Below are 144,179 nucleotides of genomic sequence, written 5' to 3' on the forward strand. Positions count from 1 at the left end.
TTGTTTTCAGTTTCATTGATCTCTGATTTGATTTTGGAGATTTCTTTTCTTCTACTGAGTTTAAGCTTAGATTGTTCTTCTTTTTCCAATTCCAAAAGATGGCTTGTGAGATTGTTGATGCACTCTCTTTCTGTTTTTCGAATGTAGGCATCTAAAGCGATGAATTTTCCTCTCAAAACTGCTTTTGCAGTATCCCACAGGTTTTGGTAGCTTGTGTCTTCATTGTTGTTATGCTCAAGGAAGTTAATGATTTCCTGTTTTATTTCTTCCTTCACCCATCTGTTATTCAACAGAAGATTGTTTAGTTTCCATGCCTTTGGGTTAGTGTTGTGTTCCACCTTTAGCACCTTATGGTCTGAGAAGATACAAGGTAAAATTTCAATTCTTTTGATTCTGTTGATATTTGTTTTGTGTCCCAGGATATGATCAATTTTGGAGAATGTTCCATGGGGTGATGAGAAGAATGTATATTCTTTATCTTTGGGATGGAGTGTTCTATATGCGTCTATCAAGCACAGTTGTTCTAGGGTCTCATTTAAATCTCTTATATCTTTGTTTAATTTCTGTTTAGAGGATCTGTCCAGCTCTGTAAGAGGAGTGTTAAAGTCCCCTGCTATTATGGTATTATCAGATATCATATTGCTCAGACTGAGTAAGGTCTGTTTCAAGAATCTGGGAGCATTTAAATTGGGTGCATAAATATTTAGAATTGAAACGTCTTCTTGTTGTATTTTTCCCTTGACCAATATAAAGTGACCATCTTTGTCTTTTTTGACTTTAGTTGCTTTAAATCCACATGTATCTGAAAATAAGATTGCAACTCCTCTTTTCTTCTGAATTCCATTTGCCTGAAAAATTGTCTTCCAACCCTTGACTTGGAGCTTTAATTTGTCTTTTGAAGCCAGGTGTGTTTCTTGCGGACAGCAAATGGATGGCTTGTGCTTTTTAATCCAATCAGCCAATCTATGTCTCTTCAGTGGGGAATTCAAGCCATTAACATTTATTGAGATAATTGGTAAGTGTGGTAGTATTGTATTCGTCTTATTTTGTGAGAGTCCATTGCTTAGTTTTATCTTTTGCATCAGTGTGGAGGTTAGGTTCTGTCCTTTAATTTCTGAGTTCTTACTTTGCTGCTGATCCATTGTGGTGGTCAGTGTGCAGAACAGGTTGAATTATTTCCTGTAGAGCTGGTCTTGTTGTGGCGAATTTCCTCAATGTTTGTATATCCGTAAATGATTTGATTTCTCCATCAATTTTGAAGCTTAGCTTAGCAGGGCACAGAATTCTGGGCTGGAAATTGTTCTGTTTAAGTAGATTAAAGGTAGATGACCATTGTCTTCTTGCTTGGAAAGTTTCATTAGAGATGTCTGCGGTCACTCTGATGGATTTGCCCCTGTAGGTCAACTGGCGCTTACTCCTGGCAGCTTGCAGAATCTTTTCTTTTGTCTTGACTTTGGACAGGTTCATCATAATGTGTCTTGGAGAAGCTCGGTTAGAGTTGAGGCGACCTGAGGTCTGATATCCCTCTGAAAGCAGTGTGTCAGAATCTTTGGTGATATTTGGGAAATTTTCTTTTATAATATTCTCTAGTATGGCTTCCATTCCTCTGGGGCATTCTTCTTCCCCTTCTGGAATTCCTATAACTCGTATGTTGGAACGCTTCATAAAGTCCCATAATTCTGACAGTGAACGTTCTGCTTTCTCTCTCTTCTTTTCTGCCTCTTTTACTATCTGAGTTATCTCAAGAACTTTGTCTTCTACCTCTGAAATTCTTTCTTCTGCATGGTCTAATCTGTTGCTGATACTTTCCATTGCATCTTTAAGTTCCCTAATTGACTGTTTCAGTTCCTTCAGCTCTGCTATATCCTTTTTATATTCTTCATATCGTTCATCTCTTATTTGATTCTGTTTTTGGATTTCCTTTTGGTTATTTTCCATTTTATTAGCAGTTTCCTTCATTGTTTCCATCATTTCTTTCATTGTTTTCAACATGTGTATTCTAAATTCCCTTTCTGTCATTCCTAACATTTCTGTATAGGTGGAATCCTCTGCAGTAGCTACCTCATGGTCCCTTGGTGGGGTTGTTCTGGACTGGCTCTTCATGTTGCCTGGAGTTTTCTGCTGATTCTTCCTCATGAGTGATTTCTTTTATCTGTTTCCTTGCCCTAATTTTCCTTTCACTTCCTCTTGCTCTTTAAGTTCTCGTGCCTGTGGACTAAGGGTTACAGGACCAGAAGGATGAGAAGGTTGAAGAGCAAAGAAGGGATGAAAGAAAGGAGGACTGAGTTATAAGAAAAAAAAGAAAAATAGGGAAAGGAGAGAGGCTGGGTAAAAGGAATATTGACAAAAAGAAGAGAGGCACAGAAAGAGGGAGACAGAGCAATATAGGTGTATAGTAGGGTACTTTGACACAACCTTAAAAAAAACCCACCTTCTGGGGGTGCCCAGTTGGGTGGGTCCCTTGGGGTCAGCAGCTCTTTGCTAACCTGATCAGACACAGTACTCCACCTCCACCAAGGAGAGAGGAAAGACAAAAATGCTATAAATCAAACCAAAACAAGGAAACAGAGAACTTTACGGGATAAAATTGGGTGAAAAACCAAATAATAGCGTTAGAAACACTAGCAAAAATTTAGTTCTAGTTATTGAAAACGGCAGTAATGGGAAATTATAATTAAACTAGAAAAATTGAGAAAGAAAAGGGATCTGTATGGAAAAGGTTGAAATTAAAAAACAAAACAATATCAACAACATCAAAATAAACAACAAAAAAAAAAACAACCAAACCAAAAAAAAAAACAAAACAAAAAAAACACAACCAAAAACAAAGCAGTATGTATATGTTATTGAATATTGTCTGGGCAACACGTGGTCTTCTGGGGTATGAGATATTAATCACAGTTCTGATACTACTGGAAGCTGCTGATTTCTCAAACCCCAGCAGGCAGACACCCTAAATCTCTCTTCAGCCCACTTAAAAGGCACTTTGAACTTGTAAACTTGCTGAACAGAAGCTTTCCCAGGAAAGTGCTTGTTGCTGGAATCACTGCTGAAGTGGCTATCCACTTACCCAGTGTGCCAAAACTGGTCTCACTCTGCCCCTTAGGGTTAGGGCTGCAAGGCAGCTCAGACCCCACCCTTAGGCTACTTGGTCGCTGGGTTACCAGCTCCCACCGTATTCTAGCTCTGTGACCCTGAGAGCGGAGCTTGCCAGGGCAGATCGCTCACAATGCCTCCCTGTGACCCACAGCCAAACACTATTAGCTCCGTCTGGCTCAGCGGCTCTGACTGGGGCCCTAGACAACGGCCAAAGTTCTCCGCACTTCCGCTCAGGCTCTCCCCAAGGCAGTTCAACTGAGTGCCAAGTCCAAAGACACCAAAACAGTTCACAGGTAAGGCCTTTCTGGTTTGTAGTCTCGTTGCTACTGAACTTACAGTTGCGGGCGGGTTTAGACGGATTGAACACACGCGACCACTTGCCATTTTTCCACTGTTTTAGTCCTCCTCTTGGGGTCCAGAAGTCTCTCGCTGGCTCCCTGTATCCTCAGAGGGGTGATGATAGGCAGATCCCACCAGCCAGAGATGCCTGGAGTCCTATCTCCCCAGACTCACGGTACCCAGATGCAAGGAAGCTGTTACTTGGCCGCCATCTTCTTTACTTTTTTTTTTGAGACAGAGCCTCAAGCTGTCGCCCTGGGTAGTGTGCCATGGCATCACTGCTCACAGCAACCTGCAACTCCTGGGCTCAAGTGATTCTCTTGCCTCCGCCTCCCAAGTAGCTGGGGCTACAGGCGCCCGTCACAATGCCCAGCTATTTTTTTGGTTGCAGCCGTCATTGTTGTTTGGCGGGCCCGGGCTGGATTCGAATCCGCCAGCTCAGGTGTATGTGGTTGGCGCTTTAGCCGCTTGAGCCACAGGTGCAAGCCAAGCTGGGGGCAAGACATGATTGCAAGAGGGACTTTACCAGACAAATGCAAATCAGTGTAACCTGGCTTATTGTACCCTCAATGAATCCCCAACAATAAAAAAAAAAAAAAAGATTTCTGTAAGACAATAACTTCAACCTTAATGGATAGCGCAGTGGTGGTTTGCTTTCAGAATACAAACATATGCCCCGAAGCTATTCTTTTTATGGTTATTGTTCTCAGCTTCTACATCATCATCTCCTCCCCTTATAATCTTAAAAGATGACAGTGTTGGCATAATCCTCCACATGTGAAAGAGTGACTAAAGAGTCTCATCAGTGGTGCAGCCCTCTCTACGGTGATGTGTATAAGGAAATCTAGCAACCATTTCTCTGGCTTTTCACAATTTACAGCTCTAAAGTTCTAATCTAAGTTGCAATCTGTGTCTCCCAAATGTCCTTCTCACTTTTTCCCAACAAGAATCTTCTCTTGTCAAAGGCCAGTTTCTGGACCCTTCCTGGCAGGCCTTGTTCGCTGTTAGTCTCTACCCTTGCTCATCTTGTCTCTCCTTCCAATGAAGTGCTGGCATACTCTCCACCATCCAGCTCAAATCCATACGTCTTTATGAAGCCCTCTACTATTCTGACCTTTCTGGATTGTTTTGAGACTTCTAGTCCGCCCATGGCATTTAGCCTGTTTGTTTTGCTGTACAGCTTCCTCTTCTTTACATATTCAGGGCTTATCTCCTGCATGTATCTATGTCTCTTTCATATGCCCCACAGCACTCAGTTCAGTGGAAGGTACATTACAGCTTCTACTTGTCAATGACTTGCTTGATTATTGTCTGACATATTGGAGTATTTACAGCTCTGGATGTCTGAAATTCTATAGTTATGAGAAAATCCTCGAAGCTTTTCTTTTCTTTGACTTTATGGCATTTTCTTGGGAAAGGGGGATAGTTCTTTATAGTTACCCAACTAGTACTTATTATGTGGAAACGGTTGGAATGTGCGTCAAAGTTAGTATAATACCACTTACCTTCATTCCAAGACTTCTTTTTTTGGTGATTCCAGTTTGTCATTTCATTTTAAGGATTTCTTAAAGGCAGTGGTGATGTTTCTTATTTAAAGAAACCCGAGACCCAACTCTGATGACCTTTAGATTGATGTTGCTTTAACACTATTTCTGCTTACTTAAATATCCCGAGGCATTGATTTTATAACTTTAGCTGTCTGCTTTGTAAAGATAGCAGGATTTTGCAATCATGTTGAGTTGCCTACCTCCTTGGATATCTTAGGATGTTAAAGTTCCATGATATTGGAGGTCTGATAATTAAGTTCTCGCACTTGCCACTGTGTGCTTACATTGGCAGCAGTGTACAAACTACTCACAGCTGTGTTCATGTTGACATGTGGTGGCATTCCTTATTGTTGTTGTATGTTTTTGTGTGCTGTCATGAGAATGTTGGGGCTTGAGTTAGAACAATGAACAAGCATTCATAAAATTTTTATTAAATTTGACAAGAGTGGAAGTGAAGTCAGGGATGTGTTAGTCCAAGTTTATGGGGATAATACCATGAATAAAACTGCAGTGTACAAATGCACTAAATGTTTTTTGAGGGGGGAGAAAGTGTCACTGATGAAAAGAGGCCAGGGTGGCCAGTAACGAGCAGAACTGATGAAAATATCGCAAACAAAACAAAAACAAAAAACCAACTTGTGGAATTGTGTGTCAAAATCATTGGCTGACTGTGAGAAGCATAGAAGACCAAGTAAATATCAATAGAGAAAAATTTAGGAAAATCCTAACTGAAAATCTTGGTCAGCAACTCCTGGCTCTTGCATCAGGGCAATGCAGCAGCATACACCACACTGTCTGTGAAGGAGTTTTTAATCAGTAAACAAATAATGATGTGGGAACACTCTCCCTCCTCACATGATCTGGCCCCCAATGATATTTTTCTTTAAGGTAGTGGAAATACTGAAAGGAAGACATTTCAATGACATTCAGGGTATCAAGGGTAATATGAGAGCTTTGATGGACATTCTAGAAAAAGTTTCAAAATTGTTTTGAAGGATGCACTAGGTGCTGGCATCAGTGTGTAGTTTTCCAAAGGGGAATATTTCAGAGATGACCATAGTGATGTTTAGCAATGAGGTATACATAACACTTTTTCTAGAATGAGTTCATGAACTTAATTGTTAGTCCTCATAGACATATAGACTGATTCATGAGCTCAGTAGTATTCACATTATTTTCTTGATTTTTTGCACGTTATCTTATGAATATTTTCCGTAACACACATTTAGTCTACAAGAGTATTTGGATCTTGTATGCATTGCATCTTGATTAGGAAGCAGATTGGAAGTTTAGTCTAAAGACCAATTTTTCTCACTCTCTTTCTTTCTATTCCTCTCTCCCTCCCTTCCTTCTTTCTTTTGGTGTGTTCTTGCACTTTTGCTAAGGCTGGAATACAGTGGCATGATCATACCTCACTACAGCCCTGAACTTCTGGGCTCAAAGGATCCTCCTGCATCAGCCTCTCAAGTACCTGGAATTACCATGATACCCAGCTGAATTTTGAAGTTTCTTGTTGGGTAATTATCCCTTGCTGCTGAAGATAAAAGTGAATTTACTACACAACCATCTTTCTTCTCTTTGGCAATGGAAGGGAATGGTCAAGATATCAGCCTCTACATCATAGCTGATCATATTATTATGGAATAGTAAGTGGATCTTATATGAATCTTTAAATTCTCAGGCAATATGACATGTGGCTAGAAGCCAAGGAATTTGTGTTTGTAAAACTTTTCTCAGTTGATAATGTAGTCTGGAAGTCTTGGCGTTCACTGAATTTTTTTTCTGTATTTGCCACATGCAAAGAGCATGAATGCTTATTTTTCTATATTGTCTAAAAAGCTTAAGGAAAACGAGATAAGGGGAAAGATGATTGTAGTTATCCAACTTTTGTAACAGTCTCAATTTTCAGCAAAGTAGTAGTCTGAAAAGGAACATTGTTCATTGAAAGAAGTAAATGGCTCCCTGTGGGAAGTGTTTGTAAAAGTATATTTAGAGACTACCAAGGGGGATAAACTAAAAATAAGCTAGACAACTCCTCTGAAAAAGAAGTGTCCTTATTGATTTAGGAGGCTATCTGAGGAAGACTAACTCTAGGGAAATTACAGAGAATGAGAGCTATAGCTAGTTACATGATGTTAGACGAGATAGCTTGAAAAACTGTCCATGGAAACTGTAATAGTGTTTCTTTAGAGGGAGAGAAATAATGGCTTAGGCATGGAGCAATATTCTTCTAAGGTGAAAGCAGGTTTAAGAAGTCTCAGTTCTGGGTGGTGCCTGTGGCTCAAAGGAGTAGGGCTCTGGCCCCATATGCTGGAAGTGGCAGGTTCAAACCCAGCCCCAGCCAGAAACTGCAAAAAAAAAAAAAAAAAAAAAAAAAAGTCTCAGTTCTTACTAGAATTGAATCCTAAAAAATAAGAATTACATAACCCAAACATCCCAGATTGTCCCTGAAGTTTCCTGTCCTTGAGGTACTAGGGGTACAGGGCAGGATCCTCTCTGGAATGAGTGTCTTATGAGCCATAATCGGAAAGGTGGGAGTGGGGGGTAGAATTATGCTTTGGGGCAGGTGAATGGAGGGCAGAAGAAAGTCAGAGATTCTGTTTTCTGAGGCCTTTTCCTGAGGCTTAACACACCCAACATTATAACAAAGGACTGTAACAAGGGCTATGGGAGTTATAAACCAGGAATCATGGATGAAAGCACATATATATATAAATACCCCAGCTGGGAAGGGTGCTTTTGGCATCTAGTGGGCAGAAACCAGGGATGCTGTTTAATATCCTAGAATGCACTGGACATTCCCCATAGCAAAGAATTATCTGACCCAAAATGTCAATGGTGCTGAGGTTGAGAAAGCCTGCTCTGGAGCCTCTAATGTTCTACTCTGTAATGTTCCACCCTGCATATGGAAATCAAACTCTATATTTAGAATTGAAGTCAGTGAAAAGAAGTTGTGTTTTCAAAACACTTTGTTAGAATATATAAAATAAATAATCCTTTTGGTGTTCTATAGACATACTGTAGAAGGTTGAGTCTCTCTAAGGCTCCATATAAACAACTTGAGCTGGAAAACTGGGGCAGCTACCCAGCCTATCCAAATCCACTCATGACCCTGCTATTGAAGAAAAATTTTGGTGCAGCGTGTACAGATCGGCAGTCTGCATCGGAAGAATTTACTGATTATTTACTTAACATCAATGCGTATGTTCTCCAAGCAGGGGAATCTTTGAAATGAGTCTGAAGGTGGGAAAGTGAAATTTAAAAGAAAATGCCATTTCTTTCAAAGTCTATCTCCTCTATGTGGCATCTTTTCACTTTCTTGCCTTGTACGAAAATAGTGGTTAACTTAACCAAGGTCAATGTTGCCCCCAGAAGACATTTGACAACATTTGATGGTGGCATTTGATAATCCTTCTGCGTGGACCACTCTTCCATGACCTGGGCCTGGCTGAATCTCTTTTATCATTTACATCTCAGCTCAGCTGCCACCTTCTCAGCAAAGCATTTCCAAATCACTGTAAAGTACACCTCTATGCAAAACATGCTTTTGACCTCATAGGCACTTTTTATGTTGTCCGTAATACTTACCACTTTCTGAAGTCGTCTCATTTTGTTTGCCTTCTACATCATCATCCAAGCTCCCTAAGAGCAGTGACTGTGTTTCTTTAGTTCAACACCCTATCTATATGCCCCACTCCCAGTCTAGCACAGAGTGAGAGTTAAATAACATTTATGGAATGACTAAATACATGGATGGGTGCATGAGTTTGGAGTAAAAGTTTTAAATTTCTGGAAATTCTGAATTTGTAGAACAGCTTTTGCTTTGTTAGTCTCTTGAAAAATGGGAATTTGGGAGTAAAATTTCAAAATATGGAATATAAGCAATCCCCCAGGTTACAAGATAGCTTCTGTGGGTTTAAGTTGAATTTGTATGTAAATTGGAACAGGTCATTTCAAGTCTTATGTCACTCAGATGGTTGTAACTGGGAAACTTAGTGTAATAGCCTCTGTAAGTGTGAGCTGTATGTAAATCAGAAGTTTGTAAATCAGGGACTGCCTGTAGTTTTAAAGAATCATTTATGATTTTAATGTTGCATCCGTTACAAACACACTGAATATTATGCAAATATCATTAGATCATAAAATGATTATTTGTGTTATATTGAATGTAAATGAGTAATTTATTCAAGTAATTATGGATTCAGTGATTTTTTTTTAAATAGTAAAAATTTTATTCCTAATTTTTGCCTATTGAAGAGAAACAGAAGAACCCTTGAGGACAGATAAAAACATTGATGTTATAGTAAAACAAATGAACATGTTAGGTTTTAGAACTTGGGGTGCCAAGCATATATAGAAGATGCTGATTCTTAGAAAATAAGATAAATGAGCAAGAAAATATCTCATAACTCATCAAACACAAAGTTAACCCTAAGAGCATTGGGTCTGCTTAGTTTTCTTTTCTTTTCTTCCTTTTTTTTTTTTAGAGACAGAGTCTTACTTTGTCGCCCTCGGTGGATATATTTTCAGTGGAGTGCTGTAGCATCACAGCTCACAGCAACCTTCAATTCTTGGGCTTAGGCGATTCTCTTGCCTCAACCTCCCGAGTAGCTGGGACTACAGGCGCCCACACAATTCCTGGCTTTTTTTTTGTTGCAGTTTGGCTGGGGCCGGGTTTGAACTCGCCACCCTCAGTATATGGGGCTAGCACCCTACTCACTGAGCCACAGGTGCCGCCTCAGTTTTATTTTCTGATATTAATATTATTATTAGCAGTGTCTTTTCTGATTTCTTTTTTTTTTTTTTTTTTGAGACAGAGTCTCACTACCTCACCCTTGGTAGAGTGCTGTGGTGTCATAGCTCACAGCAACCTCAAACTCTTGGGCTCAAGTGATCCTTTGGCCTCAGCCTCCAAAGTAGGTGGGACTGCAGGCACCCACCACAATGCCCGGCTATTTATTGTTGCAGTTGTCATTGTTGTTTAGCAGGCCTGAGCTGGGTTCAAACCCGCCAGCCTTGGTGTATGTGACTGGCGCCATAACCCCTGTGCTATGGGTACCAAGCCTTTTCTGATGTTTATTACATAAATTTTTGGAAAAATTGAAAGTTACATTCTTCTGCCTCATTCATTCAATGTACATTATTTGTTGAGGAGAAATTCAAAGAAATTAAATTACTCATTTGTAAGTAAACAATTTAGTGGTATTTCGTGTATTCACAAAGTTGCACCAACCTTACCTCTATTTGGTTTCAAAACATTTCCATCTCTCCAGCAGAAAACTTCTTACTCATTAAGCAATGTCTTCCCTATCCTTAGCTTCTGGCAACTACCATTCTGCATTCTGTCCCTGTGAATTTTTTCTGGAGATTTCATATAAATGGAATAATACAATAAGTGGCTTCTTTCACTTGGCGTAGTATTTTCTTTTTTCTTTTTTTCTTTTGTAGAGACAGAGTCTCACTTTATGGCCCTCGGTAGAGTGCCGTGGCCTCACACAGCTCACAGCAATCTCCAACTCCTGGGCTTAAGCGATTCTCTTGCCTCAGCCTCTCGAGTAGCTGGAACTACAGGCGCCCGCCACAACGCCTGGCTATTTTTTTTTTTTGGTTGCAGTTTGGCCGGGGCTGGGTTTGAACCCGCCACCCTCGGTATATGGGGCCGGCGCCTTACCGACTGAGCCACAGGCGCCACCCTTGGCGTAGTATTTTCAAGGTTCATCCATATTTTAGCATGTACACATGTATCAATACTTCATTCCTTTTTACAGATAAAAAAATATTCCATTGTAAGGATTACTAAATTTGTTTGTCCAGTTCTCTGCTAATAGACTTTGGACTGTAGTTCTACCTTTGGCTCTTGTGAATAGTGTATACATGTATTTATCCGAGTACCTGTTTTAAGTATATACTTAGAAGTGGAATTGTTGGGTTATATGGTAACACTATGTTTAACTTTTTGAGGAACAGCTGAACTGTTTTCCACAACAGCTATACCATTTTGCATTTTTTGCCAGCAATATAGGAGGATTCCAATTTCTCCAAATCCTTGCCAACACTTGTTATTTTTCTGGTAGATTATTGTTATTGTTAATATAGCCATCCTAACGGGTGTGATGTGGTGACTCATTGCAGAGGGTTTTTTTTTTATTGTTGTACTTTTTGAGACAGAGTATTGCTCTCTCACCCAAGCTAGAGTGTAGTGGTGTCCTCATAGCTCACAGCAACCTCAAACTCCTGAGCTCCAGTGATCTTCTTGCCTTAGCCTCCTGAGTAGTTGTGACTACAGGTGCCCACCACCACATCCCACTAATTTTTTTTTTTCTATTTTTGTAGAAACGGGTTCTCACTCTAGCTCAGGTTGGTCTCAAACTCCTGAGTTCAAGTGATCCTCCTGCTTGGCCTTCCACAGTGGTAGGATTACGGGCATGAGCCACCAGGCCTGGCCCTCATTCTGGTTTTGATTTGCATTTTCCTGATGATTGGTGATGCTGAGCATCTTTTCACATGTTCATTGGTCATTTTCTATGTAGATTATTTCTTACCTTAGAGTACTTCTGAACTTTCACAGTTTATTTTATATAGTGCAAAAGATGGAAAGATCAGAAGCAAACAAGAATGAGAATGCTAGTGTTAGGAAATTATATTTGGCAGATGCCCCAAATGTCTGCTTGGCCCCAACCCCTGAGAGTGTCACATTTTCCATAAAACTAGGAAGTTACTTTCTGATATCAAATCTACAGGCCTAGGATATTTGCTGATGTACTTAAAAGAAATAGCAAGAATGTCATAAAAGTGGCAGACAAGAAGTAAAAACAGCAGTGGTAGATGGGGCAAGTTGGGTACAGAGGAGCTCATACTGGGAGTGGACCTTTACAGAGGGGTAGACTGATCAAATATGGATAATGGACAAATGTATTGGAAAAGTGTGCATTTTTTTCTTAAATTATGTAGAAAAGAATAAACCATCTTTCCCTTTAAAATATCTACAAGTTAATTGAAAAAATGGGTAGAGTGGGGCGGCGCCTATGGCTCAGTGAGTAGGGCTCTGGCCCCATATGCCGAGGGTGGCGGGTTCAAACCCAGCCCTGGCCAAACTAACAAAAAAATAGCTAGGCGTTGTGGCGGGCACCTGTAGTCCCAGCTGCTCGGGAGGCTGAGGCAAGAGAATCGCGTAAGCCCAAGAGTTAGAGGTTGCTGTGAGCCGGGTGACGCTACGGCGCTCTACCCGAGGGCGGTACAGTGAGACTCTGTCTCTACAAAAAAAAAAAAAAAATTCCACTCACCTCCTCAGACATGTTCTACAAAAATTGAACAGACCATATTTTCCTGTTTTCCTTAGATGTTCTTGATGGTTTTGTACCCAAGCAAATCAAGGCACTTTAATAAAGGTGGTTATTATAATTTTGTTTATGGTTAGAACATAAAAGCTCTAGGAAATTGAGGTAGATAACATAGCAAAGTGGCATGAACACTGAATCAAGTGTCAGGAGATCTGTTCCAGTGACCAGTTCGGAAATAACTAGTTTTGTAACCTTGGATAAATTACCTGACCTCTTATAACCCCAGTTTCCTCATTTGTAAATAAATGACTGGACTCTAGATGATCTTTAACGTCCTTTAGAGCTCTAAAATTCTATTCAAGAAGTTCATGTGTTAGGTACTTTACATTTCATAGGCAACTGCATATTCTTTCTTTGTTTACATGTATAGAAAATAAAACTTTTATCTCCCATCAAACTTGAATCTACTAAGAAAAAGGCCCAGGCACAAAGACTTCGAAGTGCTGAAGCCATACTCTTTTTTGTGTACTGGACAAGTGCCTGAGTATACTTGTACATGTGGTGATCTGCTCTGTGCCCTGAGGTTTCTTAATTTCCATGTTGCAATGTGTGTCATAGATATTTGTTTATCAAACATGATGCAACTGGCTCAGGCAGGACATAGCACTACTTCCTAGTTAGTGGCTCAAACATTTCTCATCTTCAGAACTTTTCCAGTCTCTCATTCTGGAGGTGGTCTCAAAGGAGGACGTGTATTGGAAAAAAGTGCATTTTAAAGTGACTTTCACTTAATCTAATGCTGCATTTACTTTCTACAGGAAGGTACTAGGTTTTGAAACCTCCCCCCCTTTTTTGTACTTGTAGGAAAACTCATAATGAATGGTGAGGTGGTTCTACCTTGCCATGGTTGGGGTCTTCTTCCAAGTCTTCTAACACGGGCCCCAATCAGCTCTGGCTCATCTGATTGACAGGAGAGTACGCCTGGCAACTTAGTCTCTGATGATGAGTCAGGAGCATAGTGTCTACTTGGGAAGCGTTATGTTACATTTAGGCACAGCACAGCATGGGCTTGGGATTTAAATGAAAAACCAATGTAAAGGGAAAGGCTGGTCATCTCAGATAAGTGTAGCTGATATGGTCTTAACATTACTATTTCTATTCAATTTTAGAGATTTTCCCACCTTGAACAGTGTAGCAGATAAAAGCTCTATCCAAGTTTACTATCAAGTAATTTTATTATGGAGCTGATCTGATCTGTATCATCTGAAGACCCAATTTTCAGATTTTTTATTGCTTCTCAGCTATTTCTTTTCTATTAATTTACAAAGCATACTTTCCATCAGTGCTTTTCTTGTGTATCTGTACTTACTCTTTGTTTTTTAAACAGAGTCTCACTCTGTTGCCCTAGGCTAGAGTGCCCTAATGTCAGCCTGGCTTATAGTAACCTCAAATTCCTGGGTTCAAGTACTCTTCCTGCCTCAGTCTCCCAAGTAGCTGGGACCACAGGTGCCTGGCTATTTTTTTTGTTATAGTTATCATTGTTGTTTTAACTGGCCCGGGCTGGGTGCGAATCTGCCAGCCTGGGTGTATGTGGCCAGCACCCTACCCACTGAGCTATGGGCACTGCCCAAAGGTTGTTTTTTTTGAGACAGAATCTCACTCTTTCACCCTGGGTAGAGTGCTGTGTCATCACAGCTCACAGCAACCTCAAATTCTTGGGCTTAAGCGATTCTCTTGCCTCAGCCTCCCAAGTAGCTGGGACCACAGGCACCTGCCACAACACCTGGCTATTTTTTTGTTGTTGTTGCAGTTGTCATTGTTGTTTAGCTGGCCCAGGCTGTATTCGAACCCACCAGCCTCGGTGTATGTGGCTGACACCCTAAGTACTGAACTATGGGTGCCAAGTCGGTTTGGCCCCTTTAAAAGACAATATGGCAGTATCTTTCAAAATTTAAAATGCACATACTCTTTAACATCATTTCCATTTACTGGGCTGTACTATACAGAGAAACTTGAACAAATACACAAAGATATATGCACAGGGATATTAACTGGAATATTATCAATATTTCCCGTAGTGAAAAATTAGGCAGAAATCCAGAATATTCATTAATAGAAATATAGTTAATACATTATGGTACATCCATACTGTGGAATACTGTGTGCCAGAAAGAAAAAGAATGAAGTATGGGCGGTGCCTGTGGCTCAACGGAGTAGGGCGCTGGACCCATATGCCAGAGGTGGCAGGTTCAAACCCAGCCCCGGCCAAAAACTACAAAAAAGGAAAAAAAAAAAAAAAAAGAAAAGAAAAAGAAAAAGAATGAAGTATAATGATTTAGATATGTACTATAAACACAATGACGTGAAATGATGCTTGTGACATATTAAGTGGAGCAAAGGAATTTGCAGTGCAATATGCATAATGTACTTGCATTTTAAAAAAGATAGTACACGTGACCATATGTATATGCAGTATATATTGGAAAGATCTATATAAGATAATTAACAGTTCGAGACCAGCCTGAGCAAGAGTGAGAGTCCATCTCTATTAAAAATAGAAAAATTAGGGCCAGGCACGGTGGCTCATGCCTGTAATCCTAGAACTCTGGGAGGCTGAGGTGGGTGGATTGCTTGAGCTTACAATTTCAAGACCAGCCTGAGCAAGAGCAGACCCTGTCTCTAAAAAATAGCTGGGTGTTGTGGCGGATGCCTGTAGTCCTAGATACTTGTGAGGCTGAGGCAAGAGGTTTACTTGAGCCCAAGAATTTGAGGCTGCTATGAGCTCTGATGCCACGGCACTCTACCCAGGGTGAGAAAGTGAGACCTCATAAAAAAGAAAATGGAAAAATTAGCTTGGCATCTTGGTGGGTACCTCTAGTCCCAGTTACTTGGGAAGGTGAAGCAGGAGGATCACTTGAGCCCAGGAGTTTTGAGGTTGCTGTGATCTATGATGCCATGGCACTCTCAACTGAGTGAGACTCCTTATCAAAAAGGAAAAAGAATAATTAATATTGGCCTGCACTCAGGACTCAATACGGGGTCCAAATGAAACACACAGTTTTATTACAGAATTGTGGATTGAAGAAAGATTGCTTTGACTAAATATCCAAAGGTCTAAGCAGAGTGAATATTTAGGTATAATTATGGGGTTTGTCCATTTCAGAGAAAGCATTAACAAAAGGAATATTTGGAGGGTTGAAGGGAATGGGAATTGGAGGTCAGACAGTGATTTAGTGAATGAAGTGACTGTAGGCACCTCTCCAGGGCTTTTAGCCCTTAGTTTTATTTATTTATTTATTAAAAAGGAAGTCAGTAAGTAGGAGAATCTGGAGAAAGACTGTTCTGGTTCTAGCTTCCTTTCTTCTCATTTGTAAAATGGGGAGGTTGAACTTGATAATTAATAGCCATCATTTTCTCCACACTTGCCATAAATCAGGCATTTTACGAGCATGATTTCATTTAATCCTCCCTCAGAAGAGCCTTATGAGTGAGGTACCATTATTATCCTCAATTTACAGATGAAGAAGCTGGGGCTCAGAAAGAGGCTATGTGAGTTGTCCCAGGGTGATTGGCCTAAGTCCAAAGGTCAGATGGTTTCCATCCTGCTACTCTGTCTTTAAGTGACCTCCCTAGTCTAATAGTTGATTCCGAGTAAGGGACATTTTAAAATCATATTATTTTACTGGCCTTTTAAGAATAGGAAATATTGGGCGGTGCCTGTGGCTCAATGGAGTAGGACGCTGGCCCCATATGCCGGAAGTGGCGGGTTCAAACCCAGCCCTGGCCAAAAACTGCAAAAAAAAAAAAAAAAAAAAGAATAGGAAATATCAGAATCTCTTTGTCTCTTTGTATGTAAAAGGGAAAGGATAATAAGGAGAGATTTAAGGTGAGTTATGATATTGATGATCTACCCTTTTAACTAACATTACTGGCTAGAATCACTACAGAGAGTGGGCAAAAATATTACCAAAAGGTAACTTGCAGATTTGATGACCATCATAGCATATTTCTTTCTTTCTTTTTTTTTTTTTAGAGACAGAGTCTCACTTTATTGCCCTTGGTAGAGTGCCATGGTGTCACAGCTCATAGCAACCTCCAACACCTGGGCTTAGGTGATTCTCTTGCCTGAGCCTTCCAAGTAGCTGGGACTACAGGAGCCCGCCACAACGCCTGGCTATTTTTTGTTGCAGTTTGGCTGGGGCCGGGTTTGAACCTGCCACCCTCGGAATATGGGGCCGGTGCCCTACCCACTGAACCATAGGCGCCACCCCTATCATAGCATATTTCACTTGTTCCTGGCTGTATGGATAATAGGAATATTTTATTTTTGTTTTTCTCCTTTTGGGGAAAGTTGCTAAAGCAATTTTCAAGGGTAACTGAAGAGTTTCCTGGGAGAAACTGATATTCAGTTCCATTAAAATCCTGCTGGGATGGGCGGCGCCTGTGGCTCAGTTGGTAGGGCGCCGGCCCCATATACCGAGGGTGGCGGGTTCAAACCCAGCCCCGGCCAAACTGCAACCAAAAAATAGCCGGGCGTTGTGGCAGGCGCCTGTGGTCCCAGCTACTCGGGAGGCTGAGGCAAGAGAATCGCTTAAGCCCAGGAGTTGGAGGTTGCTGTGAGCTGTGTGAGGCCACGGCACTCTACCGAGGGCCATAAAGTGAGACTCTGTCTCTACAAAAAAAAAAAAAAAAAAAAAAAAAAAATCCTGCTGGGATTTTGATTTGGACCGCACTGACTTGATAGATTAATTTGGAAAGACCTGACTCTTTACAAGGCTGTGTCTTCCTATCTGGGTGCTGTAGACATCTTTCCATTTGTTTGGGGTTTTCAATTAATTAAAAATCTTGTATAATGTACCAGAATGAAAAGAAGTAGCTATTTGAAAAAGAGGATGTTTGAAACCTTATAAAAATAAATGAAAGTGATTTTCTTTATCACTCCATGTTTGAACATGTATTGATTTTCTATTGTAGCTGTAACAAATCAGCACAAACTCAAACAATACAATTTTATTATCTGAAAAAAATATAAAAAGAGGAATCATTTCTCAGAAACAATACAGTAGATTTAGCTACCATGCCTTCGACCATTTTTGAAAGGAATGGCTTAGGTTAGTATTTATGTTCACAGTGAGATCATTTTCTAAGGTTTCTGGTTTCACCAGTTGTTTCACACGAGCCACTAAAGATAATATTTGCCCTGGTTATTGGGTCTGCAAAAAATAAGGTTCGTTCGTGATGAAAACTAACATAACTTGTCTATGCCAAATTATTATGAAGTCGTACTGCTTGTATTGTAGTTGGGCTGCAGAAGGAAATGATTATTCTACAAACCTGTGAAGTTTAACACGCAAAAGCTTGTGACGCAGTCATTGAAGAACAGTTGTTTTCTGCTCTTCCATAAATAACTAATGCCAAGAGCAGCCTGGCTATCCGTTTCAGCTTCTTATTACAGAATAGTAAAAAGGGTAAGATCAACAGTGCCTGCTAACATAGATGTCCTGTTAAATTCTATTTAGCTTTGAACAGTTTAATTTTCACTCTTTCAGTGTGTTTTACGTTGTATTTTGAATGTGTCAGTTGCACTGTACATTTTCCTATCTCTTCCATTTCCATATGTTTATTCCATTTCTAATTGGATTTGGTAGTTCTGGGTAGGATTCATTCCTCAGGGAGCCTGCTGAAGTGGCAAGCACCCGGGTCTAGGAGTTGTGAGAAGTGTAGTAAGAAATCCAGGCTTTGTTACTAGTTGTGTAACTGGACAAGTCATTTGATCTGCATTTGTTTCTTTATCTGTAAAAGAGGGATAATAATACCCCGTCTTCCTAGCTAGTAAACAACGGTGCAAATGTTCTCTCTAAAATGTCCAACAGCTGCTTGGAAAATGTTTTGCTCCTGGGCAGTAGTTCCTGGAAGGCTTCTGATGACAAGAAATTAAAGAAGGTTTGTTTAGACCCTGAAAAAGTGAAAAAGGAAAAATGGGAAATAGTGGTTTTCTTTCAGGAGATGGAGCTCTTCTTTCCTCTTCATCCTGGGTGTGGTTAAATATGGAGGAAAAGGTGAGATGTGGCAGGTAATAAAGATACCCAGAACTGTTCCTATTAAGAAATAGCTTAAGGGATAAAGATCTTGAATATTCAAGTGGTTTCTTGGTCTGATAAATATATCTATATCATGCACACATGCATATACATACGTATGTGTGTGTGCAGATGCATATATACAAACAAAAACTGCTAGTTTCATGCTCTAGTGATTTCTTTCCTTTTTATACCATAGTAAGCCAAGGACACAGTGTTCAGAGGAAATTATGTAATTGAAAATGTCAGGGCTAAGAGACTGATAAATAGGGGAAACTGGAAATACTCTTTAATTACAAGTTCTTTTTCATCTTGGGCCAACAAATTGATTTATGTGCTACACTGGCAGTATTGTGTCTGTATTTTAATCCCACAACTAAACATCAAGTAAGATGAGGGCAGGGATGATCATTTCTTTAATTTCTTTTTTGTTAACCCTACTTTAGACGACAGTGCTCTGTGCACCATAGGTCCCCTGTGAATTATATAGTTGACAAATGATTGCTGATTTCATATCATGATGAATCATGAATTCATCAATGATTACAATACGATTTCATAAAATGAAGATGACAATTAAATTGGTTGGTTGAAGTCCTGAGCTTTCTAGGTCAATCTTGAAATAGGAAGCTATAGGACTGCCTTAGCAATATTTATAGGCACAGTATGTATATGTGAGTGGGTTGGTATGTTGGAAACTGAATGGTAATAATAGCTTTAGAGAAGTAACACACAAAAGCTGTAGCTCTGTGTTCTCAGCCAACCACTTACAGTGTCATCTGGGATGCTTATTGAAAATTCAAATTTCCCAGCCTCACCCAGATCTGAATCAAAATATCTGGAGGTTGTAGCTGCAGGTACTCGTATTTAAACAAAACACCCCAGATAAGCCTGAAGCACATCGAAGTTTTAAAAACTATTCTAGCCTGTGATCTGAAGGGGTGAGGTACATATGTGGACACACACACAACTAGTAATTCTATGGGAAAATGGAAAATAGCAAGCGAAATGAAGTGTACACTACTAGCAGGAAGAGGAAGCTAGTCCACATTATGCATCAGGGAACTGGAAAAATACTTGAGATTTCTTTCTTTTGGTGATATATTCTTGGCAGTTTGTCGTGGCTCATTTACAACTATGGCCTGTCCCTTTTGAAGTCCTGAGACAGTTCGCTAGAATTTTATTTTTAACCGCGATTTCTTGAATCTCTTGGGAACAGCATTTGTAGGACTGGCTTATAAGCACCGGTGAGGGACAGTAAGATGTCACAGTGCTGGGGTGACTCCTCTTTATCAGCTGGGGACTCTTTTGCCATTACACTGCCGTGGGAATGGAAGTCATAATGTGAGCACCGTGCCTTCTTGTGGTATTTCATGAATGGGAGGGAGCGGGTATCTTGCAGGGAGAAGCAAGATAAATGGATGAGAGGTTTGTAAGCTCGGGTTTACCGGAGGCAGATGCCTTTAGTTCAAGGGTGTTAAAATATCTCTCTCTAAAGGAAGAGAGGTTTAGTGCAAAGATGGCTATCTTTAAAGGGCCGCTGGAAGATGACCCCAGGGGAATTTTCATCCTAGGGTGGAGTCCTGGGGCGCGAGCGCAGGTGCGGGCGTGGCCCGTTTCAACACCTCTGTGCAATTAGGCGCGAGGACCTTCCGAAGCACTTTCGCCCGCACCGCCAGCAAGCCGGGCAGCAGCGGATCACAACAACCTGCCGCGCGCCGTTAGCCGGCTCCGCGCGCCCGCTGCGCCCCGGCTACTGGAAGCCCGCGCGGCCCCGCCTTCTCGGCTGACGTCTCAGGCCAGCGGGGGCGGGCGTGTGGGTGGGCCGAGCCGTCTACCGCCAGCGATTCGGCTCGCTCAGCCACACCACCGCGCGCCCGCGCTCCGCCCGCCCCTCCGGGCGCGTCTTTTCCGGGCTCGCGCCGCGCCCCGCCTCTGCCGGCCGTCAGGGTGCGCGCGCGCCGCTGCGGCTTTTTCTCGAGCCTCCGCGGCGCGCCCCTCCTCGCCTCAGCGCTAGCGGGCACGCGGCTCCTTTCTGCGAGCTTCCCGAGTGTCAGGCGCCGGCCAGTTGCGAAGACGCGAGGGGCATCGCCTCTGGTGAGTAACCCCGGCCGGGGAATAACCCCAGCCCGCACCCCTTCTCTGTCAGTATCAGGGCCCCCTCTGCGGTGGGGTTACCGTGCCTCACCTGAGCAGGGAGGAGGTCGGGTGGGCATTTCTATTCCCGGAATTGCCTCGCTTTCTTCTTGAACCGGGGCGATCTATCCGCCTGCCTTGCCCGGGACCCAGATTTCCGAGGTCTCTGTGTCTGTTCCTTTGCTCGAGTCTGGGGTCCTCCGGACCCTGGCCTGCCTCTTCCTGCCGCTCGTCTTACACTGGTGCCAGAAGTCGTCTTCCTGGTCCGTATACTAGGTTTTGCCAGGACCCTTCCAAGAGGAGCCCATCAACTGCTTGCTAGACCTCCAAACGACCTTAAGGGCACCCCTAGACCGCAACTCCATTTTGTCCCCTCCCAGTTACTCTGTAACTGAGGGTTGGGGAGTCTCTGGCCCTAGAAGCATCTGCCCTCTCGAATTTGAGGGATGCTTTTGCTTCCAGTATCTTCCTAGCTTCCATACCTTTGGATATGTTAGAAAACAGCTGGATTCTGGGGAAGCATGCCCTCCTCACCCCCCTCCCGTTCTTTCTATCTACATCCCTGCCTTAAGTGGGTGCTATATATTTAGTGTTACCTTTATTCACTTCCTCTTCCTCTGATTTGAGTGCCCCCAAAGCTGTGGCTGATGTCCATAGACGTAGAAAAATCTAGGAGAATATGATTCATTACCTAACCCCATCAAGGGGTTACATATTTTAAGTCAGACGTCATTTCTCTTCACTCCAGCATCTCCTTCAGAGGCAGTTTTTTTTCACCCGCTTGAAATTAATTTGCTCTTTTCTCTCTCTTCACCTTAAAAAAGGTCAGTTCTCAGCTCTGAGAAATGACAGTGAGATGCAAAAATAAGGATAAAATAGTACTGAAACGAATCCCAGTGAACAAGTAAGCTGTTTGCTTTATTGGTTAATGGTTTAATCAACATCTCAGTTTTTTTTTCTGCCAAAATAAGGATGTTGGACTGGACCATAACTAAGTTTCCTTTTGGTGTTTTGATTCTAGGACTTTAAATTCATGCTTTAGTACTATGTTGGCTGCATAATGCAGATTTAACCTGTTTAAAGCCTTATTTCCTATAGTTGTTGTCACTTTATTTTGTCTCTAACAAGAAAGAGTTTAAATGTTCTTGATAGATAAAGCAGCAAATTAAGATTCATTTACATCCTGCCAATGAACATTATCAGTCAACTGTAAGGACTTCTTCCTTAAATTGTAAAATAGCTCATCTTTTTGATTGAAGCTGCTAAAGTATAGGACTTGTAAGATTCCTGTTAGAATTGACACTCTGCTGTCATTTAGTTGTGGGATAAAACATTGAACTATCAGCATACTTGTTGTACCTTAGAATAAAGTACCTTACTGTCCTGTTATAAGAAGTAATTTGACATCTAAAAGTACATGGAAAGTGTAATGAAACAATTAAAAGCTTGAGTAAATTCACTTTCAGTGGGTTTTAAAAAAAATACATGTGATTCAGATTAAGATTTTTGTTTTGAGTATTTTACGTAGTAGTAAGATGGATAGAGAAGAATCTTACCCAATTCAGTGAGAAGAGAAATGAATTGGGATTCTTGAGAGGCTCAGGTTCCATTCCTGGCTTGTTGGATGTATAATAATCTTGAATGAGTCACTTTACCTCTCTTAGTTTTTGCATCTATAATGTGTCTTCATGGTTGACAAAATGATACATAAGTCTCACAGTTTGAATTCTGTATTTTTATACTGAATAATGTAATGAAAAAAATATATGTAATTTGCATTGGGGCTGTGTCATTAAGTCCTTTTGTACCAGTTGTTTAGAACTTTTTTCTCAAACTGAGAGCTAGGTATATTTAGATTGGTACTAGATATACCTAGTTCTCAGTTCATCCTGATTAATAAATGAGTTTCTATAGGTAAAAGTCTATAAATTAGGAAGTATTTTACAAAAGTAAGGTATTGTTATTAAATTCTGCTTACAAGTGAAATGTGTGTTACACACACTTTTTAAAACATTTATGACTTTTAAAAATCTGTAAGTGAATGTCTATACTGCCTTATAACTGTAATCAGCTAGAAACTTTAAAAGAATAGGCAGCCATCTCATTCACTTATTCATTCATTCAACTATCTTGTTTCTTCATCTGTCAGTTACTTTGTGCCAGGCCCTCAGGATATGATGGTTAAAAAGACAACCCAGAGTGTACAAGTTTATAGTCTGGGATGGTGGTGATGATAGTGGGGGTTGTGGAGAGATAGATGCATATGCAATTTATTAAAAACAATAGTCAAATCAGTGACATAAACAAAATCTTGGGGAAGTTAAAGCTCCAAAGGGGAGGAGTAGATGATTGTGTTAATTATAGCCTAAAGCCTCTTTTCGACATTGCTTTTTTCTCCCCTTCCTTGATTTTCAATTACTGAGCTTTCAGCAAAAATGAAAGCTTCATTTTCTACTCCTGCCATTGGCTGGTATTATACTGCTTTTTCTTTTCTTTTTTTAAATTTTGAGATGGTTGTAGATTCTCATACAGTTTTAAGAAGTGATACTCTTTATCTAATTTCCATCAATGGTAACATTGCACATAACTATAGTGTAACATCTTAACCAGGAAATTGAAGTTAATACAGTCTCTCTATTCACATTTCGCTAGTTTCACATACACTCATTTGCATATGTACATTTAGTTTTATGTAATGTTATCACAGGTAGATTCATGTGATCACCACTATAGTCAAGCTACAGAATGACTGCATCATCTCAATAGTCATCGATGTTATCCTTTTATAGCTACAGCCAGCTTTCTTCCTTCCTGACCTCTGGCAACCACTGATCTGTTTCCCATGTCTATACTTTGGTCATTTCAAAGATGCTTATATAAATGGAATCACATAGTGTGTAACCTTCTGAGATTGGCTTTATGTCACTCAGCATAACTCCCGGGCCATTCATGCTGGGAATGTATTTTTTATCAACAATTTGTTCTTTTTCATTGCTGAGTGGTATACCCTGGTATGGATGTACTGTAGTTTTTTTTTTTTTCTTCTTCTTTTTTGCGTGTGTGCTGCAGTTTGTTTAAACACATACCTGTTGCAAGGCATCTTGTGTTTCTAGGGATTTGTGTTTATTTTATTTTGCTTTTTGGCCTATTATGAATAAAGCTCCCGTGAACAATTGTGTATAGGTTTTTGTGTGAACATAAGTTTTCCTTTATCTGGGATAAATGCCCAAGAGTGTACATGCTGGCTTATGTAGTAGATGCATGTTTACTTTTCTGAAGAACTGCCAGACTTTTCCAGAGTGGCTGTAGCATTTTACATTCCCACCAGCCATGTATGAGTGCTCCTCATTCTTGCTAGCATTTGGTATTGTCACTATTTTATTTTAGCCATTCTGTTAGATGTGTAGTCTTATTTCCTTATAGTTTTAATTTGAAATTTTTTTCTGATAGCTAATGAGGCTGAACATCTTTCCATGTGCTTATTTGCCATCCTTGTATTTCCTTCAATGAAATGTCTATCATGTCTTCTGTCCATTTTATAGTTGGACTTTTTAAACGGTTGAGTTTTGAGAGTTCTTTATATATTCTAATACTAATCCTTTGTCAGATAGTGCTTTCAAAATGTATCCTTCCAGTCTATAGCTTGTCTTTTCAATTCAGCCTCATCAGAGGGAGTTTTGCAGAGCAAAAGGCTTTAATTTAGATGAGGTCCAGGTTGTTAATGTTTTCTTTTTTGGACTGTATTTTAGTGTCAAAGATCTAATATACTTTTTGTTATTTTATTCCTTTCTATTCTGTATAGCATCTATTATTTCTGCAAGCAATGTGAGCACTTTTTCTTTCAACATTCCTGACTCTTAGTATATTCTGTGAACAAGTGGCCTTGATGACTTAGAGTATGAATATATACTCACACATGCTCTCATCATATTAAAATGGCTATACATACTGTTGTACCTTAAAAATATAATGTCTGCTTCACCAGGCTGTCAAATGCAATGTTAAAATTTGTATTTTAAAATAAAATAGCCATGTGATGTGCCAAGGAGATTTTTGGTTTCACTTTCTAAATTAAAAATATTTTGGCAAAACTGTATAGATTTTTTTTTAATCAAGGATTTTGGTAAGTAATCTAAAGAACGAATTTGTGTTCTTTAAATGTACTTTGAAAATCTACTTCTGCATTTTAAGTAGTGAAGTTAATGATTGGTGACTATGTATTTCCTAGCCTTTTTCCTACTCATTGTCAATTATAGGAATAATAAATAAAAGATTGTTAAATTTGACTGTCTAGACTGCATGTTTTCCTTTGATAGTAGCTGTCTAATATTCATTTTAACTGTCTTTTAAAATAAATATTAGCTTTAAGGTGATGCTTACAATTTTATATTTTAAAAAATGTATGTCCTCATGAGAGATGAACTTATAAGAAAAGGTTATTAATTCTGAGAATATCCATTTCTCTAAGATGGTACTGAAATTATTACTTGTCCCTCCAGTATTACCATATTTGCTCAAATAAGTCCACAGTTAATTTGAAAAAGATCAAACATTGGTAAAAGGCAGGATCTGGTAAAATACTCCTGTGTCCAAATCCTGCCCACCACCTGTTTTTGGAAATAAACTTGTATTGGAAAATAGCCACATCTATTCATTTATATATTGCCTGTCTGCATTCATAATACAGTGTCAGAGTTGAAACAGAGAACTTATGGCCCACAAAGCCTCCTTACTTTCTGGACCTTTATAGAAAATGTTTGCTAAACCCCAGAAATAAGGCAGCCTTATAAAATAATGACTTTCTATGTTATAAGGGAAATTTAACAAACTTTTCCTTGACTTTTGTGCCTTTTGATTACATTTCCATGAGATATTGTGGTTCAAAAGATTGTATTCATTTTCTTCACTAAATCTCCAAGGCACTATAGTTTGGGAGCTGCCTTAAGGAATGCAGAGAGTTGGGAAGGTTGATTTTTGTTGTTTTTAAATGTGGGATTTAACCTCTTTGTGAGATTTGCAAAGAGGTCTATACATTCTGCTATGTCCTTTGGAGAACCTTTTGTGAGCCAGTGGTAATGAGAGAGCCAGACGTGGCAGAGTTTTTGCTCTTAAACTGCTATGTGATCTTTTAAGTACAAAGTAGTATGAACCTAGTCAAACTTAGACTATTGATTTATTATTTTGTTTGCACAGCTTCCCTGTTTGGTAAGTTAGAAGTTGACACATTACATTTTTATTTATTTATTTTGAGATGGAGTCTACCTCAGTTGCCCTGGCTAGAATGCCATGGCCTCAGTCTAGCTCATAGCAACCTCAAACTCCTGGATTCAAGCTATCCTCTTGCCTCAGCCTCCCAAGTAGCTGGGACAACAGGCGCCTGCCACAATGCCTGGCTAGATTTTCTATTTTTTTTTTTTTTTAAGTAGAGATGGGGTCTCATTCTTGCTCAGGCTGGTCTGGAATGCCTGAGATCAAGTGATCCTCCTGCCTGGGCTTTCCAGAGTGCTAGGATTACAGGTGTCAGCCATGGGGATGGTCAACACCTTAGTTCTTTTAAATACCCTAAGTATAATGTTGAAAACCTAAATTAATGAGTTGGCTATATATGGAAAAAAAATGGATACCTACCTCCCATCACACACAAAAATAATTAAGGATATATTTTAAAAATCTAAGTATATATTTAAAACTTCTGGAAAGCATACTATAATGAAGTTCAAAAGGCAAGTGACTGGGGGAAATAGCTTCTACATGTGCAGTAGAAACTTTAATTCATCTCTACTGACTTATCCCATTAAATTATCTTTATTTCCTTTGTAAAATTCACTGTGCACTGAACACATGCTGTTAATTGATTGATCTCCAGTATTCCAGTGTACCAGTAGAGCAGATGTTTTTGTAACTAAACTTTTATGTGTTTGGTTGTACTCTTTTAAATATGTAATTTGCTTAACATTTTTAGAGACAGACAAAAATTTATAACCAAATAAAGTGAGGGGGTCAGTGAGGGGAGTTGGAGTTCCTCTTAGGGATAATTTACAGATGAAATAATATGATGTCTAGGATTTGCTTCACATTGTGTGGGGGTCATGGGGGAAGGTGATGGGGTTACAGGAAGTGTCAAAGAAACAATTTGGCACATATGGATAATTGTTGAAGCTAGGTGATGGTTACATTAGATTCTTCTTCTTCTTTTTTTTTTTTTTGAGACAGGGTCTCACTTATTAACCCTCGATACAGGCCCGAGGTGTCACAGCTCACAGCAACCTCCAACTCCTTGGGCTTAGGCGATTCTCTTGCCTCAGCCTCCCAAGTAGCTGGGACTACAGGCGCCTGCCACAATGCCTGGCTATTTTTTGTTGCAGTTTGGCTCGGGCTGGGTTTGAACCCACCACCCTCGGTATATGGGGCCGGCACCCTACTCACTGAGCCATAGGTGCCGCCCTACATTAGATTCTTTATAATGAAACAAGTTGAATGTTTTGAGAAGAGTTGATGAAGGCAAGTTGTTAAATTGGCCTATAATTGGACAGTATATTTTCATCTGTAAATTTTCCCTAAGAGGAATTCCAACTCCTCTCACTCACCCCCTCACTTTATTTGGTTATAAATTTTTGTCTGTCTCTAAAAATGTTAAGCAAATTACATATTTAAAAAAGAGTACAACCAAACACATAAAAGTTTAGTTACAAAAACAGCTGGTCTATTGGTACATTGGAATACTGGAGATCAATCAATTAATAGCATGTGCTCAGTACACAGTGAATTTTACGAAGGAAATAAAGATAATTTAATGTGATAAGTCAGTAAAGTAGAGATGAATTAAAGCTTCTACTGCATAATTGGTAAGAAAACTATAGATTTGTGTAACATTTCTGTGCTCAGCCTTGCAAGTGTCTTTAATGTTCTTTGAAGTTTTACCCAAAGAAGTCATTTTAAATTTCATTCTGAGGGCATGGATTTATAGAAAAGGTCTTGGACTCTTTACCCTGTTTAAAAAGTTTGATGAATGAGTGGACATTTACCACTGATAAAATGAATTGCACATATTTTTTATGATTGTTCACCCAGATTGACCTTTTCAATTAATTAACCAACTGTTTCAAATCACATAAGAGTTTCTACTATATAATATCCCTACTTCTATAGATCAATAAAAAAAGACACCCATTAGAAAAAGAAATAATAATGATGAATAAAAAAGATGTTCAAATCCATTTTTGTAATTACGGAAACACAAACCATTTTAAACCAAATACATTGGCAAAAGCTGACTATTATATCAACTTCTAGTAAATCAGTACTTTCTTACACTGTTAATGTATCTTTTTGATAAAGAATACTAATAATCCTCCTCCTGGCTGAAAGGGCTCAACTACAACTTGGACTTTACCTAACAAATACAAAAAATGTAACCTAATTGTACCCTCATATTAATCGGAAATAAAAAAAAGAATACTAAAATCCTCACCTTTTTAATTATAATTTTTCTGTTTATTTTTTATTTCAGAATATTATGGGGGTACAGATGTTGGTTATATGAATTGCTTTTGTATTTGATTTTACTTTGAGTCAAAGTAAAATCTTCACACTTAAATGTGCATATATTTTAACCCAACAGTTCTATTAGAAAATAATTCTAGGGAAATACCACATGTATAAGATGATATGGTTTCACTATGGTAAAATTATTCATAACATCAAAAATTTGTAGCAACCTAAATATCCATCAACAGGGCAATGATATACTTATTTAAGTTTTTAAAAAATGTCTATGTGGAGATGGGAATCTTGCTGTGTTTCTCAGGCTGATCTCAAATTCCTGGCCTCAAGTGATCCTTCTCTCTCAGCCTCCCAAAGTGCTGGGATTATAGGCATGAGGCCAGGAATGATTTATATAATAATAGGCTGTACTTGTAGAATACGATGGACCTATTAAATTAAAAAAAAAAATTCCTCAGACAGACCCATCTAAACGGACATAGGAGTTCAAAGTATGTTGTTAAGTAGGGGATAAGAAGGGGAGGGAGTCACAGAACAACTGTATACTGTGATTACACTTATCTTAAACCCTTATTTGTGTGTGGATAATGGTAACAGCTCTGATTGATACATATCAAGAGCAGTTATCCCTAGAGGAAAGGGGAGTGGTGTTAGAGGAAGGCTGTAGAGGGATCCTATGCAGTTCTATACTGTATGTTACAATTTATAATTACTATCTTGATAGTCATTGTGTGGATTAATAATGAAAGACATTTGCATAATTGAGGGGACTTATACTAGGATTCTTTCATTATATAACATTGTGCTAGAAATGTAACGCCTTGTTACTGATTGAGCCCTCAGGTTGTTTTTTTTTTTTTTTTGAGTCCCACTTTTGCCCATGCTAGAGTGCCATGGCATCAGCTTAGCTCATAGCAACCTCAAACTCTTGGGTTCAAGTGATCCTCCTGCCTTAGCCTCCTGAGTAGCTGGGACTACAAGCACTTGGTACCATACCCAGCAAAATTTTCTGTTTTTAGTAGAGACAGGGTCTTGCTCTTGCTCAGTCTGGTCTCAAACTCCTGAGCTCAAGCAGTCCTCCTGCCTCAGCCTCCAAGAGTGCTAGGATTATAGACTTGGGGCACCATGCCAGGCACTTAGGTTTTTTTTAAAATTTCTTTTTATATTTGATTTTATATTATTAAAAAAAAAATCCTTTTTTAAAAAAACCGGACTGAACCTGGAGGAAGGGGCAGGGTGGGCCCACTCAGGTTTTTAAATAACTTTTTTTTTTTTCAATTTCTGGCCAGGGCTGGGTTTGAACCTGCCACCTCTGGCATATGGGGCCCGTGCCCTACCCCTTTGAGTCACAGGCACCACCTTAGGTTTTTAAATAACTTTTTCTTCCATTGTTTAAGTTATATTTGTATTTTCTAAATTTTCTATACCAAAAAATATGAGTATAGAGAAGGATAAATGCCTTATAATTCTGTACCCAGAAAGATCCATTGTTAACATTTTGGTATATGTGATCGTGCATACGTGTTGCATGTGAAGTATGGACACATGCAGGCACCCATGCACATTTGCACGCACATGTGCACACATATATATCATCTTTCTACAAAAATAGGTTTTTCCTTTACATACTGATTTGTAACTTCTTTAACTTGGTATTAAATTGCGAGCCTATTTCAGGATTAGTATCTTTGAATAAGTGAAAAATACATATGGTAGGAAAAGGCCAACATTGTGCCATTGTAAATACAGCGTTTTAGTTAAAATAACTGTTTTCTAGGACAACCGTGATCTTAAAAAAAGTCATGGTCACCATGATCTTAAAAAAAGTCACGGTCACCAAAAGTAAATAGCCAAGGAATATTGAAGTTCTCAATGTTGAACCAGTTCAGTTCTGTTTTGACTTTCACTGTGAACGTACATGTTCTTGACATTGTAGTTACTAGTGATGATGTATATGCAATATATGTATTAAAATGTCATTAGGAAGTGTTTTGGGGTAGAGTTTGGTTTTAATGAAGATTTAAAAACTGAACCTGAATGGTTATTTTTCTTCAAAGAAAAAACAACTGCTGTGATTAGTTTTTCATAAGGTGTGCCTGTATGTAGTATTCTATTACAAACTTACAAAAGTAAAGAAAACTAGGTATCTGTAGCAACATGAATCTTTGTCTATAATATCTTAGTCTATAGTTCATAAAATTGAATATTAGGAGAACTGAATATTAGGAGACCAAGTTTGATTTATGTAAGTAAATATGTATGCTGCTTTCTCAAGGCATCTGGTAGCATTTGTTAAACAAATCCACTGAAGACCCTTTATAACTTCCTCTGTATTTATGCTGTGGGACATAGTGGTAAAAAGACCTTATTTTGCTATGAAGACTTTTGCTACTTTAATCATTTTCATGAATTCAATAGAGCATTTTACAAAAGAAGATTCTACCTGGTAAATAAAGGTATTAATGTGAAGCTACTCATGGTTTTGTTGTGGCAATTGAAACAGTTTCTCTGTTTTCCATGGCTGTATGCATTTAGGCCTTTTTGGACCTGATTTTACAATGTGGGGGATTTTTCTCTCATAGGTACTATCAATTTACAGATTATACGGGGATTTAGCGTAGAGGTTTCTTGTTTCTCACTTGCTTAATGAGAGGGGCAGGTGAAATTTGACTATTAAGGAGGTGTTGAAAATATTAATGTTGGTTTCTAGTGGTTTTTATGAGGTTAGTACAGTGGGGAGGCATGATGAAATAACTTGTGTGCTTAACATATTTTAATACTACAAAAAGGTAATGATAAGGGTTTGAAGGACCAAGTCCCCTGGGGTTAACTGAGTGATACTTTATCAAAGAAAATCTGGAGGATAGGCTGACCTGAGATGGCGAACATTCGCTGTGCTCAGAATATATTAGTCATTTCTACTTCTCAAATGAACTGAAAGCTGAAAACTTCCCTCAGACAGGAAACAGGAACTTGGTGAATGAGCTTAAAATGCACTCATGGCGTTGAGAAGAGAGAACTAGCACTAAGATTGTATGGGATGAAGCAAGTAAAAGGTTCCATGTTTTTCATGACCATGAAAGATACTAAGTTGAGAAGTAGCTTAAGAGAACAATTGAAAAAAAAAATCATAACTTTGGTGATGGGTAGAGCTGGGCAGAAATAGCTGTAACAGTTGCGGGATGAATATGTTTTAGACAAATGGAGCAGAAAAGAGACCAGGCATAATAGTATTCCTTCACCTAGAATCACAGAAACTTGCCAAACTTTGTCAAAGGTCAATTGAAAGGTTAATCCAAGATTTTAAATTCTTTGGGGGAATATATGAGGTTTATTTTGTATTTTTTATTTGTTTGAGACAGAGTCTTATTATGTCGCCCTCGCTAAAGTGCTATAGCATCACAGCTCACAGCAACCTCAAACTCCTGGGCTTAAGCAATTCTCTTGCCTCAGCCTCCCAAGTAGCTGGGACTACAGGCACCCGCCACAATGCCTGGCTATTTTGTTGTTGTTGTAATTATCATTGTTTGGCAGGCCCAGGCTGGGTTTGAACGGGTGCCAGCTCCAGTGTATGTGGCTGGTGCCCTGGCTGCTGAGCTACAGGCACTGAGCCAATATATGAGGTTTAGAAAGTGCAGAACCGAAAGGGTTTTGAAAGGCAATGGGGTCCTCTCTATGCTCAGACAATTCCTTACAGGAGTAGGTTAGAATTTCTGGGAAGCAAATTTGCTCCCATAACCCAGAAACTAGAAAATGCTGGGCTCAGGTGCACTGTTGGTGAATTGGTGACTTGCTGATGGGAAGCTATGTAGTGTTTATTTCCCCCATAGAATATGTCAGTATTAGCATATTCATTCAAATGCAGTTCCACATTGCATGTTTTTAGGCAAAATTACTGACCACCTAAGGATGTTTTGTAATGCAAAATCCTCTCCCCCAATTTTTAGATTTTGTTTTCAGTGTCATGTTTAAAGACCAGCACTTTCACCAGGCCTTTTAGTAGGAGCAGGTTTTTTCTAATTTATGTAAATACTGACATTAATTTTAACATTTCTCTTGATCACCAAGAGATTAAATATTAAAATGTTTGTAGGAGAGTACCTTTTTTTAATTAGGAAATATCCCCCAAAGAATTCACTTCATTATACGTGATATCCTTTAAAGTACAGATGATTTTAGAAGACACAGTTGCAAAATGAGAAACTTTCTGGTGAATCCCCCACCTTCTTTTTTATTCCTGTTTTGAAATGGAGTTCCCCAACATAACTTTTACAGCTCAGCGGTATCTTTGCATTTCTTTCGGGACTAGGTTGGTTAGAAGTGAATAATTGATGATTCTTAGCTTCAAGGGTACAAAAAGACACTTGCATCAGCCCTGCCAGCTGTCTTGAATCCTCACTAGGTAGGGGTCATTTTCCAGCGGGTCTAGGCACAAGTGCTCTGCAGAGGTGGCATCTCTAGCACTTGGAAGAACATCAGTGGTGGGATAGCTCTCTAACCCCTCTTAACTCTATTGTACCCTGCATGTATGCCATTGTTTTTTGGTTACATAAAATGTTTCTGTGGAGTAATTGGCCTATGACTGCAGAGATAACCTTTAGTAAAATGGGAGAATAGAAGTTTCAGATAGTGGATCTTTTTCTTTAAAACAAAACAAAACAAAAGAAAAATGCCCTAAAGATCACAGGATTCTTTTTTCCTCACAGAAATAAAGTGCTTGCTTCTAATCTTGTTTCTAATTGTCCTCAACTGAGGAAGTCTATTGACTGCCTTCCTGTCCCCTGTTTGATTGAAGGATCACCTTGATTAGGGCACTGTCAGCAGGAAAGAGGAGGTGGATGCTATACTAGGACATTACCAAGATGAGGAGTAGGAAGTGGCAGTGAATTCATGGGCTTTAGCCAGAGTTTTGAAAACTAGGAATCTCAAATCCAGTCTATATTTACAAGACATAGTTACAAAACAAGTTGTAGACTATGGGATTTCTTAAGCTAAATAGTACATTGAGAAACCCTTCATTTTATGATCACAGTCCCCAGTGAAACTCTGCAAAATGGAGGCACAACTTCATTTGTCTTTCTTTTTCAATTTGGGATTATTGTTATATAACATGTATATGTAACTTTAGTGATATGTAGGCAACTCATTTTGAAGCAGCTGATTTTAGTTGAAGGAATTATTTTTCATCCTAGAATTGATTTCTCTAGTTCTGCATCACTCCTAGCTAATGTAATACTTAAGGTCATATATTGTTTGTCCAGTCTTTCTAGATGTTGTAATGTTTTGTCACGAAATCATGGAGAAATGTGTCTTTTGCATGGATAGCAGGGACTAGGACTTTGTTCAGGACAGAAAAGCAGTTGTTAGACTCCTGGGCTGTGCTCATGACCTCTACCTCTTGAGTTAAAGAAGATCAATGATATTTTAAAGTTGTATAGTTACCTGTTTGGGTTGCATAAAACTGTTCTGTGGAATGATCCTCTGAAGTTTGGGATTTGTATTGAATATGATCCTCTGCCAGGTCTGGGGTTATGTCCTACTGTTGCTAGGCCACTTTTTCCTTTCCTTAACCAGCATTGCTCCATTGCTGCTGGAAGATCAGGGCTTGGCACCAGCCTCTGAACCTCAATGTTATTGTCTTCTACTTTTAGGCACTGCAGCCCTGGACACCATAAAATGGGGGTATTGAAACCATTTTGTTAACATCTTTCCATATTCTTAACAAAAATCTGGCCCAGAAAACATAATATAACCACAAGATGTATGGCATCAGAGCTCAAGATGTATTTAAAGAAAACAAAACTATCCTGTGTTGACCTTAGTTTTGCTTTTAAAGAAGAATAAGCAGTTGATTGCTCCCATAGACATGAAAAAACAAACTACCTTCTTATCTTTTACTGCTGTTCACATCGGTTACAGATGCTTCTAGGAAGATGATATATTTTAGATTAAATTATTACAGAAATAACTGCAAAAGGATGTCTTAAATGCACATTACATTGCAAAGGCAGCAGAAGCTAAACTCATTAGGGACACATGGGCAATATCTACTAGTAGGAAATATCAACACTGTTGGAATTACGGCAGGTTTCTTGGCTGACCTTTGTATGGGGATACATAACTTTCCTTCCTTAAATAGTATTTCATTGAGATGGGAAAAAGGCTACAGCTCTGCTCGGGCTTTTTTAGTACCCTGGCACTTCTCTTTAAGTTTGTTCTTAGAGTTCTTGTTTTGGTACTATGCAAAAGTGCCTTAATATTGAGGCATTTTAAGTCTGTAGAGACTTAAAATTTTTTTAATACCCTGGCACTTCTCTTTAAGTCTGTTCTTAGAGTTCTTGTTTTGGTGCTATGCAAAAGTGCCTTAATATTGAGGCATTTTAAGTCTGTAGAGACTGCAACTTCACTGGGCATGTTCTACAGTGGAACTAGCATATTCTAAATTTCATGCTTGCTAGAGAGAGTACTATTATAACGAGACAGCAGTGTTGTTTCTAACAGCCAGCCAGTCTGTAGATGAAATTGATCAAGATGTTTTAGTTTTCAGTTTGTACTTTTTTTTTTTTTGAGACAGAGTCTCACTTTGTCGCCCTTGGTAGAGTGCTGTAGCATCACAGTTCACAGCAACCTCAAACTCTTGGACTTAAGCGATTCTCTTGCCTCAGCCTTCCAAGTAGCTGAGACTAGAGATGCCCGCCACAATGCCTGGCTATTTTTTGGTTATAGTTGTTGTCTGGCAGGCCTGGGCTGGATTCGAACCCGCCAGCTCCGGTGTATGTGGCTGGTGCCCTAGCTGCTGAGCTACAGGCACCGAGCTTTGGTTTGTACTTTTCGACTACATTTTTCTTTCCTTCTCTTCTTCCTTCCTTCTCCTTCAGAACCTCATTTTTATCCTTTGGCTCTGAATTATTTTCCTTGTCCCAATATTTGAAGGAAGTTTTTAATAAAATCCATTTCTAGGCAAGCCAGCTGATGTGTAAGCAGTAACAGGTGTAACTGGATAATCCCAGAGGGTAGCTATTATTGTCAGCTTTTCAAAAGTGTAATCATTGGGTTGGGATATTATTATAGGGTTGAGCATTGCCTCATGAGTGACCCTTCTTTCCTTTTCTACCTATATATCTAGCTGTGTTAAAATATTATCACTGCTGTCCACTTAAAATATCATTTGAATAGTAGACTCCACAAGGGCAGGGCATAGTATATACTCACTGAGTATTTCTTGAACAAATGTATACACAGGTACCAGTAACTAGCCAGGATTTAGGAAACTAGATTTTTTAAAAAAATATTTTGAAGGACTGGGCATGGTGGCTCACAACTGTAATCTTAGCTCTCTAGGAGGTAGAGGATGGTAGATCGCTTGAGCTCAGTAGTTTGAGACCAGCCTGAGCAAGAGCAAGACCCTGTCTTTACTAAAAATAGAAAAAAATCAACCGACTATTGGGGTGGGTGCCTGTAGTCTCAACTACTCAGGAGACTGAGGGAGGAAGACTGCTTGAGCCCAGGAGTTTGAGGTTGCTGTGAGCTAAGCTGAGGTGACAGCACTCTAGCCTGAGCGACAGGGGGAGACTCTGCCTCAAAAAAAAAAAATTCTTTTTTGAAGGAAAAGGGTTGTTACTGGCTATACTTAACTTCTGATTCTGTCCCTCCTCAAATCAACATGTTATTATGGTACGTTAGTGGCAATGATGTTTACAAAACCAAATAAAGAGGGGTCTTAACCATCTGTTTCCTGCTGCAGTGAGTCTATGCCCAGTAGGGTGATATCACTCTCACATTTTGAAAAAGCTAGATGATGTAATTGTCTTCATAACTTTCTGTGGTAATGCTAGAAGGCATAGTGACTGACTGCCAAAGAAGCTTTATTCCACCTTATTCTTGTTTATATGTAGGGACCTCTTAACCAAACGGATTTGTTCTTCTTGATTTTAAAAACATTTTTAGTTTTAATGTCTTCTAGATTTTTAAAATGTCATCTTAATACATGGCTTATTGTTCTTTTTGGTTTTTTGAGACAGAGTCGCCCTGGGTAGAGTGCTGTAGCATCACAGCTCACAGCAACCTCAAACACTTGGGCTTAAGTGATTCTCTTGCCTCAGCCTCCAAAGTAGCTGGGACTACAGGCACCCACCTCGATGCCTGGGTATTTTTTTAAATTTTTATTTGCATATGCGACACAAGGCGGAGCTTTCCTGTTAGGTCATGTGGCTATGACTGCACAAGGGGGAGCTGTCCAGTGAGGCCACATGGCTATGACCAATTGAAGTACTCTTCTGAGCAACAGGGTAGCCAGAGGTCCTGTGGTGCAATCGGTTAGTGCATAGTACTGATATGCCAGTGCAGGCGGAGCAATACCGAGGGTGTCAGTTGGAGTCTCACCTGGAGCATCACTTTTTTTTTTTTTTTATCTTTAGTTCTTTTTTTTTTAATTGTTGGGGATTCATTGAGGGTACAATAAGCCAGTTACACTGATTACAATTGTTAGGTAAAGTCCCTCTTGCAATCATGTCTTGCCCCCATAAAGTGTGACACACACTAAGGCCCTTGGAGACAGAGTTGCCCTTGGTAGAGTCCTATGGCGTCACAGCTCACAGCAACCTTAAAATACTTGGGCTTTAAGTGATTCTCTTGCCTTAGCCTCCCAAGTAGCTGGGACTATAGGCACCTGCCACAACGCCTGGCTATTTTTTGGTTGCAGTTGTCATTGTTGTTTAGCTGGCCTGGGCTGGGTTCAAACCCGCCAGCCTTGGTGTATGTGGCTGACACCATAACCACTGAGCTACGGGCGCTGCCATGTTTTGCAATTTAAAAAAATTTTTTTGAAACTGCGTCTCCTGTTGCCTAGCCCAGAGCACAGTGGCATGCTCATAGCTTACTGTAACCTTGAACTCGTGGGCTCAAAGGATTCTTCTGCCTCATCCTCCTAAGATGGCCTCATCCTCCTAAGCTGGGCCAAGAGGTGTACACCACCATGCTCAGCTAAATTTAAAAAAAAAAAAAACTTTTTTGTAGAGATAGGGGTTTCATTATATTGCCCATGCTAGTCCCAAACCTCTTGGCTTCAAGCAATTCTCCTGCCTTAGCCTCTCAAAGTGCCGGGATTATAGGCATGAACCATTGTGCCTGGCTTAATTTTTTTTTTTATTTGTTTGTTTGTTTTTCAAATGTATTTTTCTTACTGCCTCCACTTAGGTTTCAAGCAGTATTTTTTATACTTAGTATAGCATTTATGTATTTTGTGTGAAACTCTTCCCATGTCTGCTGTTCTTAATATATAATTGCTTAACAAGTACAGGTTCTGAGAAAATGCGTCATTAGGTGATTTCATCATACTTACACTGCTACACTCCTAGGCTATATGGTACAAGCCTACTTCTCCTAGACCAGTGATTTTCACCTGGTGTGCCGTGGCACACTGGTGCACCGTGAGAAAGAAGATTTTAGGTGTGCTATGACACATTAGCCTTGGTTTATGCACAGTCAGGATCATCAGTATCACTGTCTTCTATCTCTACATCTCGTCCCACTGAAAGGTCTTCAGGGATAGTAACACAAATGGAGCTGTCATCTCCTGTGATAATAATACCTTCTTCTGAAATATCTCCTGAAGGACTCACCTGAAGCTCTTCCTAAGGACATGTCTCTTTTTAGAAATGTGTCCATGGTTTGTATGATTTCTTTCTTTTTTTCATCATAAATTTGTTTGATACTTTACATTAGGACCTTACTGCAACTATGACATTACCAGGCAACAGGAATTTTTCAGCTCTGTTATCTTATGGGACCACTGTATATGTGGTACATCATTGAAACATTATTATTCAGTGCATGATGTAGTTTAATCTATTCCTTATCCAGAGGCATTTTTGTTGTTTCCATTTTTCTTTTATTTATGTAGAGTCTCACTCTGTCACCCTGGGTAGGGTGCTGTGGCATCATAGCTCACAGCAACCTCAAAGTCTTGGGCTCTGATGATCCTCTCTTGCCTCAGCCTCTTGAGTAGCTGGGACTACAGGCACCTGCTACAGTGCCCAGCTATTTTTTAGAGATGGGGTCTCGCTCTTGCTCAGGCTGGTCTTGAACTCCTGAGCTCTAGCAATCCACCTGCCTGGGCCTCCCAGTATGCTAGGATTACAGGCATGAGCCACTGTGCCTAGCCTATTGTTTCAATTTCTTTTTTTGCAGTTTTTGGCCGGGGCCAGGTTTGAACCCACCACCTCCGGTATATGGGGCCGGTGCCCTACTCCTTTGAGGCACCGCCTATTTCCATTTCTTTGCTTAGTTAATTCTTCATGTCTTTAAGAAAAAGACCAACTGTTCGTGTTCTCAGTCCCCCAACGCCCCAAACTAGAGAAATATGACATGGTGTCAATATCAATGGCTCAATAAGTCAGTGATTCTATCTTTTTTTTTTTTTTTTTTGAGATAGAGTCTCACTTGTCCCTCTCAGTAGAATGCTATGAAATCACAGCTCACAGCAACCTCAAACTCTTGGGCTCAAGCAATTCTCTTGTCTCAGCCTCCCGAGTAGCTGGGACTATAGGCGCCTGTCTCAACGCCTGGCTGTTTTTAGAGATGGTCTCTTGCTCTTGCTCTTGCTCAGTCTGGTCTTGAACATGTGAGCTCGGGCAATCCACTCACCTAGGCCTCCCAGAGTGCTAGGATTACAGGCATAAGCCATCACACCCGGCCCAATAAGTAAGTGATTCTAAATACCAGGGGTGCCAAAAAGTATATACACTTTTTAAGAGCTGTTATCTATGGGTTACTTTTTGAAGTTGAATTGAATTATGGTAGGAATGGGTAGCATGACATTTGCTCAAAAGATGGTATTAATCAAATGAATGCTAGCATCACCATGTGACAAGCAGGATAGTCAAAGAAAATGGCAAAAGCTCAAAAGCACGGTTGTCATCAGAGGAGTGTAATACCATTTTGAAGTGGTATTTGAAATTCCACTTCCATTCTTACGGAAGTATGACAGCCATGTAGCTTTGAATATGCAACAGAACCTCCAACACGCCTAATAATTGGATGCATTCCCCTGTGAGACTCATGTTAGTATGAAACGGTATCCAAAGGATAGTTTGGTCAATGTTGCCCAAGTGGAAGTTGCCTATAATTAGAAGTTGTCTGGATGCTGATGGTAACTACTTTGAGCATCTCTTATAATTCCAGAAGTGAAAGATGAGTTTTATTCATCTTTTGTTATCAGTATATATTGAGTAGCACAATTTTAATAGGTTTTTCCTTTATTGAAATGTGCATACATTTTATTTGCAGCCTGTGTATGTGTATATCACATTGAACCATTTGAGATTCCTGGTTTTTTTTTTTTTTTTAAGCATGTAACCAATTTTTGACTATTGACAGTTGTATATGGTTCAACCTAATGTGATCCCTTCCTCCTTCTCACTTGTTTGAGAATCTCTGGATTTAGAATGGTGAGCTGACTTGGAAACCATTTGGCTAGGCAACAATGTTGACAAACTCACCTTCCTGGAATCTCTGAAACATATCCTCAAGTCCTCTCCCTGTGTTGGTGACATAGACGGAGAACTTGAACTTCAGTGTAATGGAGATAGTCTTCTGAGCTTTCACATAAACTCCGTAAGACACCCTGATAGTTCGCCTGGTTCCCTATCTGTAAACGAGTAGCCGAGTAGCCAGGGGCACTGGTAGGCAAGCTGCTGATGTTACTCTAGCACTCTCCACTGTATCAAATACTTTGACTTCTCTTTTTTCTTCTTATGTGCTTTCCCATGTTCATGGTCTCACCTTCCTTCTCTTCTCACCAGCTGTGTTACTGATACTTATGAGTTTAATTTAGACCAGCTGATAATATTCAAGGAGCTGCACTAGTCATATATTTTTTGTGGTACTCTTATTTTAATAAAGGCTTTGGAATATGGGATATGAAATAATATGTGTAAACACACTGAACAGCCTGTTATTTGCTCAGCTTATGAAGTCATTAGTTTTTATCCAAAATGGGCATCAAGTTTGTACTTGGTTAAAATATGGCACTTCTTATGTTTAGTGGCAAGTCTCTTAATATATGAGATGAAACACTCCTATGTATCTAACATGTGGAGAGGCATAGATTTCTACTTAGAGTGTAAGATTTAACTTGGAAATCCTTTGGTTTCCTTTCTACCTAGTATGATTTGTTATTTCATTTTATGTCATTCAAGAAATATTTATTGAGTATGTACTGTGAACCTATATGGTCTGAAGATTACAGAAATGATCGAGACAGACATGACGTCTACCTTTAAAGAGCTTACAGCCTAGCAGGGAAACAGAAACTTAGAGAAGTTTAAGTGCTGTCCTATAGGTGCTTTGAGGGCAAATAGCAGAGGCCCCCAAGATAACATAGGAGATCAAGGAAGCCTTTCTACAAGTTTCATTTAAACCAGCACCTAAAGGAAGCCAGGAAAAGGGAGAAGAAAATGCTTTTAATAGAAGGAAAAGCATGTGCTAGAAGCAGTGGTAAAAGATTATGCTTGGTGCTTTTGAGAAACTAAAAGAAGTTCATCATGGCTAGATCAACTCTTTCAAGACTCTAACAGTCCCTGTAGGTGAGAGTATTATCCCCTCTGTTTTATAGGTGTGGCAAGTGATGCAATGAGGTTAAATATTTTGCCCTAGGCCACCCATCTCTAGTAAGTGGCAGAGCCAGGAATTGGACCCAGGCTGCCTGGCTGTAGCACATTGGCTCCTAACTACCATACTAGACTACCCTTCAGCTGGGGAATAGTGTTATATTGGAGCTTTAAAGTTCCCCTCTTTAGCCTTCAGTGAAGTGTAGCACCTTATCCTGTTAATCTGTGTTGTTTTTCCCTAATGGACCATTTTCGACAAAATCTTTCTTAGTAAACAGAATAGTCTGTCTAGTATATCCTGACATTCAAGGAACTAGAAGTTACAGGATCTGGATTAAGCTCTCAGAAATTTTCAAGTTTTCTTTAGTCTTTTATCATTGGGAATCAAATGCTTCATTAGATATGCAAAACTAAGGTTGCTAACCCATATTTTCCAGAAAATCATAAATGAGAAATCATTACTGGTTATATTTTTTGACAAAAAATTTTAGTGTAGGGCGGTGCCTGTGGCTCAATGGAGTAGGGCGCCAGCCCCATATGTGGAGGTGGCAGGTTCAAACCCAGCCCCAGCCAAAAACTGCAAAAGAAAAAAAAAAATAGTGTAAAATATGTATTTCCTGTAAAGCTAGAATTTTTGTTTGATTGCTAAAGTTAACTTGGCAATATCCTTTTTCTGATTTTTAAAGTTAAGCAGCAAACACAATTTCTTAAATAGAACTATAGACTTTAAAAGTCATATGAAAAACCTATAAATGGAGATGTTTTGTTACAGTGTATCTGATTTATTCTATATGTACTAAAATACAAGCATTTTTTTTTGTAAGATGAGAGATTGACTTCAGTTTGAAGTCATTAAAGTGTTAATCTAGGTTTTAGAAGTTGGATTATAAATGTTCATTTATACATAAACTATTTAAGATTATAGTAATTTGATGTTGTTAAAACACTTGGAATAAAGAGTTGTGTGTCTGTGATTAATGACACATGGCTGGTGCTTTCATTTACTTGTCCATGCTAGATGACTGTAGACTCAAATAGCAGTTTGTACTTGGAAATACATATTTTTCCAATAGTGAAGGTTTGCTTCTGCTAATATAGCTATACATTCTTGGCTTGTTCCCTGTGGGACCAGAGTTAGGGGAGAACTAGGATAACCACTAGGATATTTTTGCAAAAGAAAAGGGAGCTCTGATAATGATTATGCCGGGACAATAGGTGTAAACTGTGGGACAGTCCTCAGCAAGCTGGGAAATGTGATCACCCTCCTTTTAACTAGTTCATCCAGGGATCAGGTTTGTGAGTTTAGCTTCAAAAGTGCTGGCTCAGCCTAGTTGAGTTAACCATCAGCCACAGAGAGATTTCCTTTTATTTTAGAGTAAAAACACTGATTTTGGTGTAAATACAGTATATTATAGTCAAATTGTATGTGTAGCAGCAATATTCTTTCTATAATTTTTAGTGTTATGAACTCCATGCTGCTAGGTACTTTTGAGGTTATTGCAGGACACATTTATAGATGTGTGGGCCTTACGGGAAGTGAAATTACTTAATGATGCTTTACCGTTGCCTGAAACATTTTGAAAGGAAAACTTTGAGGGAAAGAAATGATTCAGCCTTTTCTGCCTCCTACTTCTTTTAGAAGTCAGCTAGCACACATTTGTAATGTGATACACAGTTGGTCGGAATGTCTGAAGCCAGACAGTCTCAGGTAAGATGATACCCTCTGAAGTTTGAGTATTTGGTCCCAGAAACCAGGTCGTAAATAAGAGGGTACAGATGGAAAGTTCACTTCTGAAATCCCCTGCCTTCACAGGCCCTCTGATCACCTGTGTGGAAAGCAGGACTCTGGGTCTACTAATCCCAGATGTTAAAGGAATGATACCCGCTTGGCACCTTGTGCTTGTAATATGTTCTTCTGGGGCAGGTCTCATTTCCCATAGGGTACCGGTTCTTGTCAGCTGAAAAACATTTTCATTATGGGGAAGAAGAGTGCAAGTATGATGTGATACCTATTAATCTTATATAGATATCTATCATTTGAGTTCTTGTTTGTTTTACTAGGATAAACAAACAGAAATCACCCAAGCTAATTTTTTTTTTCTTTTTTGAGACAGTCTCACTATGTTGCCCTGGGTAGAGTGCTGTGGCGTTACAGCTCACAGCATCCTCAAACTCTTAGGCTTAAGTGATTCTCTTGCCTCAGTCTCTCAAGTAGCTGGGACTACAGGCTCTCACCAAAACATCTGGCTATTTTTTATTGCAGTTGTTGTTGTTCAGCTGGCCCAGGCCGGGTTTGAACCCACCACCCTCAGTGTATGTGGCTGGTGCTATAACCACTGTGCTACAGACTCTGAGCTGACCCAAGCTGATTTCTAACTCCTGGCCTAGAGTGATACTCCTGGCTTGAACTCCCAAAGTGTTTGAATTTGATTTGTGGAACTCTTGGTTTTAAAGAAATTATTTCTACCTTCAACTATCCAGAACCCCTCATCATTATATGACTTTTTGATACCTGCTAGTACAACTTGAGTATCCCTTATCCAAAATGTTTGGGACTAGAACTGGTTTGGATTTCAGATGTTTTCAGAGTTTGGAATATTTGCATTATATACTTACTGGTTGAGCCCTAATCCAAAATTCTGAAATTCTCTAATGAGAATTTCCTTTGTGTATAATGTTGGTGCTCAAAAAGTTCCAGATTTTAGAGCAGTTTAGATTTTGGACTTTTGGATTAGGAATACTCAGTCTGTAGTAGTCAAGCTTTATTAGTCACATTTTGACTTAGGAGACTGCAAGGATGCTTAGCTTTAGGAAACAGTTAACATTGCAGTTATAGCAAGAAAACAACTTTGCTTTATTTAGTTTCATAGATTATATTATATGAGCAGAAGTAGAGTTTGTTTTACTTTGAGTCTAGTTTAAAAGCAGAAGTGTCCCCAGGAATGGATTAACAAGCTGTGGTATATGTATACCATGGAATACTATTCAGCCATTAAAAAAATGGAGACTTTACATCCTTCGTATTAACCTGGATGGAAGTGGAAGACATTATTCTTAGTAAAGCATCACAAGAATGGAGAAGCATGAATCCTATGTACTCAATTTTGATATGAGGACAATTAATGACAATTAAGGTTATGGGGGGGAAAGCAGAAAGAGGGACGGGGGGGGCCTTGGTGTGTGTCACACTTTATGGGGGCAAGACATGATTGCAAGAGGGACTTTACCTAACAATTGCAATCAGTGTAACCTGGGTTATTGTACCCTCAATGAATCCCCAACAAAAAAAAAAAAAAAAGCAGAAGTGTCTAATCTCCTTTCTTTGGTGCATACAGTTAAAGCCAACTTTTGGCCCCTATTAGAATGTTATTTGAGTAGTGCCAAACATCTTTTTGTACCATATTCGTTGTCACTGAAAGCATACGTGGTAATACGCTAGAATTAATTGAAGGGCTGGTGCTATATTTTTGACTTTATTATTAAATTACATATATATTCACTGTAGATGTTTTAGAAATATAGCAAAATATAAGGATAAAACTATCACCTGTAATACTGCAACCTCGAGATTAACATGTTGGTTTGTAGCCTACATAAATTTGAGGAAGTTGATGTTGTGTTTTAAGTTTAATCCTACATCAGTTTCACTTCATGCATCTTGAATATTTTCTCATATCCTTAAATATTCTTTGGAAATGTTGCATTTGGTAGCTACATAGTATTCGATCGTATGGATACATCATTGTTTTACTAATCTCCTATTAGGCATTTGAAGTTGCCCTTAATTTTTCTGTCGTCAATACCACAGTGATGACTCTCTGATTGTTTCCTTTAGTTTATTTCTAGAAGTAGAGAGTGAAATTACTAGCATATAAGGTATGACTTAAGGCCTCTTGACACATATTGCCAGGTTGTTTTCTATTAAGCATGTATTAATTTCCACTTCTGTCAGCAGTATATAAAGTGCCTTTTTTTTTTTGTTTTTAGACAGGGTAGCCTAGGCTGGAGTGCAGTGGTGCAATCACAGTGCGCTATAACCTCCAACTCCTAGGTTCAGGCTATCCTCTTTTCTCAGCCTTCTGAGTAGCTAGAATTATAGGCATGCCAGCACACCCTGCTGACTTTAAAAAATTTTTGCTTTTTAGAGATGGGTCTCATTGTGTTGCCCAAGCTGATTGCTAACTGCTGGCCTAAAGTGATCCTCCTAACTTGAACTCCCAAGTGTTTGAATTTCAGATATGAGCCACTGTGTCTGAACCAAGGTGCCTTTTGTCATACCTTTGCCAGCACTAATTTCTTTATTCTTTGTTAATTGGCATTAATTTTGATGGAACCTCAGTGCATTGATGGGGTAAATGTAAATAAAAGTTATTCATTGCAGAAATGGAAGTAGGGGGCCAGGCGTGGTGCCTTATGCCTATAATCCTAGCACTCTGGGAGGCTGAGGCAGGAGAATCACTTGAGCTCAGGAGTTTGAAACCAGCTTGAGCAAGAGAGAGACCCTGTCTCTACTAAAAAAAATACAAGAACTAAAAAAAAAAAAGTATATATATATATATATATATATGTATATACATATATATATAAAGTATATATATATATATATATATATATGTGTGTGTGTATATATATAAATTAGCCAGGCATTGTGGTGGGCACCTGTAGTCCCAGATACTTGGGAGGCTGAGGCAGGAGGATCTCTGGAGCCCAAGAGTTTGAGGTTGCTGTGAGCTAGACTGATACCACATCTCTCTAACCTGAAAGAGTGAGACTTTGTCTCAAAACAAAAATTTGAAAGTAGGGTTGTAGTATTATTAATAGTGGTTCTGTAATGAACTGTTAACCCCAGACAATACTTTGAGAATCATCAAATGGGCCATATTTTATCTCTAAGAGTCTATTTCTTTTTTTTTTTTTAATTTGGCCGAGGCTGGGTTTGAACCCGCCACCTCCGGCATATGGGACCGGCGCCCTACCCGCTGAGCCACAGGCGCCACCCCCTCTAAGAGTCTATTTCTAAAAATATATTTTTCCTTTCTGAAATAGTCTATCAATTTCAAATTTAATATAGGGGAAACTGCTAGTTTTTTTTTCTAAAATTATTACTCCATATGTACTTACGGCTTTTTATGTTAGTCATTTCTGTCTGTGTAAAGACTCATGTTTTGTGGTTTTTAAAACCAAAACTTCTGGTAAAAATTGCACAAGTTTTATGCAAAGTCTTGCTGTGTAGGAGTACTTTCTGGTTAAGGTAAACAACACTTCCTTCAAGTATTGTTCAGGTCTCTAGTATTTTATTTTACTTATGTATTTTTCACACTCCAGCAAATGCAGAAAAGATCTCTAGTATTTTAATGAAAACCTTATAAATTCAGATTCATCCATGTACCAACCCATTTCTTGAATAAACTTGGAAGGAAGGGAGAGATTTGGTAAGTTCAGTGTTTGTTATTATGTAATCTGTTTATCCAAAATACTTAAAAATCAGTATTTTTAGATTCCTGATCCTGAGTCAAGAATTACCAGTGTGCTAGCAGTTTTCGCAGTAGTAAAGCTGTATGTTAGGTGGACCTCAAAAGTATGGCCTGTTGGTGTTTATGACTTTAAAAAGTTCTTACTTAAATGCAGTTGATATATTGAGAGCTTATAGAGAAAGTATTGGCTAGCTGTTGTGGCTCATGCCTGTAATCCTAGCACTCTGAGAGGCCAAGGCAGGAGGATTGTTTGAGCTCAGGAGTTCAAGACCAGCCTGAGCAAGAGTGAGACCAGCCTCTACTAAAAATAGAAAAAAAATTAGCCAGGCGTAGTGGTGGGTGACTATAGTCCCAGGTACTTGGGAGGCTGGGGCAGGAGGATTGCTTCAACTTAGGAGTTTGAAGTTGCTGTGAAGTAGGCTGATGCCACAGCACTGTGGCCTGGGCAACAGAGTAAGATACTGTCTCAGAAAAAAAAAAAGAGAAGGTGTTTTCCCTGTTGGTACCATTAATTTAATCCTAAGTAATGGAGAAGATAGGAATAGTGTACTTTTTGAGACGGAGTCTCACTTGTCCTCCTTGGTAGAGTGCCCTGGCATCATAGTTCACAGCAACTTTAACTCTTGGGCTGAAGTGATTCTCTTTACTTCCGTCTCCCAAGTAACTGGGACTACAGGTGCCTGCCACAATGCTCGGCTGTTTTTAGAGATGAGGTCTCGCTTTTGCTCAGGCTGGTCTCCAACCTCAGGCAATCTGCCCACCTCAGCCTCCCAGGGTGCTAGGATTATAGGTGTGAGCCACCGCACCAGGTAGGAATAGTATACTTTTTTTTGTTGTTTTCTTATATTGTCACATTCATTTGTTATCTAGTCCCTTAAAACTATAATCAAAACTGATTATAAAGAAATTCTTTCAGCTCACAGGATTGAGACCAGCCTGAGTAAGAGTAAGACCTCGTCTCTAAAAAATAGCCGAGCATTGTGGTGGCTGCCTGTAGTCCCAAGTATTTGGGAGGCTAAGGCAAGAGAATCACTTAAGCCCAAGGGTATCAGGTTGCTGTGAGCTGTGATGCAACAGCACTCTATCAAGGGCGATGAAGTGAGACTCTGTCTTAAAAGAAAAAAAAAAAGAAAGAAATGTATACTGCAGAGAATTCCCAGAGAGAAATGGATGGATTCATTTAATGGCTGCTTTGCTGTATACCCTAATTTATCATATATTCATTTTTCCCTGGAGAACAATTACAGTTATATAATTAAAAAGCTGACTTTGGAAGCCATTAGCACTAAACATAGATAATAATTAATATCTTGTGCTTTTTATAAAAAAACACATTATTGAGGCACAATTAGCATAACAAAAAGCTGTACAGGTTTGATGTTTACAACTTGAAGAGTTTGGAGGTAAGTATGCTTCCATGATGCCATCACCACAATCTATGCCATAACCCATCTATCACCTCCGTAAGTTTCCTCCTACCCTTTTATTTGTATCATTTGTGTGTGTGATGAGAGTACAACATAAGATTTATCCTCTTAGCAAATTTTTAAGTATATACTACAGTATTATTAATGTAGGGGCCATGCTGTAATCTCTAAGACTTATTTATCTTGCATAACTGAAACTTTGTGCCCTTTGACTAACTGTCCTGTTTCTCCTCCTCTCCAGCCCCTGGTAACCACTATTCTACTCTGTGCTCCTATGAATTTGACTATTTTAGATTCCTCCTATAAATGGTACTATGCAGGATTTGCCCTTTTTTGGTCTGGCTTATTTCACTTAGTGTACTGTCCTCCAGGTTCAACCAGGAGAAGAGTTTCTTTTTCAGAGACTAGTTCACTATCCTCATTGTAAAACTTATTTTGGCTCTGAGAGTATACAACTTTATAAGTGAGGTGTGGAGTTTCTTTCTGTCTCAGGTGAAATCTGCTATTCACATTGTAGGTTAGGTACTTGATAGATCTATATCTGTATGTATATCTCCATACTAATTATAGGGGAGAGGTTAAGTTATAAAATGGGTGATAACAGAATTATTAGCTAGGGTTTCAATATTATTGTTGGCATTCAAACTAGACTCTGATCTTAGATGAAGACAATTGGTCTAAGTAAGCATTGCTTCAAATCTGCAGATTTGACCATGAAAAGAAATATTAACTATTATTATAGATATGTAATTTATATGTCTTTCTGGGACTGAAAAGAATAATTTGTGGATTATGAGTAGAACCCAAGAGTTTGTTTGGCTATAATAACATCATTCTAAAATATAATGGTTTCGCAAATACCCCTGTAATATGCACCACAGGTGTGACGGCACAGTAACTGAGATAACGCCGGAAAGGCTATGTTAACCACTGGGATAAAAATGTGTCAAATGGTTTATGAAGTGAGTGTATGATGCCCCATAATCATATCATTGTATACACTTATGATTTAATAAAAAAATTAAAAAAATAAAAATAAAAAAAAAAAAAATAAATAAAATATAATGGTAGGCTTTTATTGTCATAAGCACTTTCCTAAAATATCTCTTGAAGGTTATAACTTAAAAAAATCTTAGCTTAACCATAGTTATAAGCAAATGAAAACAAGGCTGATTTTGTGTGGGGAAAAAATGGCTTATACCAACTGTATTTGTTGATAATTAGTTTCTCTTATCATTGGAATGAATGTTATTTACAAGCCAAAGTGGGATAGAGAGATAAAACACAGCCTTTGCCCTGAATGATTTTACAGTTTAGATAATTAAGAGAAATTCACAAATAATACAAGACAATATAATACAAGGTAAGAGCTATTAGAAAAGAGCTATAGAAGTTCAAAGAAGGCCAGAAGGCCAGAAACTTTAGCTTGAGATATTAGTTAAGGTATTTCAGAAAAGATGGCTTTTGGGCAAAATTCTGGAGTGAAAGGAGGGCATGAATAAAGTCTCTGAAGCAGAGAAAATGTCAGAAAATGCAAACATGACACAGTTTTTAAATATGGTTCCTTTTGAGTAGAGTAGAGGTAAGGTAGATATTTTTGTCTATTAAATTAACAAAAGTATTTTATTAAAACTTTCAGTAAGACATTCAGTGCTGCTGATGGAAGTAAAAATAGGTGTAGCCTTTCCTGAAAGTAATTTCGTGGTATAACAAGAGCTTCCCCTCCTGTCTTCACTTTCCAACACACACCCAAGAAAGATCTATCTTTGACTTGGTAATCACACTTCTAGGAAATATGGGGAGATAGTTTTATAATTTCAAAGTGGGAAAATGATACAGAAGCCATAGAGGATATACATTTTACTACTTAAAATTTAACTAGTATTTGTCCAAAAGAAACAACCAAAATGAAGAGAAAAACTATACTCAAAAAGATATTAGCAATATATCAGACAAAGGGCTTATTTCCTTAATTTATAAAGGGCTCTTACACAAGAAAAAAGTGAATAAGGAAAAATGGGTGAAGGACTTGAGCAAGTCATTTATATAAGAAGTTCAGATACAGGCTGGGTGCAGTGGCTCACATCTGTGGTCATAGCACTTTGGGAGGCCAAGGTGAGACGATCACATGACATGAGGAGTTGGAGACCCTGTCTCTAAAAAAAAAAGAAAAGAAAATTAGCTGGGCATGCTGATGCACACCTACAGGCTGAGGAAGGAGGATTGCTTGAGACTAGGAGTTTGGGGCTGCAGTGAGTCATGACGATGCCACTGCATTCTAGTCCTGGCAACAGAATGAGGCCCTTCCTCAAAAAAAAATCTGATACAGTGAAATAGTTTCATCTGTTCATTAGCTACTAATGAAAAGCTACTAATACTATGTTTCCAGCATCTACCAAATAGTTTAATCCATTGCTGGAAGGGATGTGGGAAAATGGGCATATTAATACATTGTTGATGAGAATGTGAAATGATGTATTCTTTTTTAGAGGGCATTTTTACTTTTTTTCTGAAATAAATTTTAGACTTTTACAAAAGAGTTGCCAAAATAGTATACCATTTTCATGGGCCTTTTGCACAACTTCCTCTAATGTTAACATCTTGCATAATCATATTCCAATTATCAAAACTAAGAGATTAATGTGGGCACAATACTACATGTTAACTAAACCACAGACTTTGTTCAAGTTTCATGAGTGTTTCCACTAAACTTATTTTTCTTTTCCAGTATCTGGTCTAGGATCTCTCACTGCATTGAGTTCCGTCTTCTGAGTCTCCTCTAATCCATGACAGTTCCTCAGTATTTTTTTCCTGGTCTTGTCAATTTTGAAGAGTGCTGGTCAGTTACTTTGTAGAATGTCCCTAATTTAGGTTTATCTGATGTTTCTTCATCATTCAATTTAGATTATGCAATTTGGTCAAGAAGACCACGAGAAGTGTTGTATTCTTCCCAGTGCATCATGCTAGAGCTTGCCTGATGCCCATGTACCTATTACTGGAAATGGTAACTTTGATGACCTGGTTAAGGTGGTGTTAACTGTGTTTTTCCACAGTAATGTTACTGTTTTTCTCTTTGCCATGAAGAAATATTAACACAGTTTGTTATATTTTATTAATATACTTTGAGACTATGGAATATCCAGATCGAACTTTTGCTCGTCAGTGTTAGTATTCACTGATGGATTTTGCCTGTATCAATTTTTCCTGTGGTATTCTAATTGAGGTTTTCTATTTCTTTTGTTCCTTCTATGTTTATTAATAAAAATTTTTCTAAAAGGAAGATTTGGGCCAGGCATAGTGGCTCATGCCTATAATTCTAGCATTCTGGCAGGCCCAGATGGGTAGATTGTTTGAGCTCATGAGTTTGAGACCAGTTTGAGCAAGAGCAAGACCCCATCTCTACTAAAAATAGAAAAACTAGCCAGGCATTGTGGCCTGTGCCTAGTTCCAGCTACTTAGGAGACTGAGGCAAGAAGATCGCTTGAGCCTAGGAGTTTGAGGTTGCTGTGAGCTATGATGAGGTGATACTACAGCAGTCTACCCAGGGTGACAGACAGACTGTGTTTCAAAAAATAAAAAAAAAAGAAAAGAAAAGAAAAATTTGTCTCTTTGTCTCTTTTCATTTATTTATTTATTCAGTCAATCATTTATTTGTATTAATATGAATTCAGGGATATTATTTTATTCTTTGGTATATAAACAAGTACTATCATTATTTGTTGCCCAGAGCATACTAGCTTTGACCATTGGGAGCTCTTTTGGGTTGACTCCTATGTCCTTTGGACATGTCCCTATTTTTTTTTTTTTTTTTTTTGCAGTTTCTGGCCTGGGCTGGGTTTGAACCCGCCACCTCTAGCATATGGGGCCGGCGCCCTACTCCTTTGAGCCACAGGCATCACCTCCTATTTTTTTTTTTTTTTTATTAAGCACTTCTTTATTTTCTGGCATCAGAAGATAATTAACCTAATCTTGCATTTTTCTTCCTCCGGCCCTGGAATCAACTACTCCAAAGAGTTCTGGCTCCTTTTATTGGAGAATGGTATTTAGAAACCCTATATCTAGATGCTAGAAATGATCACAGCTGTTGGGGTATCACTGCTGCTAGACAATTTTTATTAGACTTCTGAAATTTTTATTAGACTAACAATATAAAATGATCATACCCTTTTTTATCTTGGCAGTTCTGTTAGATATGTATCCTCTAGAAGCACCAGCATAAGTACATTGATAAGGATGTTCATTGCTATATTTCTAATGATGAGAAATTAGAAAAATCCCAAAATGTCTACCAGCAGAGAATATTGGTTATACTTAATTGTGATAAGGTCATACAATGAAATGCCATAGAACTATTAAAAAGTAGATGTCCTCATCGATCCACGGATGGATTAATAAATTGTGGTATATGTTCACCATGGAATATTATGCAGCCTTAAAGAAAGATGGAGACTTTACTTCTTTAATGTTTACATGGATGGAGCTGGAACATATTCTTCTTAGTAAAGTATCTCAAGAATGGAAGAAAAAGTATCCAATGTACTCAGCCCTACTATGAAACTAATTAATGGCTTTCACATGAAAGCTATAACCCAGTTATAACCTAAGAATATGGGGAAGGGAGAAAGGGAGGGGAGGGAGGGGGGAGGTGGGCAGAAGGAGGGTAATTGGTGGGATTACACCTGCGGTGCATCTTACAAGGGTACGTGTGAAACTTAGTAAATGTAGAATGTAAATGTCTTAACACAATAACTAAGAAAATGCCAGGAAGGCTATGTTAACCAGTATGGTGAAAATGTGTCAAACGGTCTATAAAACCGGTGTATGGTGCCCCATGATTGCATTAATGTACACAGCTATGGTTTAATAATAAAAAAAAGTAGATGTCCTATAACCAAAAAACCACTTCTACCCCTAAATCTATTGAAACATTATTTAAAAAAAATAAACTAGATCCATGTGTTCTGGAGCGGAAAGAATGGAAGAAAGTTAGGTTTTGGGTTTTTTTTTTTTTTTTTGAGACAGGGTCTCACCCACTTACCCCAGCTAGAGTGTAGTGGGATGATCATAGCTCATTGTACTCTCAAATTCCTGGGTTCAAATGATCCTACTGCCTCAGTCTCCCAAGTAGCTGAGACTATAGGTGTGTGCCATCATGCCTGGCCAATTTTTTCTATTTTTGGTAGAAATGGGGTCTTGCTCTTGTTCTTGCTCAGGCTGGTCAGACCTCAAGCAATCCTTCCACCTTGGTCTCCCAGAATGCTAGGATTATAGGCATGAGCCACCATATCCAGCCAAGTCAGTTTTTTTTAAAGCGGGTTACATACCTGGGTAGATAGTATGATTCAATTTTTGTTTAAAAATTCTGTGTATATGTATGTATCGAGTATGCTTAGAAAAAGACTTCAAAGTTACCCATCAAACTTCAAAGCTGTTATTTCTAAGTGATTAGATACAAAAGGACACTTTCACTTTATTTAATACATTTTATAATGTTTGCATATTTTAAAAACACTTTTTAAAAATGTTATCTAACTTTTCCATGAAGCAACCTTTTAATCTATGACAGTCTGGAATTATTTCCATGTTCTTTAATACTACAGAATAGATTTGGAGTACTGTATAAGAGTTAGTTATATCAGTTCTTTAATATATTTTAATACAGTAGAACCTTCATAGTTGACCACTGCCCTACACTGACCACCTCCTTAAGTTAACCTAATTTTCGTAGTCTGGACATGCATCACATGTACATATTAGTACAGTAGGACTAAATCCTTATTTTGGCCAGTTGATTACACTCCCTTCTATCTTATTTACAAATCAAGCAACCCACAATCTTATGACCATTTAAGCCTCCTGGACCATTCACTTTCACGTACATATGTACTTTAGGATAAAAGAAAAGATTCTGCCACAGCTTATCGTCTGAGTAGTACCTTTTAGTATTTGATTGGCTTATGACAATTTTATAGTCCTTTTTTCAATGAATCATTTTCTCATTCCTTTATGATATTTTATTTTGTTTTACTTACTTTATTATTATTATTTTTTTTATGAGACAGAGTCTCACTTTGTTGCCCTTGGTAGAGTGCTATGGCATCACAGCTCACAGCAACCTCAAACTCTTGGGCTTAAGCAATTGTCTTGCCTCAGCTTCCCAAGTAGCTGGGACTACAGGCACCCGCCACAATGCCTGGCTATTTTTTTGTTGTTGTTGTTGCAGTTGTCATTGTTGTTTAGCTGGCCCGGGCTAGGTCTGAACCTGCCAGCCTGGGTGTTTCTGGCCAGTGTCGTAACCATTGTGCTACAGGCACCAAGCCCCTTTATGATGTTTTAAATATACATTTTTTATTTATGAAACTTTGGAAGATACTAAATTAGCACAAACAAAAGAAAAATATATGTAAAATTTGCATGCATTCCTACCACTCAGCATTAGCTAGAATTAATATTTGGTGCACATCTTGCTAATTTTTGTTATGACTATGCAATATTCAAATATATGTACATATTATAATGAAGCATACATACTCTTTTGGACCTCTATTACTATTATTTTATTGTTTTGCAATTTTTTAGCCAGGGCTGGGTTTGAACCCACCACCTCTGGCATATAGGGCTAGTGCCCTTCTCCTTTGAGCCACAGGTGCTGCCCCGACCTCTATTATTTCTTGATATCAACTTTTCTAAACTTTGAACTATATTCTGTTGTGGCAGTTTTCATCTATTACTACTTGCCAATATATGATTCATGTATACTGATCTAAAATAAGACCTATAAAGGATCATCACTTAGGGAATTATTTTTGAAAAGGTCATACCAGAGTTTGTTTTTAGATTTGAACAATAAGTACTGAATATTTTTCCCACTATTTTCTGAAACATTCTATTTTAAACTTATTAAGACTGACTTTTGAAACATTAAGTACAGGAGGACAATTCATCGTGCTTGAAACATTTCCAACAGATGTTATCACAAGTTTACTATTGACTTTACTTGTGGAAGAATGTTTTTAAAAATGTTGGTTAATAGACTAACTTATTTGCAGAGAGGGCCAAAGCCAAACACTTTAATGGTTTGTTGTTAGGTCTTGTCTCAAAATATTTGGATTGTCTGTAGTTGAACATTGCCTTGTATTTGTGCCACTTTTTACTTTTTGGCATCTCTTTACTCTCCTGTGGCCTGCCTGCACATTGGCTTGCTTCTGGGCATTTGGTGAGTTGGGCTTTCTCAGTACTGCTGCCTTCTCTATTTGTAAGATGATAAGTCTTTGATGCTGTATTAGCTCTTTTTTTTCATGCTGCCAGGTTACTGTTCAGTAGAAACAAATCATATTATATGCTTCCATCTGTTAAAATTTACTAAGCTAGGTCTTTGCAAATGTCTTATATTTCAAAAACTTTTGTATCTGTGTAAGTAAATAGTTTGACTAAAGTTTGCATTGTAAATTTAACTAGGTCATCCCTGCCCTGATCATTTATAAATAGAACTTACAAGGTGGTAATCTTCCTAGTTTATATTAAATTATTTCCTCACTTTATTTTAATAGAATGACTTTAAAAGGAGGGTGCTGTTTTGTAGTGGGGATGCTAAGAGAGAGGAGGGTGCAGGGTCACTTTTCTTTGTTGTCATGTTGTAAAACTTGATTAGGTTAAGTTCGAAAATATGTGATTTTCTTTTCTCTGCTGGGTAGCATTACTTTCTTTCATTTTTTTTGTGATGAAAGAAATGGCCTTTAAGGTTATAAGTACTAAGATAAATTTTATTAATTCCTTTTATATTAAAGAACCTCTGAGAGTTGCTTCCCTTGCCCAACCAATTTGGGGCTTTGAGGTTGGAAATGAATGGAAGGTTGAAGCTGGGGCTCTCGTCCAGCTGGGAGAATTCTCTGACACTCAATTATCCTCTCTAGTCCAAGGGTCAAGTATTGACTACCCTTTGCAAATATTTATATATGGAGTTATTTTCCAAATTAAGATAGTTTCGTAATTTTCCCTGTCTCTCTCCCTTGTATCTTCCCACTAACTATGGATCTTTAGATGATCTTATATAATAGAAGGGTAGTTTTTGTGATTTTTTAGTTATTGGAATTATTTGTGGGGGAAATATATACATTTTTATATAGAATTATGTTGTTTTTCTTTCTCAATATTCTCATCGTAAGCTCTTTGGATCTTATTTTAATATGTATATTCAGGGTTCCCCCCTTATGTTAATAGCAAATGTCAGCTTTCTGAAAGAAAAATAAGGAAATATTAAATAGCATGACTTCTGTTTAGAAGTAGTATTAACCATTTTTATTCAGATATATAGATACTGTATATAGTACCCCTACCTCAAAAATAGATTGTGGATATTAACTTAAAGTTGAAAGTAGTTCTGTGAATCAAAACAAAATGCTATTAGTAACTAACTTCAGTTAGTAATAGATCTGTGTATTCATTTTTTCCTTCATCCTTGTAATGATACCAATGGAGAAAATTAACTTGAGTTAACACCAGCTACTTAGTGTGGTGATGACAGTTATGTGGATATTTTTCCCATTGGGATGTCTTGATTTTTAAAAAGTCCTAAAGGATTTTTCTTATAACATGACTATATACTAGTAGTTGTGAATACTGATGGATGGAATAAAACCTCAGTTCTTCAGGAACACATGGCCCAGCTGAGTTGAAATGTAAGTAAGCAATATCAAATTACTGAAGGGTCTTGTTTTACTTGTCTGAGTATTCAGGTATAAATAGTAACTAGTTTTCTCCTGCATTGTCAAAAATATTTCAACCATCAGCTGACCCTTAAACCTTTTTTGGTGTACTTAACTTGTAAAACATCACAAAAATGATGTGTTTATAAATAGAGGGAAGATGAAAATATCTTTAGTTTACTACTTAGACCAGTGCTGTATTTATATTTGGAAAGAACCTTGCATTGTTTAAAGGAAATTATTCATTTTTGGTTTTGATGGGAAAATAAATGCCTACCGGCATTTGGGTGTGGGGATGTGCCTTTTTGGATTGGCTAGTTTGCTGTGATCAGACATTGTCTCTGTCCCTGAACTTGGCTCTGGTGGGGAAGTCAAAGATTTAAATAAAATCATTCAGAATTTGCTAATGGTTCTCACAGAGTTTCAACTACTGTCTCTTAGAGTGTAGCTCAGTTATTCTTCTGAGATCCTGACATCACTACTTATAGTCAGACACTCATCTGTAGCCATTTCTTATTTTTCCTTTGGTACCGGGTTTATCACAGATAATGTGAACTAGCTTTCCTCTCCTCTACATCACTTCTCCACTCTCCTCCCTTTCCCTCCCCTCTTTTAAAATAGGGTCTTGCTATGTTGCCCAGACTAGTCTTTTTTGTTGCAGTTTGGCTGGGGTCAGGTTCGAACCCGCCATCCTTGGTATATGGGGCTGGTGCCCTACTCAATGAGCCACAGGCGCCAGCCTCCCAGACTAGTCTTAAACTCCTGGCCTTAGGTGATTCTCCTGCTTCAGCCCCCTTAGTCGCTGGGATTAAGACTTTTCTCTTAAAGTAGTACTTTTTTCATGTCATGATTCCCGTATATGTTGTCTCTTACTGCAGATTGAAGTCACAGAAGATACACATATTCTTCTTCAGAGAAAAAGAGGAAATTTGTAAGTATTTGTCTTTTAGAAATTCTAAAAGTATAATTTTATCAACTTTTTAAAGAAAATCAAGGGACCATGCTAACAATAATCATGATTCTTTTTTTTAATTGCATAAACTTAGTTGATAATCATGACTTTATAGTGGAAAAACTCTGCCAGTATTTATGATTGTGTTACAAAAGAATATATTTGGAAAAGTTAAGTAGGGAACCATTTTACCCTATGCAACTTTTTCTTCCTTTCTTTTTTTTTTTAGAGACAGTCTCACTTTGTCACCCTGGGTAGAGTGCTGTGGCATCATAGCTCACAGCAACCTCCAGCTCTTGTGCTTAGGCGATTCTTTTGCCTCCTGAGTAGCTGGGACTACAGGTGCCTGACAGAACGCCCGGCTATTTTTTTGTTGCAATTTGGCCAGGGCTGAGTTTGAACCCACCACCCTCGGTATATGGGGCTGGTGCCCTACTCACCGAGTCACAGGTGCCGCCCTACCCTGTGCAGATTTTAAAAGGTGAAAGATTTATAACATCTGAAGAGAAACCAGAGTATTACCTGTTGTAACTTTTAAAATTTAAACTAGTTTGGCGGTGCCTGTGGCTCAAAGGAGTAAGGTGCCGGCCCCCTATACTGGAGGTGATGGGTTCAAACCCGGTCCCGGCCACAGAAAACTGCAAAAAAAAAAGAAAAGAAAAGAAAAAAAATTTAAACTAGTCACCATTCATTTATAAAAGAGCAGATGATCATTAAAATCTAAATATTTTTCTTTGAGTCTACCCCAAAATGGAGGCACAGATTAGAGTTCCATTTCTGACTACTGAGGCTTACAGGTCATGTGTCTTTGGTAAGCTTAGCCTCTCACAGCCTCAGTTTCCTCATCTGTAAAATGGGTTTAATAGTAAGTATACAATCAAAGGTTCATTAATGTTGATTAAGTTAAATCTGTAGTAATTTATACTTGCCTCAATAAATTAAAGCTTATTTTAATGTAGTGGATATTTCTCAAACTGATTTAAGAAGTATATTTCTTATCTTCAGAAATTTAAGTGTTAGCACTGTCCTTCATTGTGGTATCTACCCTAGACTATAGTATGAAGTAAAAGAAATACAACAGAGCACCTAAAATTAAAATCATGGTATTTGAGCGTTGGATGTTGACATAGACTTAGTCTATAGTTTCCCAAATGTTGATTTTTTAGACCCCTGATGGTTAGTGAAGTAAATTTTACTGATACATGGTGAAGTCAGAAAATAAGGATAGTAGGTCCTGAATTTCTTAAATTTAAACATTTTTAATTTAAAGGATTGCTTCTTCTGTGGGATATGTTTGTGTAATTTGGGAGAGTTAAACATGTTATTTTATGAAATGGTGGTGGTGACGAATTGTAGGGCTTTTTTTTTTTTTTTTTTTTTTGGAGACTGAGTCTCAAGCTGTTGCCCTGGGTAGAGTGCTGTGGTGTCACAGCTCACAGCAACCTCAAACTCTTGGGCTTATTAAGCTATTCTCTTGCCTCAGCCTCCCAAGGTAGCTGGGACTACAGGCACCCACCACAATGCCTGGCTATCTTATTGATGTAGTTGTCATTGTTGTTTGGTAGGCCTGGGCTGGATTTGAACCCGCCAGCTCTGGTGTATGTGGCTGGCACCTAAGCTGTTGAGCTACATGTACCGAGCCAGGTTTTTTTTTTTTAATGTCCGTACCTAGCAAAAAATTGGCAACTCTATGTAATTTCCTCCCATCATCATTCTTTCTTTTAATTTTTTACTGGTTTGTGATACTAGTAATATCTTAAAATCTGAACTTTCTCATTTTACAGATGAGAAAACAGACATTGAGAGGTTACTCAATTTGTTCCAAGTTTTACATCTCAGCAGCTTCTGAAACAAGGACAAAAACCCTGTATCTGATGCTGCCTCTCAATTTCTGGTCTTCTGTAAATTTCTTTCATTATAATAGATTATGAACTTGAAATAGAAGATCTAGTAGTCCTTATGTGCTAATATCTATTTTTGATTTCCAAGTATAAAGAAATTCAAAAGATGTAATGTTCTTGTATAGCTAAGTGAAATTCACTGATTAGCCTGCATTAGAAAAATCTTAAACATGGACCAAGATTTTCATTAGCAGGTCAGATTTAGCCGTTTCTGAATTTAGCTACTTAGGTTACATGCTATCTCATGCTTGACAAAAGAATTAAGATAGCAATAAGCTTAGAAGACTGGTACCATTGTGTAGGTACCCACAGAGAGCACTGTGTCTCTGTCACAGACACACACCTACACATACAAATGCACATTTAGAGCAGTCAGCCTACAGACAATCTAGATTTTGAAAGGAAAAAAACTATCTAGGTGAAAATTAGGAGTTGCCAAAAGCAGGAATATCTGGCCCCTTGTATTCAGGCTTTTATAGACAATACCCTGCGGTAATTTGCCTCAGCTATCCCCAAATATGTTTCAAAACTGAAATAATTAATTCTCTCATTACCCTTGCCTCACTTACCTTAGTAAAACATGAGCCAGGTAAACAAATGAACGTGAAGAGAATAGAATGGAATGTAATTCTGCCCCTCATGTGGAGACGTAAACTCTAGGAGTACTTTTCCAAGGCTTCTTATGTTTGGCTTTGTGTGGTTTCCTTTTTTAGTTAAGAGTTCTTTAATTTCTGAAATGTCAGATACGCCCATAGTGAAATGCTAATAAGGGCAAAAATACATTTTCAATTACCTGCTGTCTCTAGAATGTGCCCTTCTGTTTAATAGGGATAGTATGTGATTGTTGACTGAATGGCCATAAGATTTTGATCTTTAACAGATCTATCACTTTTTAAGTCTGTTCGTTTATTACTCTCGATTATAAGATATATTCAATACTGAAGGGCAATGTGAGCTTTAAAACAAAAACCAAAATATAGTTTCACATTATGGTGGTCAGGCAGCTTACTTAACCATTTTACAAGAGCTGTTTTAAGACTATACCATTGCATAATTTATTTTTATTTTATTTATTTATTTATTTTTATTTTTTACATTAAATCATAAACACATAGATCATGTATGCATTAATGCATTTATGGGGTACAATGTGGATAATTTTTAACAGTATGAAGTACTGGACAACAACATTGGCAAAGTACTAACTTATTAAGCTGGGTCCTCTAGCAAATGGGAAGGGGAAGTCATGTGGCAAAAAAGGCATAGTTGCAAAATTTTCTGTATTCCTGTGGGGAATACTACAGCTGGTTACAGATTATTTTGGAGCCTAGGTTCATGGTTGGCAGCCCTCAGTTGTATTACTTTATTATAATAAATATGTAAGATGACAGGAGGTAGAAGTATATCCTACATGTGGTCTGTATATTCCTCAACTGAACAAAACACATTTATTATAATTATAAGTTAACTTTAAAGTTCAATTCTATAACTTAATTATTTTTGGTTGACTTATATTAAAATCAAAAATATTTTCTGATAGAGGAAAAGTCTCAGTAAATCAAAGACTTTACAGATGAAATGAAAGTCTACACCATGGTGCAATGAGCAATTTAATAGCAGCAGCAATGTGTACAGAAACCTGTAGCAGTGGGTCTTTAGCATCATTTGTACAACATTGACATGGCTATGGTGCTGTCTGTTCCCTTTCTACAGCACTGAACTGTTTATATTGCTCTCCAAACACATATCACCCACAACTTAATTTTTTCCTCCTTTTCATGAGGTTTAATAAAGTTGGACTATAGGGCAGCGCCTGTGGCTCAAAGGGGTAGGGCGCTGGCCCCATATGCCAGAGGTGGTGGGTTCAAACCCAGCCCTGGCCAAAAACTGCAAAAATAATAATAAAAATAAAAAAAAATAAAAATAATAAAATAAAATTTATTTTAATAAAAATAAAATAAATAATAAAATGTTATAGTCCAAAGATGTTGGACTATAACATCATGCTTTGCTAATAGGTACCACTTCTGGCATGATTTATTCTCCAGAATACCTTAAGCTTTGGATTAAGTTATATTCAACCAGTCCTCCAGTTTGGAAATCTACATATTAAAAAACTAAGTGTGTTGGGCGGCACCTGTGGCTCAGAGGGGTAGGGCGCTGGTCCCATATGCCGGAGGTGGCGGGTTCAAATCCAGCCCGGGCTAAAAACAAAAAAAAAAAACAACAAAAAAAAAACACAAAAAAAAAAATTAAAAAAAAAAAAACAAAAAAAACTAAGTGTGTTTTGATCACTTAAAATGATATATACGCACATATACAAGGTATGTGAAGTGTGTAGGCAGCAGCATTGGCTTCTAGATCTCTTCATTTTAGCATATATAGATAGGATCCCAATTATAACATCCTATGACCTAGAAACAACATTATCTGATGCATGCTGGGGTTGTTCTTAAGGCGTTATGGGAGGGAACTCATGCTAGAGCATGAAGGAACATCTTCAACATGGCAGCTGAGGTGCTTTCTTTGCTGGGAAAAGCTGGAAAGAGACTGGCAGGATGGCGACTTCAGGAGTTAATACCTATCCAGGTGATGAAGTAAATAGGTTCGATTAATCTTGTGAGAGACACACCCAAAGATCAGTCATAGTTGTGAGACACTTTGAGTCAAAATAGCTAGGCACAGGTGTAATATGTTGGTGAAGGGCATCTGTATATTCATCTTAGGTTGTTTGTATCCTTGAGTTTAAAGTTTGGTTATATAAATCATTTCATACTGATTAGGCTGGTCATTATTTGCAGTATAGCAGTTTGAATCAGATGTGACAAGGAACAGACTTATACATGTCTATTCTTGCAGACTGATAGTAAAAGATCCTGCCGGCTGCTCTTAATGCCTTTATTTTCTTAAAATATTAACATTTTGTAAGTTTTAATTTTAAAGAATATAGTCAATTATATTGTAATATTTCCTGTAAAGTTCGATTTCATTTACCAAATGCAACTATTCTTTTTTTAACATAGTAGTTGAGGTTTCTCTTATGTTTTAAAATCATTTGGAAATTTTTAATAGTGTGTGAAAGAAAATTAGATTTAAAAAAAACACTCCACCCCTTTACAAAAGTCTTTGTGATGCAATATCTATTTAGAAATATGATCTTGTAAAGTACGACAGTCTTATCTGTTTAATCTCTTGGAACTTTTTTATAATTGCTTTTTGATTTAATGTTTAGTGGATATAGCTAATACTTTTTAGAAGGCAAATTGTCTCTTTATTTGATATTTAACTTACTCCTTATTAGAAAATGAGATTTCTTAAAGTAGTACTTTTATAGTTAATTGTTGGTCTTCAAATTGGTAATTTTTTTTACATTTTTCTAAAATATTATGTCAAGGATGAAGTTAATTTGTTATGGTTGTGTATTTCAACTTGGCAGATGCATGGATCTTTGCTTGGTTTAGTTCATTTTCTAAAACTTTTGAAAAAATGTCTTAGCGTTAACCAACTTCAGTTACTGGTTTTTCTCTTTCATTCTTAAATTGGCGTTGTATCATATGCTTCTGGGGGAGATGATTTCTTCTTTTAAATTTAGACTTTAATCAGTATGTAGTGTTTATTTACTTTGTGTACTACAGCTTAATGTATCACTAATGCTTTTTGTGTTTAATCTATCTCAGAGTGTTTGAAGTAACTGGAATGAAATACTTATCATTAAATTTGAACTCAGAACAAAAAAAACAAAATAAAATTGCATCTAATTTTTCACTAAAACTTCTAGGATTCTCTGGACATCTGAAAAGCTCCCCTTTACCCCATAAAATATCTTAGGAGTGGGACAGGTCAGTGCTCAAAATTGTTGCCAATATTTCTTCATACACAATGTTTGTCACTTTCAATTATTTATATATTAGTATGTCCAGGTTCACAGGCAATAAAGCCAAAAGCATGGGTTTTAAAATCAGATAGATCTGGGTCGAAATCCCTACTTAGCTGGCTACCGTGGGAAAATAATTTAATTATTTTGAGTCTGTTAACATTTATAAAATAAGGGGACTACCTAAAAGGGGTTTTCTGAAGGCTTGCATGAAATAATGTAGCTAAAGAACTTACTTAGCACAGTGCTGAGCCAATAGTAAATGCTCAGTCAGTGGTTATTAATTTGATTTCCATATGGAATGGTAAACTTCGACAGGAGCAAGTAAGTATCCCATGACTGAAGATGATATTCTCTTTTTGTCTGTCTGACATACAAATAAATACAATACTTGATCTCAAGGAAGCACAGCTCAGAGTTCATGTCCTACTAAAGGTGGGACACAAATATCACTCTTCATAGATGGAGGGATGACTGCAGACCTTTGTAGGAGGCGTCAGTGAAAATGCACATAGTACCAATTGTGTAATCATCAGGCTTTTATAATAACAATCTTTTCTCTCTGTGTAACAGGCAGTTTTTCCAGTTTCACATTTTCTATTAAGCAACTAACTAACATCATGTTCAAATTTATTTTAATTACCAGGGATTTTAAGAGTATAGAATTTCCTAGGACTTTGGCATAAACAAGTGATTGTTTTTTTTTTTTTTAAGATGACTAAAATTAGCTGCCTTCGGGTTATTGTATTTGCATATATTTTTACTTTATAGTTTCAGGAAAAAAATCCACTTATGTTCTTATTTCATTCAGCAAATTTATTGAACAACTGACACATGGAGGTTACTAGTCCAGTTGCTGAGGATTCAGCAGCAAACATCTAAATGACAGACTAATGGAGTTTGTGTACTAATGCGGAAATAGACAATAAATGTGAAAAGTAAAACAAGCGGTATATTAGTGAAAAGTGCTAAGGAGAAAAATGATGTAAGAAAGGAATAGAAAATGTTGGGTATGGAATTAAAAAAGAGGGTGGCTAGAAAAGGCTTTGCAGAGGTGTTAATTGAATGAAGACTTTTTCATAGTCAAACTTCACAGCAGACACTGAAGTTAGAACTCAGATCTCTGAACTCAGTTTAGCACATTTAACCTCCCAGGAAGTCCGACTTTCTCTTCTTTAGACAACAATTCATTTTCCTTCAGAACAGTAGCAGAGTGTTTAATCTTGAGTTGTTCTTATTTCCTAGTTTGTCCCCATCTTTTGAAAATACCCTCATTCTTCATGCCTGTCTTAAATACTGTTTTGTTTCTTTTCTTTTTTTTTCTTTCTTTCTACCTTTCTTTTCTTTCTCTCTCTCTTTCTCTTTCTCTTTCTTTCGACAATCTCAAGCTGTCGCCCTGGGTAGAGTGCCTGTGGCATCATAGCTCACAGCAACCTTAAACTCAGGCTCAGGTGATGGATCCACTTGCTTCAGTTTCTCTGTTTCTTTTAGTAGAGACGGGGTCTCGCTTTTGCTCAGGTTGGTCTCGAACTCGTGAGCTCAAGCAGTCCACCTACCTCAGCCTCCTGGAGTGCTGGGATTACAAGTGTGAGCCACTGTGCCTGTATTTTTTCTTTTGAAACAGAATCTTGCTCTGTTGCCCAGGCTAGAGTAACATGGCTTTCGCCTAGTTCACAGCAACCTCAAACTCCTGGGCTCAAGCAGTTTTCCTGCCTCAGCCACCCCAGTAGTTGGGACTATAGGCACCCTCCACAATGCCTGGCTACTTTTTCTATTTTTAGTAGAGATGGGGTCTCACTTTGCTTAGGCTGATCTGGAACTCCTGAGCTCAAGCAACCTATCTGCCTCAGCCTCCCAAAGTGCTAAGATTACAGGCACAAGCCACCATGCTTTGCCTCAGGTACTGTTTTCTGTGAAACCTTTCTTGATGGTTGTACTTACTTTCTAATCTTTTTTTTTTTTTTCCCACCCAAACTGAGTGTAAGCTTCCCTTCTTTTTGAATACACTTAGTATTTTGTTCTTGCTTCTCTTATGGGACTTATAATCTGCCTCATATTTCTTTGTGAGCTGTTCTGTCTGCTCCCTACCACACCTAGGAATAAATCATGTCCACACATACAGAGGCTTTGTATTATGTGCTCAGCACCATATGTCTCACTTTATCGCCCTCAGTAGAGTGCTGTGGCATCACAGCTCACAGCAACCTCCAACTCCTGGGCTTAGGTGATTCTCTTGCCTTAGCCCCCTGAGTAGCTGGGACTACAGACGCCTGCCACAACACCCGGCTATTTTGTTGTTGTTGTTGTTGTTGTTGTTGCAGTTTGGCTAGGGCTAGGTTTGAACCTGCCATCCTCAGTATATGAGGCTGGCGCCCTACCCACTGAGCCACAGGCACCGCCCAACCAATTCTTCCTCTTAAGTAAAAGGAAATGTTCAAATCTTTTTGGAAGTGAAATTATCAATAGGCTTAGTGTGACCCTAGAAAATCTCTGATGAGGAAGGAGTTTATTTATTTATTTATTTTCTTTCATTTTTTGCAGTTTTGGCTGGGTGCCAGCTTGAACCCGCCACCCCTGGTATATGGGGCTGGCACCTTACTCCTTGAGCCACAGGCGCCACCCAAGGAAGGAGTTTAAAATGATAGACAAAACTGGGCAGAGGCTTGACCGGCCCACTTGAAAGAGGACTGGGTGCTCAATTCATGCTCTGTAACTTCTTTGCTTCTCTGTTAAGGTGACAGAGCAGATAATATCAGTGGTTTAAATGTTCATCTGAATTGGAGATTCCAAGGGGTCCCTTCAGAGTCTATCACAGCCTCCCCTATCAGAGTAGCTCTACTTTTTATATGCATATGAAATTTCATTTAAAAGGATGACCCATGGCCCCCTCAACACCACCAGAAAGAATTTGAAAACCTCTAGACTAAATGGTCTCTCTGGTTTCTCCTCACCTGAATGTTCTTTGAGTGTATGTGTGTGTGTGTGTATGCACCCATGTGTGAGTGTGTGTCTCTGTACAGGCAGTATGAGGCTCACATGGAAGGCATTTTCCTTCTCCGAAGGCTTAAGACAAAAATGTATAAAACATTAAATGCGTATGCTATTATGAATAACAAAAACATGCAATGCTGTTTAAATTAATCTAAATTATAAATCCTTCAGAAGCTTTTTTCTACTCTTTTATTGTATCTTCAGCTCCAAGTCTGGTAATTTCTCAGTTGACAGTCAGATGCCACTTACTCCTTAAAGACATTTTATAAGTTTAAAAACATGCTTTTTTATTTTCTAATGTTGTCCTTATTAATTTATATATTGAAATAATATTTTTTATTTCAAATTAATTTTTTGGTACTCCTTTATATTACCAGTATAAGAAATTATTTTTAAAAATTGTGTGTAGGTAGATTATCGTCTATGACTTTTTCTGATCTCAAACTCAGGAAGATGGTTTGTTCAAGGTCACAGAGCCAGTTAGCAGCAGAAATGAGGATGTAAACCCAGTGACTTTTGGTTTCTTGCTCATTTCACAGCACTTAGCTGAAGGACATGAATAAAGATACAGGCAGAATTAAGCTACCATTTTGTAGCAATTGGTATAAAAACAATTTATACCCTTGAGTCAGTGGAATTAAGTCTGTCACTCTGTTTCCACAAGAGTTGGAGAAAGATGGGCTTCGGTTTGTCTCTTCAAAGTGAGCTAATATTTTAATTTTTACAGTTGAAATGTGCTAGCACTCAACGAAACAGCTTTCTCAGCTGAAGGCAAGCAGCCTGAGAGATGTTATCATCCCCACGGCTATTTCTTCAGTTCCTTTCCATTGGCACTGTTTTTCTGGCCCATAGTAGCCTCCATTTTCTGTCTATTCAAATCAAAAATACTTAGCCTGATTTTTCAGATCCTGTAACAACCATAGCCAGCCTGTGCCCTGTGTCCTTGCCCTTTTTTTGTTGTTGCAGTTTGGCCGGGGCTGGGTTTGAACCCGCCACCCTTGGTATATGGGGCCAGGGCCCTACTTACTGAGCCACAGGCACCGCCCTGTCCTTGCTCTTGGTACAACCTTCCCTCCCAAAGTCCTTTCCTTCCCATCTTTGTCTCTTTCTTCATGTGCTTCCTCAGCCTGGAATGCCCTCCATTCTTCCTTCATTTCCAGGCGCCCACATGAGGCCCACCTTAACTCTAATCTCTCTGCAAAGGCTCTCCTGGTTAGTCTTGGTCACTTTGCACTTCCTCTGAATTCTTTTTGCATTTCTTGCTTATACTGAACGTGCTAGAATTTTGTTATGTATCACCATTGGGCTTCTCAGTGGACATTCTTTTTTTTTTATTTTTTTTTTTTGTAGAGACAGAATCTCACTTTATGGCCCTCGGTAGAGTGCCATGGCATCACACAGCTCACAGCAACCTCCAACTCCTGGGCTTAAGCGATTCTCTTGCCTCAGCCTCCCGAGTAGCTGGGACTACAGGCGCCCGCCACAACGCCCAGCTATTTTTTGGTTGCAGTTCAGATGGGGCCAGGTTTGAACCCGCCACCCTTGGTATATGGGACCGGCGCCTTACTGACTGAGCCACAGGCGCCGCCCCTCAGTGGACATTCTTTAGTGATTACCCTGGGAATTGGGGTTCCAGGAATTGCAGGGTGGAGCTCTGGGCATTCCTCATCTTTGTTTCAGCCAGGGCATTTCCACTTTATTGACATATGGGCAGCTGCGTGAGTTTTTTTTTTTTCTTTTTTTTTGAGACAGAGTCTCACTTTATCGCCCTCGGTAGGCATCACAGCTCCTGGGCTCAGGCGATTCTCTTGCCTCAGCCTCCTGAGTAGCTGGGACCACAGGCGCCCACCACAATGCCCACCTATTTTTTGTTGCAGTTTGGCTGGGGCTCAGTTCAAACCTATGGGGCCGACGCCCTACCGACCGAGCCACAGGTGCTGCCCATGTGAGTTTTTATTTGAAGAAATGGTTTAGCCGTTCTCTCTGTTCCCATCTCCCAGCAGTTTGAAAAATACTATGTCTTGTGTGCTAATTGGCTTATAAGCATTAACTCATAATGGGCAAGGATTAGGACTTAATACTACTTCAGTCTTTTACTATTCCTCCAACAACTGGTGCAATTTTGAGCACAAAGTGGACTCTTAAGAAATGATTTTACAATTGTACTGCATCCATTTTGGGAATAGGAGATAGTGCATAGTATTACTTCAGAAATTTACCTATTTTTTTTTTTTTTCAGACATGGTCTTGCTCTGTTGCCCAGGCTAGAGTGCAATTGGTATGATTGATCATAGCTCACTGCAGCCTTGAACTTCTGGGCTCAAGTGATCCTCCTGCCTCAGCCTCCCAAGTGGCTAGGACTATAGGTGTGTACCACCACACTTGGCTGATTTTTAAATATTTTCTATAGAAATGGAGTCTTGCTGGTTCGGCGCCTGTGGCTCAAGCAGCTAAGGTACCAGCCACATACACCTGAGCTGGGTTTGAATCCAGCCTGGGCCCACCAAACAACAATGATGGCTGAACAAAAAAATAGCAGGGCGTTGTGGCAGCACCTGTAGTCCTAGCTACTTGGGAGGCTGAGGCAATCACTTGAACCCAGAAGTTGGAGGTTGCTGTGAGCTGTGATGCCACAGTACTCTACCCAGGGTGACAGCTTGAGGATCTGTCTCAAAAAAAAAAAAAAGAAAGAAAGAAAAATGGAGGCTTGCTATGTTGCCCAAGCTGATCTTGAACACTTAACCTCATGCCATCCACCTGTTTTGGCCTCCCAAAGTACTCTGATGAAAGGCATGAGTCATACACCCAGCCTACAAATTTACCATAACGAAGAACTCAGAATGATGTTTCTGGGTTGATCTGAGAGAAATAATAAACCTAAGTTGGTAGTTTCCTCACACTTTGGGGTATAAAACCTAATGCGATTTAAAGATGTCCAGGTTATAGACACATATTTAAGAGAAACCTCATTATTGACACACCCTATTCTCCCCAACTTTGGCCAAACTTAAATGTCGTATTTGTGCCTTCATGTGAGCATTCATGTGGTGTTATTCAGCTGACTGACATGTGGAAGGCCGGTACATCTAGAAACCTAGAAAAAAATTCAAGTCCAGAGTTGGTGCACTCTACAACATTTGTGTCAGTAATGATTAATAATGCCGGATTTTCAGACCAGTTATTTCAGCTTTCTGTATCAAATCAATTATAAAAACTAATAAAGACCTGAGTATTTAAATCAATTGTGCTATCAACTTGTTAATAATCTTTTTTTTTTTCCCTTGCTCTCTGCCTGGTTCATTGTCTTCACCTACAGGTGTTCTTTATTGTCGGCTTCCAAAGATTACTAACTCTTATCTGTGTCGCTAAGATTGAACTGCCTTCGCTATACTGCTACTCTTACTGCTGCTTCCATTATTGCCTTCTTCAGCAAAATAAGGCTTTCAGAAGCCAAAGAATAACAAGACATACGCACCATTTTAGAAGCCTTTCCACTATGAAACTTAAGCTAAATGTGCTCACCATTTTTTTGCTGCCTGTCCACTTATTAATAACAATATACAGTGCCCTTATATTTATTCCATGGTATTTTCTTACCAATGCCAAGAAGAAAAACGCTATGGCAAAGAGAATAAAAGCTAAACCCACTTCAGACAAACCTGGAAGTCCATATCGCTCTGTCACACACTTCGACTCACTAGCTGTCATAGACATCCCTGGAGCAGACACTCTGGATAAATTATTTGACCATGCCGTATCCAAATTTGGGAAGAAGGACAGCCTTGGGACCAGGGAAATCCTAAGTGAAGAAAATGAAATGCAGCCCAATGGAAAAGTTTTTAAGAAGGTAAAGCATTTTTGTGTTTTTCATTTTTGTAAGAGGAAGGCACATTTTGTTTTATTATAAGTCAAGTGCATTTTAAATATGTAGGCATTCTATTCTAGTGCTATGTAACTAATTCTCAGAAGGTGCTCATAGCTTCTCTGTATTCACTTAAGAGTAATTTTAGAGTTCTATACTTCAGATAGTATTTTAATTGCTTGTGTAAATAAATATACTAATATTGGAGAATGTCTCACTTTAACAGTTAATTCTTGGAAATTATAAATGGATGAACTATCTTGAAGTGAACCGCAGAGTGAATAACTTTGGTGGTGGACTCACTGCACTGGGGCTGAAACCAAAGAACACCATAGCCATTTTCTGCGAAACCAGGGCAGAGTGGATGATTGCAGCACAGACTTGCTTTAAGTACAACTTTCCACGTAAGTGCCTTGTGTTTTTGGAGAGGAAGAAGGGAGCTTTGTGAAAATTGTTCTGAGATGCTCCTGTTTTTAAAGTAGGTGTTCTTTAGCCATTTTCCGCATAAATTATGTCTGTAAAATAGTATGCCATGTGATTAAAATATATTCAGTAACTACTGTTAAATATGGTAACTAATAAGAGCTAGCCTGGGAATTAGCAGCTTAACAGTTATCTGCTAATAGTCATTAGCTTAATGACTATAATTTAGAATTTTACTTGTCAAGTGGAAATGTACCTGAAAGATTTGGGGCTTAGGATATTTTTTGGAGGTAATATACAAAATAATGACTAAAACAACAAAAATTGTTGTGTAGGATAATTCTAGTTCATTGTTTCACTTTGAGACCTCTTGTTTGACTTATCCCACTTTACGTATAAAATGAGCGTATGATAGTTTGAATTTGCATTGTATATGTTAGACAGAAAGTCAGATTGAGTATATTCTGAAGTTGTTTACTTTTTTCCATTGTATGAGAAATTAAATTGAATCCTGAACCATGCATTGTCACATACTAAGGACTGAATTGTTTACTGAATGAAGTGGACTATAGATTTAGTTTAGGAATCAAGAGTTTGCATTTCAAATAAAGATAGATAGTGGGCAGTGCCTGTAGCTTCGTGGGTAGAGTGCTGGCCACAAACATCAAGGCTAGCAGGTTTGAACCCAGCCTGAGCCTGCTAAACAACAATGGCAACAACAACAACAACAACAACAACAAAAATCTGGGCGTTGTGGTGGGCACCTGTGGTCCCAGCTACTTGGGAGGCTGAGGCAAGAGAATCGCTTAAGCCCAAGAGTTTGAGGTTGCTGTGAGCTGTGATGCTACAGCACTCTACCCAGGGCAACAGCTTGAGACTCTTGTCTAAAAAAAAAAAAAAAAAAAAAGGGCAGCACATGTGGCTCAAAGGAGTAGGCCACTGGCCCCATATACCGGAGGTGGTGGGTTCAAATCCTGCCCTGGTAAAAAACTGCAAAAAAAAAAAAAAATAAAATAAAATAAAAAAAAATAAAAAAAACAAAGATAGATAGTATGGAAATTATCCCTTCCCTTACTACCCATCACTGCTTTCAGCAATCAACAGCTCTTGAAAAGTGGTTCTTTTTAACTATGTTGCTGTTTCTGGTTACCAGCCTAGAGTTAAATTTCCAAGTTTATTCTAGCAGATGTGCTTTGATTCTAACTGATCTTGGTTTCAGTTTATGTTATCTTTATCTCATGTCTCCTAAGGAGTAGATCTCCTTAACTCCTCCATTTAAGGCGTAAAGGTCACCAATCAATTTGACGTTGCACCCACTGTAAAAGCTTCTTAAAGTGAGTAAGGACATTAATTGTGGCCAATCTTCTGACTTGAGATCCTTAAAATTTGCAAGGACATACCCATTCTCTTGGGCTGTGACCAATGAAAGTGTGTGCTAGTGGGAAGCTCTAGCTGGACTAGCTTTGATCTGAATTAACAGTTCAGCCAGGACCTGTTAGCCTTGAGTGCAATGGCATCACAGCTCGCAGCAACCTCCAACTCCTGGGCTTAGGCAATTCTCTTGCCTCAGCCTCCTGAGTAAGCTAGGACTATAGGTGCCTGCCTTGGTATATGGGGTCGGCGCCCTACCCACTCAGCCACAGGCGCTGCCCAGCCTTGAACATCTTAATTGACTGATGTTTGGCTAGTTGTGGCAATGCCAGTATTTCTGGTTTCTTCAAGTTTAGAAAGTTAGAGTGTTGTAAATTTTTAAGGAAAATTTTGGATTGCCTGAGAGTTTGAAGCAAGGTTGAAGGGTAATAGTAGAGACTATGAAATCAGAGTAAATTATAAAATGCCTTTATGTCTGTAAGTCATTGAAGACTGACTTAAAGAATATATATTTCTAATAAATGCTTGTCATTTAATTTTGTGCTTTTTATTATGTAGTTGTGACTTTATACGCTACGCTTGGCAAAGAAGCTGTAGTTCATGGACTAAATGAATCTGAGGCTGCCTATTTGATTACTAGTGTTGAACTTCTGGAAAGCAAACTAAAGGTAATTATATAAAATTTTCTTTTAATTTGCGACAGCGTTATCTGGTGGGAGGAGAATGTCCAACAAGTGAATGTTTATTGCAGGCCCAAATTTAATAGCTGGCTTTTCTTTGTGCTCAACAGACTGCATTGTTAGATATCAGTTGTGTGAAACATATCATTTATGTGGACAATAAGACTATCAATAAAGCAGAGTACCCTGAAGGATTTGAGATTCATAGCATGCAATCAGTAGAAGACTTGGGATCCAAGCTAGAAAACTGTAAGTAAGGCAGTTAAAACAAATTTATTTACCTTTCAAGGTTTGTTATTTTAGTAGGTTAGGAAAAGAAGTGATGTGAGTGAATACACTAAAATTCTTTGCATGAAAAATTTGTTTTAAAATGTCAAAACTATATGTGATTAAGATTTTCCCTCCTTTTCTCCTTTAAAATTTACTAAATAATTGAGATGTAATCACTGGTTCAGACTTTGTGGCAGTTGCTGCTAAACTTTTCTTTGTTTTTAAAATAACCAACTGTAACCTTCCAATTTGGCCTTCTACTCAGGAAATGTTTTTTTTTTTTTCCCCACTGAGATGGAGTCTTCCTCTGCCTCCTGGGCTAGTGTGCAGTGGCATCATCGTAGCTCACTGCAACCTCAAATTCTTGGGCTTGAGTAATCCTCCTGCCTCAGCATGCCAAGTAGCTGAAATTATAGGCGCATGCACCACCAGGCCCAGCTAATTTTTCTATTTTAGTAAGATTCTCAATCTTGCTCAGGCTGGTCTCAAACTCGTGGCCTCAAGCAATCCTCCCACCTCAGCCTCCCAAAGTGTTAGGATTCCAGGCATGCGCCATCACACTTGGCTGGTAAATTTTATAAAAAATGCTTAATGCTAATGATCTTTATCATGTCTCTGAGGATACAAAGATCTTTACCAAAATTAATGCTCAGATTTATTCTACCACTGAAGGGGTAGTTGGTATTTCATTTAGAACAAGTAAATGCACCTTGCAGCAAAATGTCTGTTGACCATCAGAACAGGGAGTTGAGGAAATTTATAGCCCATTTGGATAGTTTTTGTCTCAGATTTTAATGTGAAGATTATGATACAGTACTAGATGAGGAAAGGATTGATTGTGGCAAGAGAAAATGTTGGCTGAACCTTTCCTTAGCTTCTGAATATTTTACTATTAGAGAATAACATGTTTACAATAACAGGTATGGATTATGGGTTTCTACTACGTGTTGAGAATGTCAATGAATCTGAGGTTTTACCCTACCTCCAGGTGAACAAATGAGCCTGCAAAATTTCATGGAGACCTAAGAATCCTGACTTGAAGATAAAGGACGGTTTTTTTGACTCACAGCAATAGCAGTAGCCAGAGTATCATGACAGCATTTGTGTCATAGGAGAGGAGGAACTTTGAGATTAGGGAGCCTGAACATTTTATTATCTTTATTGTCCTGGACAGTAAGCTAGCTTGCTCTGGAGAGAGATACTATCTCTGTTCGAATATCTTGATGAGATAGTCCAGAATAAAGAAGTGCCTTTTTTTGTAAAACGTGAGAAATCCAAGGAGAATTGCTTCTGAATACCAGATTGATCCTGCAAGCTTGGGGTAAACTTAACTAAGAGGTCCTGATTGGTAGGGGTTTCTTGCCCATTCTGTTAATTCATCAAAGGGGATTAGCACAAAACTAAGGGGGTAGAGTCCTCATAATTTTGTTTTACCAATAATGTGGTAGGTCATGTATCCCACTTAGTTTCATTCAACTCTGCAGTAGATAGGATACATACAGTTTTGGGGGGTTTTCCTGAGCAGAGAGTTGGTATTATGATGATTCTTTTTGCATATTTATTCAAAAATGGGCAGAAGTGAAGTGTCATATCGTTTATACACCGAGAAGAACGTATCATAGCTGCTGCTTTTGCTTGGGTTAATCATCAGAGGAAATATGCAGTCCTTATCTGCTATGTTTCTAAACTATAAAGCGTTAAAATTAGCCAATTGGAGTATGACTTTATCTTTGGGTATTTCAGTGTTACTATCTTGCTGGTTTCAAATCTAATAATCTTGTTAAAATTTTATTTAATTCTGATTACATATCTATGTATTCATGGTCATTTTTGTATATTCTGGGAAGGAAAAGACATTACTGGGTTAGCATGATATGTTGTCTTGAAAGTGGAAACCCCAGTATGCTATTTGAAACTTAGTACCTTAGAATTTTACTGTTGAAGTTGCTTTAAAGATCAAGTCCAGTGCTTTTCTATCACAGGTATGTAAGACAGTCACCTGTGGAGCTTTATTTTTATTACGGATATGCTAAATCCAAATTTTCAGAAATGGGCTACAAAAATAGCATTTTGTTTAAACTGCAGGTGATTCAGATGCCCACCAGTGGTTAAGAACTGCAGTCTAGTCTGACTGTCTCATTTTAGAGACGAGAAAATGGAGGACTAAGGAGCTTGCACGCAGTTCTCTACCCTCTTGATTCTCCAGAGTCCCAGAAATCTTTCCACACCATCTCTCTGTATACAACTCTGTGGAGAGGGCTGAGCGGGCGGGGATTAGGCCAAACATCCAGAAAATGGGCCAAATTGAGTTCGAAATCCTCATTGCAGTGAACTGAGCTTTGATAACGGTGTTTTCATTATTTAAAAGCAAATGCTTTCAACTGACAGTTTATCATTATGCAAAATCCAGGTATCATTGTTTAGTACTTTAAACTTTGAGCTGAAAAAATGTGGTACTTTTTTATTTATTTAGTGAGCGTTCCTCCAAGTAGACCAACACCTTCAGACATGGCCATTGTCATGTATACCAGTGGTTCTACTGGCCGACCTAAGGGAGTGATGATGCATCATAGCAATTTGATAGCTGGAATGACAGGCCAATGTGAAAGAATACCTGGACTGGGGTAAGAGAGAATTATTCAGCTTTCTTCTTAGAAATCAGTGCTCATGTTCAGCATTCTCTAACCTCAGTCTATATTTAAAATGATAAAGTTATTGATGTTTCTGATTTAAAAAGCCTTTTCAGGAATGGTTACAGCGTTTCTCTTATTTTCTTTTAGACCGAAGGATACATATATTGGCTACTTGCCTTTGGCTCATGTGCTAGAATTGACAGCAGAGATTTCTTGCTTTACCTATGGCTGTAGGATTGGATATTCTTCTCCACTTACACTGTCTGATCAGGTAAAAACCTTTTCAATGCATTGGCATGATCATATTAAGTTACATTGTTTGGTTGAGAACATATTACTAAAACCTGAGATTTTAATTCAGTTAAAGCTTTCTCCTTCACTTCAAAAATAGCTTCCATAAGCAAGATGTAGTGTTAGCCAGTAACCCTATGGATTTGTTAGCATTGCTTAATCTATATATTTTTAAATTATTTTGAAATGAATAATTGCTTTCGTATTTTCCTCCTCTATTATATTTTTATTATTGAAATCTAAGATAGAGAATATAAATACACTGAACCTTTTTGACATAATACCCATGATCATTGGTGAGTTTTTTGAGGAGGAGCTATGGCAGGGTTTGGGCATAGTGTTCCTTTGAGTTTTCTCTAGAGCTGTACCGTCCAATATAGTGGCCACTAGTCACATAGAGTCACATAGGGGTTGAGTGCTGTGGTGTCATAGCTCACAGCAACCTCAAAGTCTTGGGGTTATGCAATCCTCTTGTATCAGCTTCCTGAGTAACTGGGATTACAGGCACTTGCCACCACACCTGGGTAGTTTTTCTATTTGTGGAGACGGGGTCTTGCTCTTGCTCAAGCTGGTCTTGAACTCCTGAGCTCAGGTGACCCAACTGCCTGAGCTCAGGAGTGCTAGGATTATAGGCGTGAGCCTTGGCACTTGGCCTAGCCACATATTTAAATAGAAATTAATTAAAATTAAATTTAAATTTAAAAAAGTTGGTTTTTTATTTGCTCTAGCCACATGTCAAGTTCTAAGTAGCAACATGTGACCGATGGCTACCATATTGAACAGCATAGATACAGAATATTTCTATCATCACAGAAAGTTCTATTGGACAACACTGCAGCATCTCCAAAGGCAGCCCTCAGCTTGCTATACTGAGTCAGGGTTCTTCCTTCTCTATGGTTCATAATAGGAAATGCAACAGTGGGTGGGGCTAATTCATGTATTTTAAGGCCATTTGAAATCATACATATGATATCTATTGTCCATAGTTCTGTTTTACTCCTTTGGAGTAGTTACTATAGAGAATCCTCAACCTTACATAGGGAACAAACAAACAGAACTACTAAGGAAGCTGTGGGGTTCAGAATGTTAAAAGATACAGTGAGCATAGGTACGAATGACTTGATTCTACATGGGCTTCTGCCCCTTCTATCACTGGAGGCCCGGCAGTGATTTTTCAGAACTCTAGGCAATGCTGCCTTTTTGTTTGGGAGTCTCCATGGAGCATGTAGTTGGTAAGAAGACCTGTCCTTGGTGCTCACAGTTAAAAAATATAATACATTTTTTTGTAGAAATATTTTAGGGAGAGGTTAGGTAGATTATGTAGACAGAAAAGTTAAATAGATTTTTTTGGTGACCTTATTTGAGATTCCCACTTCCTGCTCTGTTTTGTTTTCGATGTATGACTTATAAAGTGTACAACTATTAAATACTGCTTGATTAAATTTAGCATACACATACACATATAGACCTCTGTGATCATCACATAAAACATAAAAAAATGTTTTCAGTACTCCAGAATGTTTCTTGTATCCCCTCCTGGTCATTACCAACCCATAAGGATAATCTAACTTCCCTTTAAAGTGGCTTTTTTGGGTGGTGCCTGTGGCTCAAGGAGTAGGGTGCTGGCCCCATACACCAGACTTGGCAGGTTCAAACCTGGCCCTGGCCAAAAACTGAAAAAAAAAAAAAAATAAATAAATAAAATAAATAAATAAATAAAGTGGCTTTTTCTAGGAGAAAGTGTTCTGTTCCAAACAACTCCCAACATTGTACCTTAAGGAATACAACCTCTTTGTAAGATGGAGGTGCTGCTGTATTTAATTGAACTTACCACTCAACTAAAAGCTCACATTTAAAACCTGCTAGAATAGTGATGGAGAGAATAAACAGATGATCAAATAAACTAATAAACAGAACTTGATCTGGTAAAGTCAAACTAGACCTATGATTAAGACTGAAGGTTAAGCTATAAAAACTTTTTTTAGGCCAGGTGTGGTTGGCTCACGCCTATAATCCTAGCATTCTGGGAGGCTGAGACAGGTGAATAGCCTGAGCTGACAGGTTCAAGAGCAGCCTGAGTCAGAGTGAGACCCTGTCTCTAAAAATAGCTGGGTGCTGTCGCAGGCCCCTGTAGTCCCAGCTACTTGGGAGGCTGAGACAAGAGAATCGCTTAAGCCCAAAAGTTTCAGGTTGCTGTGAGCTGTGATGTCACGGCACTCTACCAAGGGCAACAAAGTGAGCTTCTGTCTCAAAAAAAATTTTTTTTAAAGAAATTTGTAGTGATTGTGTTTTGAGGCATCCTAATGACATTGTTAATGTTCAGAGACATCATCAAAATATGAACATTTCTCAATAAGCTTTGAGTGTGATTTCTTTTTCTCCTTTGAGGAAGTTGAGAAGCTGGAGACTAGCAACCCTTTTTTTCTCCTTTGCCTTTCTGAGAACAATAGCCTCAGTGTGGGGAAAGAAGGCCAGTTGGAGTCCATTACGGGTCTGACTGAATTCTTGCTGTCTCTTAGGCCAAGCTAGTACATTGGAAGCCTGTTAAATAACATTTACAACGTACTTTTTCAATTAACTTTATTATAAAGACTCTTAGTCTTATTAGGAATCTACAAGTCAGGAATCTTCCTTACATAAGATAATCAGAAAACTGCAGGAAGTCGGTACTACATTTGAAGCCAGCTGATGATAGCTTTGTCACCATAACTGGGTTACTAGGACCACTGAAAGACAAAAAACTTACTATATTACTAAGAATAATAAAGCAATATGTGTATGTTAAATTTAAGGTTACTTGTGGCCTCTTACCCTGGAACTGCTCTCTATGGCAAAATCTGGTCAGTAGCATGGAGAGGGCAGCTCCAACCTGAAGGATATGAGAACTCACATTCTCTACCGAGTAGCCCTCCCATGCATGGTGTGTGTGTGTGTGTGTGCGTGCGTGTAGGTTTCCACTTGCAAATGTTCACACACTTGCACATACCTGAAACACAGTGTGTTACTTCGTCTCCTTTACTCATTTTATTTTATTTATTTACTTTTTTGGAGACAGAGTCTCAGTTTGTCACCTTCAGTAGAGTGCGTATCACAGTTCACAGCAACCTCTAACTACTGGTCTTAGGTGATTCTTTTGCCTCAGCCTCCCAAGTAGCTGGGACTATAGGCGCCCACCACAACGCCCAGCTATTTTTTGTTGCAGTTTAGCTGGGGCCGGATTCGAACTTGCCACCCTCGGTATATGGGGCCAGCGCCCTACTCACTGAGCTACAGGCGCCGCCCACCTTTTTATTCATTTTAAAGAAAAGTAGGAGAAAAGCGATTCATTTCTACTAGCAGCACTTTCTCTGTGCCCAAGCTGGTAGTTCTGGTGTATCATCCTGCTTATCCTGCTTTACTTTCCTTTTCTTCTCTTTCTTTTCTATTTTTTTTTTTTTTTTTTTTTTTTGAGACAGAGTCTCTGTCACCCTGGGTAGAGTGCTATGGCATCATAGCTCACAACAACCTGAAACTCTTGGGCTGAAGTGATCTTCTTGCCTCAGCCTCCCAAGTAGGTGGGATTACAGGTGCCCGCCTGGCTAGTTTTTCTATTTCTAGCAGAGACAGGGTCTCACTCTTTCTCAGGCTGGTCTTGAACTCCTGAGTTCAAGCAGTCCACCGGCCTTGGCCTCCCAGAGTGCTAGGATTACAGGTGTGAGCCACTGCACCAGGCTTCATCCTGCTTCTTAAGAGCTGATTTTTTCTTTCTTTCTTTTTGAGACAGAGTCTCACTCTGTATTGCCTGAGGCTAGAGTGCCCTGGTGTCAGCCTAGCTCACAGCAACCTCAAACTCCTGGATTCAAGTGACCCTCCCACCTCGGCCTCCTGATAGCTGGGACTACAGGCATGCTTCACATGGCTAATTTTTCCATTTTTAGTATAGATGGAGTCTTGCTCTTGCTCAGGCGGATCTTGAACTGCTGAGTTTGGGGGATCCTCCTGGCTTGGCCCCTCAGAGTGCTAGGATTATAGGTGTGAGCCTCCGTACCCAAGAGTGGTTATCTTCCTCCCTGTTATTACCTTAGCTATGGCTAATACATGAAACACCTAAACTTAAAGATCAATGAACTGTATTACAGCAGATTTTTTTGTTTTTTGAGACAAGAGTCTCACTATGTTGCCCTCAGTAGAGTGCTGTGGTGTCACAGCTCACAGCAACCTCAACCTATTGGGCTTAAGCGATTCTCTTGTCTCAGCCTCCCAAGTAGCTGGGACTACAAGCGCCCACCACAATACTCGGCTAATTTTTGTTGCAATTGTCATTGTTTAGGTGGCCCGGGCTGGGTTCAAACCCACCACCCTCTGTGTATGTGGCTGGCACTGTAACCACTGTGCTACGGGCACTGAGCCAAGCAGATTTTAATATTTTATCTATCTTTTTCAGTGGATGACTTTATTAATTTTCTACTTATTGATCTGATATTTGAAATCTCAAGTAGTATTTATATGTGCAAGAAGAAAAAAAGGAATATGTATACATTTATGTGTATATTTATGTATATATGTGCATATACCCACTTGGTCCTTGGCTGTGTCCTCTGTATCCTACCAACTAGAATATTATCAAATAAGGATTTCTGTATGATGTCAATTGATGTTTATAGTGGTGCCTTTGAGACATGACTTTGCCTATTGATTAAAAAAAGTTAATGTTACCTTTAATTTTGTTTTAGTGTTAAGTCTGTCTTGATTGAGGTTTTTAAAAAATGTAGTAGTTTATGCTACATTCAGTGATGCGCTATTGATAAGAATGTTTGATTCATTAAAATGTCACACATTCTCTTGTCATCCTGGATCAGAGTTTCTCCTGTAAGGAAGGCTACAATATGCTAGAAGCAATAATCTGTAAGATAAAACACTAAAGCACTTACAATTCAGACTTACAAAGGTTTTGATGGTTGTTAACAGATAACTCACACAGCAATGGAAGATCAAATTCCATGTCTAATGTTTGTGTTTGTTATTAATGCTTGAATTGCAGCAGTTTTTGCTAAGGTAGCTTTTTCTAATTATATTTCCTTTTTCTTTAATATAGTCCAGCAAAATTAAAAAAGGGAGCAAGGGAGACTGTACTGTACTGAAGCCTACACTTATGGCTGCTGTTCCGGTGAGTACAGAATATGAATATGAACAGAAGGGGATTATTTATGTAATTTATTTCTTGTACTTGTACTTTTAAAAGCAGACGTGTGTGTATATTTTTTATTTTTAGTTCATTTTTTATTAAAGGACATAGTTTTTATTTTTTCAGGAGATGTGCATGTACATTGTAAAATAATTTTTCCTTGGCCAGGCACGGTGGCTCACACCTGTAATCCCAGCACTTTGGGAGGCTGGGGGGGGGGCGGATCATCTGAGCTCATGAGTTTGAAATCACCCTGAGCTAGAGCGAGACCCTGTCTCTAAAAATAGCCGGGTTTTGTGGCAGATGCTTGTAGTCCCAGGTACTCAGGAGGCTGAGGTAAGAGAATTGCTTGAGCCCAATAGTTTGAGGTTGCTGTGAGCTATAATGCCAGGGCACTGTGCTGAGGGCTACAAAGTGAGACTCTGCCTCAAAAAATAAATAAATAAATAAATAAATAAATAAAATAAAATAATTTTTCCTTGTTGAATTCATGGCAAATGTGTTCCTTAAAATCTGATACTGTACTGGGAAAGATGAAATGGCAAGCTTCTGAAATGTATACCTGTTTGTGTTTGCTGACCTTTGAAAATTCGTTGATGAAAATGGTGAATCTGACCTAGTTAAGATTCCTACTATGAGAACTGGTCATAATATTTTAAGATAGAATATACTCTAAAGATCATCTTGTTTAATCTTTTAATTTAAAACATGAGGAAATCCTAGGCCATCCCACAGAGGTGAGGCAGCATATCCACTAAAGCTGGTTGGTGATAGAGTTGAATCTGATCCAAGCCTCCTAACCCTCTTATGGTAACCAGAAGGAAAAAAAGAAATATGTATACATTTATGTATGTATGTGCCTACACCCACTTGTCAAAGAAAACCTAAACATTTAAGAGAGCTCTGAAAGGAAAAAAAAATAATTTTAGATATTCAAAATCCTTATGTGAAAAAGTATCTTTTAAGAAAACAAGATATTAAGTTGGGCATAGTGGTGAAGGCCTGTAATCCCAGCACTCTAAGAGGTCAAATCAGGAGAATCCCTTGAGCTCAGGAGTTCAAGACCAGCCTGAACAAGAGTGAGACCCTGTTCCTACTAAAAATATAAAAATTAGCCAGGTGTTGTTATGGGTGCCTGTAATCCCAGCTACTTGGGAGGCTGATGCAGGACGATTGCTTGAACCTAGGAGTTTGAGGTTGTTATGAGCTAGGCTGATTGATACCAGGGCACTCTAGCTTGGGCAGCAGAGTTAGAATCTGTCTCAAAAACAAACAAATAAACAAACAAACAAATAAGATTACATTTTATAGCCTGGTAATGATGAATTTTGAAATGTTTAACACAGTGTTTCAAATTTGTAAGGTCAAGTATGTTTTAGCATATTTATGCTTCAGAAATTCCAGGAAGACTCTGTGTCATTATTGCCCGTGTTATGATCAGACTTAAAATTGTATCCTAATATTTTTTGCAGTTATTTTAACCATGGAAAGTCAGATTAGATTATAAAATGTTCATTCAAACATTTCAACAGATATAAGCTACTTTATGGTTGCCTTTTTGGCTTCTAGTTACAACATTATTAATTAAACAAAGTAGTAGAGTAGGTCACAGCAAGCTTTGCCTTTTTATTTAGGGGTGTTGTAGAATTCAGCAAGTTTTTAAACCGAAAGGAGAGGCTTGTGACTAAAGGCATAATATTAATAAAATGATTGTTATAAATAAGGTATCTTCACCTAGAGACTTCCTCCATTCTTTTCAGATTATTGAATATTTTGTTTAATTTTTAGGAAATCATGGATAGAATTTATAAGAATGTTATGAGCAAAGTCCAAGAGATGAATTATATTCAGAAAACTCTGTTCAAGATAGGGTATGATTATAAATTGGAACAGATCAAAAAGGGATATGATGCACCTCTTTGCAATCTGTAAGTACATTTCGTAGGCTCTGTGGTTTGAGCTTTTGGATCTTTTTTGTGTTTTTAAATCTGGACGATGAATAAGTAAATGGTTAGTTAATTTAGTTTGATTATCACCACCAGGATTGTAAGGTTGTATTTATTTATACAGCAAGCAGAGGACTCTGAACTCTGCTCTTGGCAATTTAATAAATTTTAATGTTCAAGTAAATATTTAAGATTAAATTATAAAATTTGTTCTCATGAACAAAAGCTAGAATAGATTTTGAACCAAGGCAGTTGAGTTTAAAAGTGTCATTTTTGACTAAAAAAGTGATCTTCAAGATTTATTTTTCATGAAGTTTTCTGAGTTATACTCATAAAATAGTGTATTAAATATATGAAAATTACAGCTTTTTCAAATGTGGTGCTGAGAGAAGAGGAAGAAAAAGCATTTTTTATTAGAAGGCAGATAAGAGAGATGACTAAAGGTTGCAAAGATAATTGAAATGTTTTTCCTCTGACATCATTATTTTCCTTCTTTTACTGTGTGTCAGAGAAGTTTCCTGATACTGTACTACCCCCCCTTTTTTTAGGAGTTCTTCTGTCATATTTTCAAGGTGTTATTGTTGCTTTGTTAATCTTCCATTATTACCATGACTCTGACATTTAGATAATTCAACCAAAGACGAGAAATATTTCCCAGTGTTTATAAATTAGTGTGTCTCCAAAAATAACATATGCATATATTAAAATGATTTATCCCCTGGCTTTTATCAAGGTTACTGTTTAAAAAGGTGAAGGCTCTGCTGGGAGGAAATGTCCGCATGATGTTGTCTGGCGGGGCCCCACTGTCTCCTCAGACACACAGATTCATGAATGTCTGCTTCTGCTGTCCCGTTGGCCAGGGTTATGGGCTAACAGAATCGTGTGGCGCCGGGACGGTTACTGAAGGTAAACATTGTCAATACGTAAATATTCTGTTAATGTGTTAGGTACTACTAATAAAATCCGTTGACATTACCTTTGGAAACCATCATAACTTTATCGTACCTCTTAAGTAATATCAAATTCATTGCAAACCTACATATTTAGTTTTATGAACTCTTAGTTAAGGATATCATGCATATACCCTTTATTTTTAAGCCTTGTAAATATTTATGCCACATTGTCAGTCCTCAAAATTCTGTCATTCTTGTGCTTTAATCTTCATTCTGTAAAGCTCACTTCTTTGGAGAAGCGTGCTATTAAAAATGGAGGATGGCTTTTATGCTCCCTCTCAAATCTGTATTCCTGTTCTAACTTCTTTGTCTTCTTTTCTGTTACTTTCAGCAGCCTAAAACACAGGCTTTCTCAACCTTGGCACTGTTCAGGTTTTGAACCAAACAGTTCTTTGTTGTTGAAGGCCCACTTATGCGTTGTAGGGTGCTTAGCAGTCAGATACTTGTAGCAACCTGTTTATCCCACTTGTGATCATGAACCATACCCCCAAACATTGCCAAATATCCCGGGGTGGGGAGCATAATCACTGAGTTGAGAAACACTTGGGTAAAGGAATTGTTTTTTTTTTTTTTTTGATGGTCTTGTTTTCACTTTAAACTCATTGTATCCAATTTCAATGCTGTTTTTCTAAATTATCTCTCCAAATGAATCATGTTTGTGTCAATGGCATCACCATCCTTAAATTCATTTAGGGTATCAGGGCATCATCTTTTTTTTTTGAGACAGAGTCTTACTGTGTGACCCTCAGTAGAGTGCTGTGGTGTCACAGCTCACAGCAACCTCAAACTCTTGGGCTTAAGCTATTCTCGTGCCTCAGCCTCCCAAGTAGCTGGGACTACAGGTGACCCCCCCAACGCCCAGCTATTTGTTTGCTGCAGTTGTCATTGTTGTTTGGCAGGCTCAGGCCAAGTTCAAACCCGTCAGCCCAGGTACATGTGGCCAGCACCCTAACCACTGACCTACGAGTGCCAAGCCAGGGTATCAGCTTTGAAGTCATCAGAAAGTTTATTTTTTAGTATCTTTAACAGTCATCAGATCATCCCATTCCTTCATTAGGTTGCTCCTTTCCCTCCACACTACCTATGTCATCCAATCTTTAAAATTTTTTTTAAAATTTATTTTTAATTATTATAGATACGTAATAGTTGTATATGTCTATAGGGTACATGTGATGTTTTGGTATAGGCATATGATGTGAATTAACCAAATCAGGGTAACTGGGGTATCTGTCACCTCAGGCATCTATCATTTCTTTTTTCTTTCTTTCTTTCTTTTTTTTTGCAGTTTTTGGCCTGGGCTGGGTTTGAACCCACCACTGCTGGTATATGGGGCCGGCGCTCTACTCCTTTGAGCCACAGGCGCCACCCCATTTATCATTTCTTTGTGTTAGGAACAGTCTAATTCTACTCCTTCAGTTTTTTCAAAGTATACCCTCCAACCTTTTATTACTCCACATTGCTCTGAGCTAACAGCTTTTCTTTTAATGGCTGTGTTGCCCATATTATATCACTTCTAATTCATCCCGTATCCTCCTTTTACACACATCTTTCCTACGCATTGCTTGATACCTGATATAGAAAATCGAAATATGCCTTTATTTAGGTTTTAAGACGTCTTTGATCTGGCACCATCATATATTCATCATTGTTTTCCATTATTCCCCACATATACACACACCTGGCTCTTCTCTTCAGATAAGCCAGTCTTCTCTCATACAGGCATTTTTGGTCTCAACTCTCTATTTTTTGTCACTTTGTCTCAGAATGCCCTTTTCACTAATTGGTCACAGCTCTTTGGTGAAGTCTTTCCCAATGACTTCATTTTACATTGATCTTTCAAGATTCTAAGGAACTATTGTGCTCACCAACAGTATCATGTAGCTCAGTATTTGTTTAGTTTTTCACAGACAGGGTCTTGCTCTGTTCCCCAGGCTTGATGACAGTGATAACAGCTCACTGCAGTTTTGAACCCCTAGGCTCCAGGGATCCTCCCACCTCAGCCTCCTGAGTAACTGGGACTGTAGGCACACACCACTATGCCTATTTTTTAAAAAAAAATTATATAGAGATAGGGTATCCCTGCATTGCTCAGGCTGTTTTTTTTTTTTTTTTTAATTTTCATTATTTATTTATTTATTTAATTGTCTAAGGCAGAAGTGAAGAAGGGTGATACCAACTGAGACTATACCAATCAACCATTAGGAGTAGCTGGTAGATCCCAAGGTACAAGGGGAAGGAAGGGTGATACCAAGTGAGACTAGGACAACCAATCACCCTTAAGAATAGTTGGTACAGGGCGGCGCCTGTGGCTCAGTCGGTAGGGCACCGGCCCTATATACCGAGGGTGGCGGGTTCGAACCCGGCCCCGGCCAAACTGCAACCAAAAAATAGCCGGGCGTTGTGGCGGGCGCCTGTAGTCCCAGCTGCTCGGGAGGCTGAGTCAAGAGAATCCCTTAAGCCCAGGAGTTGGGAGGTTGCTGTGAGCCGTGTGACGCCACGGCACTCTACCGAGGGCCATAAAGTGAGACTTTGTCTCTACAAAAAAAAAAAAAAAAAAAAAAAATAGTTGGTACAGTCCAAGGCAGAAGCGGGAGGAAGAAGGGTGATACCAACAATCAATGAGACTAGGACAATCAATCACCCATTAGGAGTAGTTGGTAGACTCCAAGGCAGATGGGGAGGAAAAAGGGTGTTACCAGGCAGACTAGGACAACTAATCACCCATTAGGAGTAGTTGGTAGAGTCCAAGGCGGAAGGCGGGGAACAAGAGTGATACCAACTGAGAATAAGACAACTAGTCACCCATTAAGGGTTGGGGGAAGAAGGGTGATACCAACTGAGACTAGGACAACCAATCACCCAGTAGGAGTAGTTGGTAGAGCCCAAGGCGGAAGGAGGGGGAAGAAGGGTGATGCCAACTGAGACTAAACAAATCGCCCCTTAGGGGTAGTTGGTAGAGTCTAAGGCAGAAGGTTGTGTGGGGGGGTGATGCAAGAAGGGTGATACCAACTGAGACTAGGACAGCCAATCACCCTTTGGAATAGTTGGTAGAGTCCAAGGCAGAAGTGGGAGGGGAGGGTGGCAGAAGGGTGATACCAACTGACACTAGTACAACCAATCACCCATTATGAGTAGTTGGTAGAGTCTAGGGCAGAAGCAGGGTTGAGGGTGGAGGGAAGAAGGGTTATAACAACTAAGACTAAAACAATCACCAATTACAATTATTTGGTAGAATCCAAGGCAGAAAGTGGAGCCGAGAAGGGTGATACTAACTGAGACTAGGACAACCAATCATAAATTAGGAGTAGTTGGTAGAGTCCAAGGCAGCAGCAGGGTAAGAAGGGTGATACCAACTGAGACTAGGACAAATAATCACCCTTAGTAGTTGGTAGACAACAAGGCAGAGGGGGAGGAAAAAGGGTATTACCAGGGAGACTAGGACAACTAATCACCCATTAGTAGTAGTTGGTAGAGTCCAAGGCAGAAGCGGGAGTGGGAGGAGAAGGGTGATACCAACTGAGATGAAGACAACCAATCACCCCTTAGGGGTAGTTGGTAGAGTCCAAGGCAGAAGCAAAGAAGGGTGATACCAACTGATACTAAACCAATCACCCATTAGTAGTAGTCCGTAGCGTCCAAGGCAGAAAGCAGGGAATAAGGGTGATACCAACTGAGAATAAGACAACTAGTCACCCATTAAGAGTAGTTGGTATAGTCCAAGGCAGAAGCAGGGTTGGGGGCAGGAAGGGTGATACCAACTGAGACTAGGACAACCAATCACCCAGTAGGAGTAGTTGGTAGAGTCCTAAGCAGGGGGTGGGGGAAGAAGGGCTATATGAAGGGGGACTAGGACAACCAATCCCTCAGGCTGGTTTTGAACTGCTGAACTCAGGCAGTCCTCCAAAAGTGCTGGGATTATAGGTGTAAGCCACTGCGTACAGTGTAGTTTAGTATTTAAATGTTCTCTAAATACTTTTCTTCCCTGGCAGTCTGTTTTAAAGGTCATTGAGAGCAGGGTCTCCTTATCTTCGATGTGTTTTCTTCACACTATTTAATATAATGCTAGGTACATAATAGGGTATCCATAAATATTTGAATATTGCTAACAATTTGCTAAGGAATAATATCAGCATCATTATCATGTTTGATAACAGCAGCTAATGGTTTTTGAACACTTAGTTTGTGCCAAGAAGTGTTAAGCATTGTCCATATACCATCTCATTTACCCTCACAGCATATCATAATATGAAGTAGATCCTATCCATCTCCATTTCATATATGGGGAAATGGAGGCTTGGACAGCTTAAGTAATTTGTCCAAATTATACAGCAAGTGAGTGGTAGAGCAGGATTCTAATGAAAGTCTGTCCTGTCAGAATCTTAGGTAGATAATGGTGGGGCAATCCTTTTTTTTTTAAAGACAGGGTTTCACTATGTCATCCCAGCTATAGAGTGTGGTGATATCATCAGAGCTCACTACAGCCTTAAACTCCTGGGCTCAAGTGGTCCTTCTGCCTCAGACTCCTAAGTATCTAGGACTACAGGCACCACCATACCCAGTTAACTTTTTCTGTTTTTTGTCTTGCTAGTCTTAAACTCTTGACCTCAATCAATCCTCTCATATTGGCCTCCAAGCAAGCTAGGATTACAGGCGTGATCCACTCAGTCCCTGTAAATAAAGAGTTTTCTACTTAATTATCTAAACTATAACCATGAAAAGCAAAAATGATGTAATGACACTGGAATCAATTGTACTGTTGAAATGGAGTTGAAATACTGAAAAGTGATCATACTTTGCACTGTATCTTCTCTTGTCATCTTTCAGACTCTAGCTGTAATTCCAATATTCCTGGTCCATTTGTATAAATCTGAAATGAACTATGCTGATATCTGTCATTTTTTTCTTATAGTTACTGACTATACGACTGGCAGAGTTGGAGCCCCTCTTATTTGCTGTGAAATTAAGCTAAAAGACTGGCAGGAAGGTAAGAATTTTATGACAAGCTCTAATGATTAGAGATACCCTGAAAACAACTGTGGGCCTCAAGACTTTAAAACAGGCGTCTTCAAACTTTTTAAACAGGGGGCCAATTCACTGTCCCTCAGACTGTTGGAGGGCCGGACTATAGTTTAAAAAAAACAACAACTATGAACAAATTCCTATGCACACTGCACATATCTTATTTTGAAGTAAAAAACAAAACGGGAACAAATACAATTCACACCACTTCATGTGGCCTGTGGGCCGCGGTTTGAGGACGCCTGAAACGTTAGATTGTGATAGCAAATGATTTTCAGTGTTGCCTGTTCCTTGTGCTTGTTTTTTCCTTAGTGATATCTTTATGCTCCCAAGAGGAAGTGAAAAATCTTTAGAATCTAGGGTCAATGATTCTGGACTTGAGATTACCTGAAGGTAAAAAGGAAAAAGAAATTTTAGTGGATTTGGAGAAGGTGGGGAGGATCCTTTGAAGCTTGCCTTTACTAGTGAGGATGTTTAGGTGGAGAAAGAAACCCCAGATTTTCAGGGGATAGAGTATCTGTACATATACACACATACACAGCAAAGATTTTCATAGTTGAGACTCAAATGTCCAGCTATGTTGTATAGTTGAATTTTTATATGTACACATGGAAGCAAGCCTCCTAGAGGAAACCTGTAGTTTACAGACATTGGTGATAATCCATTTTACAAATCAGCTGAAAGCAAAAGTAAACCAGTCTTCTTACGATGCATTTAATGAAAGATACTAAACATATATGTTAACTTGCCATGAAATGGAGTGTTAAATAAACTAATAATTAACAGCCTAGCCTAGGAAGAATAATAAAAGCTTAAGATTTTAACAGAGCATATTTACCTTAGAATGGAGTCACAGACAAAAGATTTAAAGACAAGTTACCTTGTAGGATACATTCCTTAGGTTGTCCAAACTCCAAGAAAATAAATGAGCTTTATCTAGCATAAACTAGTTTCTAAACATAGCATAAACTAAACCAGTTTCTAAAGATGTTTCTTCTTTGTGACTGTCTTACACTTGTTATGTACTTTTTTTTTTTTTTTTTTTGAGACAAAGTCTCACTCTGTCACCCTGGGTAGAGTGCAATGGCATCATACCTTACAGCAACCTCAAACTCCAGGATTCAAGGAGTCCCCCTGCCTCAGCCTCCCAGGTAGCTGGGACTATGGGTTTGCACCACAACACCAGCTAGTTTTTCTATTTTTAGTAGAGGCGGGATCTCACTTTTGCCCAGGCTGGTCTCAAACTCCTGAGCTCAGACAATCCACCTGTCTCAGCCTTCTAGAGTGCTAGGATTATAGGCATGAGCCACCACACCCAGCTTATGTGCATTATTGACAGGGCCCTATGAGCAAACGATTATTATTATTATTATTTTTTTTAAGACAGAGCCTCAAGCTATTGCCCTGGGTAGAGTGCTGTAGTGTCACAGCTCACAGCAACCTCAAACTCCTGAGCTTAAGTGATTCTCTTGCCTCAGCCTTGCAAGTAGCTGGGATTAGAGGCGCCCACCACACCTGGCCGTTTTGGGGTTGTATTTGTCATTGTTTGGCAGGCCCAGGCCAGATTTGAACGCACCAGCTCCAGAGTATGTAGCTGGTGCCTTCGCCACTTGAGCTACAAGCACCACCACAATTATTCCTTTTAAAAAATACTATCCAGAAGACCAAAAATCGCTTTATAACAAAGATATTTGTACCAGAATGTTTATTGCAGCCCAATTCATAATTGCTAAGTCATGGAAGAAGCTCAAGTGCCCATCAACCCACGAATGGATTAATAAATTGTGGTAGATGTACACCATGGAATATTATGCAGCCTTAAAAAAGATGGAGACTTTACCTCTTTTATATTTACATGGATGGAGCTGGAACATACTCTTCTTAGTAAAGTATGTCAGGAATGGAAGAAAAAGTATCCAATGTACTCAGCTACTTACTATGAAACCAACATATAATCAACCACACTAACATGAAAGCTATAACCCAACTACAGCCCAAGATGAAGGGGAAAGAGGAGGGGGAGGGGAAGGAGGAGGATGGGGGAAGGAGGGTAATTGGTTGGATCACACTTATGGTGCATTTTACAAGGGTACATGTCAAATCTACTAAGTGTAGAGTATAAATGTCATAACACAATAACTAAGAAAGTGTGGTGAATGTTATGTTAACCAGTTTGTTGTAAGTATTTCAAATTGTATAGAAAACCAGCACATTGTACCCCATAAATGCATTAATGTACACAGTTATAGTTTAATAAAAAAAATTAAAAAAGAGGAAATGACAACCCAGAAAAAATAAAATAAAATAAAATGATAAAATATTATGATTTAAAAAATCATGCTTGAAGCTAAATCTATTAACTTGCCACTTTAACTGACTTACTGTTTCATAGTTCACCATAACTGCTTGTGTTTGTAAGTTTGTGCATCTTAAGACCATTAAATATATTGTGTATTGATTAAAAAATACACATTTAATTTTTTAAAAATTTTTACATGTCTCTCATTTAAAAAAAACACATTTAAAAGCCAGCTACATTCCCAAGAATTTTACATCTTGGGTCTAAGCCGCCATTTTTTCCATGGTAATAGAATTCCAATTTTTTTTTTAGAGATAGAGTCTCACTTTATGGCCTTTGGTAGAGTGCCGTGGTGTCACAGCTCACAGCAACCTCCAGCTCTTAGGCTTAGGTGATTCACTTGCCTCAGCCTCCCGAGTAGCTGGGACCACAGGTGCCCGCCACAATACCTGGCTATTTTTTCTTGTTGCAGTTTGCTGGGGCTGGGTTAGAACCCACCACCCTCGATATATGGGGCCAGTGCCCTACTCAGTGAGCTACAGGCACCGCTCAATAACATTCCAATTTTATAATGAAATGCTGAAGAAAATATAGATAGTTGTATATACGTGTATTGTGGATCAGCTTCAGATTTATTTTATTAGATTGGTTATTTGTTAGGCAGTATAATCAGAAATGTTTACAGTAAAACTTGCTAAGGAGAATTTTGAGTTTCTGATTTCCTGGTACTGTGCCTCATTGTCAGTTTTGGGAAATGGTTCTATTTCTGGGCATATATTTGGAGTTTTCCTTGCTGTGAAGGATCCTGCACTTTGTATAGTAGGAATTAATCTTGATGTCTTGCATACAATGAGATTTGTTATATTGAAATATTGAACAGTTGTAAGGTTATGAGAGCTGTTAACAGATGAAAGGAACTCTGCTTTTAATGTTTTTACAACATAAACTCTAATCTGTGTCTCAATTCACACACCTAAATTTTTGTGTATTTTCCTTAAAGTAAGCTGGGTTCAGTAATAAAAATAATAGTGAGTAGTGATAAAGTATTTTCATAGTTATTGTCAATTATTTTGGTGTTTTAACTTTTAAAGTTCATGACTAGACATAGGCTAAATTAGTAAATTTTCCCTCCTGTTTCCCAGAACCTCCCTGTCCCTGTCAGTACGTGATGCTGTCTTTCTTAGTTACTTAATACCTATTCTCTTTGATTAAAACCATCTTAGAAAAAAATCCAGAATGCATTGATATCAACATATTAGTAATTTGCCTATAATAGTTTCAGGTATTACACCCAAGAGTAACTAATTGACTTTTATGATTTCCAGGTGGTTATACAATTCATGACAAACCAAACCCCAGAGGCGAAATTGTAATTGGTGGGCAGAATATCTCCATGGGATACTTTAAAAATGAAGAGAAAACGGCAGAGGATTATTCTGTGGATGAAAATGGACAGAGGTGGTTTTGCACTGGTGATATTGGAGAATTCCATCCCGATGGATGTTTACAGATTATAGGTCAGTGTATTCATGTATTCTCTGTAACGTCAACTTGGACAAAAGGTAATGTTGGTCAGGTCATTAATAGGAGTGATACTTCTGTTCAAAATTTTGGTGAGTTATTTAACTTATATATGAGCTTCCATCTGCAAAATAGGGATAACAATACCATCCTCATAAGATTGTTGTGAGGATTAAAGGAATTGATACCTACATGTATATATATAATGTGTGTATATTTGTATATATATGTGTGTGTGTGTGTGTGTGTGTGTGTATGATGTTTGAAGCAGTGCCTGAACCTTCTTCTTCTTCTTCTTTTTTTTTTTTGGCTGGGGCTGGGTTTGAACCTGCCAACTACGGCATATGGGGCTGGCGCCCTACTCCTTTGAGGCACAGGCGCCTCCCGAACCTTCCTAGTATAGGCAGTTATAACAGCAGCAGCATTAGGGGTAGACAAAATAGCAGATTGGCAATAGGAAAACAAAAAGTGCTCAGAGGAGGTCTTTTATGGCCAACCACATGTGGTTCTGTATAACTATGTACTATAACGTACCCTATTCTAGGCCTTCCTCACCTTTTACCTCCCCACCCAGGGGGCAGTGTTGGCATATTTTGTCCTGGTGGCTATTTATATATGGCTCTAACTAGGCCTGAACCTTAGAAAGTTGATAAAATCAATCCTCAGCACCTAGTATGTTTTGAGAATGTCAGTTGCTTTGTCACTGTCCTTATTGAGCCTCCTGATGTAGACCTTTAAATTCAAAAAGTGACTCCAAAATGGGCTCCTATGCTATTCACTTTGAACAGGTAAAGGTTAAAACAGAAATTGACTTGCTAAGAAGGACTACTCTGCAGGATGCTGGTCAGATTCTTTTCAAGCTGTAGAGTTTTCTTAGTCATATCTCTAGTGACCCATTTTAATCTGTCACTGGACCTCACAATATCAGGCCTGAATATAGTTAGAAATTTCTTGGGAAAATTGGTTCTTCATGTAGAAATTTGATCTGCTAAACCAGGAAGCATGGTGAACTACTAAGCCTTTTGTTTTTTCTTGATCCTTAATTGCACTGGAATTGAAAGTTATTTCTGCAAACTGGGTTCCCAGGCTCTGGGTAGGCAAACTAGCACTCACATGAAGATTGTGAGACGGGCTGATGATTATTCAAGCTGTGATATCCTGTGCCAGCATTTTCTTAGAGCACTGTCATTTTAATAAGATATGTCAACTGTGGAAAAGGAGAGTTAACATTGGTTGAATGGGTTCTATATGCTGGACCTTATGCATCGTGCCTTTAGGAGGTAGGTGTCAATATCCCTGATAAAATTGAAAGTTAGGGAGGTTACCTGACATGGTCAGGAACATTCAGCTAGCTACTACAGGGCAAAACTACCATTCAAACTTAAGGCTCCCAAGTCCTTATTCCTTCCATTAACTTTATTATAATATAAAAGATAGTAATAAGATATTAAAGCTTTGGGTATAGGGTATAATTTTTTGCCACTACCTCTTTAATTAGGCATTTTCTTTTTAATTGATGTGTGTGGGCAAGCGTTATATACAACAAAATTTTAGAATAGCATCTTTTTTTGTTGTTGTTGGTTTTTTGTCGAGACAGAGTTCTACCTTCTGCCCTGAGTAGAGTGCAATGGCGTCGTAGCTCACTACAAGCTCAGACTCGGGCTGTGGGCATCCTGTTGCCTCAGCCTCTGAAGCTGCTGGGATTATAGGCGCTTGCCGCAACACCTGGCTGGGTTTTTCCATTTTTTTTCGAGTCAGGGGTGGGGGGTTCTCACTCTTGCTCAGACAAGCCTCGAACTTCTTAGCTCGAGCAATCCTCCCTCCTCAGCCTCGCACAGTGCTGGGATTACAGGTGTGAGCCACTGCACCTGGCAATATCTTCGTAAATAATGATTAAAGCATTGAAATTAAAAGAAAGTCAGAATTGTACATACCTCAATGAAACAGACTATGAGTAACTTAACATTCTTCATAACTTGACAGATCGTAAGAAAGATTTGGTGAAGTTACAAGCAGGAGAATATGTATCTCTGGGAAAAGTAGAAGCTGCACTGAAGAATTGTCCACTTATTGACAACATCTGTGCTTTTGCCAAAAGGTAACTTTCAAAAGTTGCATTTTGCAATCAGTGTAACCTGGCTTATTGTACCCTCAATGAATCCCCAACAATAAAAAAAAAAAAAAGTTGCATTTTGTGTTTCATGTACTAACAGTAAAAGGGTAATTATAAAAGAATTCAATTATGTATTATCATAAGGGCTACATCAAATTCCTCTTAGAATTTTCATCACAGTTGGGAAATTCTGTATTTATGCAAGTTCTTGAATTCAGTAGCTTGAAGATCATTTGAGATAACTCAGACATTTTTAACTACAGGGTGCCCTAAAGTCACCATACATAGGTAAAATGGCTAGTTGTAGCTAAATGTACCTTTATTTGCAGAATACTCATTATAAAATTTTTACAGATAGACAAGCCATACAGAATATTTTGTAAATATTTTGTAAAATGGTGTAATGAATATTTTGTAAATAAAGGAACATTTAGCAGCAATTTCTCATTTTCTCTATGTATGCCAACTTTAGGGGTGACTTTTGGGACACTGTATACTTTTTGGTCACCTGCATGTTGCTAAATAGTTAGCTATGTGACAAAAGTTATTTAACATCTATAATTGAGACTTGGCATAAGTAATTTTCCCAAAAAGTTAACATAGTTTGTACATGTTGAGATGAATTGAGATGAGTTTTGAACCCAGGCTTTTCTAAATCAAAAGCCTAAGAGATTGAATCATTTTCTTTGTATGTTAATATGTGTTATTTTTATGGCCTTAATTCTTTATTTTTTTACATTGTAATTGTGGTAAAAACTCCATACCATAAAATTTACCATCTTAGTCATTTCTAAGTGTGCTACTCAGTAGTGTTAAGTATATTTACATTGTTGTGCAAACTATCTCTAGAGTTTTGTTTTTTGGTCACCTTTGGTAGAATGTCCTGACATCTTAGCTCACAGCAACCTCAAACTCTTGGGTTCAAGTGATCCTCTTGCCTCAGCCTCCCAAGTAGCTGGAACTACAGGCGCCCACCACAACGCTCGGCTATTTTTTTTAGAGACAGGATCTCACTCTGGCTCAGGCTGGTCTCGAACCTGTGAGCTCAGGCAATCCACCCACATCCCAAGTGCTAGGATTACAGGTGTGAGCCACCATACCTGGCCTTCTGTAGAAGTGTTTATTCTTTTTTTTTTTTTTATGAGACAGATTCTCTGTCATTCTGGGTAGAGCACTGTGGCGTTATAGGTCACAGAAACCTTAGACTCTTGGGCTTGAGCAGTCCTCTTGCTTCAGCCTTCCAAGTAGCTGGGACTATAGGTAACCCAGCACAATGCCCAGCTAGTTTTTCTATTTTTAGTAGGGAAGAGCCTCACTCACTGGTCTGGAACTCCTGAGCTCAAGCACCCCACCTGCCTTGGCTTCCCAAAGTGCTAAGATTACAGGTGTGAGCCACCCTGCTGCCAGAATTTTTATTCTTGTGGAACTGAAACTCTATCCATTAAACAGCAACTACCCATTTCCTCTTCCCTTAGCCCCTGGCAACTACCATTCTACTTTCTGTTTCTATAAATTTAACTACCCTCAATACCTCATATAAGTAGAATCACACATTGTCTTTTTTATGATTGGCTTGTTTCACTTAGTATAATGTCCTCAAGATTTATCCATACATATTGCATGTGTCAGAATTTCCTTTTTAAGACTGAACCATATTTCATTATATGTATATAATGTATTTTGCTCATATATTCATCATCAGTGGACACTTGCGTTACTTCCCCCCTGGGCTATTGTGACTGTGACCATAAGTATGCAAATATCTCCTTGAGATTTTGCTTTCAATTCTTTGGGATAGATACCTGGATGTAAAATTACTAGATCATATGGTAGTTCTATTTTTAATTTTTAAGGAACTAACACAGTGTTGACTATAGCAGCAGCACCATTTTTACATTCCCGCAACAGTCCACAAGCGCCCCATTTCTCCACCTCCTCTCTAACATTTGTTTCTGTTTTTGTGATAGTAGTCATCCTTATGGGATGCTTGTGAATTGTGTGAGGGGACTGTCTCATTTTGGTACTGATTTGCATTTCCCTAATGATTAGTGCTGTCAAGAATCTTTTTATACGATTGTTGGCCATTTGTATAGCATCTCTAGAGAAACGTCTATTCAAATTCTTTGCTTGTTTTTTAATTGGGCTATTTGTTTTTTGTTGTTGAATTGTGTGAGCCCATATAGTAGCTGCTTATCAGGTATATGATTTGGGCAAATTTTTTTCCCATTCCACACTCTATTGATAGTGTGTCCTCTGATGCACAGAAGTTTTAAATTCTGATGTAGTCCCATTTATTTGTTTTTGCTTTGGTTGCTCGTGCTGTTATGTTACATCCAAGAAATAATGCCAAACTCATTGTCGTAAAGCTTTTCTCTTGTGTTTTCTAGGAGTTTTACGGTTTTAGCTCTTAAATATATAGGTCTCGATCCGTTTTGAGCTAATCTTTATATATGTTGTAAGGTAAAGGTCCAACTTCATTCTTTCCAGTTTTCCTAGCACCATTTGCTGAAGAGATGGTCCTTTCTCCATTGACTGTTCTTAACACCCTTGTTGAAGATCATTTGACCATAGATGCAAGAGTTTGCTTCTGGCTTATCTTCTTATTCCATTGGCCTATCTGTCTGTCTTTATGCTGGTATCATAGTATTATACTGGTGCCGTTTCTTAATGAAACTTTGCTGTGGTATTATGCTGGTACTATTTTTTTATGAGACGTTAACAAATAAGTTAAATATATATTTGGAATTATCTGTACACTACTGTTTCATTAAATAATTTTTTCTCAATGTTTTAATTTCTATTTTATTTTCTAATTTTTTAGCGACCAGTCCTATGTGATCAGTTTTGTTGTTCCTAACCAGAAAAGGTTGACACTTTTGGCACAACAGAAAGGGGTGGAAGGATCTTGGGTTGATATATGCAACAACCCTGCCATGGAAGCTGAAATACTGAAAGAGATTCGAGAAGCTGCAAATGCCAGTAAGTGAGAAATTATTCATCTGTTGTAATCCTTAAAAGTCAGGTAATGATGTCTTTTGCATTAGGCTCTTCAAGATGTTTGTTTTAATAGTAAAACACAGGGTTTTTAAAAAAGCAACCTTTTAAATATATGTATAGTGGATATCTGTGGTAGAAGGATCCTTAAATATCATATAGTAGAATAACCTATCTATCTGGTTCTTTATTGGATGTTACAAAATTCCACCCAAGTGATCCTTTGTTTGAAATGGTCCATCTTTGGATAGACTTACGTAGGTCTACCTTGTATCTACAATGTAGGAACTAATAACTGTTTAGTGTTATAGCCATAACTATGCTTGTATGGCTGTGTAAATGGACTGTCTCAGATGATGCAGTCATAATTAATTGGAGAACATCTGATTACATACTATGTGCCAGGAATTTCGACAGGCACTACAAATACAGAAGGTAGTAAGATACATTTCCTGCTCTGAAATAGTTCATTATTCAGTGAGAGGGACACACCAGACAGCAATCTTAACAGCAGTAGAGAGATGAACAGGAAATCATGGTACCGCAGATGAGGGTACCTAACCCTACCTGAAAGGTCATGGAAACTTTCCTTGTAGATATGTCACTTAATCTCATCTTTAAGGATTGATGAGAAGTTAACTAGGGAGGGCATTCTAGTCCAAGGAGCAATATGAGTAAAGTCACAGAGATAGGAAAAAGATAGTGTGTTCAGGGAACTCCAAGGAATTCTTTGTTACTGGTAAAGAACAAAGTCCAAGATGAGACTGTGGACGTTAAGCAGGGAGCAAGTCGTACAGTGCTTTGTATGCCTTGTTCAGAAATTTGGATTCAGTCCTGTAGGCAATGGGAGGTTTTACCAAGTTAGTGATGTGGTCATATTTGCATTTCAGATAAGTTCAATCACCCTGGAGGCTGTGCTGAAGGTATATTTGAGGGGGACTGCACTGAGGCAGGAGGCCAGTTTAAGAGGGCTGTCACAGATGCCTAGATGAGAGTGGAAATAAGCAGGGCCTGAACCAGGGAATTAAGAAACATTTAGCAAGTGAAAGTGGTAAGCTTTGATGATTAATTGGTTAATGCAAGGGAAAGAGAAGTCCAGGATGGCCCTCAGGTTTGTGGCCTCAAATGATAAGGTGGATGTTACTACTGATTGAGCTAGAAAATACAGGAGGAAGAGCCAGCATATATAAGAAGAGGATGAGGTCAGTTTGGGATATACATAGTTCGAAATGCCTGTTTGGATAATCAGACTTCAAATGTTCAGCAGACAATTGTCACAGGGTAGAGAACCTGTGGCTTTGGGGCCACATATGGCCTTTTGGATCCTTGAACGCAGACTTTTGACTGAATCCAAATTTTACAGAACAAATCCTTTTAATAAATGATGGGAGAGGCCTGCAGTGTACTATAGATACACTTAGAGATAATTTGAACTGTGAAGGTAGATGTGCTGACCTTGGAAGAAAATGTAAAGTAAGAACAGGAGGCTTAGGACTGGCCCCTGGACAATACCAGCATGTAAGGAATGGGTGGAGGATGAGGTGTGCATGGAAAGTGTGATTGGCAAGATGCCAGGAGAGCAAAGCCAGTGCACAGCACTGCTAAGAATTTCTTGAAAGGGAGTAATCTTCAGAATCCTCAGTTTCAAATTAGCAAAAAAGAGCTGACAAAGTTTACTGGAACACTGATTGGGCCAGTTTTTTTTTTTTTTTTTTTTTTTTGGTGAGACAGAGTCTCCCTCTATTTCCCAGTCTAGAGTTCCATGGCATCATAGCGCATGGCAACCTCAAGCTCCTGAGTTCAAGTGATCCTCCTGCCTCAGCCTCTTGAGTAGCTTGGACTACAGGCACGTATTGCCATGCCCAGCTAATTTTTTCTATTTTTAATAGAGGTGGGGTCTTGCTTTTGCTCAGGCTGGTCTTGATCTCCTGATCTTAAGGAATCCTCCCAGAGTCCTAGGATTATAGGCACGAGCCACTGCACCTGGCTTTCTAGGCCAGTTTTGTAACCTTTTGAATTTTCATTTTTATTACTGTGATCAGCATATGTAGTTTTTAAAATACCAGATGGTATTACAAGAGGTGCATTAAATAGTAGCTCATATTGTACCTCTCTTCACTCCCAAGTCTCATCTTTTTTCAAGTTTAGCTGTTTTTAAAAATCTCTGGCATTTGTCTCCATTTTTCTAAAGAAAATGGTTATATTGATTTCTTGACTTTTTCATTTGAGATGTTATCTATGGACTTCCAACCATAGAAGATGATTTAAGTTTCGTTTATGTTCCCCTAAACATACACTTCCTTTCCCAATATATAGTAGTACAATTTTACATTTTATACCTATGTTAACATTATGACTATGAAACCATTCACAGCTAAACGGTGTTTTATATTTCCCTTTTTGGACAACTTTCCATTTTTTCCTGGATTTATAATTTCCTCTCTTCTTTCATGGTTTTTTGTGTACCTATTCTTAATTCTTCCCCTAAGCACTGATAAAGTTATAAAAATTCTCTCAAATACAGGAAAATATGGTATGTTTATATATTTGTTTTTTCTTTGAGATGTCCTTCTTGGTGTCCTTTGTCCTCATGCTGAAATTTAGACTGTTTGCTCCCCAGGGCTTCTTTTTACTATCATCCTGGAAATTACCTTTGCCTCTCCCGTGTTGGATCTTGTTTCCTGGATCTCATGTCTATCTTTGTCCTGGCTTACTGGCTGGTGTGGGTAGAACACATCCTCCAGCAGCTTCCTGAGAAAGGTGCATAGGAGGTAAATTTTTGAGACTGTGCTGTGTGCCTGAATATGTCTTTTTTTCTAGCCTTCCCTTTTAAGGCACGGGTGGGCAGCTATTAGAATTCTAGATTGTAAATAATTTTTCCTTAATACTTTGCAGGCTTTGCGCCATTGTCTTCTAACTTCACTGTTGCTGGCTGAGAAATCCAGTGCCATCCTGGTTCCTGTTTCTTTGTGTATGAACTGTTTTATCTCTCTGAGCTTTCAGAATTGCAATGTCAATTTCTGGTGTTCTGATAGTTCGTGATGATATGCCCTGTGTGGGTCTTTGATCATTTATCACTGTGTGTAGTTGGCACAGGCCTTTTTAATCTGGGTCTCTGCTCTTCAGTTCTGGGAAATATTTGTTAATCTGCTTTTGTTGGCTTGCTTCTTTTTCCCATAGTTCTCCCTGACCCCATGGTTGGGGGGCGTGTGTGTCTGTGTGTGTGTGTTTCTGAGACTACTTTTATATAATGGCTGTTGGACCTCTTGCTTTAATCCTCTAATTTCCTTTTCCTTTTTCTTTTGTTTCCTGTTTCATTGTCTTATTGGTTTATATTCTGGCAGAGTTTCTTTGTAACTCTTCTATTTACTGAATTTCCAACTTTCACTCTCAGAATTATAATTTTCAAGAACTCATTCCTGTCCTCTCAGTGTTCCTTTCAGTAGCACTCTATTGCTGTTTCACTGATGCATTCAACATGTTGTCCCTTATTCCTCTGACAATGTTACAAGGAATCCTTTTATGTAGTTTTCTTCTCTTGGTATTGTCTCCATTTCTCTAAGTTCTACTTTATACTTGATTGTAGCCTTTCAGGTATCTGCTGATCCTTGTCTCTCCATTCATGCTTAAAAGCGAGGTTCTAAAAAACTGTTTGGGCCGGGTGCAGTGGCTCATACCTGTAATCCTAGCTCTCTGGGAGGCTGAGGCGGGTGGATCCCTTGAGCTCAGGAGTCTGACACCAGCCTGAGCAAGAGTGAGACCCCATTTCTACTAAAAATAGAAAAATTAGTTGGGCATTGTGGTGGACACCTGTAGTCCCAGCTACTCAGGAGGCTGAGGCAGGAGGATTGCTTGAATCCTGGAGTTTGAGGTTGCTGTGAGGTATGATGCCATTGCACTCCACCCAGGATGGCAGAGTGAGACTCTAAATAAATAAATAAATAAATAAATAAAACAAGACAACTGTTTGAAAAGATCACTAGACTTCCCTGAAAAGTTACTCAAATATTCTCTTTTTCTTAGATTATTCCATTTCTCCCAAGAAGACGTCCCCAATCTCTTGCCTGGGTGATATTAGCTCAACTGCCAATATTCTGGTAGCCAAAAGGAGAAAAGGAGCTGTGGCGGGACAGAAGGCCAGCGGCTGAATCCTTCTGTTTTCAGCCTTACTTCCTCCCTCTATTGTGCCTAATGTCCTTGAGTCCAGCATCTTTAATTCAGTTTTTCCAAAAAGTAAACTTGTTTTCAGCCTGCCACGGGAAGAGGAGGACAGGGTGAGGAGAGCTGTTTTTTAAACGGGCTGAGGCCTACCGCTCCTGTTCCCAACCTTACTCCTTCAGTCTTCAGCAGCACAGGCTCGGGGAGCACTTCCCCATGAGGGTGGTTTGCTTCTTGTGCCTTTCTCTCTTGGCGGTTGCTTTAGCTCTTTCAGCCCTAAATCAGTTACCACTAATTCTTTTGCCTTTGTCTTCTAAAATTCTGTTGAACTTACTTCAGTGCCTTCTTTCTCTGTTTTTTTTTTTTTTTTCCCTTGTGGTTACTACTGTTCCTATTTTAAAAAGTATTTTAAATTATTTACATTATTTTCCAGGGGAAACAGAGAAAACTATGTACTCTGTCCGTTGAATTGGAAGCTGTTAACCAAATTGTAACACTTTCTTTTTTTCTTAAAAAAAGAAATTATCATCTTTCTGATTATAGGTTATCTATACTCATAAAATATTGGACAATACAGATTATTATAGAGAAGGAAGTAAAAATCACTGATACTAGCTATCTTTGGGTGGCAAGATCATACTTTGGTATATATACTAACTTACCCACATCACTGGCATTTTTCTGAGTCAGTAGGTACAGAACTATGTTATCATTGTTAATAGCTAAATAGTATTTCAGCATATAAATACCCATTTAAGTCCCTGTTGGATTTCTCGGTGAGTTCTACTTTTTTCTCCCACTATAAACAAATGTAACATATATATTGTATAATTTTCTTTTCCTTTTTTGAGACAGGGTCTTTCTTACTCTGTTGCCTCAGTTAGAGTGTAGTGCTGTGATCATAGCTCACAGCAACTTCAAATTCTAGGGCTCAACCTATCCTCTTGCCTCAACCTCCTGAATAGCTAGGATTACGGCATGTACCACAACACCTGGATAATTTTTCTATTTTTTGTAGAGATGGGGTCTTACCCTTGCTCAGGCTTATTTTCTTATTTTCTTTCTTTCTTTGTTTTTATGAGACAGTCTTATTCTGTTGCCCAGGCTAGAGTGCTGTGGCCTTACCCTAGTTCACAGTAACATCAAACTCCTGGTCTCCAGCGATTCTCCTGCCTCAGTCTCCCAAGTATCTGGGACTACAAGGCATATTGCACCACACCTAGCTAACTTTTCTATTTTTAGTAGAAACAGTCTTGCCCTTGTTCATGCTAGTCTTGAGCTCAAATGATCCTCTTACCTCGGCCTCCCAGAGTGTTAGGACTACAGGCAGGAGCCACCATGCCTGGCCTGGCCTCAGGCTTTTTATGTGATTATTTTCATAGTGTAAATTCCTAGTAATGGAATTTCTGAATCAAAAGAAAGATATATTTTTAAAGACTTTTTCCCCTGTTGCCAAATCACTCCCTTTCTCTGTAAAACAGTAGTAGCAGTTTATATTCAGAAATACATCAGGATACCTATTTCCCTAGTTGGGCTACAATTATTTTTATTTATTTTTTAAATTTACTACTTAGGTTTCATTTTGGTTGAAAAATAAAGTTTATAGTAATACCTTTTCAACTTCAACTTGATAACTAATTTTTCCCCAAGAATTTTCTGAACTCCGGAGACTGCAGATTTTTAAATAACAATTGCCTAGTAACATAAGATTGAAAACTTGATTATTTTATAACTATAAAGATAATGTGACTTAATATATTCTTCTTCGAGATGATTGTGTATGTCACAGTATTATTATTGTAACACACTTTCATATCCATGATACAGGCTGCCAGAACTGTTTTTGACTCAAACTCTGATTTTCTTTAAATGTAGTTTTAGAAAAGTATTTCCTTAGCCAGATGTGGCAGCACTTGTCTTAGGCCCAGCTACTCAGGGTACTAAGGCAGGAGGATCTGGTGAGCCCAGGAATTTGAGATTTCAGTGAGCTGTGATGATGCCACTGTACTCTAGCAAGACCCTGTTGCAAAAAAAAAAAAAAAGTATTTCATCCAAAGGTTAACCATCGGAAATGCACCATACTTATTGTTCATTATTCTCTGAATGTACAAATAGAGTAGAAAATGACTTGAATAATTTGTCATTAAATATTTAACTGTATAAAAGCAACAATGGAGAAAGTCAAGATAGATCACAGTTGGGTAGAAGGTGGAGCAAAATTCTAGGACCAGCTAGGCTCTTGGAACTTTTCTGTGGTTGGACTGAGGCATATAATTCATGATCTGGATAATGAACACTGACCATGAACTAAATGTATAAATCATAAACTTTTCTGTGCCACAAAAGATTTATTTTGTCAATACTTCAAATTTTTCATTTCAGAGACTTAGGCCAGAAAGTGTAAGGTGGTCATGATTATATTCAGAAAAATCTTACATCTTTTGTAGCAGGCTTCTAAATGTTTTTTAAATGTAAGTGTGAGGTACTCATAAGTAGTATAATAAGAATGCAAAGTAATTGTTCTGGGACAATTTGAGCAACTGCCAATTGCTATAAAAATTGGCATGTGCTGCCACCTTCAGGTCACACTTCATAATGTTCTAGTTAATTCAGATGTTGCATGTAAAATCATTTTTGTTTAAATTGATTTTTCCTTAAATGTAGTATTAATTATTCTTACTTGTAATTACTTTATTTTATTTGTAGGAAATTATGATCGTCCATTGCTTTCTATAGTTTTTGATATTAGATAATGTTAGGAGTTCCCAAGATAAAACACCTAAAGCAGACTTTTTGGAGGAGAGGGGGTTTAAATCAGGAATTTAACTAATGAAGATTAAATGTAGGAATTTTTATAAATATGCTTTAATTTGTTTGTGTAAAACTGAAATAATTTGCTTGCTTTGTCCAAATTTTGTTAGTGTTTCTAGAAAGGGCCTGTGTATGCCAGAAAAGTAAAATGAAATAAAAGATTTTGGAGCCAAATCTGGTATTTCAGAAATTAACAGTTTCTTTGAGATTCAAATGAGGCGTTGGGTGCAGATAGGATTATTTCAGGAACCTCTGTGTAACTGAGCTGTAAGGTATTAATAAAGTGGACATGTTTACTTCAAGCACGTTTTATATTCTTTTAGTACCTGTTCAAAGCATTATTTTTTGGAAGTTGGTTCTAAGTTTTATTTGGAAGATTATTTTTCATAATCGGCTTTATGTTTTTTCTCTTATTTTAATGAGAAACTTACTAATCCAATCAAGCTTTCTTAAAACTTAGACTAGTACTAAAAGAATAACTTTTATGAGTTCTTTGGCCTTACCACTGAAATCAAATTGTTTCTAACATCATCTAGGCTGTTCAGCAGTATTTTTTTAAACATGCAGAATGTTCACTTCTTAGCAATTGCTGTTTTAATTAATTGTATAGAAAATTTCATTTGTAGGTTAACATTGCTATTAATGGGCCTTCAGAATTTTAAGGATGAACTTGTATGCATAATGTATACGTACAGTATATAATCTGTGGAGTTTAAAAGTATTGAATACTGTATTGATTACCTCCATGTCCTTCTTTTTTTTTTTTATTGTTGGGGATTCATTGAGGGTACAATAAGCCAGTTACACTGATTGCAATTGTTAGGTAAAGTCCCTCTTGCAATCATGTCTTGCCCATGTCCTTCTTTTCTTTTCTTTTTTTATTGTTGGGGATTCATTGAGGGTACAAGAAACCAAGTTAGACTGATTGCATTTGTTAGGTAAAGTCCCTCTTACAATTGTGTCTTTCCCCCAAGAGATGTGTCATACACTGTGACCCTGCCCTTCTCCCTCCTTCCCTCTCTCTGTTTTTCCCATGTCCTTATTTTTTTTTCTTTTTTCTTTTTTTTATTGGGACAGTCTCAAGCTGTCACCCTCAGTAGAGTGCTGTGGCACCACAGCTCACAGCAACCTCAAACTCTTGGACTTAAGCTATTCTCTTGTCTCAGCCTCCCAAGTAGCTGGGACTACAGGCACCCGCAACAGTGCCTAGCTATTTTTGGTTGTAGTTGTCATTGTTGTTTGGCAGGCCCCGGGCTAGATTTGAACCCGCCAGCTCCAGTGTATGTGGCTGGTGCCCTAGCTGCTGAGCTACAGGCACCGAGCCATAACAACTGGCTTTTCTTGTGTGTGTGTGTGTTACAGTTGTCATTGTTTTCTAGCTGGCCGGGGCTGGGCTCAAACCCGCCACCCTCCGTGTGTGTGGCTGGTGCTATAACCACTGTGCTACAGGAGCTGAGTCCCATGTCCTTTCTTTCTTTCTTTCTTTTTTTTTATAGAGACAGAGTCTCACTTTATTGCCCTTGGTAGAGTGCTGTGGCATCACACAGCTCACAGCAACCTTCAACCGCTGGGCTTAGGCGATTCTCCTGCCTCAGCCTCCCGAGTAGCTGGGACTACAGGCGCCCGCCACAACGCCCGGCTATTTTTTTGTTGCAGTTTGGCCAGGGCCGGGTTTGAACTCGCCACCCTCAGTATATGGGGTCAGCACCCTACCCACTGAGCCACAGGCGCCGTCCCTTTATTTTCTTATGTTTCTGCCAACACGTATTGAGTTGTCTAACTCAAACATAATGAGTCAAACTCAAATACCATTTAAAGGTGTGTAATTCACAATCCCCCTTTTGACCCGTATTTTAATATATAATTAAACTTACACAAATATTTGTCGAGAGGCTTTTTATTTTCTATAGAATGAGTTAATCAATATATGTATGTATTCATGGAGGGCTCTCAACATAGTCCTATGGATGACAGTGACCAAAACAAAGACCCTGCTTTCATGGAGCTCACATTCTAGTGGGTGAGACCAAGATGTACTATGTTGGGTGGTGACAAGTACTTTGAATGAAGCATAGTGTAATAGGATACAGAGAGACAAAAGGACCTCTTTTTTGTCATGAGTGGTCATGGAAGTCCTCTCTGAGGAGGTAGCATTTGAACAGACACCTGAATGAAGAAAAGGAAGTGAGCCATGTAACTATAATGTGGAAGACCATCTCAGACAGAGGGAACAACAAATATATAGTTTCTGAAGAGGAAGGGGAGTGTGTGTGTGTGCACATGCGCACACGCGCGCAGGGTGTCCATAAAATTTGTGTGCAATTTACATCAGCTATTTTAAATTGCACACGAACTTTACAGACACACTGTATATCTTAGAATAAAAACTACATACACTATAACTATCCAGCTAACACAACTTATGTGTGCTGCAAGAAATATAAAATGAAATTGTAAGGTAGAGATATCATTAATAAACTAACATGCAGTTATGAAGTTTGCCACACACCTACATCATTTAAGTAAATCCTGCAAAATCCATATTTTATTCATTGCTTCTCTGTCTCCTTCTTTCCCTTTCTTCTGCCTTCTTTCCCCTCCTTCTCCCTCTCTCCCATCCCTCCTTGTCTCATTTCAGTGAAACTGGAGCGGTTTGAAATACCAATCAAGGTTCGCTTAAGCCCAGAGCCATGGACCCCTGAAACTGGTTTGGTAACTGATGCTTTCAAACTGAAGAGGAAAGAGCTGAAGAACCATTACCTCAAAGACATTGAACGAATGTATGGGGGCAAATAAAATGTTCTCTGATTTACAGTTGCATAGGAACTAGCCTGGTGATGTTTTAATTCTAAAGTTTTAAGCCTTTGTTGATCTGTTTGTTAGAATGTAAGACGTTATTGTTCTAAACACATGGTTAAAAAAAAACTGATTGAAATAGTTGTCGAGTCTAACTTAGTTTTGCATAGTCCTAGTGAAGCTGAAATTGAAAAGTTATTTCCCTTTAGCTGTGTTATTAATCACAGAGCAGAAAATCTCTTTTTAAAAATTAGCCGAAGGTATACCTGTTTTTGTAAAGGAAAATATTTAATGTTGAACAAAATTAATTGGAGTTGGAGTAGAATGTAGTTTGAGGAAATTTGCAGCTTCCAATGTCTATTGTCTTCCTAGTTCAGAAGAAGCTTAAGTATTAAGCATGACTGAAAATATGTATTAACACTACTCAAAAAGCAGAAGTGCTGCCAGGCTTTAAATTTCTCTTCCAACTATTTATCTTGAAGGGAAAATTCAATTGTAACATAATATACTGAATTAAGTAGTACCGTAGAAGGTGTTGATTTAAGATTACAATTGTTGCATAGGGTAGACATAGAATCATTGTAATATTATGAATAATTACAGTGCCTAAAGTAAGAATAAACCAACATATACACACCAAAAAATATCTAGTAATATAACTGAAGAGAAATTAGACTTGAACTACATTTTTGAAACTTCAGGATCTAAAATCAGTCAGTGTATTATTTAAGAGGGAAGCACATTTTTAAAAATGCTGAAAATTGCCTTTCTGTATTTATTAAAAATGAAAGACTGAGACCAAGAGTAAAATGATAGAAAGGTAATCAAACTTTAATAGGACATATTTTCTCTATTAGAAAAAGTGATAGAATCGTGAGTATAGTATTTGGAATTAGGAGCTTTGCATCATACTGAACCCGGGAAAGAGATTTAGACTTGGAATTTATCTTCAATAATGGTAAATTTTTAAAATGTAGTCATATTAAATTACGTTTGTAATTTAAGGTCTATTTGCTGTTGCTGATTTGATCCTTGATCAATTTGTATTTCAGAAAGCCTTTCATTTTGCTTTAATTTAAGAAAGCGGGTTATAATGAATGACTTCCCCAATATCTTGTTCAAACCTACAGGTGATTAACTTGGATGAGTTTTGGGAAGTTAAAGGGAAGAAGACATTGTCACCACCTTTTTCCTGTTTATGAAGAATTTAGAAACTGGAAATGCTAGATTTAGGGGAAGGGCAGAGTTACTTGATAAGGGACTGATGCTTGTGCAGTAACTTCGGGAGTGTGGGTTTCTCTTTGAGTCTTTACTTAAACTATAGGATTTATACATACCATATCCCTAACAGATATTCACACTTGAACCATAGTTACTGTAAAAGCAAAAATTCTTAATAACTGTTATTCTTTGCACTTTTTTCAATCATTTTATATATATATATATACATATATATGTATGTGTTGCTTACATTGCTTTGTACAGAGGTGGGCCACCATTGAAGCAAAAGAAATTCTTTTTTGCTTTAAAATATTTATAAAGAAAATACTTAAATGTTATGTATATGGTGGTAATAAGGAAAAAATCATCTGGTATTATAAACAAGAATGAAGGTTTTTGTAAAGATTTCTGTTGCGTGTTATGCAAAGTAAAATTCTAGGCAAGTTTTCATTGAAGTTATGTGTATGTGAGTATTCTCATTCTTCTCAACTTGCCTTTGGAGAGTGAAAACCCATTATTATCAAGTAGACTACTATCCTGATTCTATTCCTGCCCCACTGTTTATCCTTTAAGGATGATTTTCATAGACATTTCCATATGTGAATTTTTCCTCTTACTTGGAATGGTGATTTTAAATGTGTGAGTGCATGCATACTATCTTATCTCAGATATCTGCACCCCTATCGACCCCTATCTCCCAAAAGCTAGAACACTGCCAACTAATCTGTTGTATAGATCCTTTAGAAACACATAATTAACACTTAAGGTTGGGTGCTGCTAATTTTTTGCAAAAATCCAAATATTGTTAAGGGACCAGGGAGATGCCACTACCCCCTGATTTTTTTTCAACGAAAAATATACATGTTTATGTAAACAACTCTTTCTGTATTCATAGTGACTTTTCAAGTATTTGATCCTAAAGATTTTAAGCTCACATTTTTTTATACCTGTTTAAATTGTTCACAATTGTTATCACATGTCATCAAATAAAGTTGTACTTAAAAAATTTTACTATGATATGTACATTTCTAAGTCAGATACTTGTGACTTTTGCTTTAATTACACGAACGTATCTTGTCTCCTTGATATTGTATTCATTCTTTTTTTCTCTAGAATGAAGTTTTAATTGTATGGCTTTTCAGAACTGAAATACAGATGAAAGGTTAAAAAAATCAGAAGTTAAGAAAAGTAATTTCTTTGGTGATAGAGACTGATTAGTAATCTTTGCCTGTATTTTCCTGATAGCATATGACAAATGTTTCTAAGGTAAAAAAATGAAAACAGGTTAAACATTGTGTGGTGTTTTGGATTCAGAAAGAAATATTTTAATTTTCAAATGTAGTTATAAATTATAATGTATTCATATTTGTACTTTCTGTTAAAATGCACGTTTGCAGGATTGTTGTTTAGATTTTGTGTTTATTCTTGATGAAAAGCTTTGTTCCTGTTTTTAAGTTTGCACTCAAATCTTAAGAAATAAATTCACCCATATTATCAAGCCAATTTGTACTTTTATGTGTTGAGATAAAATCTGTATGTTTGAAAATTATTAACCAAATTTATTTAAAAAAAAAGCTTTATGAACATGTGTGACCAAACTTTTCAATGCATACTTTTTTTTTTTTTTGAGACAGAGTCTCACTCTGTTACCCAGGCTACAGTGCTGTGGTGTCAGCCTAGCTCACAGCAACCTCACATTCCTGGGTTCAAGCAGTGCTCCTGCCTTAGCCTTCAAAGTAGCTGGGACTACAAGCTCCCACACAGTTTTTCTATTTTCAGTAGAGATGGGGTCTCGCTCTTGCTCAGGGTCTTATCTAACTCCTGAGCTCAAGGGATCCTCCTGCCTCGGCCTCCCAGAGTGCTAGGATTATAGGTGTGAGCCACCATGCCTGGCTTAAACACATACCTTGATAGTACTTACCTCTAGGTTTATGGACTTGCATGAAGCAGTTAACCCAGCTTGTATAAGTTTCATTCATTATCTCAGAGTATTTGAGCCCCAAACTCTTACTTTGATACAGTTAATAAAGTAGGGCCCCTTTGTAAAACTCCTATTGTGGGCCAAAACATAGTCATGTTGTAGGCATTATTAGGGACTAATAAATTATAACTGTTGCTTTTAGGCTAATTAACATTTAGGGAGAAATCAATTCATCTCTAGTATACAAGGGTGTGTTAAAAGTGGTATTAAGAACTCTGGAACTAGAGTGCATTAGTCTATTTCCTGCCTTTTCTATTCACTAGTTGTGTGACTCTGGGGAAATTAATTAATATCCTGGAGCTGCATTCTCCATCTGGGAAAATGGAGTGACTGATAGTAGGATCTGCCTCCTAGGGTAGTTGTGAAGGCTAAAACGAGTTAATCTATGTAAAGTGTTTACAATAAGAGTTTAATGTTATTGTCATAATCATTATTGTATCTAGACAGTATTCATTAAGTTAGGTTTAAAGAGTACAGTGTGTCCCACAAGTCACCATGCATAGGAAAAAATTATAATAGGTATCTTGAAACCTGTTTGCCGTGAGTAGGAGAGAAGACTTGGTGTATTTGTAGAAAGAAGTGGCCAACACCTAGATATTTTGTAAATACACAATAGAACGTTGACCATCCAAGGGACTGTAACAAACTGGTTAATGTACAGAAGTGGTCAACATAAGGAACTAGGCCTACTGTGCTGATAACATACATGTGGTACATGACCTGTCTATGAAGATTAAGTCAACTTAGGTGGTCTATGAAGGGAGGTGGTCAACTATGGAAGTTCTGTATTTTGTAAAATTTTATAATGAATATTTTATAAGTAAAGGTAACATTTAACTGCAACTCCCCATTTTCCACATGTATGGTGACTTTTGGGACACCTGCATTGACTAGGACCTTGTAACCTTAAAGGACTATCTGCCCCTGAAGATTTTGTGGGAAAAGTTCTGAATTTAGAGGTGAGGAGACCTGGACTCATTCTATCTAACTTCGTAAACATGGGCAAATCTCCTAACACCCTCTAAGCCTTAGTTTATTTTTTCTGCTAAAAAAATAAAAAGACTGGATCCCCCAAAAGATGCTCTTTGCAAAAAGAGAAAGACAGATGACATGAAATAGGGAATGTGATAGTCCCATGGTTCCTCAGGTCTAGCTTTAGTATTGTAATATTGTTGTCTTAAGCTGTTTTTTTTGTTGTTGTTGATTTGTTTTAGAGACAGGGTCTCACTCTGTTGTCCAGGCTGGAATGCAGTGGCATGATCATTCTTCACTGCAGCCTCAAACTCCTGTGCTCAAGCGATCCTCCCATCTTGGCCTCCCAAACTGCTATGATAATGGGTGTGAGACACTGTATCTGGCCTCAAAGCTACTTTTTAAAATGACACTCTAGGTTCCAAGTGTCCCATAGATATAGGAGGCTGTGGATGATCCCATCACAGGAAGTGAAGATTCTACTAGGTATAAGCAATGTGTCACTCTAATTTTTTTTTAATTTTATTTTTGAGAGTCTCTTTTGCCCAGGCTAGAGTGCTGTGGCATCATAGCTCACAGCAACCTCAAATTCTTGGCCTCAAGTGATCCTCCTGCCTCAGCCTCCTGCATAGCTGGGACTACAGGTGCCCACCACAATGCCCAGCTAGTTCTTCTATGAGATATGGGGTCTCTTTTTTTTCCAGGCTGGTTTCAGACTCCTGAACACAAATGATCCTCCTGCCTCAGCCTCCCAGAGTGCTAGAATTACAGGTGTGAGCCACCACAATCGGCTTTACAAATTTTTTTAAGCAGGGTTGTGCATGCATAATTTGAAGAAGTTACTTCCACTTCTTGTTTTTTACTCTGAGTCACAATTACTGATATACAGTATCAGTGCATATGCATATACAATATTTCATGAAAATGTTTTTGTGAAAAAAAATAACTAATGAGATGCATGCTGATTTTCTATTCTATTTCATTTTTTAAAAAATGCTGGTGGGGACCAGCTACATTGATTCAATGACCCTGTAAAGCAGTGCCATCCAATAGAACTTTCTGTGATGCTGAAAATGTTCTATATCTGTGGTATCCACTTAGCTGCCAGCCATATGTGGCTATTAAGCGTTTGGAATGTGGTTAGCGTGACTGAGGAACTGAATTTGTTTATCTTAGTTCCATATTGGACAGCACTGCTCTAGAGAGATTGCAAGCCACAGTTTGAAAAGCTCAGGATCAAACTGAGCTGTTCTACAAAGTCTGTGACAGACTGCTATTCCTGGCCCTCATCCTCTCCATTTCCTCTGTCTCAGAGGCACCCACTTTCAACTTTGTTTTAGTGTTTACTATCTTGTATCTAACAACCTGTTGCTGCTGTTTTCTTCTGTCGCACTTCATTGGCCTCTGACTGTACACGGACATGCATCTCACTCTCCCAATATAAATGAATAGTTAGATCAGTAGGTTTTTACATTATTATAACTATGCTATCCAAAGCTGAAACATCTGGCAGGAAAATTATCACTAATTTTCCTTTCCTGTATTTTTGACCCCCTGGAGCTAATAATTGTCTTTCTGCTATTTGCTTGGATTTCTATGTACGTATCAGTAATTTAATCCCAGGTTCTCCATCAATTGCCCAAATCTATTAAGTGAGAGATTCTGAGAGGATGAATTATAGAACCGGGATGTTTCTTGGAAGATACCCCTAATGGTATCAAAATTAGAAATGGGCTATAGTAGGGGACACTCGAGAGTCCTAAATACCAACTTTTGCCAATTCATATTTTTGCTTTGGGTTGTGAGAAATAAACAAAAAATAACTGAGGGATGAAAAAAGGAAAAGAAGAAAGAGTATGTTGAAGTTCACTCACTCATATACCTCTCCAGGATGACTTTTGCAGCAGAAATCTGTAAATGATTCCTCTAGTGTCATGTATTTGTTTTTGTGCCCAGCTCTTTGCTAGACCATGGAGTTATGAGAAGCTGAGAATCAGGTATACATTACATACATATGTATTACAGACGTGTCCACATATGTTTTCTTCTTTATGGCCAAGAGCTCTTCTCACCTTTGCTGTGTCTTCGACTTTCCTTAGGATAGGGCACTGCAAAACGGTAGAATCAGTTTGATATGGTGAATAGCAGACATCCACATAGAAAATTAGTAAAGTAACTCTCCAAGGGTGGGTGAAGGACAGGGTCAGAGAGAGGAAGCTTTCTTCCTAGACAGTGGCGTTTTTAGGGAGCAAGATAGAGAGCGAGCTGAAATCCCCAACCGGCCACTAGGTGGCATCATTTCTCATCAGATCTGTATTTTATTACTATCCATATACATGATCGTGACAGAATTAACCTTTCTCTGGGATCTAAATGAAGGAACGTATATGGAATCTTTTGTTTCATTTCAGCATGAGTCTTTGTTTTCTCTGCAAGAGGCTCCCTGGGCCTTCTTTGCTTGTGAGCTCCTCCCTTTTGCTTAGTATAAGCTTTTGACCCCACCTCCTAGGGTTGGGGGCCTATCTTAGCTGTTGGTTGGTTTAACTCAGAGACGAAAAACTCCAAAACTGACCTGGAGCTGCAGGGATTCAGCATCCTATCTCCAAGAGTAAGGTTGCACAAACATGTTATCTTGAGCTGTTTATTTCATTCTCTGTCTTAAAACTAGGACTTCCTTAAAAGTTTTTAAAGACACATTGAGCCCTGTACTTTCCTTAGCAAAGCCGTTTCTGTTTTAAAGCCCTCTGAACTTCCAATGCTATTAGATTTCCTTTGGATTAAAACACAACACTTAAGATGTGCTTTTGGTCCCTTTTTTTCATATTGCTACATTCTATGATGAAACAAGGTCTTGTGCTATCAGCACATGGTAATCAGACCATGGAGGTGTATGCGAAACTGAATTGTGAGTCTACATATGTAAGAATTTGGAAATGACAGCATAATAGCCTATTAGGCTTCAGTTGCCCAAGAAGGCTTCCTTGAAGGGCCTCCAGGATGAGCCTACTGCTGAAGAGGCAAGGTGACTATCACTAAATCCAGCTAATAACGAGGAGTGCACGTTCTTCTACAACAGTGTCCCCTCGGGGCCTCATCAGCCTTTGAGGACTAAGTGGGGTAAGAGCAATAGGAATTTGATGGACCATAGCTTGAAGTTCTAGACGAGAGACTTCCATGAGATTCCACACATGCCTTCTGCCTTTGGGGTGTCCAGAGCTCCTTAGGAGGTTGCCTTTTTAATCCACTTATCCTGGGAGTTCAAAATATGTTATGTGTGTGTGCTATATGGCAAAAACTGTTGAAAAGCTCTATTGTAGATGTATCCCTCTTTTCAGAGAGCATTGGTAACACATGGCCGCAATGACTTTTTTCCCCTTGGTAGTCCCAGGTAGGCTGATCCTCTGTGAAGGCAGATAATTTGTCTCATTCACCGTTTTATCTCCAATGCTTACCACTGTGCCTGGCACAAAGTGTATGCTCAGAAAATATTTCATGAATGAATAAATAATGAATGAGCAAGTTTAGGACTCCAAGGATGAGTAAAATTTGGAAAAACCTGGAAGAATTAAGGGCTTGTGAATGAGATGAATGAGGGCTAGAGTCAGAGATGGTCATGGTGTGCACCGGGCACAATTTGCTGAGAGACCCAGAACTGTGCATGTTTAGAGGCAGTGAGGCATTATCAGGCCCCATCATGTCCATTTAACATAATGTTATATGAATAAATAGCCACTGAAGCTTTACTGCCCAAGAACAAAGTCAAAATTAAAACCAGCACATAGTGGTTGATACAACTGGTCTTGATTTTTCTGTTAGCATCTAATTTTAAGTCAAACTCTTGTCTACCCACCATGGGAACAATTTCTCACATTGGCTGGATTCCAGTAATTCTTAAATGTTCCCATATCATCTTCCAGTTCAGAATCCCTCACTGAAATCCCTAGCATCCCTGAGGCAAAAGGATGCTGTGTCATCATCCCTCATGATGTACGGGTGAGGGAAGGATCCGAGTGGCTATTTCCTACTCAAAAATTCATCTCAAGGGAGGGAGGGAGTGGGTGAGGGAAAGGAAAAGAGGGAAAAAAAGACAAGAAAAGAAAATAGTGACTAATTCTCACATAAATTGGATTTAATTTTGACCAAAGTATATTACTTAAACATTAATTTTTAATTCAACTTGTTAATATGTTGTTTGGGATATTGCATCCTCATTTATAAGTGAAATGTTTGTAATTTCCCCTTTATAATAATATATTCTCTCCAATTTTAATATCAAGTGTACCCAGATCAAGTAGAATGATTTTGAAGTTTTTCTTCTTTTTCTATTGTCTATAAGATTTGGCATGATCTGTTTTTTGAAATTATTTTTTACTTTTATTTATAAATATTAGTTGTCTATTTTTTGAGACTTAAAAAAATAAGAAGTTAACTGATGACTCCATACTGAATCTCTGAGTCAAAGCATTCTATAATAGACATACTCTTATTTGACAATGTGAATGTTACTTTCTTTGCATTATTATTATTATTATTGCTTAATATTTCGATGCAGCAATTTTCTGATTTTTCTGAATGTATTTATGTTCGTTCATTCTTTATGAGGTTTTTGTTTCTAGTCCTTATCTTAAACATTGTTATTGTTAGTAAATTTTAAATCTCTTCAATTTTGTGAAGGCAAAAAATAGAAACCTAATAAACACATGTATATGTAAAAATAAATTTAAAAGTTCAATAAAAAAAAAATTCATCTCAGGTGTCACATCCTCAGTGAAGTCTTCCCTGAGCTCTCTGAGGTTGAGTTAAATGCCTCTCTCGTGTTCTCACAGCACCATACGTTTATTGTTGAAAATAAAATAATAATCACAGCCAACATTAGTGAGCATTTCATATGTTCCAGGAACTATGCCAAGTACTTTACAAATATTATCTTATTCATTCCTTGTCTCAAGGGCCGGGCGTGGTGGCTCACGCCTGTAATCCTAGTACTCTGGGAGGCCGAGGTGGGTACATCGCCTGAGCTCACAGGTTTGAGACCAGCCTGAGCAAGAGTTAGATCCTGTCCTTACTAAAATAAAAAAAACTAGCCAGGCGTACTGGCACACGCCTATAGTCCCCAGCTACTGTGAAGGTTGAGGCAAGAGATTCACTTGAGCCCAAGAGTTTGAGGTTGCTGTGAGCTATGATGCCCCAGCACTCTACCAGGGTGCTACAAAGTGAGACTGTCTCAAAAAAAAATTCCTGTCTTAAAATCTTATGGTAAACACTGTTATTATCTCCAATTTATAGACAAGGAAACCACAGAGTGGAGATGAGTAAGTTTGCTCAAAGTAACACAGCTGATAGGCGGCCAAGCCAGAACTAAAAGGTAGGTTTGTCGGAGGCTGGAGCTGCTGTTCTTAATCATTCTGTTCTATTTACCTCTTATGGTGTCTTTACAACCCCTTGTTGAAATGACCTGGGACTGGGTAGTGTCTGCCTTTCTCCCCTCCCCCCTGCCCACTCCCGGAATGTTAGCTCCAATGTGATAGGAACCAAGTCACCAAGGCTCATCTGGATCTTTAGTGCCTAACACATGACCTGTCACAGAAATGGGCAATGACCATTTGTATTGAAAAACATTCTAAATAAAATGTTGCTGGGAGACCTGGTTAGCCACATGAGAAAGACTGAAGTTGGACCCGTGCCTCTCACCACTTACAAAAATTAACTCATGCTGAAAAAAATGGAGATTTTGCAGCATTTGTACTAACCTGGATGGAAGTGGAACACATTATCCTTAGTGAAGCATCACAGGAATGGAGAAGTATGAATCCTATGTATTCAACTTTGATATGAGGACAATTAATGACACGGTGGGGCATGGGGGAAGGGGAGAGCAGACAGAAAAGGAGGGAAGGGGTGAGGGAAAGGGAAAAAAAAGAAAAGAAAAGAAAATAGTGACTAATTCTTACAAAAATTGGATTTAATTTTGACCAAAGTACATTACTTAAACATTAATCTTTAATTCAATTTGTTAATATGTTGTTTAGGATATTGCATTCTCATTTATAGTGCAATTACAAGTGGAATACATTTGTAATTTCCCTTTATAATAAGGTGTATCCAGATGAAACAGTATGATTTTGAAGTATTTCTTCTTTTTCTAAAGAAAAAAAAAAAGGTTTGGCGTCATCTGTTTTTTGTAATTATCTTTTATTTTTATTTATAAATATTAGTTGTCTATTTTTTGAGAGTTTGGAAAAAAAATAATAAGTTAACTGATGACTTCATACTGAATCTCAGAGTCAAAGCATTCTATAATAGACATACTCTTATTTGATAATGTGAATGTTACTTTTTTTGCATTATTATTATTGCTCAATATTTTGCTGCAGCAATCATCTGATTTCTTTTCTGAATGTATTTATCTTTGTTCATTCTTTACGAGGTTTTGGTTTCTAGTCCTTATCTTAAACATTGTTATTGTTATTAAATTTTAAACCTTTTTGATTTTGTGAAGGCAAAAACGTGGAAACCAAATATACACATGTATATGTAAAAAAAAAATTAACTCATGCTGGATAAAAGACTTAAATCTAAGACATGAAATGATAAAAACTCTAGAAGAAAGTATGAGAAAAACTCTTAATAATATTGGCCTGGGGAAAGATTTTTATGAAGAAGATGCCACTGGCGATTGCAGCAACAACGAAAATAAATAAATGGCATTTGATCAAGCTAAAAAGCTTCTGCATAGCTAAGGACACAATAATTAAGGCAAATAGATAACCTTCAGAATGGAAGAAAATATTCACATGTTATGAATTGGACAAGGGGCTAATAACCAGAATCTACAGAGAACTCAAACTAATCAAGATAAGAGCAAACAACCCCATATATCATTGGGCAACAGACATGAACAGAATCTTTCCCCATGAAGACAAATGGCCGACAGTCACAAGAAAAAATGCTCATCATCCCTAATCCTTACACAAATGCAAATCAAAACCACCTTGAAATATCACCTAACCCTAGTGAGAATAGCCCACATCACAAAATCCCAAAGCTTCAGATGCTGATGTGGGTGCAGAGAGAAGGGAACACTTTTATGCTGTTGGTGGGATTGCAAACTAATGGCCTTTTTGGAAAAAAGCAAGAAGAATCCTCAAAGAGCTAAAAGTAGACTTTCCATTTGATCTTGCAATTCTATTACTAGGTATCTACCCAGAATAAAAAAAATCATTTTATCATAAAGAAATTTGCACTAAACTGTTTATTTCAGCTCAACTCACAACTGCAAAGATGTGGACACAACCCAATTGGCCATCAACCCATGAATTAAAAAACTTTAGTGTAGGTATACCATGGAATACTGTTCAGCCATAGTAAGATGAGACTTTACATCTTTTCTTTTTACCTGGATGGATTTTGAGAACATCCTCCTAAGTAAAGTATTACAGGAATGGAAAAGCAACCACATGCCCACATGAGAGAAAAACATGAGTTTAAAAACAAACTCAAGAAGGGGAGGAAGAAGGGAAGGGGCTTGCTAAGCTTTCACCTAATGTAGGGGTTTATTGCACATCTCCTGTGCCACAAAGAGTAAGAGGGTCAACTACAACTTGGCTTTACCTAATAAACACAAATAATGTAACCTAATAGTACATACTCTTATATTAATCAAAAAGAAAAAAGACAAAACATTTTGAATGGAGAGGTATGAAAACCCCAAGCCTCCACCAGATGGTGCTGTGGGAGTCCAAGAAAAAAGTGCCTTAGGGGGCTCTTCCCACTCCTTTCCCACAGAATACTCCAAATATCCACTCTTTCTTCCCCTTTCCAGAGAATACTGAGTGGGTGGAAGAAACCTTTTCAAAATAATGTTTAGGCAGGAATTGACATGAGTTTGACAATTTTATTTATGACCTTATGTCTTGGCCCCAAAGGCGACATTGACTTTACTCTACCTTTTTAGATTCATGTACTTCTTTCAAAGATCTGAAAGTGATTTCCAGACCTTTATCACCATTGAAAGTCTAGAAATAAAATTTGAGTTGCCCAAAGCATTGGAGGATGCTTTGAAGTGGAATTTAAAGACTTCCTGACTGGGAGGCAGGCAGATTTGGATTCTGATGGCTCTGCTATTAACTAAGGAGAAACTTCAAGCAAGCAAGTCCCCTTTCTTCTCTGGACTTCAGTATCCTGAGCTTAAAAATAAAGGGCTTAGATGAGATTTATATCTCAAAAATTATTTTTTCCTGCTATCCTCTATACAAAGGACATTAGACAGCAGCACTGTAGTGGGCGGTAACAAAGATGGCTGACTCTGATTCCAGTCTCAGCTTGGCCACTTATGAGCTATGTGACTTTGGGAAAGTTACTTAACCTCTCTGGGCCTCAATTTCCTCAACTGTGTGATGGGAATGCTATGTCACAGGGTTGTTGTCAAGGATTAAGTGAGACAGTGCATGTAAAATGCTTGGCACACTAGCTGGAACACAAACTTTCAGTAAACGCTATTATCACACAAAGCCGACTCTCACATTTTAGCAATTTTCTAGAGTGTGGCTTTACATTTAGTAGTCATCAAAACCGGGGGAGGTTTTAGGTAATAAAACACAGTCAGGCTTGGCCTTTTTATAAGAGTAAATGCATTTCATGTGACAAGGCTAAGTATGCGATTGAAGCACAGAGCTGTACAAGTAACCACTAACAACTTTAGTCCTCCTACCTTGTTAGTGGCAGTGTACAAAGCTACAGACCACTTTGGAAAGGGTCTGGAAATTTCTTCTAAAACGAAACTACATCTTTCCTATGACCCAGCATTTCCATGCCTAGGTATTTACCCACAAACAAGGAAAACATGTCCCCAAAAGGATTTGTATGAGAACATTTGTAGTTTGATTTTTAATAGTCAGTACCTGGAAATAACCAAGTGTCCATCAGTAGAAGAATAGATAAAAAAATTGATATGATCATACAACTAGAATGAGTACTGGTCAGCAATAAAAAGGAACAAATTACTGATACTTGCAACAACATGAACGATCCTCAAAAACATCAGTAAGTTACTAACATTATTTACCTCTTCTAAGTAAAAGAAGTCTTGTTCAAAAAGAGTTCATGTACCCTAACTTACGAAATGTAGAATATAAATGTCTTAACACAATAACTAAGAAAATGCCATGAAGGCTATGTTAACCAGTTTGATGAAAATATTTCAAATTATATATAAAACCAGCACATTGTACCCCATGACTGCATTAATGTACACAGCTATGATTTTTTTTAAAAAAGAGTTCATACTGTAGGATTCCATTCATAGGAAGTTCTACAACAAGGAAAACTAATCAATGCTGGAAAAAAATAAAACAGTGGTTTCCTCTCGGGGTGAAGGAAGGGGATTTCCTAGGAAAGGACTAAAGGAAATGTTCTTGAGTGTCGGAATGGTCTATTATTTTGGTAGGGATTACATTTGTCAAGACTCAGAAAATAAACAATTAATGTTTATGCATTTCATTGTGTGTATTTTACCTCAGAAGGAAAAAAGAATAATAAGTAAATATTGAACTGTACTTAATGGTAGGGATGGGGAAAAAGCTTATGAGGGAAGTCTATACTGATATGTATAACTTCAAAAAAAACCAAACAGTGGATATATAGATAGGTGGATGGAGGACTGGAAAGGTGAGGGATGGAAAATATTAATGGTAGAATCTAGGCAGTAACAAGGCATCCACTGTAAAATTCCTTCAACTTTGCTGTATGTTTTAAATTTTACATAAGAATTTTTTTTTGGGGGGGAGGAACATGGAAGTACGAAATTGCACATTCTCCGCAGAGTGAATCTTTTTCAAACATGGAAAGCTTCACTGGAGGAAGGTAGACGTCAGACATAGGTAAATATTTCCTGAGCACCTACCATATGCAAGGGACTGTGCCAGGCAAAGTGAGGGATATGAAGAGGAGGAATATGACATGTGCTCTCAATTTAACCACAGGGGTCATTAGGCATACATGTATATCCCTGTTATCTTATGCTATGGGAGCGCTAAGGAGAGTGAGATTTTACCTACTTGAGAAAATGTCTGACATTGAGGACATTTGGGGTAGTTATTGCTGCAAGCATGGTTGGAAGGCATCTTCAAGCCAGAGCCCAGACAGTCTTAGAGGTGATCATTTGGTAGTTCAGTGGACCCATTCCAGAATTTTGGTTTTTTTTTTTGCAGTTTTTGGCCAGGGCTGGGTTTGAACCTGCCACCTCTGGCATATGAGGCCTGCGCCCTACTCCTTTGAGCCACAGGCACCGCCCCAAGGCATAACTTGCTTAGAAAGTTGCTGGAAGAAAGGCATGGATGAATAGATACTATTGTTTTAGGGGGATTAGCAGGCAAAGGAGCTATTTTGTGTCCCTGCAATGAGCACCGGGAGAAGGTGAAAGCATCCGTAGATGAGAAGGGAGGTTCAGAATGATACAGGACAGCCCCGAAGAAGAAGCAGGTGCGATAACTGTTTGATCCTCTGGGAAATTGGAAGCTATTTGGTTTGTTCTTTACCCCATGATATTATAGCTTTGTCAGGCATACTGGTTGTTTAGAGCTATTGTTCGTTAGTCCATTCTGATTGATCAGTGATCAGGATATGTGTGTACTGCTGTTAAATAGTTTTAATATCACCTTTGCCTACCTCATTAGGATTGTTGTAAGGTTATTATTAATATAATGTATGTAATATGCCTAGCACATGCTAGACACTCAATAAATGAGATCAGAGATCATATATATATATATATGCATTTTTTGGCCAGGGCTGGGTTTGAACCCACCACCTCCGGCATATGCGGCCGGTGCCCTACCCCTTTAAGCCACAGGCACTGCCCAGATCAGGGATCATATTTAATACTACAGCATGTGGTCTGGATATAAGGGAATCTTAGCACAAGCCCACGTTGAGGATCTCAGCATAATGAAGATCCCTGATGATTGATTCTCAGGGATTGATATGATTCTCTTGATATGATTCTCTTCAGGAAGGCACTTGAAGCCCCTAAGGCTCATTCCAACCCACGGATATTGTGATTCTTATCAAACCTCAGTTACTCTCCAATATTGCACGCATTCCCAGGGAACAGCCGGGAAGCCCCAGTTGGACCCAGGAACCATCCCTTTGATTTTCATGTCTTTTGAGAATTGGCCTACTGTGGTGGTTTATGGCAGGCCACAACCTCCTGTGCCACCAGGAGCTGGTAGAGTGGTTTGCAACATAGCAGAGGACAGTGAACTCAGACCACCTTGGGCTCTTCCTTTAAACAAACAAACAAACAAACAAACAAAAACACCCAAAGAGGGCGGCGCCTGTGACTAAGTGGGTAGGGCCATATACTGGCCCCATATACTGAGGGTGGTGGGTTCAAACCCAGCCCCGGCCAAACTGCAACAAAAAATAGCCGGGCGTTGTGGCGGGCGCCAGTAGTCCCAGCTACTTGGGAGACTGAGGCAAGAGAATCACCTAAGCCCAGGAGCTGGAGGTTGCTGTGAACTGTGACGCCATGGCACTCTGCGGAGGGCAATAAAGTAAGACTGCCTCAAAAAAGCAAACAAAAAAAACAAAACAAAACAAACAAAAAACACCCAAGGCTTTGGACCTTAGTGTTAAGAGCTTGGGTCCAGAGTGACAGTTCTCTCCCAATTATAATTACAGCTGAGCTTCATGCCCACTGTTGCTCAGCTCCACATCCTGATGCTCCTTATTTGTCCTCAGTTCACAAGAAAGTGGCTGTGAGAGTTACAAAAGCACAGACTGTTCACCCCTGTGACTCGCTCACCGATGTGTCTCTAGCATGCAGCACAGCGTCATGCATAAAGTAACATGCCATAAATACTTGTCAAATGAATGACTGATTCTTTCTCAGTCTGCCGTTGGTGCCTCATGAAGCCTTCTCTCCTTTCTTCCTTCAGAGCCCGTTGTGGCTTTGCCAGCCGCCTGGAACCCAGCAGCGCTTACCATCTATGCCTGTCCTTTGGCAACTAGCCAGACTCAGTTCAATTCAACCCACTTCCATGGAGCTGCCCTATTGGCAGGAAGCACTCACAGTCTCAAGGAATGGCAAAAGCATTTCTAGTCCATGGCACCTCAATTGTACTTTGAAAACAACCTTGGCACGGAACGGAACCTTTCCCAAGAGTTTTTGCAAGTCTAAATACATGGTTATGAATGACTTCCCATTTGTCAGCACGCTTCATTATGTTTTGGAAAGAAGTGAATCCCAGAGGATGGGAAAACAGATGATTATTTGATAGGTGGGAGACAGGTGTGGAATAGGGGTGTAGGGTGAGGAGGAATGAGAACCAATGTCAGTCTGTCCGATTTGCGATTTCATTGACCGTGGTAGGGAAAGGGGTTGCCGTCTCAGCCGTTCAGGGCTGGCCTGGGACTGGGAGCAGCAGCCCCCGGTGTGAAAAGAACCCCAGAATCCCACACACGCACAACCCCTTTTTTTGTTTTGGAGCATTGGGCGTTTTAAAATTTTATGATTATTCTCATTTCTGTTCCCACCCCCTTCTACACATCTACCACTCCCCACACCAGTCTTCTATAAATAGGTGATTTGCTTTTTCTCTCGTAATGATTTCCTTTAATGGGAATTAGAAGTAGCCTTGTATATGTTCATTAAAATATTGTTTCTAATCGCAACAGCCTGGAAATAACAGCAATCTTACAATAAGGGAAAATTAAAAAAAATTATGGTGGATCCATAGTCTGAAATACTGTGTAGCGGTCAATAAAATAATGGTACAGAAGAATAGTAAACAACATGGGAAAAGTTCAGAGTATGTTGTCAAGCGAAAATGACAGGCCACAAAACAATGAGCGTGTCTGTGTGTGTGCATGTGTGGTGCACATGTGGGGTTTCCTGTGAAGATCTAAAAGCACAAACAAGGGAAATCAGGCAAGACTTCCTTCAGACAGTGAATTTTGAAGGTGAAAGGCATGGAGTGTTGGAGGGGAACCCTGGGCATATGCTGATTTTCAAATTCAAAGGGGAAGACATGGTGTCTATAGGTGATGAAGACTTGAGGCCCACCACAAAGGATTGAGCTTCATTAAGGAAACAATGAGGAGCATCTCTGGGCTTCTGAATAAAGGGGTGAATTGATGGAAATGGCGTGGGAGGAGAATTATTCTCGCCATAGCATGGTGGATTATGCTGCAGACAGGGAGAACTGCCAGGAGACTCTCAGTTTGCATATTTGACCTGGGGTAATGAGAGCTTGGATTAAACTTGTGGCAATAAAACCAGAAGGGAAGGAGCAGATAGATCTGAGAGATGTTACCAAGAATCTGAGCTAGAGATTCAAATTTGGCTAAATACATACCATGTGGTAGGTGAATCCACATAAGGAGACACTTTCCAAGGAAATGGGTTTTAAGAGAGAATAGTTGAGGATTGAGTCTTTGGGGATTCCAACAGTTAGTGGAGGAAAGAAGAGGCGCCAGCAAAGGGAACAGAGAATGATGGGTCAGAGAGATAAGAAGAGAAACTTGAGAATGCAATGCTGTCAGAGTCAAGGGTAAGACAGTTACAGGAAGGAGTGGGTGGTTAATGGTATCAAATTCATCCTCGAGGTCAAAGACGCAAACTGAGTGGAGACCCTTGACTTTGGCCGGGAGGTCACTGGTGTACTTACTTACAGACAGCAGTTTTATCAGAAAGCACTGGACTCTAGAAGGTTCAAGAGGAGGCAAACCTGGGAAAATGGAAGTAGCCCATGTATACCACCCTCTTGACAAAAGTAATGTGTTAGGACTGAGAAGAACAAGCAAACTTTATAATTCTAGTCCTGCCCCTAACCACTCTGAACCTCAGTTTCCTCTTCTGAAAATAGGAATAATCTTTCTATCTCATAAGGCTATTGAAAAGTAAAAGATAAGTTGAAATGATTATTTTTATGCTATTGTGAAGGGACTACTTCCCTTCTTCTCCAAAAGAAGAATCCCTCGATATTTCTGAGCATGTTTCAATAGATAAGAAGAATCTTTTAGCTCGACAGTTATATTCCTAGGTTGGTACTGCTTTGAAAATTCTCTAGCTGTTTCCTCTGGCATTCATCATGCCAAGTCACTTCCCCGAGTCCCTCTGAGGTGAGAACGTGGAGGCAAGGTGATTAGGAGGTAACCAGTGTCAGGGTCATGTGCAATGTCTCTGAGGTCTGGTAGACGCTGTGAAGCAAGGCTATGTTTGAGACCCTGGATACAGTTTGGTGCCATCTTCACCTCAGGACACAGAAGCTGCAGGCCCTTAAGTGGATGGGGGGGCTGAGGGAAGAGGTACCAGAAAACCTTCCCTTTTTTTCAACCCATGGTACCTGCAGTTTGGCCCCTGGACTGAATGGCCTTGAAGAAGCATCTTGGTTTTCAAGGTGTACATAAGAGGATACACTCTTCTTTCTTTCCTCCTATTTTCATTTGGTAGCTATATACAAGCAGACCTTACCGGCACTGCATCATATTTATTTCTACTTCCCTATCTACTAAGCAACTCTTTTCCTTTGTTGAAGCCCAGCCTATTGTCAGTATAACATACTCTGGACTGATCTTTGTCTTACTGCCTTGTTTGCCCTAAAGGTAGATACTCCCTGAGAAAATATGGCTTCCCCACAAGCCAGCATGGTCTCAATCTGTTACTAAGCCCTGGAAGGACAGATACCCTTTGCACTGGCCTAACTTGGAGCAGAGGGAACATACTCTCCAGAACTGGTACTTTTCCGATCCCAAGACATCTAAGACAGTGTAGAGCCTTTTTAACAAGCATGCTCCTTTTAGTGGAAGAACTTAGTTTCACTTCTGGGAAGATGGTTTGCCCAAGGAAATCAGGGCCACATCATGGATTGTAGCTTACATGTTGAGATGTGTGAACCCCTGGAAAAGTGCTATAGGAGATTGGAGCACAAATACTTCCAAGGGGCTGGGTACCTCATCAGAAACCATTTTGGGCAACCTCGGAGGCCTACTCTGTCTTGGCCTTATAGCAAGTACCTGACCACTCTGAATTTGGCTTAAACATCTGAATAAGATGCCTTTCTGTGTCAGGGATGGGGTTGGGATATGGAAATGAGGACTAGAAAGATAGGCCAGGATCCTTGTCTATGGGAATAACTCCCTTCAGATGTTGACAAGGTGTCTCCGCTGTTATATTACAGGAGAGTTGCCGGAAGGTGCCTGTGGTCTCGCTAGAGCGCCCCAGGACAGGGTCTGTCTTGGGGGGCCAGCTGCTGTATCTGGGCCAAAGCAGAGCCTGCAGGGCAGGTGGCCAGAACTTGGAAGGAATTCTCTTCCGCAGCCCAGGGTCCAGGCTTGACCCCAGCAAGCTGCCCTGCCAGCCTCTGCTGCCTGTGGCCTCGAGAATTCCACGCCACCGCCCCCTCCGCCTCTCCCTCGGCCTCGCTCCCTCCCTCGTCCCCTTCTCCTCCCCCCACCAGCTGTCCCCTTTCCCCGGACTGACGAGACAGCCAGAGCCTGGGAAGAGGCGGCCGCGGGCCCGAGGGGGCGTGGTGGGAAAGGGGAGGGGGGCGGGGGTGAGGGGATAAGGAGGCCCGCGGCGGCGCCCCCAGCCACTGTGTGCGCCCGCCCGGGACCGGGTGCCGCCGCCGCCGCCGTCGCCGCGCTCTGCCCGCCTGCCGGCCGGCTTGCTAACTCGCTTCCCCTAGCCCCGGGGGGGAAAGGTCAGTAGCGTCCTGGAGCCACCGTGTCAGTCCCCGACAGCCATGAACTGCAGCGAGAGTCAGCGGCTGCGAACCCTGCTGAGCCGCCTGCTGCTCGAGCTGCACCATCGGGGCAACGCCAGCGGCCTGGGCACTGGCCCCGGCCCGAGCATGGGCATGGGGGTCGTGCCCGACCCCTTCGTGGGCCGCGAGGTGACCAGCGCCAAGGGCGACGACGCCTATCTCTACATCCTGCTGATTATGATCTTCTACGCCTGCCTGGCTGGAGGCCTCATCCTGGCCTACACCCGCTCCCGCAAGCTCGTCGAGGCCAAGGATGAGACGCCCCAGGCCTGCGCCGAGCACGAATGGGTCCCTGGAGGCGCTCCGACCCCCGACGCCGAGGCCGACGCCGAGACAGCCGCCGGCTCCCCGGCCCAAGGCCGCCGCCAGCTCGCCCCCGGAGGGCTGCCTGCCCTTGCCCAGGGCGCCGAGAGGGTCTAGAACCACAGCACCTGCCTGCTCTCGCATCCTCCCCGTCTTGCTTCTCCCTGGGCGCGACTCCCTTCCCGGGTTCGCCTCACCTAAGGCCCAGACAATGAGGAGAGGCCAGGAGACCTTGTCTGGAAGGCCCCGGAAGGAGAAGCACCACCCTACCCACTCCTGGCCAGTTTTTCCCACCTCACCCCCCACGCTTCCACCCCCACCCAGTACATCCAACTGCACTAAACTGCCTCTGTTCTCTTGTCTTCAGACAGCCCTCACACTATGCTCCAGGCCTCTGGGAACTGAATCCAGCACGTCCAACACTTGGCGTTGAACTTAAGCAATGAAGTCTATCAGACCTCTGGGCCGTCTAACTGGCAGCTGTTCCAGGGGCTGCCAGGGACCGCTCGCTCTGCAGAGCCAACGGGCTTGCCATCACTGCCAGGCCGGCTGCAGCAGCTCCAGCTTCCTGTTGCCTTAGGGACAGAGACAAAGAAAATGAAGAGACCTCAGACATCTTTTCCCTCCCTCTCCCTTTCAGCTGGGAGCTTTCAGGACATTAGGACCAGTCTGTGGGATAGAATGGATTTAATGGGGACTGGAGGAAGGGGGGGGTGGACTCAACAGGGAAGGGGAAGGTCTATGAACCCAACTGTATGGTTTTCTTGCTCTTCAGTTGTCATCCCAAAGGTAACTTGCCTGATTTTTAGTAGCTTTGCCATCTTCTACTGTGGGTAACCATTACTGGGTGTATCACCCCAATACTTCCAGATACCTCTTCTAAACCGATTCAGTTGTTATCAATGTCCGCTTCATCCATGGAGCATGAGGCTCAGATGTCCCCTGCTCTGTAACCCTGGGGGATGTCAGAGGCAGGTAATAAAGGTTGTTTAAACGATAACCTCAAGACTCTTCTCTCAAAATCCCAGCCTTGAGACCCAGTAACATACACAGAAGGAGTTATTTTTCACTTGTGCAAATGAGTTGGGTTACTGTGATATCTGTACCTGTCAATCCCGTTCCAATTCAATAGGTGTGATTGTGGGTGAAGGAAATGTTTATACAGCAAAGTGGGTGGTTTGCTGAAGTGTTTCAAAAATTATACATGCTTTTTAACTCCCCCTTCTTTTTTAAAAAAATTCTGAAGCACTTTCAAACCATCACAGTGCTAAAAAAGGATTTCCCATTTCCCTTTTTTTAATTTTTGTTTTTTTAATTAATATTAAATCATAGCTGTGTACATTAATGCGATCGTGGGGCACCATACGCTGGTTTTATAGACCATTTGACACATTTTCATCACACTGGTTAACATAGCCTTCCTGGCATTTTCTTAGTTATTGTGTTAAGACATTTGTATTCTACATTTACTAAGTTTCACATGTACCCTTGTAAGATGCACCCCATTTCCCTTTTGTAGTTCTTCAGACTAACACATTAAAAAAACCTCTCAAGCCTATCACTTTTAGTTATTATCAAAGCTCATTTTTAGAAGCCACCTTAATGACTCCCTCAAAAAAGTGGCTTATTAAAAGACAAGCCACCAAATAGTGTAAATCCTAAGTCAGAAGGAAGATACTTGATCTGAGCAATCTTAACAACAATGGGTCAAGTGAGAAGTGTGTGCTTATTGATTTATTTTCCTTGTCTCAAGAAGGTTCTTGGAAACTTGCCTGCTTAGGGATGGAATGCTTATACCTGATAACGGCTGTTTGGTTTCATCAAACACACATAAAATTACCTCTTAGAACTAAGCAAATTGGCTTAAATACAGCTGGTTTTTCAGTAATAGCAGGACAATGAGATTACCAGTTACTTTAATGCATTGATAATATATAAACCTCATTCAAGGCATTAGTTTTTGACCTTCCAGCCTATCTGGCATTTTCCTGGCATTATTAATAAGTCAAATGGACTTACTTTCATTCCCAAGATTCACTCCTTGAAACTATACTGGCCTTGCCTCACTGGCTCCTCTCCAGTCCTAGTCCCAGCCATGAGGTCACCCCCTCTCCTTGATGGTGGGGACCAGGGATTGGGCAGTAGGCCAAGATAATGTCAGCAAGAGAGGGGATACCGTGAGAGCCATCTCAGCTGGGCTGGAAGGCCTGAGGGGTGTGTGGAGGGAGGGCACAATATACAGGGATGCTGTGTTTTAAATACATCACTAATTTATGTGGCATAACGGGGAACACAAGGTTATTTTGATAATGAAGCATAATCATGGGTTTAAGTGTTCAAACTTCGTAAACACACGTGTGCCATAGATATTTAAAAGAATGTATTGTCAAAAATAAAATAAAAGAAGCTGGGAGCAATTGGGATAATAACCGTGGTAAGTATTCATGTGCCAGATGTGGGAAACAAATCCCACAAAATATGTGGCAAAATATTCCTACTTTTTATTTTAGGCTGACTTAAGGTACCCATGGAGATCGTGTAGCGAGAGTGGCTATAGAACTTTCCTTGTGAGAAAAGAGCCCTGGCCTAGGGAGAGCCACTGGCTTTACCCTCCAGTTGCTTTTTTTCAAACACTTTCAGGCTCGCAACTATGTCCCAGATAAAGAAGTTTCCCAGCAGTGTGGAGACTCAACTTTCTACCAGCCCGTGGGGGTGTCAACATTGAAGTGATCCTATTGTAGTCAGGAAAAAAAAATAGAAGAAAGAAAAACTAGATTCTTGGCCAACTATCAGTTCTGAGAATGTATCCGCAAAGGGCATGAGCTGACTGTACAAATTGGGAAAAACGTTAGCCTTGTCCTTAATATGATTTCAAAGATGTTGAACATTCTAATAACTTACAGTGATCTTTTTTTCAGCCCCCCCCCCCCGCAGTCTATTTTTCTCCATTGCACAAGCAGATCCTGTTTCAATTCAGGTTCATAGCTTTGCTCCATAATAATAATGAAGCATAAGACCCATGCTTCCTTACTTGTAACTTGAGGCTTCCAACAAAGACAGACTAGGAGATGTTTTGAGTTCCAATGTCTGGAAGCGCTCATCAACGGTATGAAAATAAATGGAGGCTTTTCTTCCATTACAGACATATTTCTGTGGTTGTCAATTTGACTTTTCTAGAGGGATACAAATGGGGTTTTTCATTTGTTTGTAGTTACCGTCTTCTCCTTTTCAAATTGCTGTTGCTTTTATAAACCCAAGATCTGCACATAACTTGTATCAACAAAGAGAAAAGGGTCTGGGCTGCTTTCCAAACCATCTTGCCTGGCGGCTAAAGAAAATGCACCGTGATTTCGTGGAGTGAGCCCAGGACCAGAAATCAGAACGGGGGGCCAGCCCTGGCTTTGGCAATTAATGAGCTTTGTTTCTCACGGCGAGCTGCTTAACCTCTCTGGACCTCAGTCTCCACATCTGTGGGGATTTGAGGATGAGTGAGCTAGTATGTGGGAAGGGCTAAGACAAACATAGAAGTGTAAGGTGTTAACTTTGTATTTTCCTTTTCCTTCCTTTGGGGAGCGCGCCTGCAAAAGCAGGAGAAAAAGAAAATTCTCTATTATGTAGATTCTACTCTTACTGCTCCAAGGAGAGGATTGCTAATACTTTGCCACTAGCTCCAATATTTCTGAACCGATCTCCCCCATTCTCAGAGTCTTGTCTGCCTAGGAAACTTCCTCACCACTCTCCTCTACGCCCCTTTATCTGCAGGCCCACAGTGCCCTTTTAAAAAGTGTAACTGGAAGACTTTATTTATTGGTCCCCACCAGGACGGCAGTCTAGACTTTTGAAGACACAGGTCCTCAGAGATTCATACGGGGCATAAGAGAAGAGCAAGAATCGGGAGCTGGGCGGCGCCTGTGGCTCAGTCGGTAAGGCGCCGGCCCCATATACCGAGGGTGGTGGGTTCAAACCCAGCCCCGGCCAAACTGCAACCAAAAAATAGCCGGGCGTTGTGGCGAGCGCCTGTAGTCCCAGCTACTCGGGAGGCTGAGGCAAGAGAATCGCTTAAACCCAGGAGTTGGAGGTTGCTGTGAGCTGTGTGAGGCCACGGCACTCTACCGAGGGCCATAAAGTGAGACTCTGTCTCTACAAAAAAAAAAAAAAAAGAATCGGGAGCTGTGGGCTTTGCGAGCCAGGTAGGAGGAAGAACAGTCGAGAATGCTCTGTGAAGGTAAGGGAGCATGATTGAGGGCCACAAAAGGCGAACACACTAGATTGGTCGATAGCCAGCCTCGGTGCAGTCACCAAAAATGGCTTTGGGAGAAGCTAGATGGGAAGTCACTTTTCAGCCCTTCTGTCCCTTAACACAACCAACAGACTATTCAGGAAGATAAAAAAGATGATGAAGGCAACCCCTCTTTCTGTGCTGGTCTCAGAGCATGGGACCAGGTGGCTCCACCAGTCGGCCCCACCAGTTGCCCATGGACTGTATTTTGAAGGATGGCAGAGTCACAGTCAAAGCCGTGGTCTGTGCCTGTTCCTCTGAAAAAAGTGTAGCCAGAGCAGACGGGCTACCTCAGACATATTTTTTTATAAGCATGGGAAAATATATATAATGTCACATTTATAATCTTTGCAGGTTTCTGTAAGTGTTCAGCAGTGGCCAGTACATTCACCTTGTCCCACAGTGCCCTTTTAAGTCAGAGAAAAAGGCAGACAACTAAATTACTTTACGTAGAAGTGGCAGAACTTATGGGAGGCGCCTGTGGCTCAAAGGAGTGGGGTGCCGGCCCCATATGCTGGAGGTGGCGGGTTCAAGCCCAGCCCTGGCCACAAACTGCAAAAAATAAATAAATAAAATAAAATAAAATAAATAAATAAAAAGTGGCAGAACTTAATCGCTGCTTCAGACAACTCCCCCTCCACGGGTATTCACATTTTATAACAGGTCACTTAAGCCAGCATAAATGAAACCCAAGGAAGGAAATTCTAGTTGCAGGGTTCAGTGGGATCTGGAAGGAGAGATATACTGAAATGTTTCTATGCGCTGGGGAGGGGATGGAGGAGCTGTGCTGCAACCTCTCCATTCGCGTTCTTCTCTTACTGCCAGATGTTCTTGTAACACTGGACAGGACTCGGGTGGCAGTAAATGACTGGATTATGGTACGAATTTACTGAATTCCCACATACCTGACCCACAAGATGTCCATTCAGGAAAAAAAATCAGGTCCCCAGAAGGACAGGGGGCCTTCTCTTAGCTCTTTGCAGGATCTAGGTGCGATCTAGTGGGAGCTGCAGCTCCAGCAGGCCTGGCAAGGGAAAGCATGGAGACAAGACACCTGTTAATTTCCATCCTCCTCTCCTGGGGCCACTCCTCTAGGGCCCTTGTTAGTCAGGACTAGCCCCTGGCCAAGCTATGGGACTGGTATTGATCTCATTTTTCCCCTTCCTGTTTCAAGCTTCCCCCCCACCCATCTCAGTCCCAGTGCCCCCAAATTTTCCTTTTTGACCTCTAAAATCGAATAATCTTATTCATTTAAATATAATCTGCTATTCATCCCAGCAATGATATAAGAAATGAATCTTTAATGGTGGCTTTCAGACACTGGGTGAGAGAGAGAGAGGTATGAAAAGGGACATATCTTAAGACATTCAAATTTGTGATGAGTAAAGCCTGGCGGTGGTAGTCACAGCATTGCGGAAAGCTCTTCAAAGATAGAACTTTTTTTTTTTTTTTAACTTTATTCCCACCGTGTTTAGGGGAGTTTGGAAGACTGTGACCTTCAGCCATGTAGGAAGCCACCCGCATTACCATGTGACTCCCCTAGGCTGGGGGATGAGATGGGAGGGTGAAGATGGGAATAACTGGGGCAGGTAGAAGCCCTTAGCCAGCTCCCCAGTTAGCCCTCTGTCTACTGGAATGCTACCTTAGCAAACAGAACCCAGAAAGGACTGGTTGAGGAGAGTGAAGGGAGACATACTAGGGTGGGTCCCTTGAAGACTGTAAGGGTGGAATTGTTATAGTTCTCCTGCCATCTATCTGTAACAAACCAAGGCCATAGCCAAATGATAAAAGGATGCTCTGCGATCAGCTTGGTTAGTCTCCATCCAGTGTCCTGAGTAACTGGCACCATCTCTTGGAAGTTTGGACCTTTGCCTTAGCAAATCCAGGGGGCGAGTCAGTTCAAGACCCCCCACCTTTTGTCTTTCTCCATCCCCCAGTAATGAGAAGAGTGCAGGCACAGGGTGTAGGCTCTAGTACTAGACTGCTTGGGTCCAAATCTATGGGCTGTCTTTCACTAGCTGAGTAACTTCAAGAAAGTTAACCTCTCCAAGCCTCATTTCCTCATCTGTAAAATGGATGTAATAAATAGTGCCTGCCTTCCCTGGTTGCTGTGAAGATTGAGGAGTTATGAGAGAGCCTGGCCCAGGGAAAGGGGTCAGTAATGGTAGCTGCTATTCTGTACTTCCCTCTCATCTTGGCTTCCAATTCTTCCACCACTACCCCCTGTTCTCCTTTTGGCTCCATTTGCCTCATTCTTGTTAGTGTATAAAACACACCAGACTTGCCTACCTTAAAAGTAACCCTCTTAAAGAGAGAGAGAGAGAGAGAAAAAAAAAAAAGGGGGGGAAAAAAGAAAAAAAGAACTTTGGTGTCCCTTTCCCCCTCTAGATATTGTCTCATTCCTCTTCTCTGCCCCTGCCCTCAGCCTCACTTCTTTTTTTTGATATGATCTCCATCTGTCCCCAGAGCTAGAGTGCAGCCTTGAACTCCTGGGCTCAAGCGATCTACCTGCTTCAGCCTCCCAAGAAGCTGGGACTACAGGCACATACCACGTGCCCAGCTATTTCCCCCCACCCCCATGGAGGTAGGATCTGACTATATTGTCTAGGCTGGTCTTGAACTCTTGGCCTCAAATGATGCTCCTGCCTCAGCCTTTCGAAGTGTTGGGATTATAGGCATGAGCCACCATACACAGCCCCTCTTCTCCCTTTTTGAGTAAAACTCCTCAAACAAATGATCTACACTCTGGATCTGCTTTCTTACCTTCCAATCTTGCCTCAATCCTTTGCCATAAAATATTCACCTTAGTAAAACTTCTTTGTCACGGTTACCTATGCATGCTGCCAAATCTAACATTCAATTTTTAGCCTTCATTCTTTGTGACTACTGCTAAGCATTTAGTGCAGTTGACAACTCCCACCTTGAAACTTTTCTCTTGATTTCTCTGTCTTCTGATCGCCTTTTTTTTTGAGGCAGAGTCTCACTATGTCTCCCTGGGTAGAGTGCTCGGGCGTCACAGCTCGCAGCAACCTCAAACTCTTGGGCTTAAGTGATTCTCTTGCCTCAGCCTCCCAAGTAGCTGGGATTATAGGTGCCCACCACAATGCCTGGCTATTATTTTTGTTGCAGTTGTCATTGTTGTTTAGCTGGCCAGGGCTGGGTTCGAACCCACCAGCCTCAGTGTATGTGGTCGGCACCGTAACCACTGTGCTGAGCCAGATGATTGCCTCCTTCTTCATCAGTCTCTTCACTTTCCAGTCTTTTTTGCTGGTTCTTCCTTATCTCCTCAACCTCTCAATGTTGAACTGTCAGAGCTCCATCCTGGGACCTACTTTCTTTTCCTTCTTACTCTCTCCCTTGGTGATACTGATTAGTCCCAACGTGCTAAATACCATCTTTGCATATAAATAAAATCTTTACAGTGATGAGTCCCAAAGCAATATTTTTATTCCTCAAAACCCTTATTCTGAGTTCCAGACTTGCATGTCTGTTTACTTAATATTTCCATTTGGATATCTAAACCTGTTTCAAAGTTAACATGTCCAAATCAGAGTTTTTGAGTTTCTTTGCCCAAAATTTGCTCTTCCATGTGAGAAAGGAAAAGCAACCTTTGACATCTGAGAACTGGTCTGACATTTACATCTAGACTTTACTCTTGTCAGAAGTTGGCCTGGTGTTCACTGGCAGGCCATGTTATTCTCTACTTGGCCATAAACAATTTCACAGAACACAAATTGTCAGACAAATCCAAGACTAGATATATCTTTGTGACCATGGTAAAGTGAGATTAACAAGAGCATTTCATAAAGTTATATAAGCACAGACTAAAACAAGGTTCTGGTGAAACTTACAAATTTCAAACACCCTCCTTCCCTAGCTAATTTGAGTGACTAATACTTTTCTACAAATGACAGTTTGTCTCCTGTACCTTTTCCCCTTTTAGATGAGATTTATTATAATACCCAATCATAGACTTACCCTCCCTTCCTGACAGCATCCATTTTTGTAAATGGTGCTAACACCAACCATCCAAGTTGCCTATGCTACAAAGTGAGGCATATGGATGCTCCTTTTTTTCTCCCCCTGCCACATCCAATCTAGGAGCCAAATCCTTTCCATTTTACCACCAACAGAATTCTGCAAATGACCAGTTCTCACGATCTCCACTTTCATCCCTGTAGTCTATATCCCAGTCATTTCTTACCTGGACTTACCATAACACTTCCTATTTGGTCTTTATTTTATTTTATTTTACTTTATTTTTTATTAAGTCATAAACACATAGATCATGTATATATTAATGCATTTATGGGGTACAATGTGCTGATTTTAAATACAATTTGGAATGTTTACATCAAACTAGTTAATATAGCCTTCACCTCATTTACTTAATTATTGTGTTAAGACATTTATACTCTATGCTTAATACATTTGACATGTACCCTTGCAATATGCACTGGTCTTCTTGCCTTTACCAGCACCCCTACAGGCAGTTCTTTACACAACAGCTGGAGCAATATTAAGGCATTAAAGCAGATCACATACCCTCTCCATTTAAGGTCCTCCATTGGATTACCCATGCAATTAGAATACAGTCCCAACTCTTTACCATGGTCCATATGGCCCCATGTGATCTGATCCTTGCCAACTCCTCTAAACCCCATCTCCTGATACTCTTTCCCCCTAGCTTTTTTACTGTTTCTTAAAAACTTCAAGCTCTTATCTTCCTTAAAGATTTTACATGTTTCCTCTGCCTGGAATGTTCTTCTTCCACATCTGATGGCTCTTTCTGTCTCAGCATCCAGGTTTCAGCTCAAATGCCACTTTCTCAAAGGCCTCCCTTGGCCATCCTGTCTATAGTTGCTCTTTTTTTCCACCCCCACCTTCTTCTCTACCTCATCACCCTGTATATTTACTTCACAGTAGGAAGCACTGTCTAAAATTATCATGTTTGCTTACTTACTAGCTTATTGTCTGTCTTTCCCAGGTAAGCTATAAGTTCCATGAAGGCAGGAGTTTTTGAATGTCATTTTTTTTTTTTTTTGAGACAGAACCTCTCACTTTGTCACCCTCGGTAAAGTGCTGTAGCATCATAGCTCACAGCTACTTCAAACTGTTGGACTCAAATGATCCTTCTACCTCAGCCTCCCAAGTAGCTGGGACTATAGGCATGTGCCACCATGGCTGGCTACGGTGGTTTTTCTATTTTTAGTGCAGACAGTATCTTGCTCTTGCTTACACTGGTCTCGAACTCCTGAGTTCAAGTAATCCACCTGCCTTGGCCTCCCAGAGTACTGGGATTACAGGTGTGAGCTGCTGTGCCTGGCCTTTTAAATGTCAAGTTTTAAAGAAATTTGTATTTTTTTAAACTTTTTAACAGGCATAATTGATGTACAAAAAGGTGCACACATATAAGTGTATGATTTGATGGGTTTTGGCATATATATATATGCCAAATCATATATATATACCAAATCATATATATGTATATATACATATATATACCTGTCAAATAATTACCACAATCAAGATAATGAACTTATCCATCACCCTCAAAAGTTTTCTTGTGATCTTTTGTGCCTCCCTCCTGCTGGCCCAGACTCATCAGTGATCTACTTTTTGTGGCTATAGATGAATTTGCATATTCTACAATTTTATACAAATGCAATTGTGCAGCGTGCACTTCTTTCACTCAGCGTATTGATCCTGAGATTCATCTATATTATTGCATGTATCAATAGTTCATTTCTTCTTGCTTAAGAATTTCAGGAATGTATCACAGTTTCTCCATTCACCTGCTGAAGAATATCTGGGCTGTTTCTAGTTTTTCACAATGATGAATAAAGCTTTGGTAAGCATTTGTAGGCAAGTCTTTGCGTGGACATATGTTGAATGCATATGCAGGAATTTTGTGAGTGTGGTTCTTTGAAGCATCCCTCATTCCCAGACACTTGTATAATATCTTTAAAATATGTGATGGTTAAATACATGTTGAAGGAATAAATGCACTTTCCTTTTTGGTTCAGGTCTACGCCCTACGCCCTTTCCTTTATGGACAGTTCTACCATACCTGTGCCCATCTCAGAACCCCTCGCTACCCCATCCTTTGTCCCATTCCTGCCTTTCCAACCTGCAGCCCTGAGTGACCCCATCAAGGTGGCTGTTTTTACTCTAGGCTTGTTGTAGAAACCCTGCTCATCAGGTTCCCTGCCAATGTGCGCTCTCTACCCTAAGCTGGCCCCTCTGGCTGTTCAACAATCCGTTCATTCCTCGCTTGCTGACTCCCTATCACATTCCCTACAGCAGCTGCTCCCGACTTCCTGCCCTCTCCTCAAGCCCCCAGCCCCAACCCTCCCTCTCATTCTCAGGAGATGACTTCACCTCCTTCATTACTGAAAAGATTGAGGCCAACTGACAGGAGCTTCTTTGGCTTGTATCTGAGTCATCTCCACACAGCCATCTCAAACGCTTCCGGCTCTCAGGAAGATGTGCGGCTTCACCTTGCCAAGGTTAAGCCCTCTGCCGGTGTGCTTGATCCTAGCCTCAACTTGAATGATATTAACAAGAGCAGGAAAAAATAAAATGTATGTAGCCCTCGATACGGACCATGCTCTGCGGTAAGCGCTGAGAAAAACTCTGGCTTTTACTGAAAATTATGTCATCACCACTTCTTTTTTACCCAATCTTAAAAACTCATTATTATTATTATTATTATTATTATTATTATTTTTGAGACAGAGTCTCACTCTGTCTCCCTGTCATAGGTCACAGCAACCTCAAACTCTTGGGTTCCAGAGATCCTCTTGCCTCAGTCTCCTAAGTAGCTGGGACTACAGGTGCCCACCACAATGCCCAGCTACTTTTTCTGATTTAGTAGAGGTGGGGTCTTGCTCTTGCTCAGGCTGCTCTCAAACTTTTGAGCTCAAGTGATCCACTTGCCTCGACCTCCCGCAGTGCTAGGATTGCAGGCATGAGCCACCATGCCTGGCTTAAAAAAAACCTCATTATTATTTTATTTATTTATTTATTTATTTTTGCAGTTTTTGGCTGGGGCTGGGTTTGAACCCACTACCTCTGGTATATGGGGCTAGCGCCCTACTCCTTTAAGCCACAGGCACAGCCAAAAAAACCTCATTAATTTTTTGATAAAAGGATTGCAAATGCATAAATGCTAAGCACTTTGCATGTATTATCTAATTTAATCTCTACAGCAAGATTGGAGGGTAGAACTATTTTTTAAACAACCAAAGAGACTAAAGATCAAAGAGGTTTAAGGAACTTACTTGGAGTGATATACCTAGTAAGTGGTGGAGCTAGGATTTGAGCTAAGGTCTAAATCCAGAGCTCTCCTTTTCCCTCTTTCTTGTTTTTTTTTTTTAATTTCAAATTAAGGTGAGGGTACAAATTTTTAGGTTACATCATTCTCACTTCCAGAATAAAGTTCCAGTTGTAAAAGAGCCCCTCACTCAGGGGCGAGTTATACACCCTCACAATGTGCACATTAGGTGAGATCCTGCCTCATGCCCTCCCTCTGCCAGTCATCCTCTCCCCCTCCTCTTAACCCTTCTGCTCCCTCTACCCCCATACTAGACTATATTTGTGTTTTACTGTTTATATGAGCATGTAATTGTTTATATATTAGTTTCATATTAGTATGGAGTACACTGGATGTTTATTTTTCCATTATTTTGATACTTTACTAAGAAGAATGGGTTTCAGTTCCATCCAGGTAAATCCTCTTTCTTCTGTCTCTATCTCTCATTTTCTCTCCCCACCTCCTCCGTGAAGTTCAGAGGGTTATCTTAATCCTACACCTCAGTTCATGGAAAATTATGATCCTTGGCAAAACTGTAAAGGAATCATGGAGAAAAAGTAAAATAAAGAGGAGGAAAGATACATTAAGGGGAAGATATGAAAGAACTCGCTAGACTAGGGGGTGTGAACTTCACCCTGGAAGCAGTGATTCTCAAACTTTAGTAAGCACTCCCTGGGGTGCTTGTTAATAGCACCGATCCCCAAGCTCCTCAGACCTCCCTGATCAGTGCCTCTGGAGGTAAGTTAAAAGCAGAAACATAAAAGATCAGTATTAATTCCAAAACATTCTTGTCACCCAGATTGAAGTTTTAAAAGGTACAGGCAGAGGGGAGGGCAGAGAGATGGGAAGGAATGGGGGAGGGCGAGTGGAGGGAGGACATTTGGTAGGATCTCACCTAATGTACACAATGCAAAGGACATTTCAAAACAGCTAAGAGTATATCATAAATGTCTTACCACAAAAAATAAGTAAAGAAGGTGAGGGTTATATTAATTAGTTTTTTATAAGCATTCCACTTGTATATCAGATCATCACCTTGTACCTCACAAATGTCTACAGTTATGAGTTAATAAAAATTAAGTTAAAAAAACGGTGCAGGCCACACATGGTGGCTCATGCCTGTAGTCCCAGCTACTTGGGAGGCTGAGGTGGGAGGATCACTTGAATCCAGTGATCACTGGATGAACACTGGCTCTAAAGTCAATCTCACTAAATTGCAATCCCCTCTTGTCATATACTAGTAACTTTGCCCAGTTGCTCTGCGTTTCTTTTTGCTCATCTACAATGCAAGGTTTCACTGAAATCATGTATATAAAGCTGTGAGCTAGGCTGACTGCTAGGACACTCTAGCCTGGGCAACAGAGTGAGATTGTCCCACATACACCCACACAAAAAGAATTGTAAAAGGTAGAACTAGCAGAGCTATGCAACCAATAAAATATAGATGGTGAGGAAGGAGGAGGGATTACACTGGTTAGGTTTTGACAGCATACAGATGGGAACAGTGGTGGTATGTAACAGAGATGAGTAAATTAAAAAATGAGATCTTTCACGGGTAGGAATGAAGGCAACATAAAGGCAGTAATGAACATGGTGAGTTTCTTAGAGACCTTCAGGGGCCATTGAAGCAACCAGTTGGAGTGGACCTGTGGTATGGGTACACATTAGGGCCTGGGGGCCCAGACTATACAAAAGCAAACGTTCATATGGGGTGCACTATTTGTCAGACACTGGCCCACGTGCTTTATATACATGATTTCAGTGAAACCTTGCATTGTAGATGAGCAAAAAGAAACGCAGAGCAACTTGGCAAAGTTACTAGTATATGACAAGAGGGGATTGCAATTTAGTGAGATTGACTTTAGAGCCAGTGTTCATCCCTGTTATGCTAGGCTGCCTCTCACGGAGGCATTTCACCTCGAATCTGGGAAAATGGAGGTAAGGTGGAGGGCAGAGATGTGAGGAAGGTTCCCATCTATGGAGAAAGGCATCAGAGCAATTTCCTGAAGAAGACAGAGAAAGACATAGAAGGAAGGTAGCAGGAAACTATCAAAATTGCAGAGGTCAAAAGAGAGGAGAGTTTCAAGAAGGTTCCTGAAGATGTGTTGCAGCTGAAGGCTGAGGAGTAGACATCTGATTCGCTGGTGATTATCACTGCTTGTTTTCCAGATGGCTGGTTAGTGGGGAACAGGAAAAAAACAGAGGGAAAGGGTTAAGGAGTACGTTAGTGGTAGGAACAGAAAGCAGATAATTTTTTTGGAGAATGATGGAAATGAAATCAAGGGCAATGATTATTGACTGATGATAAATCTTTGGAAGGAATCAGCATAGCGTCTTAGATCAAGCAGACAGATTAGACTTTTTGTTCTATCATCTGCTTGTTCAGTGATCTTGGGGATAAGTGATTTCACTTCTTGGAGACTCAGTTTCCCCATAATAATACAGGGCCTACCTACCTCAGCGGGCTGGAAAGTGAGATGATGCATGTTAAACACACCAGATTAGCTATTGTTTAAATTAGTTGCTCAATGAATGTACTTCAGTTATCTTGAGTATCCAGGAAACTCCCAAACCCAGACCCCTCAGGGCCTTTGAGATCAGTGCTGACTGGACTGGAGTTGCCAACTGCTGTCATAGAAGCAGTCCTCTTGAGGTCACCTCAGACTGGAACCAAGTTGTAAAGGTTAAATTCAAACCAGAGCAGCTTAATTAAGATAAATGGCCCTTCGGCTCATTACCGCTCTGCACAGTGACATGGGTAGAGCTTGGGTAAACTCTGTATGTGGGTGAATAGGTAGGAGCCAGAGCTTCTCTTTGAAGGAGAAATGACTAATCACAGCCACTCCCTGGCCTGATTTCTCTAAGCACCTGAGGAAGCAAATAAAAGCCTTAAGCTCCTTGGCATTAGTTATTTAAGGTTGCCCATATATAATATGGGAAGAATCCCTTCTTTCTCCTGTTCCTTCTCTCTCATTTGACAGCCTCCAAAAATACCATATAATATTACATCTTTTAAAAAACAGGAATATGTGCAATGCATACAATGCCCAAACTCTCCTAAGCAGTACTGAATTTTTCTTTCAGGATTTGGAATGCACTTGAGGATTTTGCAAGACCCCAGAGTTCAAAAGCATCTCTTGTTCAGGTGTGTATCTGTATGAGCTATAAAAACAAAATTTCCATTGATCCCGAGTCACTCCTTGAAAGTTGCTTTTCTTTTTTTTTAAATCTCTTCTGCCACCTGCTTCTCCTCAAACTTTAGTGCATGATGACCCAAAGACAGACTTGTGGTTGTTTGAGATTTCTACATCCAGGATCCACAGGAGTATATCAGAGACACAATTTTCCGGGGGAAAATTCCATCAGTGCTTAAGTCATATGGTGGTAGTTACGGTGCCAACCTGCTGGGGCTGGCAACTGTCTTCAGGGCTGACCTTACACAGCCACAGAGAGTAAGTACTAACAGTGGTTTCTGGGCATCAGGTAGGCCCTGGCTTCTAGGAGCTTCCATCTAAAAGCAACTTATGCGGAAAGAAATATATTTTTTTCCTCTGCATTTCTCCTTTCAACATCACTCCAGTATCTTTATCTCCCCGTCTTTTTTCCTGCTCTTTCGCTTTGAGTCTTTGTAGTAAATCACCCACAATCACAGCCTTTACCGCTCCCCCACTCAGGTCAGCCTCAGAGCTATTTGCCAATTGGAAAGAACTCTTTCCCATGGCCGAAGTTGCTGTCTATGTGTGTCTGGTGACACTCACCAGAGTTTTCCTAAGGGGGAGTCTGTTTCAGCACAGAACTGGAACTCAGGAAAAATACCTGGGGACAAGTGGTTTTCGGTGCAGATTCAGGAAAGCCCACCACTGAGCCCTGATAGCCGATCGGAATGGTGTCCCAGGCTTCAGTGCAACAAGAAGTGCAACTCATCTATCTACGGAAAAGCAGCATTTCTCCTGTAAGCCCAGGTCCCAACTCAAATACAAAGTGACAGAGCCTGATTCTCATCTCATTCACTCCCAGGGGGAGCAGGCTGCTGAGGCTGTGTCGGGTATGCAATGGCCACCCTTTTGGAAAGAAGAAAGAATGTCTGTAAGAGTGAGTCCTCCCTTTGGAGACTCTCTGAGTGATTGTGCATGGTCCTGTAAGACCCAAAGGCCTTCTGGCCTCTTGAACCTGTGACTCTGGGTCCCATTTATATCTGTGCTCAATTTGCTAAACTTCCCCATCCCTCAGGTGCTGCAGCTATGGAGTTAGCCCCTTCAGAGAATCCTCTACCTATTTCTGAGAATCCCCCCAAATGATGCCTCCCATGTGCCTAGAAACCAATCTGTCAACTATCGTCACTACAGTGATTTTTTTTTCTCCAGAATCTATTGCCCACATCAGCTATTTTTTTAATCTCAAATATATTTTTAAATTATTTTTTAAATTAAATCATAGCCATGTACATTAATGCAATTATGGGGTAAAATGTGCTGGTTGTATATACAATTTGAAATACATTGGTTATTTTTGCTGAGGGTTGCCATCATGAGCAGGCTGGTGTCCATGCTTAGGGATCTGTGTGACACCACTGGAGATGGAGAGCCACTGGAGAGCTGAGTTATGGGCAGGACAAACCAGCATTCTTCTAATTCTCTTCCACACTGCATCAGCAGGGCCCAAAGCCAGGGCTGCATATGCCTAGAGTTTCATCAAGTTGCAGGTGAATTGTTCCATCAGCCTCTGACTTCAGAGCGCAACTGCTCTGAGCTTACAAAGTCTCTGTGGGTTTCTGGACCCTCTTCTCACATGCGGGGCTTTAACCCCAGCCCAGTGGGCTGGATGGGGAAGAGGAGCCAGGCCAGTCCTTTGAGTCAGTCTTCTCCCTCTTAGGGGAAAGCCCATTTTCCCCCCAAAACAGCCCCTTTTCCCCTACACCAAGCAATATTTTTTTCTTTTTCCTCTAAGACAAGTTTATAGCAACTTGGCACAGCATGAACAGCATCTTAGACCTCTTCACTCGCAGGCCACATACACTGAGGCTGGCAGGTTCGAACCCAGCCAGGGCCTACTACACAACAATGACAACTGCAACAAAAAATAGCCAGGTGTTGTGGCAGGTGCTTGTAGCCCCAGCTACTTAGG

General features: G+C 39.5%; 2 protein-coding genes across 4 annotated transcripts; both read left to right on the forward strand.

Annotated features, from left to right (window-relative positions):
• The first annotated feature begins 20,190 nt into the window (after positions 1–20,190).
• ACSL4 (acyl-CoA synthetase long chain family member 4) lies at positions 20,191–109,939 on the forward strand. 3 transcript variants are annotated; one of them, XM_053579701.1, is made up of 16 exons: positions 20,191–20,442; positions 57,077–57,129; positions 69,524–69,763; positions 70,005–70,182; positions 72,131–72,240; positions 72,363–72,501; positions 74,996–75,146; positions 75,303–75,426; positions 80,521–80,592; positions 82,399–82,538; positions 83,290–83,462; positions 88,419–88,493; positions 92,153–92,344; positions 94,332–94,446; positions 97,283–97,440; positions 107,063–109,939. In XM_053579701.1, exons 3-16 carry the CDS (start codon positions 69,536–69,538, stop codon positions 107,218–107,220), a joined length of 2,013 nt encoding a protein of 670 aa, XP_053435676.1. In that variant the 5' UTR covers positions 20,191–20,442; positions 57,077–57,129; positions 69,524–69,535; the 3' UTR covers positions 107,221–109,939. The 3 variants fall into 3 exon arrangements, with proteins under 3 accessions (XP_053435676.1, XP_053435677.1, XP_053435675.1); XM_053579702.1 differs by having other exon boundaries at positions 69,527–69,763; XM_053579700.1 differs by having other exon boundaries at positions 20,279–20,442; positions 69,233–69,763.
• Positions 109,940–126,982: 17,043 nt separating this feature from the next.
• On the forward strand, positions 126,983–128,461 carry KCNE5 (potassium voltage-gated channel subfamily E regulatory subunit 5). Its single transcript, XM_053579703.1, has one exon. The coding sequence runs from the start codon at positions 127,138–127,140 to the stop codon at positions 127,576–127,578; it is 441 nt and encodes a 146-aa protein (XP_053435678.1). The 5' UTR covers positions 126,983–127,137; the 3' UTR covers positions 127,579–128,461.
• Positions 128,462–144,179: the final 15,718 nt, after the last annotated feature.

This window comes from Nycticebus coucang, chromosome X (assembly GCF_027406575.1).
Source record: "Nycticebus coucang isolate mNycCou1 chromosome X, mNycCou1.pri, whole genome shotgun sequence".
Classification (NCBI taxonomy): domain Eukaryota; kingdom Metazoa; phylum Chordata; class Mammalia; order Primates; family Lorisidae; genus Nycticebus; species Nycticebus coucang.

Bases quoted from the DNA above. Each gene is read 5' to 3' on its own strand.
- ACSL4 (XM_053579700.1), top strand. From the start codon at position 69,413: ATGAAACTTAAGCTAAATGTGCTCACCATTTTTTTGCTGCCTGTCCAC. The intron at 75,147-75,302 runs GTAAGAGAGAAT...ATTTTCTTTTAG, and splicing joins GAAAGAATACCTGGACTGGG to ACCGAAGGATACATATATTG. The intron at 97,441-107,062 runs GTAAGTGAGAAA...GTCTCATTTCAG, and splicing joins TCGAGAAGCTGCAAATGCCA to TGAAACTGGAGCGGTTTGAA.
- KCNE5 (XM_053579703.1), top strand. From the start codon at position 127,138: ATGAACTGCAGCGAGAGTCAGCGGCTGCGAACCCTGCTGAGCCGCCTG.